This window comes from Manihot esculenta, chromosome 13 (genome assembly GCF_001659605.2).
Source record: "Manihot esculenta cultivar AM560-2 chromosome 13, M.esculenta_v8, whole genome shotgun sequence".
Classification (NCBI taxonomy): Eukaryota; Viridiplantae; Streptophyta; class Magnoliopsida; order Malpighiales; family Euphorbiaceae; genus Manihot; species Manihot esculenta.
The window spans coordinates 7,228,118-7,366,289 of record NC_035173.2 but is presented as its reverse complement, the minus strand read 5'-3'; the positions used below and the strand labels follow the sequence as shown (position 1 = coordinate 7,366,289).

General features: G+C 33.0%; 10 protein-coding genes and 1 long non-coding RNA gene across 26 annotated transcripts; 3 read left to right on the top strand and 8 right to left on the bottom strand.

The window, feature by feature from the left end:
* Positions 1–6,564: 6,564 nt before the first annotated feature.
* Positions 6,565–7,963, top strand: LOC110629174 (receptor-like protein 7). The gene is made up of 2 exons (XM_021776087.1): positions 6,565–7,446; positions 7,613–7,963. The coding sequence occupies exons 1-2, from the start codon at positions 6,565–6,567 to the stop codon at positions 7,961–7,963; spliced, it is 1,233 nt and encodes a 410-aa protein (XP_021631779.1).
* Positions 7,964–20,187: 12,224 nt separating this feature from the next.
* Positions 20,188–21,171, top strand: LOC110629172 (receptor-like protein 9DC3). The gene has a single exon (XM_021776086.1). The coding sequence runs from the start codon at positions 20,188–20,190 to the stop codon at positions 21,169–21,171; it is 984 nt and encodes a 327-aa protein (XP_021631778.1).
* Positions 21,172–40,454: 19,283 nt separating this feature from the next.
* On the bottom strand, positions 40,455–42,468 carry LOC110629723. Of its 2 annotated transcripts, XR_002490274.2 has the most exons (3): positions 41,970–42,468; positions 41,610–41,758; positions 40,455–41,473 (listed from the first exon to the last, which is right to left on the bottom strand). It is a non-coding gene; the product is annotated as an uncharacterized LOC110629723 (long non-coding RNA). The 2 variants fall into 2 exon arrangements; XR_002490273.2 differs by having other exon boundaries at positions 40,455–41,758.
* Positions 42,469–51,457: 8,989 nt separating this feature from the next.
* Positions 51,458–55,928, bottom strand: LOC110629060. 2 transcript variants are annotated; one of them, XM_021775909.2, is made up of 4 exons: positions 55,728–55,928; positions 55,422–55,502; positions 52,166–52,358; positions 51,458–51,738 (listed from the first exon to the last, which is right to left on the bottom strand). In XM_021775909.2, exons 2-4 carry the CDS (start codon positions 55,473–55,475, stop codon positions 51,608–51,610), a joined length of 378 nt encoding a protein of 125 aa, XP_021631601.1. In that variant the 5' UTR covers positions 55,476–55,502; positions 55,728–55,928; the 3' UTR covers positions 51,458–51,607. The 2 variants fall into 2 exon arrangements, with proteins under 2 accessions (XP_021631601.1, XP_021631600.1); XM_021775908.2 differs by having other exon boundaries at positions 55,422–55,507; positions 55,728–55,926.
* Positions 55,929–62,863: 6,935 nt separating this feature from the next.
* LOC110629627 (vacuolar protein-sorting-associated protein 11 homolog) lies at positions 62,864–68,041 on the bottom strand. Of its 3 annotated transcripts, none has more exons than XM_021776687.2 (5): positions 67,675–68,041; positions 66,772–66,945; positions 66,272–66,595; positions 64,411–66,183; positions 62,864–63,792 (listed from the first exon to the last, which is right to left on the bottom strand). In XM_021776687.2, exons 1-5 carry the CDS (start codon positions 67,894–67,896, stop codon positions 63,403–63,405), a joined length of 2,883 nt encoding a protein of 960 aa, XP_021632379.1. In that variant the 5' UTR covers positions 67,897–68,041; the 3' UTR covers positions 62,864–63,402. The 3 variants fall into 3 exon arrangements, with proteins under 3 accessions (XP_021632379.1, XP_021632380.1, XP_043805521.1); XM_021776688.2 differs by having other exon boundaries at positions 66,772–67,652; positions 67,740–67,879; XM_043949586.1 differs by lacking the exon at positions 67,675–68,041 and having other exon boundaries at positions 66,272–66,624; positions 66,772–66,897.
* Positions 68,042–79,141: 11,100 nt separating this feature from the next.
* On the top strand, positions 79,142–83,951 carry LOC110630583 (zinc finger CCCH domain-containing protein 18). 4 transcript variants are annotated; one of them, XM_021778129.2, is made up of 8 exons: positions 79,142–79,309; positions 80,610–81,573; positions 81,667–81,834; positions 81,931–82,110; positions 82,936–83,012; positions 83,088–83,255; positions 83,325–83,430; positions 83,532–83,951. In XM_021778129.2, the coding sequence occupies exons 2-8, from the start codon at positions 80,627–80,629 to the stop codon at positions 83,611–83,613; spliced, it is 1,728 nt and encodes a 575-aa protein (XP_021633821.1). In that variant the 5' UTR covers positions 79,142–79,309; positions 80,610–80,626; the 3' UTR covers positions 83,614–83,951. The 4 variants fall into 4 exon arrangements, with proteins under 4 accessions (XP_021633821.1, XP_021633819.1, XP_043805865.1 ...); XM_021778127.2 differs by having other exon boundaries at positions 79,142–79,405; XM_021778130.2 differs by having other exon boundaries at positions 79,143–79,305.
* Positions 83,952–87,332: 3,381 nt separating this feature from the next.
* Positions 87,333–91,186, bottom strand: LOC110629889. The gene is made up of 2 exons (XM_021777085.2): positions 90,772–91,186; positions 87,333–90,053 (listed from the first exon to the last, which is right to left on the bottom strand). The coding sequence occupies exon 2, from the start codon at positions 89,938–89,940 to the stop codon at positions 87,748–87,750; it is 2,193 nt and encodes a 730-aa protein (XP_021632777.2). The 5' UTR covers positions 89,941–90,053; positions 90,772–91,186; the 3' UTR covers positions 87,333–87,747.
* A 3,900-nt stretch (positions 91,187–95,086) lies between these two features.
* LOC110629748 (transcriptional regulator STERILE APETALA) lies at positions 95,087–99,358 on the bottom strand. The gene is made up of 2 exons (XM_021776852.2): positions 98,966–99,358; positions 95,087–96,620 (listed from the first exon to the last, which is right to left on the bottom strand). The coding sequence occupies exons 1-2, from the start codon at positions 99,230–99,232 to the stop codon at positions 95,472–95,474; spliced, it is 1,416 nt and encodes a 471-aa protein (XP_021632544.1). The 5' UTR covers positions 99,233–99,358; the 3' UTR covers positions 95,087–95,471.
* A 4,372-nt stretch (positions 99,359–103,730) lies between these two features.
* On the bottom strand, positions 103,731–109,910 carry LOC110629885 (glucose-6-phosphate 1-dehydrogenase 1, chloroplastic). 2 transcript variants are annotated; one of them, XM_021777079.2, is made up of 10 exons: positions 109,543–109,910; positions 108,388–108,575; positions 108,151–108,245; positions 107,944–108,058; positions 105,504–105,709; positions 105,275–105,424; positions 105,053–105,173; positions 104,744–104,973; positions 104,463–104,663; positions 103,731–104,133 (listed from the first exon to the last, which is right to left on the bottom strand). In XM_021777079.2, the coding sequence occupies exons 1-10, from the start codon at positions 109,766–109,768 to the stop codon at positions 103,878–103,880; spliced, it is 1,788 nt and encodes a 595-aa protein (XP_021632771.1). In that variant the 5' UTR covers positions 109,769–109,910; the 3' UTR covers positions 103,731–103,877. The 2 variants fall into 2 exon arrangements, with proteins under 2 accessions (XP_021632771.1, XP_021632770.1); XM_021777078.2 differs by having other exon boundaries at positions 108,388–108,581; positions 109,543–109,909.
* A 5,569-nt stretch (positions 109,911–115,479) lies between these two features.
* Positions 115,480–120,068, bottom strand: LOC110630195 (putative protein FAR1-RELATED SEQUENCE 10). Of its 6 annotated transcripts, XR_002490361.2 has the most exons (7): positions 119,906–120,068; positions 119,680–119,766; positions 117,611–118,687; positions 117,093–117,536; positions 116,250–117,004; positions 115,991–116,098; positions 115,480–115,751 (listed from the first exon to the last, which is right to left on the bottom strand). XR_002490361.2 is itself a non-coding variant. In XM_021777556.2 (5 exons), the coding sequence occupies exons 3-5, from the start codon at positions 118,637–118,639 to the stop codon at positions 116,399–116,401; spliced, it is 2,079 nt and encodes a 692-aa protein (XP_021633248.1). In that variant the 5' UTR covers positions 118,640–118,687; positions 119,680–119,766; positions 119,906–120,068; the 3' UTR covers positions 115,480–116,398. The 6 variants fall into 6 exon arrangements, 2 of the variants coding, with proteins under 2 accessions (XP_021633248.1, XP_043805766.1); XR_002490359.2 differs by having other exon boundaries at positions 115,975–117,004; XR_002490358.2 differs by having other exon boundaries at positions 115,991–117,004.
* A 2,449-nt stretch (positions 120,069–122,517) lies between these two features.
* On the bottom strand, positions 122,518–134,594 carry LOC110629611 (SNF1-related protein kinase regulatory subunit beta-2). Of its 3 annotated transcripts, XM_043949222.1 has the most exons (6): positions 134,227–134,594; positions 133,828–134,035; positions 132,743–132,924; positions 132,491–132,653; positions 124,051–124,288; positions 122,518–122,822 (listed from the first exon to the last, which is right to left on the bottom strand). In XM_043949222.1, exons 1-6 carry the CDS (start codon positions 134,247–134,249, stop codon positions 122,788–122,790), a joined length of 849 nt encoding a protein of 282 aa, XP_043805157.1. In that variant the 5' UTR covers positions 134,250–134,594; the 3' UTR covers positions 122,518–122,787. The 3 variants fall into 3 exon arrangements, with proteins under 3 accessions (XP_043805157.1, XP_021632351.1, XP_021632352.1); XM_021776659.2 differs by lacking the exon at positions 122,518–122,822 and having other exon boundaries at positions 123,710–124,288; XM_021776660.2 differs by lacking the exon at positions 122,518–122,822 and having other exon boundaries at positions 123,710–124,288; positions 133,828–134,026.
* Between the last annotated feature and the right edge of the window lie 3,578 nt (positions 134,595–138,172).

The window sequence follows — 138,172 nt, the reverse complement described above, 5'->3', positions numbered from 1 at the left end:
TCATCTTTTCCTCCTCTCTAAACATGCATAACTCCAAACCTCACCTTACATATACTCAAGTATATGCTCCAAAGGGGTCCAAAACTACCTACTAACCCCAACAAAACAGCAACTATAACACATAATCATGCTTACACCATTAAAACATCAAAAACTCAACTTTAAAACCTAAACATGCCACTCTACCCTTACCCACTTTAACAGCTATTAGAAATCATTAAAACAAGTATAAAGACTTCCCTTACCTCCTGAAATCAGAAGCTGGACAACCTAAACACCAAACTATGCACCAACACCTCTTTCCCTTCACCAAAACCCCAAAACTCTCTTCTTTTGTTTCAAAACGTTCTAAACACTTTACCACCCTCAAACCTGTGCATGAGTGATTAAAAGTGTATAGATGAGTCATGGGAGACGTGGCATAACCCTCTAGCCATGATCTGGAGGCAACAGCTGGCCAAACCACGGACCGAGGCGCATGCACAGCTGAGCCGACCACCCCAGCTTCGGCTGCCGAAACTGCATGCAAAACCATGCAACCTTCGGAGGCCGAACATAAACTTCGGGGGCCGAACATTGGGCACTTTCGGCGGCCGAACTTAACATTCGGGGGCCGAACATGACAGAAACTCCTTTGGCCATTTCTCCCGAAAACTCAACTATTTCCTAATCAAACCGTGAAAACACTTTAAAACATTTTAGAAAACCTTCACTCTCTCCTCAGGAAACCTCTGACATCCTTGAATCCCACCGGACGGTAAGAATTCCGATGCCGGGTTTAGCCGGGTATTACAATCTACCCCCCTTACAAAAACATTCGTCCTCGAATGTTAAAAACAACAAAGAAACCATCAAGACCCCAACCTATTCTTGAATTCCACAGCTTTCGCTGCGCTACTCTGATCCTTACTCCTCTTTCTCTTTATCTTTTTCTCACTTTCACTTTCTAACTCTCAATAGGTGATACTCAAATCTCTGATCCTATCAAAATAATAATCAACTCTTTTGTCAATTCAGCTAGTAGATCATCATTCGTACCTAAACTAATCTCTTGGTGAAACTCTCAGTCTTTAATTCTCTCAACAGATACCAATCTGTACTCTGATCATACCAATCTGTAAATCCACTCAACTTTAATTAAAACGGCTAGTAGATCATTCAATCCTATCTAGGAACACCTGTAATTGCTTAGTAGTGATCTTGTTAACTGAAAACAGTTATAACAAAATCTCAAGAGTCTATCCTTCACTGGAATCTTCCAGGGTGAGGTACTAAGTCAGATACACCCTTTATCTACTAAGCTCTCTATACTTTTCTGACTCTTCTGAACTCTCTCTTTCTCTGCAGGTGCCATCCTGTAGGGTAGAAGGAAAGAAATGATTCTGCGGCCAGATATCATTCTCATTCCAAACTCTAATTCCCTAACAGATGGTAAACCTGACAGCTATTCTGGGAAACATCTAGAACTCTCTTCTAGTAAAGGGCACTGAGGCTGATTCCCTGTCCTGACAAACTTGCTCCCAACCCTCTGATATCCTTTCCTGAATAACCATGAGCCTGATGGACTGACATTAACTTCTAGGCACCACTAGACACTGTCCCACTAAAGGACTGCCTAATCCATCCAATTCCCCTACCTTGTCTCTATGGACACAGGTAGTACCATGAGTAATGCATCAATCCGCCCTAGAATGACATCATGCAGTCACTTCTAGAACCATAAGGTCAGCTGGATTGCATCTACTCATCATAACCTCTGAACTGAACTGACTGACTCTACCTCAGATGGATCACACTCCGGTCCACTGACCCAGAGAAAACACGCTAAGCCCAGAAGTCATCAAACCCATCCTATCAACAGCTCACAACAACAGGAAAAGCGAAACACTAGGGTCCAACACAACCAGCATACACATTCAAACGCCTCTAAGTGAACGTATCTAACGTCACCACGTTCGATGTGTTAGCCTCCTATAGAATCAGGGTGAAGATCCAAGCCAAAGCTAATGGAACCTTTCTCGGGAATCTGCTGAAGAAAAGGCTCACCCTTTTCCTTGCCTCACTACCACCCAATCCCAGACTAATTCTAATCTCTTTCTAAGATCACTGTTACTTTTTCTTTTCCTCTTTTTCTTTTTCTGATCTATCTCTCTCAATCCCACTAGGGTCCACAAAAGAACCATACACATCAAAACTCTCAAAATGAGCATACCTGGCATCACTGAATCTGATGGGACTATCCCCTGCTGAACAGCTCTACCAGAAAATGTCTGCCGGGACTGAATCATCCAAGGCATCGTACGACACTCACGAATCACATGTCCCTCCTGACCACATCTATAACATCCTGTCATGCCAACAAGACAAACTCCCTTATGAAATCTTCCACACCTCAAACATTTTGGTCTATCTATACCAGAACTCGAATCAACACCACCACCAGAACTAAGTTCTTTCCTATTCCAATATTCTCTTTTCTTTTTCCCTTTAAGACCCCTAATCTTTTTCTTTTTAACTTTCCCCCACTTTGCTCCTTTCCAGGTAGCTGTACTCCAAGTGGAAGGATCATTTTCTCCTATACCTGACATTTTGGTATCCTTGGTCTGAGCATCATCTAAAGACTCGTCATCCATATTCACCTGTAATCCTACATCCTTTCTTTGCACATCTATTCCCATCTCTCTCCTATTTCCTAAAACCATGCCTCCTCTATTTTCATCATAAGATGCTTCAGACGGATCTGAATCAATCTGCGGACTAACACCACTCATCTTAGCTATCCTGAAGAACAACACAAGACACAAACATTAGCACACATAGAGTTCATATGAAACACATGAACATAAAACATATACATGCATACATAGCATCACATTAATACCCATGAATATACATGTGCATTTCACATCAGCATGCAAAACAACTTCCTATCTTAGTGGACATGATTATACTTATTGTGCTTTGCCTTACTATGACTCTAGACCAACCTCTTTCCGATGTGGGACCTCGCTAATCCTTGAACAAAAATGCTCAACACACCGTACTTAAGAGGCCCTATGCTCTGATACCATCTCTAACAGCCCGGAAACCGGTACCCTCTTTGTAACGGCCCAAACTGCTCGGCACTAGGATCCAGATCGACTTAAGGCCGCCTAGACCCGTAGTAAGCCTATCCTGAACTCTGTGTACCTGTTAAAATCCCATACATGATCCGACTGGACTATTACTTTTCTTAAAACAGTACCAGACTTAACTTTTTAAAACTTGTCTTTAAAACTACCAGACTTAACCTTTTAAACACTGTACCATAGGTCCAATCATATGAACCAAATGCTCAGATATACTAATCTGAACTAGCCCTCTGGCTATCTATAATACACCAGTGATGCTTTACCAAGTAACCTCCATACCCTATGCGCTCTGCAGCATAGAACCCACTCTGTAAGGGTCAGCATATCATAAGTTAACTTGGCTACCATAGAGTCACAGGAATCAAACCTGATCTTCTCTATTGGCCTCTCTATGGATCACAGGAATCAAACCTGGTCTTTCCTCCGCACTGGTCTTGGGTCAAGGGAATTAAACCCTGTCTTCCCTCACAGTTATAATTCACTGGGTTTTCGAAACACAACATGTTATTAAGCCTGGTTTGACTCATTGCTCATCATTAAACTGAAAACAGGATACATGCATAAGCAAGGGATTAACATACACTAGACAATAGGCAAAAGCACATTCTAATACATTTATACCTTAACTGACTAACTATTACATCACTGTACATATATCCTTGTACATACATCATGTCCACACTATGCTATACACAAACATACTGAAGCCAACACTCTGATGCTTCTGACTTCCCAGCTAACCCTGTACCTGCAAAACTGGGATTAAGGGAAAGGGATGAGCTTCTAAAGCCCAGTGAGTAGAAACATCGAAAACAGTTCATTCATACGCACTATATATGAAAATGCATCACAACACAAATATCTCAATAAATCTTGGATTAGACATGACCCCAAAACTCCCTCGACGGGCTATTGAAGTCGCCTTGGTCCAATCCCCACTAAGGTAGACATGACCCCAAAAATACCCTCTGTCAACACTGGCCCCCCCAAAGGAGCTACACAGGGCATTCCAACAAGTAATTGCCCAACTGACCTGACACAATGACAGGAGCCGAAGCTTAGGCTATTGGAGTCGCCTGGGTCCACCTCATCTCTGATCACATAATATGCAATGCTTCACATTCGTGATTCTAATGCAATCACCCTAATACATATCATAGCATTCATGATGCATGAACTATGCTAAAGCATTATGTTTCTTTAATAAACGATTAAGTTTAGTTCTACTCACCTCTGCTCCTCTGGCAGATACTGTACTGACTCTGTAACTTCTATCTCTGATGACCTCCTCGAACTCTCGGGTCCAAACCTATACAAAGGGACTCGAATGAGGTGTCAAACATACTCTTATCAACTCTTAAACAACTCCCCAAAACCCCTCTAAAAGCTCATAAAACAATCACATAAAGCATGCAAAAGAAGGCTGGACAGAACACATTCGGCGGCAGGTTCGGCGGCCGAATGTCCTGAACAGAGCCGAAACTCAAGTACCTTTGGCGGCCGAATATCCTCTTTCGGCGGCCGAACCCTTTCGGGGGCTACTTTCGGAGGCCGAAACCCCTAAACAGAGCCGCACCTCAAGACACTCAGGGGCAAGCTGTGGCAGTCTAAGCCACCATGCAAGGGGTTCGGCGGCCGAATCCTTCTTCGGCTGCCGAACCTGAGTTCTTCAAGAACTCAGCTTCGTGCACAACCTCTCTCTTTCATCTTTTCCTCCTCTCTAAACATGCATAACTCCAAACCTCACCTTACATATACTCAAGTATATGCTCCAAAGGGGTCCAAAACTACCTACTAACCCCAACAAAACAGCAACTATAACACATAATCATGCTTACACCATTAAAACATCAAAAACTCAACTTTAAAACCTAAACATGCCACTCTACCCTTACCCACTTTAACAGCTATTAGAAATCATTAAAACAAGTATAAAGACTTCCCTTACCTCCTGAAATCAGAAGCTGGACAACCTAAACACCAAACTATGCACCAACACCTCTTTCCCTTCACCAAAACCCCAAAACTCTCTTCTTTTGTTTCAAAACGTTCTAAACACTTTACCACCCTCAAACCTGTGCATGAGTGATTAAAAGTGTATAGATGAGTCATGGGAGACGTGGCATAACCCTCTAGCCATGATCTGGAGGCAACAGCTGGCCAAACCACGGACCGAGGCGCATGCACAGCTGAGCCGACCACCCCAGCTTCGGCTGCCGAAACTGCATGCAAAACCATGCAACCTTCGGAGGCCGAACATAAACTTCGGGGGCCGAACATTGGGCACTTTCGGCGGCCGAACTTAACATTCGGGGGCCGAACATGACAGAAACTCCTTTGGCCATTTCTCCCGAAAACTCAACTATTTCCTAATCAAACCGTGAAAACACTTTAAAACATTTTAGAAAACCTTCACTCTCTCCTCAGGAAACCTCTGACATCCTTGAATCCCACCGGACGGTAAGAATTCCGATGCCGGGTTTAGCCGGGTATTACAATTAGATCTTTCAAAGAACAAGCTTTCACGAAAGATACCTCCAGAGCTCGCTCAGCTCACTTTCCTTGCTTTCTTTAATGTCTCCTACAACGAGCTTGAAGGGCCAATACTACAAGGGAAACAATTTGATACATTTCAGAGCAATCAATATGAGGGGAACTTGGGATTATGTGGAGCTCCTTTGACAAAGAAATGTGAAGATTTTGGGGACTCACCACCATTTTTTCCAACTTCGGATGATGAAAGCATAGCTCTGGAGTGCAAACCCTCAGATTTACGCAGATGCACTTATTATCAGACTAAATTTGTGAGTGCAAACTCTCAACTATTATGATTTAATAGTATTTAAGATGATTTCATTTTTTATAACATTTTTTATAAGTCTACTAGTTTCCACATAATTTTATAATTCAGTTGATATTTATTGTAATAATTTAGATAAATTGATATAAATAATTTCTAAATTCTATAATAACATAATTGAATTGAATTTGAGCGAAAGAATTATTTATACAAAATAAACATAATAATTTTAATTAAATTGAAGGCAATTTGAAGTCAATAATAAGTGGATGACTTTATATAATATGATGTTGCAATAAAATATAATTTAAATTATGTGGCAGATTTTTATGGAAAACCCCTGTTTTTTTTTTGTGAATAATATATTTGAATATCCGACCATTCAACACCCACGAAAAAGAATAAGGACACAGTGATGATAGTGAAAGATTACCATGAAATAATATAAAAAATATTGATTTTCAATAATAAATTTTATTTACTCATTTATAATTTAAAAAATATAATTATTTTTTTAATAAAATTCAAAAATAAAAAAGCTGGGAGCTTTGTTTTAAGTAATGTTTATAATGGGCATAGGCAACACCACCTACACTCCACAAGACAACCGCCGTACAACAGAATTATCTGACAATGGAGTCACCATCTTTGTTCGTTCGGTTGCTTTCCTTTCTCATGTTGACGACGTTGTGCCATGCTATAGCATTTACGCAATCTTTTAACTCTTCTATTCAACGATGCCATGATGATGAAAGCTTGGCCTTGCTGCAATTCAAAAATAGCTTCAACATCTCTAGCTCTTGTTCTTATTCAAAGCTTGAATCATGGAAGCTAAATCAAGGCGTAAGATCAGGTGAGTCTTGCTCATGGGATGGTGTGGAGTGCGATGAGAAAACTAATCATGTTGTTAGCCTTGACCTAAGTGAGAGTTGTATTTATGGGTCGATCAACTCCAACAGCACTCTCTTTCGCCTTGTCCATCTTCAAAGACTTAATCTTGGAAGCAACAACTTCATCCACTCTCAATTCTCATCTGAAATAGGCCAACTCTCGAGGTTAACTCATCTCGACCTTTCTTTTTCTGGCTTTTCTGGCGAAATCCCAGCTGAAATCTCTAATCTTTCAAGCTTGGTTTCCCTTGATCTATCTTGTAATCTTGATTTCATTAGTTATGATGAATTATTGAAGCTCCGTCAGGCTAGCTTTAGAGGTCTAGTTCAAAACATGACCAATTTGAAGGAACTTGATCTAGAATGCGTGGACATTTCTTCAACGGTTCTCGCAAATCTTTCATCTTTGGAGTCTCTCCATCTTTGTGGTTGTGAATTGCATGGTGAATTTCCGGCGAGCATTTTCTGGCTTTCGAACTTAAAGATAATCGACTTATGCGAAAATATAAATCTAACAGGTTTTTTGCCTGACTTCCACCCGAGAAGTCACCTTGAAAGATTGAGGCTCTTCTCAACAAGTTTTTATGGAAAAGTACCTCCTTCTATTGGAAACCTTACTAATCTTGTTTGGCTTGACCTCTCATATACTCTACATAACTCAACTTCTTCACTCTCTTGGATTGGAAGACTCACCCAGCTCACTTATCTGAGGCTTGCTGGTCTCCACATACAATGGCCAGATCCCATCTAGTTTCATGAACCTTACTCAACTTAATATGTTATTTTTGAAGGAAAATCAACTTACTGGTCCAATCCCACCCCAGATTAACAATCTCACCTCGCTATCCTCGTTGTACCTTTCATCAAATAAATTGCAAGGTTCAATTCCTATCAATTTCTCTCAACTCAATCAACTTGAATTCCTTGATCTTCATTCAAATACTTTAGCTGGGTCATTGGATCTAAGCTCATTCTTTCAGCTCAACCAGTTAACCGAACTGATCTTATCATTTAATAGCTTGTCCGTGCACTCTACAATGGCTACAAATGGCCACCTTCCGTACTTGAGAACTTTAGGATTGGCTTCTTACAATCTTACCCAGTTTCCCAACTTCTTGCAGAACCAGCAAGGCTTGGAATAGCTAGACCTTTCTTCAAACAGCTTACAGGCTCAAATCCCTTCATGGATGTGTTCCATAAGTACAAATTCCATGGATTTTTTGAATCTTTCTCATAACCTTTTAACTGGGTTTGAACAAAATCCTGTTATTTTTCAATGGGCTCAGATTCGAACCCTAGATCTTAGGTCTAATCAGCTCCAAGGATCCCTTCCATTGCCACCACCATCCACCATTTCCTACCTCATTTCACACAACCAATTGACAGGTGAACTTTTTCTGTTGATTTGCAATTTACATTCACTTGAAATTCTCGAGTTATCCTTCAATAATTTAAGCCGTCAACTTCCTCATTGTGTAACGACGCCAAAATGGACCGTCACCGGCGCTAGGATTCAGGTCGGCTTAAGGCCGCCAGAACCCGTAGCAAGCCTGCTATCCTCTCTGTGAACCTATAAACTCATACATGATCATACATTTTCTGTGAAAATAAAAATTCTTTTCTGCACCAAAGCTTAACCTGTGCATGCACTATCTCTGTACTCTATACTCTGTACTCTGTACTCTGTACCCCTGACTAGAGCTTGCTCTAGATGGGTTAACTCATACCTGTTAAGCCTGATTTTGCACATACAGCAAAACATATATACATATACAGATCATGTACCAAACATACATCACTAGGTCAAGCACATTTCTAACTTTATACACAACTATTACATCTCTTTCATATTACATGTCCATTCTAAGCTATTACAAATCTCTTTACTCTTTCTGTACTCTGCTGGACTGTCCCTGTGTATACTGTACACTGAACCTGCAAAACTGGGGTTAAGGGAGTGGGATGAGCTCTATAGCCCAGTGAGTAGAACAGTAAAACATCTCAGTAAAATATGATCTCATGGAATGCACCATATCACAGACAAGCCACATCAAGAGTAAACCTGTCACCACATAGTCCCAGTAACTCTGTGCCAGGGCGTAGAATCGAGCACCTGGTCTTCCTGTCATATATGTATATGTGTATATAACACCTCTGTACTTACCATTGCCAGGGCGTAGTCAAAGGCTCCTGGTCTTCACTATAACTGCCAGGGCGTAGTCAAAGGCTCCTGGTCTTTACTATACCTGCCAGGGCGTAGTCAAAGGCTCCTGGACTTCCTGTCTGAGACTATTGGATCATTCAGCATTCACTCACATCACCAAATAACGATGCAATGCAACATATTCGTGGATACTAATGCAATCAACCTATGGCATAATCATGATGCATGAGATATGCTAAAACATTCCATTGTGCAAGTAAAAGAGTTAAGTTTAGTTCCACTCACCTCTGGCTAACTGGACTGACTCTGTAGGCTCTGGAGCAGAACTCACTGCTGCTCTCTCTGGTTCCTTTGGTCTGTACCTATACAGATGGATTCAAATGAGGGACCGAACTAGCTTATGAACAACTCTATGACACCCCCTAAGAATCCCCTTAAACTCACTCTAACATCCATGCAAAACATGCAAAGGAAAGCTGGACAGAACACTTTCGGCGGCAGGTTCGGCGGCCAAAAGTCCTCTCCAGAGACGAAACTCAAGCACCTTCGGCGGCCGAACTTCCACTTTCGGCAGCCGAACCCTTTCGGGGGCAAGTTTCGGAGGCCAAAAGGCACTCCAGAGACGAAAGTCTCTATCCTTCGGCGGCACCTTCGGCGGCCGAACTCCCCTCCAGAGCCGAAAGTCTAAAAGCTCGGGGGCAAGCTTGGGCAGCCGAAGTCACCTCCTCAGGGGTTCGGCGGCCGAATGTACCTTCGGCTGTCGAACCTGAGTTCATCAGCAGGGCAGAAACTTGCCCTGCCTCTCGCCCAATGCACAAAACTCACTCCACCTCAAACACCTCAATACTTCCACTTGCATACACTCATGTATATTCTCAAAGGGGTCAGAAACTACCTTAAAACCCCAAACACACAACAAAAACAACACAGAAACAAGCTTTACTCACAAAATCATCAAAACCTCACAAATAACCCTATTCATGCAACTCTCTCCATAAACCCCATAAAACCTTCAGAAAACATAAAAACAAGCTCAGGATCTTCACTTACCTTTTGAAAACAAGTAGATGAATGATCCTAACGTGGAGTTTTGAAGCAACTCTTCTTCAAACTCTCTAAATGCACAACTTTGTGGTTAAAGCTCAAAACCTTCAAAATAACATAAAAACTAATCAAATCTTTGCTTGATTTAATGAAAACATGAAAGAATACTCACAAAGGACAGAGTTTCACCTCAGCAAGTGAAAGAAACGGTGCTCCTACCGCTTCAACCGACTGAAGGCAATTTATAGGTGGCTGGTGTAACAGCCCGGAAACCGAACTGCCACCGGCACTAGGATCCAGATCGACTTAAGGTCGCCGGGACCCGTAGTAAGCCTGCTATTCTATCTGTATACCTGTGAAATCCCATACATGATCATACTTTTGCTGTAAAAACATAAAACTTTTCTTCATTCCAAGGCTTAACCTGTGCATGCACTCTCTCTGTGCTCTACCAATCCCTACTAGAGCTCCTCATGGCTCTAGGCGGATCAATCTCATAATGTTAAGCCTGGTTTTACTCATAAACATACAACAATAAAGAAACATACATAAACTGATCATGTGACTCCAAGGGATTACAAGTCTTATAAATCAAGCACCATTCTATACACTATATATATACATTATCTCTATCCATATACATGTCCATACTAGCTATTACAAGACTCTGACCTCTTCCTGTACCCTGCTGAATTCTCTCTGACCTCTGAACCTGCACAACTGAAGTTAGGGGAGAGGGATGAGCTACGATAGCCCAGTGAGTAGAATAGGCAAATACAGGTGATAAAACATGCTCTCATGGAATGCAACATATAAGCACATCACCTCGGCCGGACGGATCAAAACTCCCTCTATCTCATCTGGGGTACCTACGTACCATGTGCCTGGTCCCCGTAGGGCTGTTCCAGGTCTTTATGCCTGGTCCTCGTAAGGCTGTTCCAGGTCTTTCCTCTGAGGGCTAATGAATCCTCACGAAGTCCGTGCCGTCTCACATAAGCAATGTACAAGGAGCAATGCCAAGTACAAGGATAAATGCAATGCATCATCTTTGTGTACACTAATGCACTCACCCTAAAGCATATTCATGATGCATGAAGCATGATAAAATATTCAGTTCTCATATTAAAACATTAAGTTAAATTCCACTCACCTGTAGTTCTCTCTGAACTGACTCTGCAGGTTCTGACTCTGGACTCACTGCTGATGTCCCTGATTCCTCTGGTCCGTACCTACACAGGTGGACTCAAATGAGGGACTAAACTCACTCAAGAACATCTCTAAGAAACTCCCCAAAACCCCTCTAAACAATCCTCAAACCATCACGTAAAACATGCAAAAGGAAGCTGGACAGGGCACTTTCGGCGGCAGGTTCGGCGGCCGAAACCCCACTCCAGAGACGAAACTCATGCATGTTCGGCGGCACCTTCGGCGGCCGAAGGTCTCGTCCAGAGACGAAACTCACACACTTTCGGCGGCCGAACTCCCTCTTTCGGCGGCCGAAAGTCCCTTTCTAAACCGAAAGCCTAGCTTTCGGGGCAACCTTTGGCAGCCGAACTGCCTCCACAAAGGGTTCGGCGGCCGAACCTTCCTTCGGCGGCCGAACCTGGTTTTGCCCGAAGGACAGAACCCTGCTCTGTTTCATGCAAACTTTGCCCAAAAACCTACAAACATGCATAGCAACTACTCCCAACTAGCATATACACATATATATGCACAAAGGGGGGTCTAAAACTACCCTAAAACCCCAAACAAACATAACACACAACACTTAATCATGCTGGAACACCACAAATCACCAAAAACCTCACCTAAACCTAAACATGCAAACTACCCATACAAACTTCATAAAACCTTTCAAAACCATCAAAGAAGCTCAGGATCTTCACTTACCTCTTAAAAACTTGAGGATGAAGGATCCCAACGTAGAGATATGAAGAAAAGCTCTTCCAAAGCTCCAAGCTTCAAAACTTGGTTCTTTTGCTCAAAACCTTCATAAATCACCAAAACTCTTAAAACTCTTGAAAGATTTGATGAAAATCATGGAAAACATGAAAGTCAACGTAGGAGAGGCTGAAACTCACCTCTGGCTGCAAGTGGAGGAGAAATAACCTCCTTCCACCGACCCTTGGCCCTTTTATAGGTGGCTGGCCAGACCACCTTCGGCAGCCGAACGTGAAGCCGCAACCATGCAATGTTCGGCGGCCGAAAGTGACCTTCGGCGGCCGAACCTTTGCATTTCTCCCTTGTTGCTTTTCTTTCAAAACTCAAGTCTTTTAACCCTTCAAAACATGAAAACCAGTGAAAATACCTTAAAAAACATATGTATTACCCTTCTCGAGGGTTCCGACACCCGAGATTCCACCGGACTATAGGAATTCCGATGCCGGACTCGAGCCGGGTATTACATTCTCCCCCCCTTAAGAACATTCGTCCCCGAATGTTCCTAACACAACATAAACACATAGAAAAGGGGAAAAACTAACCTTAAAACAGATATGGGTATTGCTGGAGCATGGACTCCCGAGTCTCCCACGTGCACTCTTCTAGGTTGTGGTGGTTCCACAAAACTTTCACCATTGGTATCTCCTTGTTTCTCAACTTTCTGATCTGGGTGTCAAGGATCCGCACTGGCTGCTCTACATAGGTGAGATCACTGAAGATTTCCACCTCAGGTTCACTAAGAACCTTCTCTGGATCTGACACAAATTTTCTCAACATAGAAACATGGAATACCGGGTGAATTCGTTCCATAGAAGCCGGTAAATCTAGCTTATACGATACAGGCCCGATCTTCTGCAAGATCTCAAAGGGACCAATGTACCGTGGGGCCAGTTTACCCTTCTTTCCAAACCGAACCACTCCCTTCATCGGAGACACCTTAAGCAATACCATATCCCCCTCCTGGAACACTAGCTGCTTCCTACGGATGTCTGCATAGCTTTTCTGTCTGCTTACAGCTGTTCTGATCCTCTCTCTGATGATAGGCACTAACTTGCTGGTTATCTCAACTAACTCTGGCCCTGCAAGAGTTTTCTCTCCTACCTCTTCCCAGCAAACAGGTGTTCGGCACTCCCTCCCATACAAAGCTTCATAAGGGGCCATCCCTATGCTAGCATGATGGCTGTTGTTGTAGGCAAACTCCACCAGAGGTAGATGCTGCCTCCAAGAACCGCCAAAGTCTAACACACACATTCTCAGCATATCTTCAATGGTCTGGATGGTTCTCTCAGACTGACCGTCTGTCTGTGGATGGAAAGCAGTGCTGAAATCCAACTTTGTGCCCATTTCCGTTTGCAGACTCCGCCAAAACCTGGAGGTGAACTGAGGTCCTCGATCTGATACGATCGACACTGGAACTCCATGCAACCTTACTATCTCATCTACATACACCTGTGCCAACTTGTCCACAGAGTAGTTACTCCTGACTGGAATGAAGTGAGCAGATTTAGTGAGTCTATCCACAATCACCCAGATGGAGTCTAGTCTGTTAGACGTCGCCGGTAACCCCACTACAAAATCCATAGCTATGTTTTCCCATTTCCATTCTGGAATCGGCAGTGGGTTAAGCATTCCAGCCGGCTTCTGGTGCTCTAGCTTCACCCTTTGACATGTCTCGCAGGCTGACACGAACTGTGCCACTTCTCTCTTCATTGCTGGCCACCAATACACCCTTCTTAGATCTTGATACATCTTGGTGGCTCCCGGGTGAATGCTATACCTCGCATTATGAGCTTCCCTCATAATGTCTGCCTTCAAACTGCTATCATCTGGTACACATAACCTCTTACCGTGCCGAAGAATCCCCTCACTATCAAATCTGAACTCTGCACTGTTGCCCGACTGAACAGTCCTGGCAATCTTCACTAACTCGGGGTCTTCGTGTTGTTTCAGAGCCACTTGCTCTAGAAACACTGGTGTCACTCTCATCTGTGCAATCAAAGCACCTGTACCAGATAACTGCAACTGTAACCCGTCTTCCACGAGCTTGTAGAAAGCCTTCACCACCGGTCTTCTCTCTACTGCAATGTGGGATAAACTGCCAAGTGACTTTCGGCTTAAGGCATCAGCTACAACATTAGCCTTGCCCGGATGATATTGGATCTTGCAATCGTAATCACTGAGCAATTCTACCCACCGTCGCTGCCTCAAGTTTAACTCTCTCTGACTTAAGATGTGCTGCAGGCTCTTATGATCCGTATAGATCTCACATTTTACCCCATAGAGGTAATGCCTCCACATCTTAAGTGCAAAGATAACAACTGCCATCTCCAGATCGTGTGTCGGGTAATTTAGCTCGTGCTTCTTCAGCTGTCTAGAAGCATAAGCTATCACTTTGTCATTCTGCATCAACACACAACCTAATCCCACTCGGGATGCATCACAGAACACTGTGAAATCTTCATCACTGATCGGCAGCGCTAACACCGGCGCTGAAGTTAATCGTCTCTTCAACTCTGCAAAACTCTCCTCACATTCCTCTGACCACACAAACTTCTGATTCTTTCTGGTCAGTCTGGTCATAGGAGCAGCTATCTTCGAAAAGTCCTGAACAAACCTCCGATAGTAGCCTGCCAAACCCAGAAAACTCTTGATCTCAGTCACTGTAGTGGGTGTAGGCCAGTTGGCTACTGCCTCTACCTTTTTGGGATCTACTGCTATACCGTCCTCTGATATAACATGTCCCAAAAAGGAAATGCTCCTTAACCAGAACTCACACTTGGAGAACTTGGCATACAAGCCATGCTCTCTCAAGGTTTGCAGCACTATCCGCAGATGATGGGCATGCTCCTCTGCATTCCTGGAGTACACCAAGATATCATCTATAAAGACGATCACAAAACGATCTAAGTACTCCCTGAAAACCCTGTTCATGAGATCCATGAATGCTGCAGGGGCGTTAGTCAACCCGAACGGCATCACAAGGAACTCATAATGCCCATATCTGGTTCTGAAAGCAGTCTTGGATACATCTCCTTCCCTGATCTTCAACTGGTGGTATCCGGATCTCAGATCTATTTTAGAAAAACAACCTGCTCCTGCCAGCTGGTCGAATAGATCATCGATCCTGGGTAAAGGATACTTGTTTTTGATAGTGACTTTGTTCAACTGTCTGTAGTCGACACAAAGTCTAAGAGGTCCATCCTTCTTTCTGACAAACAATACTGGAGCACCCCAGGGTGAGGTACTCGGGCGGATGAAACCCTTAGCTACCAAATCCTGTAACTGCTCTTTCAACTCTCGCAACTCTGCTGGTGCCATCCTATAGGGAGGAATAGAGATCGGTCTAGCATTGGGCATCAACTCAATCTCGAACTCTATTTCCCTATCCGGTGGTAGTCCTGGAAGCTCTTCAGGAAACAAATCTAGGAAGTCTCTGACAACTGGTACTGAGACTGGTTCCCTAACCTGACTGTCTAGCTCTCTTACATAAGCTAGGAACCCCTGACACCCCTTCCTTAACATTCTACGAGCCTGGAGGGCTGATATCAAACCCCTAGGTGTCCCTCTCCTGTCTCCTCTGAAGACACACTCTGACCCATCCTGGTCTCTGACACTGACTACCTTGTCTCTACAGTTCAGGGTAGCATCATACGTAGATAACCAGTCCATCCCTAGAATGACATCAAAATCTGTCAACTCTAGAACCACCAGGTCAGCTGGAAGGTATCTACTCTCTATGCACACTGGACTGAACCGACAGACTGACTCTGCCAAAGATGGATCACATTTGGGTCCACTGACCCATAGAGGACACTCTAACTCAGACACCATCAGACCCAACCTCTCTGCAGCTCTAGAAGAAATGAAAGAGTGAGAAGCACCGGGGTCCATTAAAGCATACACCTCTGAACACCCAATGATGAGATTACCTGACACCACCGTGTTCGACGTGTCTGCCTCCTGCTGAGTCAGGGTGAAAATCCGTGCTGGGGCTGACGGACCTGCACCTCGGGAACCCATCCCTGATGAAGAGGCTACCCCTCTTCCTCTTCCTCTGCCACTGCTTGGTGGTACGGCTGAAGCTACGGGCTGAACTACACTGCCCGTACTCATCTGCTGGGATGGTGCAACTAAAGTCGCCTGAGGACATTCCCGTGCATAATGTCCCTCCTGCCCACATCTATAGCAGGCTGTGGATCCCAACTGACAAGCTCCTCTATGCTGTTTGCCACACCTCTTGCACACTGGAAACTCTACGCCAGAACTGGAGCCACTACTCATTCCCAGACCCGACTTAAGCCTATTCCAGAACTTGCCTCTCTTTCCTCTGAATTTCTCCCATCTCTTCTTACTTGCACTTACTGGACCCTGTGAGGAGGAACCTGGTTTAACACCAGAAGACTGTGCCTTAACTACACCTTGACTTATGGCACTGGCCTCAATCTTTCTAGCAGCATCCACAATAGAGTGGAAACTTTCCTTCTCCGCATGAAGAATCAAAGAGAAATACCTGGGATGAAGCCTTGTGGCATATCTCTTTGCCTTCTTCTGATCTGTATCATATGCCTGACCGACATATGGCAACAATTCCAGGAACTTATCTGTATAGTCATCAACACTCATCTCCTCCGTCTGCCGCAACTGCTCAAACTCCACAACCTTTAGTTCCCTGGAACTGTCAGGAAAAGCCCATCCAGCAAATTCGTTGGCGAACTCTTCCCATGTCATACTCTCAAGTCTCGGGTCCACATAGTTCTTGAACCATTCTCTAGCTTTCTTGCACTTTAACGTGAACCCTGCCATCTCAATGGCTCTACCATCATCTGCTCCCAACTCACTTGTTATCATTCTGACTGCACTGAGATACTCAAAGGGATCATCTCCTGTATTGAATTTAGGAGCATCCAACTTTAAGTACTCGGTCATCTTCACCTTATTTCCCCCTGAAGAACTGGGTTGCTGTGCTTCTACAACAGGGGCTACTGGTTCAGGAGGTGGTGGTGGAGGAACTGGTTCCCTCACTTCAGGCTGTACTGGACTTGGATGAACAGGTGGGGGTGGATACATGTGATATGATGGATAAAAAGCAGGATAGGGCATATATGGCATGTAGGGTGGATATGGGGCAAAGCTGGAGTAATCCGACGTGCCTCCCATCGGATACTCTGGGCCCTGTGGAAAGGGTGGATAGCCAAACCCAGAGGCCTGAACGCCTCCCTGGGACTCCCCCATACCTTCTTCTGACCTTCCTACATCCATGCTTGCATCTCTACTCTGATCCTCTTCCCTCACACCTCTTTCTTCTACTGACCTTCCCCCTCTGCTTACTCCTCTCCTGCTCTCGTCAGAAGACCTTCTAGGGTCTCGTGACGTTCCTTCCCTGCTTGACCTGTGCGATCTTGCCCTTGGCAAGGCAGGTGGACGAGCAGCTGTACCCTCACTTACGGGTGGGACTCCAGTCAATCTCGCGGATCGACGAGTTCCTCGCATCTTCACTCTCTGGAAAACAACAAACACATAAAACATAAGCAACACATCAAAAACATGCATAACTCATGGCTTTGCACATCAGCATATAGACAGGACTGACATCCTATCCTAATGGACATGTTTTCCTATAGTGCTTGACCTACTAAACCTCTCTATGAGCCCAACTCTCTCTCTATAGGTCCGACCATATGAACCTAGGGCTCTGATACCAATCTGTAACAGCCCGAAAACCGAACTGCCACCGGCACTAGGATCCAGATCGACTTAAGGTCGCCGGGACCCGTGGTAAGCCTGCTATTCTATCTGTATACCTGTGAAATCCCATACATGATCATACTTTTGCTGTAAAAACATAAAACTTTTCTTCATTCCAAGGCTTAACCTGTGCATGCACTCTCTCTGTGCTCTACCAATCCCTACTAGAGCTCCTCATGGCTCTAGGCGGATCAATCTCATAATGTTAAGCCTGGTTTTACTCATAAACATACAACAATAAAGAAACATACATAAACTGATCATGTGACTCCAAGGGATTACAAGTCTTATAAATCAAGCACCATTCTATACACTATATATATACATTATCTCTATCCATATACATGTCCATACTAGCTATTACAAGACTCTGACCTCTTCCTGTACCCTGCTGAATTCTCTCTGACCTCTGAACCTGCACAACTGAAGTTAGGGGAGAGGGATGAGCTACGATAGCCCAGTGAGTAGAATAGGCAAATACAGGTGATAAAACATGCTCTCATGGAATGCAACATATAAGCACATCACCTCGGCCGGACGGATCAAAACTCCCTCTATCTCATCTGGGGTACCTACGTACCATGTGCCTGGTCCCCGTAGGGCTGTTCCAGGTCTTTATGCCTGGTCCTCGTAAGGCTGTTCCAGGTCTTTCCTCTGAGGGCTAATGAATCCTCACGAAGTCCGTGCCGTCTCACATAAGCAATGTACAAGGAGCAATGCCAAGTACAAGGATAAATGCAATGCATCATCTTTGTGTACACTAATGCACTCACCCTAAAGCATATTCATGATGCATGAAGCATGATAAAATATTCAGTTCTCATATTAAAACATTAAGTTAAATTCCACTCACCTGTAGTTCTCTCTGAACTGACTCTGCAGGTTCTGACTCTGGACTCACTGCTGATGTCCCTGATTCCTCTGGTCCGTACCTACACAGGTGGACTCAAATGAGGGACTAAACTCACTCAAGAACATCTCTAAGAAACTCCCCAAAACCCCTCTAAACAATCCTCAAACCATCACGTAAAACATGCAAAAGGAAGCTGGACAGGGCACTTTCGGCGGCAGGTTCGGCGGCCGAAACCCCACTCCAGAGACGAAACTCATGCATGTTCGGCGGCACCTTCGGCGGCCGAAGGTCTCGTCCAGAGACGAAACTCACACACTTTCGGCGGCCGAACTCCCTCTTTCGGCGGCCGAAAGTCCCTTTCTAAACCGAAAGCCTAGCTTTCGGGGCAACCTTTGGCAGCCGAACTGCCTCCACAAAGGGTTCGGCGGCCGAACCTTCCTTCGGCGGCCGAACCTGGTTTTGCCCGAAGGACAGAACCCTGCTCTGTTTCATGCAAACTTTGCCCAAAAACCTACAAACATGCATAGCAACTACTCCCAACTAGCATATACACATATATATGCACAAAGGGGGGTCTAAAACTACCCTAAAACCCCAAACAAACATAACACACAACACTTAATCATGCTGGAACACCACAAATCACCAAAAACCTCACCTAAACCTAAACATGCAAACTACCCATACAAACTTCATAAAACCTTTCAAAACCATCAAAGAAGCTCAGGATCTTCACTTACCTCTTAAAAACTTGAGGATGAAGGATCCCAACGTAGAGATATGAAGAAAAGCTCTTCCAAAGCTCCAAGCTTCAAAACTTGGTTCTTTTGCTCAAAACCTTCATAAATCACCAAAACTCTTAAAACTCTTGAAAGATTTGATGAAAATCATGGAAAACATGAAAGTCAACGTAGGAGAGGCTGAAACTCACCTCTGGCTGCAAGTGGAGGAGAAATAACCTCCTTCCACCGACCCTTGGCCCTTTTATAGGTGGCTGGCCAGACCACCTTCGGCAGCCGAACGTGAAGCCGCAACCATGCAATGTTCGGCGGCCGAAAGTGACCTTCGGCGGCCGAACCTTTGCATTTCTCCCTTGTTGCTTTTCTTTCAAAACTCAAGTCTTTTAACCCTTCAAAACATGAAAACCAGTGAAAATACCTTAAAAAACATATGTATTACCCTTCTCGAGGGTTCCGACACCCGAGATTCCACCGGACTATAGGAATTCCGATGCCGGACTCGAGCCGGGTATTACAGCTGGCTAGACCACCTTCGGCGGCCTATCGTGAAACCGAAAGCCATGCATGTTCGGCGGCCGAACCTCAACTTCGGCGGCCGAACCTGGCTTTTCTGCCTTGGTTCATTTCACTCAAAAACTCATTTCCTTATGCTTTAACACTATGAAACATACCAAAACATGTTAGAAAAAACATCACTCTCACCCTTCTAGAGACTTTCGACATCAAAAACTCCATCGGAAAGTAGAATTCCGATGCCGGACTCGAGCCGGGTATACACATTGTTTGAGCAATTTCAGTTCACTGTCTGTGTTGGACTTGAGAAGAAACAATTTTCATGGAATTATTCCTGCTGCCTGGAGAGATGATTGTAAATTGAGAATGATTAGCATCAGTTACAATCAATTACAAGGACAAGTTCCAAAATCATTAGCCAATTGTTCATCGTTACAGTTGGTTGATTTTGGTAACAACCAAATAACTGATACTTTTCCTTCTTGGTTGGGAAATCTTTCAGAGTTGAGAATTCTGATTTTGAGATCTAACCATTTTTATGGTGTGATAGATCAAAAACCCAAAACCAAAGGCTTTCCAAGTCTTCGAATCATCGACTTATCCGGCAATGGTTTCGTTGGAAAGCTGCCATCGGTGTACTTAGACATCTGGGAAACCATGAAAACCATAAAAGCAAACCACATGACATACATGGGGGAAAATATAAGGCCCAATTTCACAGACGTCGATACTTACTATGAGGAATATGATTACTCAATGACTATGTTCAACAAAGGAGTGAAACTGGAATACGACAAGATTCAAGATATTTTCCTTGTCATTGATTTCTCCAACAACAGATTTGAAGGAAAAATCCCAGAAATCATTGGAAACATTAAAGGGCTTAATCTACTCAACCTTTCAAACAACCTTCTCAAGGGTCACATACCACCATCTTTAGCAAGTTTGAGCTCATTAGAGGGATTATTAGATCTTTCAAAGAACAAGCTTTCAGGAAAGATACCTCCAGAGCTCACTCAGCTCACTTTCCTTGCTTTCTTTAATGTCTCCTACAACGAGCTTGAAGGGCCAATACCACAAGGGAAACAATTTGATACATTTCAAAGCAATCAATATGAGGGGAACTTGGGAATAGGTGGAGCTCCTTTGACAAAGAAATGTGAAGATTTTGGGGACTCACCACCATTTTTTCCAACTTCGGATGATGAAAGCATAGCTCTCTTTAAATTCAACTGGATAGTAATATTAATGGGCTATGCATGTGGATTGGTAATTGGAGTAGTTGCTGGAAATGAGGTGACCAAAAGAAAGAATGCTTGGTTTTTGAAGATTTTTGGCAGGAAAAAGTAGCAGTAACGGAAAGGAAGAAGACTAGAAACAACAGAAATTAAATGTTCAATCGAATGTTTAAGGCTAATTTGATGTGTTGTGTTCTTATTGTATAAAATATTATTATTATAACATATTAATTTTTAATTAATAAAAATTAATTATTCATTGTTATATTTGTAACCAATTTAAGATTATTGCTTACTCTTAATCAATATGACTCAGTAAATTTATTTATTTCAATCAAATAAAATAATTATTTTTCTTTAATCATTCTAATGAATATTTTTTTATATTAGTTTATTTTAATTCATTAAAGTAATTATAAATTTATTTAATCAAATAAAGAATTTACTGGAAACAAATTCTGTTAAATTTTAAACCAATTAAAATAGTATTTATATTATCACATTATACCTAAGTATAATAATAATTTTTCCAATTAATTGAATTTTTTCATATATAAATATGAATCATATAGGATTGATTTTATTGAAAAATTGATTTTAAAATTCTATTAAGATTGCTATTTTTAAGTAGAACTTTATTGTCTTGTGCAATGCATGTTATTTTTACTCTATATTATTTTTAAAAAAAACTTTTCATATAATTCTTATTAATTTTGTATTATAATATTCCGTAAGAATTTTTTTAAGTTTAGAATTAAATAAAAATAAATAAATAAATAAATAAAAGACTCACCTAGCAATTATACAAATCATGAGCCATGCATATTGATGTAACATATCATAAAATAGAATGAAAATCTGCTCATAGTAACATTAGGTACTAATTTATTTTTAATGTTTAATCACGTGACAAAAACCTAATAAATCGAGATGCAGTCCCACATGTGGAAAAAAAAAATCTGAATTTGTAACACCTAATTTTTTATTAAAATTCGTCTTTTATCAAAGAGGTCGAGAGTTCTCACATGAAGTTACTGTTAGCAGGTATAATCCAGTAGATCTCTTACGCTTGTAATTATAGGATTCCAATCAATTAACCGGAGGAATACCATTGGATATTCAGAAAATATTATAATTAACTTCATTTTCTTAACTATAGTATTAAAACTAATGATCACATGGATAAAAATACGTAATTTTTTCATAATTATTTTTAAAATTTTAAATAATCTTTTACATTCGTCATTTTTTTTTCGGTTTATTGATTTGAGTGTCGAAGTGGTTATCATAAACATCTTGAATGGTTATCATAAAAGCCAACCATCTCATATTCTCTCTTTTATAAATTAACTAATTAAAATACAGTTTTGTTTTGGTCACATTACTTAATAAAGAAACTTTAACGTCCATGTGGAGGCGACTCAAGCGATTTCCATGTAACCGACCGTAATTCGTATCCATTGCTAATCAATCTGCACAAGAATTTGCTTCTCAGTGCACATGCTGAAACCTCACTACCCATGCCTTTCAATTCATAACCCCTGTTTAATTAGCTGACCAAGTGAAGAGCTGAGCCAGGAGACTGCAATGAATTTGCAAATACTTGCAGTTTACAAATTATCACATTCAACAATAATCCTACGTAACCCATGATCCCAAGCAGTGGATAATCCCTTCAACACAACCCACAATTCAGTATGCAATATTGTAGTCTTCTCAATTTGTGCTTCAAATCCTCCAATCCATCTGCCCATCTCATCAAGAAATAACCTCCTCAAAAATGATTCCAGTATTTCATTTATTAATAACATTAAAAAAACGTACAAAGATATTGTGTACATAAGAGCACATGATCCAAGAGAAATCTAAAGCCCCAAAAGATCAACCAAGTACAAACAATACCTTGCTCTTGGTATTTGCTACAGCCTCTTATTAGCCATTACACAGTAAATCGAAAACAGAGAAGATCATTAGCAGAGGACATAGAAGGTGAACTTACCTGAGCTTGAATAGCGATAGAGAGCTTGACATATAAGGGATGAGTGGCGAGTCGTAGTAATTTGGTGCGATTACGGAATAATTAGTTTTAAATTTTATGACAGATTTGAACCGGTTTTAATTTTTACAGCCGACATTCGATGAAAACTCACGATAACTTTTCAGAAAAGAAATTTTGAGACACACGATTTTTAAAAGTGTAACAAAAGCCGAAGGCTATTATAAAGTTCGAAACAAAAATTCTACCATTTCGAGCATCAATTTTATATTTTAATTATTTTTTAAAATATTTTTATAATTTTGCATATTAAAATTCTTTTTTCTATTATAAATAGTATTTTTTTTAATTATTTGAGACTCACTTTTTAATCTTTCAAGAATTTTAATAAGATTTTTCGACTTTCAACATTTAATGTCTAGTTATTGATTAAAATTTCTAATAGAATCAGGCTAACTTGTGATCTGTCAGTAATAAATTGCAAATTCCTTTGCTACTTATTTCAAAACTAATTTGTCACTAATTAGTCACCTGTTCTGCATAAAATTTAGGGTACATTGTTTTTTTTTTATTTGAAACCTATTCGCTTGGAAAATAATATTATTATTTAACTAATATTCTTCAAAATATATCGCCTAATTCAAAAATAGTAAATAATAAAATAAATTAATCAATAAAAATATAGTTAAATATAATGTACAAAATAATCACCAAAACTTTTAATATAATAAATAAGTTTAAAACAAAATTTTAAACTTATAAATTAAATAATATGCAATTATGAATTAAAATAACTTAAATAGATGTAAAAAATCATACCATTTAATAAATATTATCAAATTTAAGTTCCTCAAATAATAATAATAATAATAATAATACATATAAAATTTCATTAAAATCTCCACTATTTAAAATAAAATAACAAAATTAATAGAATGAAGACATATATAAATGCATAACAAAATATTACTGGTTAGTAATTAATTATATCCAAAGTTATTTTATTTTATCTAAATTTAAAATTATTCAAATCTATAATATTATTAAACCTCTATTTGCTTTATGAAAAATATTTTTTATTTATGATGTTTGAAAAAAAATTTAATCAATAAAAAATATTTTTTAATTAAAGTAAAAATTAAATTATTTTTAAAAAAATAATTTTTTTTTAAAAAGTATTAAGACGTTTAATTAAAGTAAAAATTAAATTATTTTTAAAAAATCATTTATTAACTCAATAAAATAAATTAATTTATTGACTCAATAAAATAAATTAATCATCATTTAATTTATTAAAAGGATGATAATCTAATATTAAATCATTTTACTAATGATAACTAAATATTAAAATGAATTATTAATAATTATATTTAAATATTAAATAATTATTATTAATAAATTCACATTAAATGCGAAACAAAAATAATAAAAATTTGTCCATTGATAAAATAATTTTAGAGTGAAGGAAGAGATTAATTATATGGAAACCTATTATAATAAATTAGAATAATATTTTTAAAATAAAACTAAAATTGAGTGATTTTAATAAAACTGTACAATAATTTTTTAGAAAAACATTTTGAAATGTAGGATTATTAAAAATGTGATGAGTATGGAAAGTCTGGTCACAAAATTCGAAATAAAAATTTTATTGTTTAGAGAGTTAATTTTATATTTTATTTTTTAAAAATATTTTTATAATTTTACATATTAAGATTTTTTCTATTATAAATAGTATTTTCTTGACTATTTGAGATATTGTTCAATCTTTCAATAATTTTAATAAGATTTTTTGATTTCTAACATCGTTTCTATTATTTCTTTTTAACTAAATATTATTGATTAAAATACTTGATAGAATTTAATCGGTTTTATGTTAAAAAATCGCGAGCTTTCAAATGAAATCAAAAGCACCTATTTTCATGGAAATTTTCAACTATGAGAATTTTCATATCTAAAATGTATTAGAAAAAAATATACAAAAGTTGAGATGGGATTAAAAGAAAGCTAATTATCAACAATTCCATTAGCTCATTTTGGCTTTGTAATCCTATAGGAAGACTTGAATCGAACTTATTATACATCAAATAAATTGCATTAAAATATGGTCATAGCCATGAAAATTCAAATGTATGAAAAAATAAAGAAAGTCCATTAAGAATATTGGAAACTTTTGACAAAAAACTTAAAACCTAAAAGTTGAAGAAGACATGTAAAAATAATACCAAGTATACTCACCGTAAGAATTAGCTCCTGTAGAAAAAGAGAGGTAAGATTTGTTTGGATGAAGTTTTGATTCTTAATTTTTTTCCTGAATCCAAATAAACATTTTTAAAGTGTTTTTCCAATTAACCTGTAATTTTCCATTTACATTCAAAACTAATTTGCTAAAAGATAATAATTTTTTAATACTAAATATTAATATATTTTTATTAAAAAATATTATAAAAATAATAAATAATTAGAATTTATTATAAAAAATTCTAACATATTTGAACTTCAACAAAAGCTGCAAGTTAATTGAGTTGGAAAAACTATTGATTATATTAATAAAATTCCATCAAACAAAGAGATATATCATTCCAAACAAAGAGATATATCATTCCAAACAGAGTGACGATTATATTTAATAGATTATCTGGCCAAAGTATGAACAGTTATAGTGGCTAGAGTAGCATTACGACGAATCTATCTAACAAAAATACCAGTTGTAGAGTCTAATAAAGATTTACGATCATTTAAAATCAAACCTCTGCATAAGATAATTTGGCAAAAATGCTCCTCCAGTGCCTGTCTAAACCCCTGCATAAGATAATTTGGCAAAAATGCTTATCATTTTTTCTCATCTCTCAAGCATAAATCATTAAAGTCTTCCGAACAAAATCACGGAAGAGAACTTTTACGAGACAAAACTCGAATAAGGTTCTAAGAATGACGTCGTTGTTGCGATTCCGGAAACCCATAATAACCAGTAAACCTCCATTGAACATTATCTTCCAAAACAACCGAATCAATAAAATTTGAAGAAAAGCCAACCCTAGAAACGGATACATGACTCTTCCACATTAACGAAACCCAACCCTAGAAACAGACACATACAACTGAGTCAATCATTGTCTATTGACTGAGAAACAACCATCAAAATGTAAAAAATTATGAAAAAATTCCATACAAGAACTAAGAACTTTTGTTTCCATTAAAAATAAAATGTCCGGCTTGTAATTAGTAACCAAATCTTTTAATGCATTAACTGTCCGAGGATTGCTGAGTCCTTGACAGTTCCAACATAGGACGATCATTGCTTTCGACTATCCCGACCTTTGACGGGATGAGCCACTTCACTGTTGCTTATCAAATTAACATTCGTAGGGGTGTTGTTAGAGGCATCCTGTAATACCCGGCTAGATCAGGCATCGGAATTCCTACCGTCCAGTGGAATTCGAGGATGTCAGAGGGTTCTAGAAGGGAAAGAGAAAAGGTTTCTAAAATATTGTGAAGTCTTTTAAAGGTTTAGAATGGCATAGGATTGAGGGTTTGAAAAGAAAAGACCAAGGAGGAGTTGGCCAGGTTTGGCCGCCGAAGTGAAGTTCGGCCGCCGAAGTGAAGTTCGGCCGCCGAAAGTGCCTTAGCTTCGACTTCCGAAACTCCAAGTTCGGCCGCCGAACGTTGCATGGTTTTGCATGCAGGTTTGGCAGCCGAAGGCGAGTCGATCAGCCAGCTATAAAGCATTCCCCAGTCGGTGAAATGGATAAGTGTCACTTTCCTTTCACTCCCTGAGGTCAGACCATGTCCTTCATGGCTACTCTTCATAGTTTTATCAATTCTTGCAAGGATTTAATAAGTTGTAATGTTGTTTTGAAGGTTTTGAGGTAAAAAGATAAGTTTGGAAGTTTGGAGCGTTTGAAGGAAAGGTGCTCTATATCTCTAAGTTCAGATCGTTCATCTTCTTGTTTTCAAGAGGTAAGTAAAGATCTAGAACTTCGCTTGATGATTTATAGAGGGTTTCTGGAGGTTATGGGTGGAGTTGCATGTTTAGGGTAAAAAGCATGATTTTGGTGTTTTGATGGTGAAAGCATGTTTATGTGTTGTTATATGTTGTTGTGTTGGGGTTTTAGGTAGTTTTGGACCCCTTTGTGCATATACTTGAGTATATGTGTGTTGAGGAGTTGAGGATTGCATGTTTTGAGAGGTGGAAGGGATTGAGGAGCTTGGTTGCTGGCGAGGATGAGTTCTGAATGAACTCAGGTTCGGTAGCCGAAGGTACATTCGGCCGCCGAACCCCTTGAAGAGGTGGTTTCGGCTGCCAAAGCTCACCCCCGAGAGTTTTGAGTTTCGGCTCTGGAAGGGGGATTCGGCCGCCGAAGGTTAGAGACTTTCGTCTCTGGAGTGTCTTTTAGCCCCCGAACCTTGCCCCCGAAAGGGTTCGGCAGCCGAAAGTAGAGATTCGGCCGCCGAAGGTGCTTGAGTTTCGGCTCTGGAGAGGACATTCTGCCGCCGAACCTGCCGCCGAAAGTGTCCTGTCCAGCTTTCTTCTGCATGCTTTATATGCTTGTTCTAGGAGCTTTTAGGGGGTCTTTGGGGAGTTTTTTATGAGTTGTTTCGGTTGTGTTTGACACCTCATTCGAGTCCATTTGTGTAGGATTGGACCCGAGAGATCGAGGAGGTCGTCAGTATTAGCCGTTGCAGAGTCAGTTCAGTACCTGCTAGAGGAGCAGAGGTGAGTAGAACTAAACTTAATGTTTTTAAAATGAGAAATGATATATATGTGTAGCATGTTTCATGCATCACGAGTTTCATGAGTATGCAATAGGTTGATTGCATTAAAATCACGACTATGACACATTGCATTGGTTACTGTTGATGTGGATTGGACCCAGGCGACTTCAATAGCCCACGGATCTATGACCTGTGTGAGCTTCACAGGAGGGGCCGGGCGCTAGTACATGTAGTGACGAGCTCCGTATGGGGTCGTGCACCGACAGAAGGAGTTTTGGGGTCATATCTAATCCGAGATGTGAAATGTTTGTGCTGTGACGCATTTCATGAGAGCATGGACTTAATGACTTGTTTTCAGTGTTTCTACTCACTGGGCTTTAGTAGCTCATCCCTTTCCCTTAACCCCAGTTTTGCAGGGACAGAGTGAGCCATGGTGAAGTCAGAGTCAGCAGGATGTCAATGATGGTATTGCTTGTGTAATAGAGTAGTGGACATGATGTAAATTACAGAGATGTATGTAAAATGATGTAATCAATAGTAAGTCAGTGTGTTTATGGTTTAGTATGTGCTTTGCCTAGTATATGCTTAATCCCTGGTGTATGCATGTATCCTGTTTTACGTTTCTTGATGAGAAATGTGTCAACCTAGACTTAACGTTTGATGTGTTTTCAACAACTCCAGTGATAGGGAAGAAAGGGTTCCAATCCCTTGACCCAAAAGCAGACTATGAGGGAAGAAAGGGTTTCACTCCCTTGACCCAAAGCGGAAACCAAGGCTAACCGGTGATATGCTGACCCTAAGAGAGTGGGTTCTATGTTTCCAGACATAGGGCATGGAGGTTGAGCTTGGTCGTGGATCGCTGGTGTAAGCCCTGGGGGCTGTTTCAGACTGCTATGTCTGAGTGATTTTAAGGTTAAGCCTGGTGGTTTTACAGAAAAACATGTTAAAAAGCTAGTAGTTTAGTTGGATCATGTATGGGATTGATCAGTTACACAGAGTTCAGTTTAGGCTTGCTACGGGTCCCGGCGGCCTTAAGCTGATCTGGATCCTAGCGCCGAGCAATTTGGGGCCGTTACAGAGGGGTACCGGTTTTCGGGCTGTTACAGATTGTATCAGAGCATAGGGCCTCCTAAGTACGGTGTGTAGGCATGTTTGTTCACGGAGGAGAGAGATCCCACATCGGAAAGAGGTTAGGGTAGAGGGTATAGAAAGGCAAGCACAATAAGTAAAATCATGTCCACTAGGATGTTGAGTTTTGTTTTGCATGCTGATGTGAATGCCATGAATTTAGGTGTGTGGTGTAAGTGCATGTGTTTTTCATATGAACTCTCTGCCTGCTAATGTTTGTTTGTTTATGTGTTGTTCTTCATAGAGAAGAGCTAAGATGAGTACTTTTAGTCAATCTGTGGAATCAGATCCGTCTGAAGAATCTTTTGAGAAAAGCAGAGAAGGAGGGGATCTAAGGAGAATGTCAGGAAAGAGGAGAGAGGTAGAAGTCGATGTGCACAGAAGGGATGTAGGTCTACAGGTGAATATGGAGGAAGAGTCATCAGGAGATGCCCAGACCAAGGAATTTCGGAGTTCAGGTTTAGGAGAGAATGATCTATCCACTTGGAGTACAGCTACCTCAAAAGGAGTGATATGGAGGAGAACCCGTAAGAAAAAAGTCAGAGGCCTTAAAGGGTCAAAGCAAAGGGAGTTCTGGAATAAGGTAAACCCTAGTTTGGGTTGTGATGCTGGTTCGAGTTTTGATGTAGGCAGATCAAAGTGTTTGAGGTGTGGAAGGCTGCATAAGGGAGTCTGTCTAGCAGGGACAACAGCATGTTTCAGGTGTGGATGGGAAGGACACATAGCACGTGAGTGTCCTACTGCGCCATGGATGGCTCAGTCCCAGCAGACTTTTGCCGGTGGAGCGGCTCAGGCTAGTAGGCAAGGAAGAGAGGCAGACACATCAGACCCAGTGGTGCCAGGTATGTTCACTTGTGAGAATTCTGATATGTATTTTCTTGTGGACCCTAGAGAATATTAGTTGATATGAGAGTAGTAGATGGTAGCAGAGTTAGATGTTCTAAGTGAAAGAAAAGATTCAGAGAAAAGGTAGTAGCTAGAGGTCAGTGACCAAAGAAGAGTTAGAGAGAGAGTTGTGATGAGATGTTATGGTCTTGAAGAGTGAGCTCTCATCTTTAAGTGTAACCTCTGAAGAGGAAGTAAGATAGAATAAGAAAAGGAAGTAAGTTAGAGAACAGAATAAGAAGCAGAAGAATAAGTGAGAGAGCATAGAATACGAATCGAGAAGAGTAAGAGGAGGTAAGAGAAAAGAGGAAGAGAAAAAGAAGTAAGAGTAAGCTCAGGAAGAGGTTAGAGCCGGTCTGAGATTAGGGCAGTAGTTGAGGCAGAGGAAGAGGGTGAGCCCTTTCTTCAGTAAATTCCCGAAGGAAGTTCCGTTAGCATTAGCTCGGATCTTCACCCTGACTCAGCAGGAGGCTATCACATCAAACACGGTGACGTCAGGTACATTCACTTGGGATGTTCAGATGTGTATACTGTTGTTTTGGACCCTAGTGTTTCTCTTTCCTTGTTGCTTAGTGAGCCGTTGATAGAGTGGGTTTGATGACTCTCTGGGTTAGTGGACCCGAGTATGATCCATCTGCGGCAGAGTCAATCAGTCAGTTTAGTTGAGAGGTTGTGATGAGTAGATGCCTTCCAGCTGACCTTCTGGTTCTAGATCTGACTGTGTGATGTCATTCTAGGGCGGAGTGGCTAGCTACTCATAGTACTACCTGTGTCTGCAGAGACAAGGTAGGAGAGTTCAGAGCTTAGGGTGGATCAGAGGTAGTCCTTGGAGGGGACAGAGTATAGATGCCTAGAGGTCTGATGTCAGCCCCACAGGCTCAAAGTGTACTCAGGAAAGGTTGGCAGAGGGTTCCAGCTCTTGTGAGCAAGTTTAGTCGTCAGATCAGGGAATCAGTCTCATTGCCCGTTGCTAGTGAGTTCTAGATGTTTCCCAGACGAGCTGTCAGGTTTTCCTTCTGCTAGGGAGTTAGAGTTTGGAGTAGGAGTGGTATCTGGACACGGAACCATTTCTTTCCTTCCCCTACAGAATGGCACCTGCAATGGCACCTGCAGAGAAAGGCAGAAAAAGTAGTGGGTAGTATAGTGGAGAGGCTTGGTAGCTAAGAGTTTTATCCGACTTAGTACCTCACCCTGGAATGGTCCAGTGTTGTTGTGGGAAACGAAGGATGGATCCTCGAGACTTTGTTGTGACTGTACGCAGTTAACAAGGTCACTACTAAGGACAGGTATTCCTCGTTAAGATTGATGATGTATTAGAACAGCTAGTAGGACCTGGTTGTGGTTTTAGTGTAAGCAGAGATTTGGGTATGACCTGTTGAGCGTTCGAAAGGAGGTCAGTTGAGTCGAGATGAAGAGTGAAGAGTCAGGATCAAAGTAGCGCAGCGGAAGCTTGTGGAGTTAGGAGACGGTTGGGATATCGATTGAGGAGTTTGTGTCAGATCTACATGAGGTTCTGAAGGAACTAGAGGTGAGAAGCATAGAGAATGTCTCCGATGTTAAGTAGCCAGTGTGGAATTAGGGACACACAGATCAGAAAGGTAAAGAGTCAGGAATGCAGGTGATTAGGCTTTGGAATCACCATAGTAGGAAAGTGTGATAAAGAGACCCAGGTGTAACAGCCCGGAAACCGATACCCCTCTGTAACGGCCCGAACCACCACCGGCGATAGGATCCAGATCGGCTTAAGGCCGCCGGGACCCGTAGCAAGCCAAACATACCTCCTATCACCTGGTCAAATCCCATACATGATCAAAACTTTAACATAAAAACTTAAACATCTGATGTACAAACCGAACCTGACCTGTATGCGACATAACTGGAAACATAAAAGAACCGCATACTAGAGCTCTCAACAAAACTCTAGTTGGGTCAACATAACATACATCAAGCCGGAGTCACATCCAAGGAACTAGAACCTAACCTGTGCATGCATCAAACCACAAATATAAGACCTCCTCTAGGGTCCTCATCATATAACATAGCGTGGTAAACAACACATGCCATAAGATTAGTTCAAACACAACTCAACCTCTAACATAACATACATCATGTATTAAACAGGGACTAACCAAGTCTCAGGGCCAAGCACAGTACTAAACCATAAACATAACTCCACTTAACTTTACATTACATACTCTTACAAATCATTATATCAAATTATAATACATGTCCACACTAAAACTACTAAGCTAATACTATTACAAAAGCAAAGCCTTATACCCTTGACGTCTTCCCGATCAACCTCAAACCTGCAACACTGGGGTTAGGGGAGAGGGGTGAGCTAAAAAGCCCAGTGAGTAGAAACAAAGAAAACAGTTCATTAATTACATGCTCTCATGAAATGCGTCATAACACAAAGAAATCACATAACAATCCTTTCACTCCCGCTTGAGTTCACGCTAGCATTCTCTTCCTCTCGCGGGTGATTTTAGAGGGTTCTCGAAACGTCCTTCCCCTCAGGGTTAGACATGACCCCAACATTCCCTCTGTCAACACTCGGCCCCGAAGGAGCTCTCATGGGGCTTTCCTACATGTACTCGCCCGACTGACAAAGACTCAATGACAGACTTGCGGGCTATTGAGGTCGCCTTGGTCCACCCATCTCATCATATAAACAACAATTTATGCAATGCGTCACATTCGTGAAACTAGTGCAATCATCCTATTACATATAATCATGATGCATGAACATGCTTTAGGCATTTGATTTCGTAAAAGAAAAGATTAAGTTAGTTCTACTCACCTCCTGGCAGACGCTGACTGACTCTGCAACTGCTAGCACTACTGGCCTCCTCGATCTCTCGGGTCCGATCCTACACAGGTGGACTCGAATGAGGTGCCAAACACATTCTAACAACTCATAAACAACTACCCAAAAACCCCTTAAAACATCACTTAAACATGCATAGAAAATAACCAAGAAACGACTGGACAGGGCACTTTCGGCGGCACCTTCGGCGGCCGAACCCTCCCTCCAGAGACGAAACTCGGGCACTTTCGGCGGCACCTTCGGCGGCCGAAAGTCCCACTCCAGAGATGAAAGTCAGACACTTTCGGCGGCCGAAAGTCTACTTTCACGCCAAAACTCAGCTTTCGGGGGCAAGGTTAGGCGGCCAAACCATGCATCCAAAGGCAGGTTCGGCGGCCGAAACCACCTTCGGCGGCCGAACCTGAGTTCTTCCCAGAAGGGCAGAACTCAGCTTCACATGCATTCAAGCCTCCCAAACCTTCCAAACACCCCAAAACAAGCACCCAACTAAACCAAAACATGCATAAACCTCTAGCCATGCACAAAGGAGCTTAATAGCTTGATTAAACTCCAAAAACAACATCAAAACATACATAGATAGCTTATGACCCACATAGGCCAAAACCATCAAAACAACCCAAATCCTCACATACTCTCTCCCAATCATGCATACTCTCTCCCACATGCATAAAGGAGCATAAACTAACAACATATCATCACATAACATACATTGGCATACATTGGGCATAAAACCCACATAAAGCCTAAACATGCATATCTACCCATACACAACCATCAAAACCTTCATAAAACTTCATGAAAACACTAGGGAAGCAAAGATCTACACTTACCTCTTGAAGATCGAGGGTGGTGTGATCCCTAACTCGGAGGTGCGGAGAATCCAAGCTCCAAAAGCCTCCAAGCTCCCAAATCCTTGATCTAAGCTTGAAAACTCTTCAAAATAACCATGGAACTCATGAAAACATGAAGGAAATGAAGAAAGAACATGAAAACGGCCAAGGGAGGACAAAAACTCACCTGAGCTCGAGAATGGGGAGAAAACTCGCCCATTTCCGATCTGAGGGCCCTTTTATAGGTGGCCTGGTCGAAGACCTTCGGCGGCCTAACGTGCCCCCTAAACTCATGCATGTTCGGCGGCCGAACTTGATTTTCGGCGGCCGAACCTTGCTCGTTCAAACAAGACTTTCGGAGGCCAAAGGCACTCCCGAAGTCTTTCCATGTTCGGCGGCCGAACTCCACTTTCGGCGGCCGAACCTGGCAAATGCCTCCTTGGTCTTTTCCTTTTCAACACTCAATTCTTTTCCATTTAGAACCATGAAATCATTGAAAACATTTTAGAAAACACATTTTACCCCTCTAGAAGCCTCTGGCATCTTCAGAACTCCCGATTCCAACGGAGATTCCGCCGGAAGGTAGGGATTCCGATGCCGAAATCTAGCCGGGTATTACACCAGGAATTTTCTCGTTAGAGAGAAGTGTTAGGCTTTGCTTGCTTGTTTGTTTGTTGTTGAACATTCGAGGACGAATGTTTTTAAAGGGGGAAAGAATGTAATACCCGGCTAGATCAGGCATCGGAATTCCTACCGTCTGGTGGAATTCGAGGATGTCAGAGGGTTCTAGAAGGGGAAGAGAAAAGGTTTCTAAAATGTTGTGAAGTCTTTTAAAGGTTTAGAGTGGCATAGGATTGAGGGTTTGAAGAGAAAAGACCAAGGAGGAGTTGGCCAGGTTCGGCCGCCGAAGTGAAGTTCGGCCGCCGAAAATGCCTTAGCTTCGGCTTTCGAAACTCCAAGTTCGGCCGCCGAACGTTGCATGGTTTTGCATGCAGGTTTGGCAGCCGAAGGCGAGTCGGTCAGCCAGCTATAAAGCATTCCCCAGTCGGTGAAATGGATAAGTGTCACTTTCCTTTCACTCCCTGAGGTCAGACCATGTCCTTCATGGCTACTCTTCATAGTTTTATCAATTCTTGCAAGGATTTAATAAGTTGTAATGTTGTTTTGAAGGTTTTGAGGTAAAAAGATAAGTTTGGAAGTTTGGAGCGTTTGAAGGAAAGGTGCTCTATATCTCTAAGTTCATATCGTTCATCTTCTTATTTTCAAGAGGTAAGTAAAGATCTGGAACTTCGCTTGATGATTTATAGAGGGTTTCTGGAGGTTATGGGTGGAGTTGTATGTTTAGGGTAAAAAGCATGATTTTGGTGTTTTGATGGTGAAAGCATGTTTATGTGTTGTTATATGTTGTTGTGTTGGGGTTTTAGGTAGTTTTGGACCCCTTTGTGCATATACTTGAGTATATGTGTGTTGAGGAGTTGAGGATTGCATGTTTTGAGAGGTGGAAGGGATTGAGGAGCTTGGTTGCTGGCGAGGATGAGTTCTGAATGAACTCAGGTTCGGCAGCCGAAGGTACATTCAGCCGCCGAACCCCTTGAAGAGGTGGTTTCGGCTGCCAAAGCTCACCCCCGAGAGTTTTGAGTTTCGGCTCTGGAAGGGGGATTCGGCCGCCGAAGGTTAGAGACTTTCGTCTCTGGAGTGTCTTTTAGCCCCCGAACCTTGCCCCCAAAAGGGTTCGGTAGCCGAAAGTAGAGATTCGGCCGCCGAAGGTGCTTGAGTTTCGGCTCTGGAGAGGACATTCGGCCGCCGAACCTGCGGCCGAAAGTGTCCTGTCCAGCTTTCTTCTGCATGCTTTATATGCTTGTTCTAGGAGCTTTTAGGGGGTCTTTGGGGAGTTTTTTATGAGTTATTTCGGTTGTGTTTGACACCTCATTCGAGTCCATTTGTGTAGGATTGGACCCGAGAGATCGAGGAGGTCGTCAGTATTAGCCGTTGCAGAGTCAGTTCAGTACCTGCTAGAGGAGCAGAGGTGAGTAGAACTAAACTTAATGTTTTTAAAATGAGAAATGATATATATGTATAGCATGTTTCATGCATCACGAGTTTCATGAGTATGCAATAGGTAGAATCACGACTATGACACATTGCATTGGTTACTGTTGATGTGGATTGGACCCAGGCGACTTCAATAACCCACGGATCTGTGACCTGTGTGAGCTCCACAGGAGGGGCCGGGCGCTAGTACATGTAGTGACGAGCTCCGTATGGGGTCGTGCACCGACAGAGGGAGTTTTGGGGTCATGTCTAATCCGAGATGTGAAATGTTTGTGCTGTGACGCATTTCATGAGAGCATGGACTTAATGACTTGTTTTCAGTGTTTCTACTCACTGGGCTTTAGTAGCTCATCCCTTTCCCTTAACCCCAGTTTTGCAGGGACAGAGTGAGCCATGGTGAAGTCAGAGTCAGTAGGATGTCAGTGATGGTATTGCTTGTGTAATAGAGTAGTGGACATGATGTAAATTACAGAGATGCATGTAAAATGATGTAATCGATAGTAAGTCAGTGTGTTTATGGTTTAGTATGTGCTTTGCCTAGTATATGCTTAATCCCTGGTGTATGCATGTATTCTGTTTTACGTTTCTTGATGAGAAATGTGTCAACCTAGGCTTAACGTTTGATGTGTTTTCGAAAACTCCAGTGATAGGGAAGAAAGGGTTCCAATCCCTTGACCCAAAAGCAGACTGTGAGGGAAGAAAGGGTTTCACTCCCTTGACCCAAAGCGGAAACCAAGGCTAACCGGTGATATGCTGACCCTAAGAGAGTGGGTTCTATGTTTCCAGACATAGGGCAGGGAGGTTGAGCTTGGTCGTGGATCGCTGGTGTAAGCCCTGGGGGCTGTTTCAGACTGCTATGTCTGAGTGATTTTAAGGTTAAGCCTGGTGGTTTTACAGAAAAACATGTTAAAAAGCTAGTAGTTTAGTTGGATCATGTATGGGATTGATCAGTTACACAGAGTTCAGTTTAGGCTTTCTACGGGTCCCGGCGGACTTAAGCAGATCTGGATCCTAGCGCCGAGCAGTTTGGGGCCGTTACAGAGGGATACAGGTTTCCGGGCTGTTACACATCTTGTTGAGAGGAAGAAAAACCTGTAACAACGTTATGTTTAGTGTTTCTTGACCTTTTTTTAGTATCATCATTTATTCGGGCTGCACTCTCCTCATCAAACTTTTCAAAATCAATATTATTAAAAAATCGAAATAGATATCTTTTTACCTCTAATTCCATAATAGGTACCCTTTAAAAGATGTCATAAATCTGCCAAAAATGTTTGCATATTCTAAAAATTGATTGGATTGTATGTAAGAAAACATCTCCATATAGAAATCATAAGTGACCATCGAAATATCTCTGGAACTCTTAATAGGGATAACAAAATCTTCTTCTTTATCGATAGTCAATTGACGCAGATCGTTTTCTATGGGAAGGGAAAATAAAAAGTTAGGTTTAAGAAAGAGAAAAAGGTAAGAGTATCGACTCATAAAGGGACTCCAGAGGGAAACTTATTTAAGTTAAATTTTATATTGAAGCAGAATATTAAAAAGTGTTATGGACATAAGCCAAAAGTTCAAAGGCAAAACTAGACATCTTATTTAATGGATTTAAAATTTTTGGATATTGGAAAAAATTTACATACGCTCAAGGTTTATATAAACTAGTCATTTATTCACATGTGAAAATATTATTTTAAAAATAATGTTTTTTATATAAATTTATTTTATCTATTAAAAAATTAATATATTTTATTTTAAATTTAAATTTTAAAATAGTAATAAACATAAATCTATACACCATTAAATTTAATTGTAATAAAGAAAATTAAAATTTCATCGGGTTAGTGGTATTTAATTGTAATAAAGAAAATTAAAATCTAGTAGCGTCAGTGGTGATAGTAGATAAAAATCATTTGTTTTATTACAGTACCATTTAAGTATGTCAATTTTTTAAGTGGCGTAAAACTTAATATATCAATCATATTATGTGAATGCTATTTTATAATAATATGAATGATTTTATAATAATTATGGTATAAATATATTTTATTTTTTAAAAAAAAATTAAACGATTTCTTTAAAATATTTAGATTATTTATCATTTAATTTTCAATTTAGTCAAAAGGATTGGATTCGCTGTTGATAATTATACAATTATGCATTTCATATCGGATAATAAGAAAATAATAAGAATTTTTTTAAAATATTAATTATTTAAAAATGAAGGAGATAGTTATGTGAAAAAATAAACAAAGATTGTACTAATAAATTTTATATAAAATGAATTAAAATTACACATTTGTAGAGAGTGAAGAGGTAAATTATTATGATCATTGATATAATAAATTATAGTAATTTAAGTTTAATAATTTGATTGTTTAATATTTATAGCATGATTGAGATAGTTAGAATCACAATTTTACTTTTTATAATATTTTAATTTGATAATATTTTATATAATTAATTCTATTAATTTTTTAATTATTTTATATTTTTATTATAATTAATATTTTTATAATAATTTTAATCGATTATATGTATTTATTTTATATAATTATTTACATTATATATAGCATTTATAATTAAATTATATTAAATTTTTTAGAATAAATTAAATTATAATTTTATAAAATTATCAAATAAATAAACAACAATAGTATAAAATAGTAGAAATCTTTTATATGATTTTTTTTTGTTATAGAGTTGTTACTATATTGTAAAAATGAATTTCTCCACACATCTTTTTATATGGTGTTTATTTAATTTTTATAAATATATTTTTAATATTTTATTTATTATTAAAATAAAAAATATAATAAAATTTTTATTATAATATTAATAATATAATATATAAAAAAGTGATAGGATATTAAAAGGAGTGAAAAAAATATAACAAAATTATATTTATTATATTAGAAAGTATTAGTAATAGATCATATATTAATAGTGATAAAAAAAATAATAAATTATATTTATTATATATACATTAATTATTATTTTATATAAATTAAAATTAAAAATATTTAAAAAATTATAAATCTATTTAGGCTAAATATATAAAGTTAATTGTGTCACATATCAATTTTTAATATACAAATTTAATAGTGATACTTATCAATTTCTTATCAATCTATTTTAAAATTTAATTATATATATATATAAATTTATTATTTATTAATAATAAAAATATAATTAAAAATACATATTACAAGTTAAATATATTATTTCTTATATTTTATTATTAGGTGGATAGTTAAGTTTTAATTTTAGATTTTTTTTAATTATAACATTTTATTATTATCCATATATTATATTAAAATTTATAAAAATTTAAAAACTCAAATTATAAAAAATTTAAAAGTCATATATAAATTATAATAATAAAATATATAATGAATTGCAGAATATGATTAGAATTACGGATCTTATATATTAATATTTGATGAACGCTGGATTTTACCATCCAGTTACAAGGCCGGACTCATAATGATAGTCTCCATTTTAAGGCCTCTAAATTTTCTTAGTGGACCGGCCCAGTCCGTTCGGCCCAGAGATCAGATCTTCCTTGGACTTCAATCTCGATCTCATCTTCCAGCCCAGTCCGGAGGAGAAGAAGTAATCAGCCCATTCGCCTAGTGGGTCCAACCGCGCCAAGAGAGAATTAAATGACCGTTATGCATGGGTAGATATCTGATATTCTCGTACATCTGTATTCGTATGGTGAGAAAGGTAACCCAATGGCATGACAGAGCAGGAAAAAGAGAGCGATAGAGATTATCAATATTTATTGTCACATACTCAATTCTTGTAAAATCCTATTTTTCTGAATTTCAGTTTATCAATATTTATTGTCATTATATTGTAAAAAAATAAAATTAATCTTCTAATTTTTATGAAATATGAGATTATTGATGTGTGAATAAGAAATTTTGTATTTGTAGCAACATCCTAATAGTTAAGTGGTAATGGTCACGTTGGTTTTCGACGATCGGGAGTCACGAGAGGTAAGGCTGGTGGCCTAGATCGGAGCAACCATGTCCATGTTGATTAAGTCAAAGAGAGCGATAGAGAGATGATTGAATCATCAAAATATCATCACCAGAAGCCAATGAGCTCCGATAAAAAAAGGTATTCATTGGATGGGCCGAGTCATATCTAAATATTTAGAAGAAGATGCGCAGTTCAAGTCAGCCGATTTTGCCGAAGGATCACAACTCAATACAAAATCCATTCTTTGTGTTCATCGATAATTAGAAACTGGTTAATGCATTTAGTTTCTTGATTCTTGCTTTTGGAAATATGGAAAAATCCTATTTCCGATTTCAATTCAAGCTTACCGAAAAAGATTAATAACTTATAACTATGAAGAATACAAATGTTAAAAACAAGAGCAAAGGGGGCTTTTCCTTTTTCATTTTGAGAAATGAGAGCCCTACCTCCTGTAATATAGCATGCAACGAACCCACTACTTAAAGTTTTTAAATTTGTTATGAAAATCTAAGTAATTAAGAATAATATAAATTTTCACTTGAAAGTTGCTTAACAATGGAGTTTTGTAGCTTTGTGCTTAATTGCAATCAATCACACAAAAGAAAGAAATGTAATACTGAATCCTAACAAGCAAAACAACCAAAGCAAAAAGGCAAGAGACAACAAGGTAGAGCCACCAGCATCTCAGCAAACCACTACACTGTAATGCAAAAACACCTAACAAAATTCCAATTGCAAACCTACCTACCATTCTTTAATTCAAGAAGAGAGAGAGATCTATTTGATGAATAGTAATTAATTCTTGTATGTAAATTTTTCTTTTCTGAATTTTGATAAACTTTCATGCCTTGAACTGATTCAAACAATTTTCCATAGCAGATGATGATGATTTTTTCCCCCTTCTTTTATATAGGCCAATAGCGTATTGTGATCATGAATATGAGAAATTATCATGAAACTGTTCATGGGTATATGAAGAAACATAGTTGCATTACTCTTCTAATCTTTTATACAGCCAAAAGGTTGTGCAAAATTAATTGACAGACATACATACAATATATATGATAATAATATATATAGATATATATATATATAAATATATATCCAAAATTATAGGAAATTAAGCATATATGCCTCTAGTGTTTAGAGATGAAGAGAGGTATCAACATCAGAATTTTCAAAATTCCTTGATGAGCTTCCAGTGCTGGGCCATAAGCTTGTTGGAGTCTTGATAATATCAGCATGGTTGTTGCTGCTTAATGAGTTGAGTCCAAGGGAGAGATGAGAATCTTGAAGGGGCGGTGCTCTAATCATCTCAGGTTGGTGGAAGGTCATTTTGCTTGGATCAAAATTCATACCTGCAGGAGCACTCCTTTCAGGTTCTGAAAAAAGCTTCAGAAGTTCTTTCTCCTGTCTCCTTTCCCTTATTCTTTGCAGTTCCCTGAACCTTTCTTGAAGAAGTGCTATTGAGGAGCTAGCCACAGTTGCATCACCATTTTTTCTACCCATTAGAGGGGGCCTTATTTAGTGTGTGAAAATTGTTTGGCTATACTTGGTTTTCAAGGCCTGTGTTGGGGGTCCTATATATATATGAGATATGCATTTGCTGTTCAGGTAATTTTTGAGTTATATACTTAAATTGGTTCAAGGTGATGCAATATATAAATGAGAATCGGCTAATGAGCAGCAACATCCAAGGCGAAAAGAGCCAAGGCTAGTCTATAGAGGTTTGAGTTGGTGGATGTGAAGGCAAAGGGACTTTTTGAAGGAAGAAGAAGATGAAGAAAAGAAGCCAAATGAGATTGGAGAGTAGCATTTGGAAGGATGCTCTGAAGGGAATAAATGGTTAGGTAACGCGGTGTCGGTTTGTCTTTAAAAACTTCGGAGAAGATGGTGTGCATTTTGGATGGATATTATTACTTTTTTTCTGGGTTTCAACTCTATCCTCCTATTCTTTTTGCCTTTGGTTGGAGTCTAGTAATGTGATTGACTGCAAAAGGACAAAACCGTCACAAGGGAATTTTTTTTCTGGATTAGACACTCTTCTTTAAGAGAAAAGAAAGCCACTAAATATTGGAATTTGGACCTTTCTTTGTGTGTGCTATTTTGAGACTAAAGAGACATACCCTTTGAGCCAAATGAGTGCAGCCACTTTGACCCATCAACTCTGCCCTTCTCTTCCCTTTGCTGCTGCATATTTGAGAAGATCATCCAACAGATTCAGCACCTTACCTTTCTTCACTTGTTGTTTCCTCAGTTTCTGTACTGTTTCAAGCTAAATTATATGGAGAAAGATTAGCACTTGACAGCTTCATTACAAGACAAAAAAAGTTTGGACTGTTATGTTTGACACACAATCATTGAAATACTCTCCCAATCTTGAGATGGATTCAGTAAAATGATATAATAAGAAACATCATAATTGATAAAGTAAATCATTTTTCTCAGAATATAGACCAAGAAGTGTCAATTTTTACAGTGGGTACCTAGTACTCTGGTGCCTTGGTGGTCCTCTCCAAGCAATCTTTGAGTTCTGATTGCAGTTCAACTCCATCCATGTCCTGCCAATTAGCACTGCGACACTAGAGCAGCTCATGGCAGCATTTAGTGTTGAGTGGTCCAAACTTTTCTTGGGGGGGTTTATACAAATTAAGAGCAATTTAGCTTCTCTGGGTTTCAAGGCTTTAAGCAGAGAAACATAATAAAAATATCAATCAAGTCAAAATCCACAGAACAGAGAGTAGCTTATCCACGCAAAAGTGCAAATGGACATTCATTTAAATGGTGGTCCTGTTAAAGCATCCAATTGATCAAGCATCCCATTCTATGAAGCAATAATTGGACATGTCACATGGTTATCCAGACCATAATTCTCTTGTTGCACAAAACTTTTGCAGCTTTTACTGTAGAATGTTGCACCCTATTTCTGTGATTTTCAAGTAAACGACAAATTCATTCAGAAATAATGAAGTCTTTCCAATCCAGCAATTCAGATATTTCTTGCTGTTAGAACTTTGAAGCTATTAGTCTTCTGGTGTTTATATTATTCTCAGGAATCTGAGTGTGAGATATACTCTTTTCATTATCTCCAAGCAAACAGCACGCCTACTTTGAGCCTTTGTTCCTTGATCTTGCTCTGCAACATTGCTGAAAACTATTCTTCCAACAATCAAAAAACACGAAAGGAACTTGGCTATACAGGAAAGAAGTAGCAGTAATCAACCATACAATCTTCCTGAATAGACAAGCTTGCAACAGAATCAACTCAGATTTGGAGATATCTGTAATAAGCAAAGATAATCACAATTGACTGTTCTATAACTTATTATCTCCTACCAACTATATAATATCAAGAGTTTTCTATCAAACATTTTCTTGCTGTATCCACCCGTAGGCTTTTATGATGTTTATGTTGTGTTTCCAAGTGGGCCGTCCACCAGGAAGAGAACAATAGATTGGCATATCCTGCACTCAATAGGTATGTAGTGAGTAGTAATTGAGGATTTGGAATCAAATTGAAAGACACCGGAGGATTTTGCCTTTCATGAATTTTTTTTGCCTTTCTTTAGGTTTTTTCCTTCTAAAAACCATATCAAGTATAACTGTAGAAGACACTTCAGCACCAGTGTTCATCTCTTCTAGCTCAGCAACTGAGCATGCACAATCGAGACCATCACACAAATTTGACGTTCAGCTGCCTGCTCGGGAAAAAATCCCACATCCACGATACACCGCTTTATGGAAAATCAAAATTGTATACAATACGGACACGTAATTACTAAAATTTGGGTTAACCATTTTGGATTATTCGTATTAGAAATACCTGAGTTAGAAAAATTATGTAGAGCTAATAAACCTATGAGAAAAGTGCAGGGTGAAAGAGCTAATAGACCTACGAGAAAAGGGTAAGCTGGAAAATTGTGTATAGCTAGTGGACCTACGAGGAAAGGGCAACCGACGAAGTGAAGCCACCAGCCGAAGTACTAACGAACCACAATATTGGAGATTTCAGTTATGATTTATTAATTGTATTTCATTTAGTTACGATGAAGACGTCGCAAATTTGACCGGAAAGAATGTGATGTTAAGCTGCCTAGTTGGGAAAGAAATAGAAAATCAAAATTATATATAACAGAGCACAAAACTATCAAAAACTATTTAAGCTAAGTGAAAAAAAATTCAAAAATTATTTGGGTTAGTTTGGCCATAATGTTTCACAAACCATCACTGTAAATCCAATACAGTACGACAAATTAACAACTCCATGAGTGAGACTCCTAAGCTTCTAAATTGGATTCTAGTACTTCTAGCTCCAGATGAACAGAGTCTACAGTTTCACCTATCTACCGTGAAGCAGTAAGTTATCAAGAGCTTGACACAACAGTGTATGCTCTAGATGACATAATGATTCTATTCTATGATACATCTAAATCTCACTCCACTTTCGAAGTTTTGAATGAGACTTCATAGAACTAATGCTTTGTTTCTGCGGAACTGAACAAAAACTAAAAACAGATTGTCCTTGGTGATTCAGTGAAGTTTCTATCTTCCGTTGCCAGGTTGGTCCACCACTCCTAAAAAGTCTATCTATCAAAGAATTGTAAGGATGGCGTTTGGTTGCAGTCCTTGCTGAGTCATCTTGGCACAAAAGTTTTCAGCCTCCATATAGTTAGTATCTTTAGACAAGACACTTATAATGGCATTACAAGTTTCAACTAGGAGAAGCAGCCCTTTTCTTCCATCCTAGTAGATAACGACAATGCAACATTTATCTTTGCCTCCTGAGAATAATCATCAATTAGGGTTAGTATAATTCCATTGTTTTGGTCTTTTGCCACATTCAAACATCTCTTGGAAAATCCCTGTCATCGGGTCTACAACAATCTCCTTCATTATACCCAAAAATCTGATAGCATTGTTCAAGCATCCCTGTTTAAGGTTTTCAACAATGAGTTTATTACATGTTATCACAGTTGGATATGGACCATCCTTTAGCATTTTATTCAAAACAACCATAGCCTTCTCAATATCATAAATGGCAAACAACCCCTTTATATTCTGATTGTATGTTTGTGCATTTGCCAAGGTACCTTGTCCGTCCATCCAATAAAAAATATTCAAAGCAAATGCCGATTTTCCCTTCAACACAAAGTTCATTCCTCAACAAAAATCGAACCTTCCCCGAGCATTCTGTGGTGCAATCCCATTGCTACTTTCATTTTCCCTGCATGTAATAACCACTGATTAGTGCTATATGTGTTTGCACATTTGGGCTACATTTCCCTCTTCACTCTTGCTCATACTTCTCACTAGACTACAGGCCGCATCATCCACTAATTGGCACTGCATATGTATACACTGTTGGTTCAGTCACTTTCTCAGTCATTTCTTCGACCATGTTCATTGCTTCAATCCTCCCTTCATTGCACAGCCCATTGATCAGAATTGAATATGCAACTGAGTTAGTTACAACCATCCTATCAGGAACCTCAAAACCTTTCTCCAAATTACAGTTCCTACAATGCCCAAGAATCAATGAAGAAACATCTGGGTGCAAATAAACTGAAAAATATTATTTAAAACCCTTAACCTCTTGATCCTTCCAATTCTTGCACATGATATTAATCATAGTATCTGAGATTAAACTGGGCTAAACCACACTATCACAATCTGAGTTTAAAAATTTTGAGATAAAGTAACCATGTCAAACTTGCCCAACCGAAGCAAATAAGTACTAAAACAGTAAAACTGCACAAAATAAAGCCAAAAGCACTATTTGCTGTAATTCCATTCTACAAGCTTTGATAATCAGAATACTACATTGATCAGCAGGAGAAAGGATTCAATCACTCACGAGCCTGTTTAGCATTGAGCAAAACAGCCCAAGGAGTGATACATACTGGTAGAGCTGTTGGATTTGAAAATAAGAAGAAAAAATGTAAGGGTTTTTCAGGTTGGATGGGTTTGAGGTGGGGGTTTAACATATCGGTTGCGGTGGTGATTTGGGCTCGTGATAAAGATGAATGGTAGGTTGGGAGATCTGGAGAATGAGAAGGAGGATGAGGGACTTTGGAGAGGAGGCAGAGGACTGCCGCAAGCTTGTGTGGTACCGTAGGCAGCTTAAATGAACCAAAATGTTGTTCGTGAGCCGAAGCTCAAACTTAATTTATAAGTTTATTTAATAAATAAGTCTAACTTGAGTCCCTTCACTCGTTAAATTTTATGAGTTGAATTTATTTTTGAATTTAAAATTAGATTAGTATAGATTAGCAAATAATAAATTTAATTATATGTATTATTTAGTTTATATAATTTTAAATATTCATATTATTTAATTTTTTTAATTAAAATTATATTAAATTGATTAATAATTTTTTTTAATAAAATAACTAAAAATTTTGAATTTACAAAATATATACACATTTTAATTGAGTTATTTTAAAATAGAAATAAATTAATAAATTTTTTAAAAATTCAGAAATATAATAGTATTTCTCTTTTATTTTTAATAAATTAATATTATAATAATCGAGGGTTTTTTTGCCACTATTTCATCTTGGTTACTTTCATCATGGTTGGATGGAATGTTTTTTTGTTATGTTTTTTTCTTGTTTTTTTAAATTTTTTTTCCCTTCTAATTTCTAGTGTTTCATCGTGTGAGTCTTTTTTAGAGTTGACGAAGGGTCTCCTAAATGAATGTTTGGTTCCTCATTTGAGTCCACCTGTGTAGGTTCGGATTCGAGAAACCGAGAACTCCAGCAGTGAGTCAGTTATTTCAGAGTCATTAGAGTTTCAGTCAAAGGTGAGTAGAATAAACATTTATATTCTAAAGTAAATAAATATAGATTTAAACATGTTCATGCATCACGAATGCCATATAATATTTTAGGTTGTTTGCATTAGAATTCATGAATATGTTGCATTGTATAATTTGATGATGATGTGGATGGATGTTGGATGATCCTTAGTCATCAATATGATACGATATAATATGATACGGTACGGTATGGTATGGAAGTCCGGTTGACCCATTCTACGTCCCGGCACTATGTAAGAGAATTTTATCGATATCTAAAAAAATTTTTATCGATATTTAAGAATCGCACTGATGTGTCTAGTGATTCAAGACTTCTAAACACTATCAAGAGGTCAAAGCTATTCTATGTCTCCTCTTATTGTCTATAGTTGTGCTCCACTTAGTCGGAGGTCTTCTTTACTTTCATGTTTTGTTGTATGCATGTCTCCTATAGAAGTTAAGATGTCTCATATGGTTGTTATAGTGGTGAATCGATTGATCACTATTGTGAGCCTAAGTAGTGCTGCTTTGTCCTGTTCCTCTGTGCGTTGGGCAGTAAGTTAGCATTTTCGATGTTTTGATGGGTTATTTTTGGATTTTGGTTTGAATGGTTCATTTTGTTGGGTTGATCTTTTGTTGTCTTTTAAGCCCTCTTGGACATTTGCCTTTTGGACTATGTAAAATGTAATCTCTTGCCTAGTGTTTTAAAAAATAATAATAACTATACTTGATAGAATCAATAGTATATATATTGCTAAATAAAGTTAGTCATAAAATGATAAAAGAAAATATATGGATCTGAAGTGATAAATTTTTTGAGGGAGATTTATGATTTTATTTATTATTATTATTATTATTAATAAGTCGATTTCTATATTTTTAAAAATTTATTAAAATGCTCTTCCTATTTAACGTCGTTTTCGTTAATTATATATTATGGGTTAAATTTTAGAGGAATGAAAAGTCTTTTGTCTTTAATTTTCAATAACTTTTACTGCTTATGTTATTTGTCTTGCATATATAATATGTAGTTTTAGTAACATTTTTATTTCTTAATAATACTTCAAGGAGATTTCTATCAAACTTTTGTGATTGGTTGATAATTAAGGTAAAAATGGAAATACTTCCATTGAATTAAATATTATATATATATATATATATAATTTGGAGTTCATGCATGTCCTTCTCAATAATATTTTCTCTAAAATTTAAATCTAGATTATTCTCTTAATACAATAAATCTTGTTATTGAATTAATGTTACACCCAATACTTATTGATTAAATAATATTTTTAATAATTTAAATTATGAATTTTTATAAATAATATTTTTATAGATTTAACTATTATTTATTAATAATATAAATATAAATTAATATAATTTATTTATAAATTTAATTATTAAGGTTTTAACACTCTTATTATTAATCGCTTCGGTGTTTTTTTTATTTATTTCACGATCGAGTTCAGATTATTTTTTAAATGAGTTAAATTTAGACTTAATTTTGAAATTTATTATTTAAAAGAGTGGAGTTTTAGTTAAATAGGATTTATTTCATTAAAATTTGCGAGCTAACTCACTGAGTAGACTCGTTAAATAGGCTCATGAATAGACTCATTAAATAAGCTCATGAATTAATTTATTGAGTAAATTCATGAACATACTTTTTAAATAAACTTAAGAACAGACTTATTAACAAGCTAATTAAACAAACTCATATATTATTTCATATTTAATATTTAATATGTATTGTTTTATACGAAAAATATATTTATTATTTGATATACTAAAACTATTCATTATATAATCGTAATATTAATTTAATTTTTTATTATAAAATTTAAAAGTAAATTATAAATAAAATGAAATGAGAACTTTAATTAAATGAAAACTTTAATTTTTGAAAAGATAATAATAATTATAAAAGTATATTAACAATGATTAATTAGGTAGAGAATATGTATTATATTTATAAAGAGTTTTATAATTATAAATTAATTTTAGATGGTATATATATTTATAAAAAAATATTAAAATATAAATAAGAAATATAAAATACAAAACTAATATTTATGTGTAAACATTCTATAAATTATTTTGAAAAATCAACATTATTAAATAATTAAAATAAAAATAACTATAAAACTATAAAATATAAACTACTATAAAGATTTGAAAATGACATTCTTAGAAATCACAAATAATTAGTATAAAACTGTTATAATAAATACTTTTTAATATCATTATTTAAATAGTATTACATAATAAATTGAGTTGTGAAACTAAATATTTTTTAAAATTAAAATATAATTATAAAAATATTTTTAAATTAGATATTACTATAAATATTATTAATAATTATTCACATAAAGTCTAATGACTAAACTTTATAATTTTAATTAAAATAATATAATTTTAAATGAAATCCTTTAATTATATAAAAAAATATTTTTATAACCTATTAATTAAGTTTTGTAATCATAAAAAAATACATTTTTCATTAAAACTACATAATTTTTATTAAAATTACATAATTTTGATGTGTTACTGATAATAACTTAGCAATGCATCTGAAATTTACCAATTCATATTTCTCCCAAGCAAATCACGTTGTAGCAGCCATCATATATTTGAACCAGAGGACCCCTCGACTGCCTGAGCAGCAGCACGTTGTGCCAGCACCACTGCCGCATCGCGTGCTTGTGAGCCGCCGCATGCCCCACCTCTGCATCAATCGCTCATTTGCAGCCCATCTCTAGATCACACGACTATGAGCCGTCGCACGCCGCACCTCTGCATCGATTGCTCGTTTGCCACCCACCTCGCTCCTCTGCAATTCAACGTTAAGCTTTTTTTTAAAAAAATCTAAATGAAATAGTTCTCCTCCAATAATATGTGGTTCCTGTCTGGGTAGAATTTTAGTTGGTATTGTTGAAAACATTATGAATTTATCATGACATCCAAATTTATAGGCATCGTAGTGTTGCTTAGACATACTTAGCTTATAGTTCCAAACAATGGAGTAATTTTTGTTTTCTTTTACAATGGAGGTGTTTATTTCATTCTATTTCCTTATCATAAATAGACTGAATGTTAAAAGTACATAATATATTAATATTGATTCTTTTTATCAATACTTAAGTAGTTAACTTGCAAAAGAGATATATTTGATAGCATCATATTGTACAAATTTTACATTGTTAAACACAATTGATACGACTATTGATATGATATGTTATTGGAAAATGGATTTAGAGTAATTTCACTATAGTTTTTGAATAATTAATTATTTTATTGTTTTCATCATTTTATTTTTTTAATTTATAATACTAATTTAGTAATGATATATTTATTCATATTATTAATATAGTTATTTTCTGTATTATTTTTGAAGATTATGTAAATATTGAAGTTGAAATTCAAATTGACCGGTTGAACAAATGATTAAATTATATAATTTTTTTTAAATTTTATTTATTTAATATTAAATTTTATATATTATTTATATTATGTCGTTGAGTTTATATTTATTTATATTATTTTTATTATGAATTATATTATGTAATTTTTTTAATATTTTTATTTTTTTATATTATTTATAAGAATGATAATTAATAACTGATTAAAGTGTACTGTACTGAAAATAATTTATAATTATTAATTTCGGTCTAAATTCAAATTAAACTTATTATAGTAAATAATTTTTTTATAATTATAATTATTAGAGTTCGAATCGAGTTTGAACTTTTAATTTTTTTAATTTTTTTAATAAATGAACTCCAATCTTACAAATCTCAACTCGACTGACTTAGTTCGATTACCATCTTAATTATTTTTCTGATATTCATTAAAAAAGAAAACCCTCAATAAAGAACCCCTAGAAATTTCAGCTTTGGGCGGGTCAATTTAACTATGATCTGGTAGAAGATGGAACGTTGTTCCTTGCGAGCTTGCAGATGATGGAGCACAGCAAACAGAACCAAAGAAGCTTTTTCACCATCTCAACAAAACAAAACTCAAAAGCAGAACATTGCACCGAGACATTCACCTTAGAAGGCCGAACATGGAAAAGCAACAAAGAACACTTCGCTCAAGGAATCCATGCAAAGCCGGAGAGAACAGGGGAGGAGGCAATGATCCAAGCCTCTCAATTTCTTATAAAAGGGACCAATATCCTGTGAATGCCATTAATGTCCTTGAAAATAGCACTTTTCATATTTAAAACCCCCTGAAACTCCGGTAGCAATCTCTTTCTCCAACCGTCTTAACTTCAAACACAGAGAGCACAAAAGAGAGATGATCAATAACCCATCATAGAGTGGCTCGAGCACAAATTTGGCACATGAAGGTCCAAAGAGCAAACGTTGTGCAAGTAGAACAAGATTTGCAAAACAAAGCAACCAAAGAAAAAATAAACAAGCAACACAGGTCTATCTTCCCATGCATAGCAAAGATCAATCCCAAAGTTAATGCATGGAAGGAGAAGAGCGACCAGACGCAGATCTTCAACAGATTACCCTTCTCAACACATTCTTGAATCTACCACAACAAAAACTCCAAATATATTAATACTCAATCCACAAGAAGGATAAATAAGCCTACATTCTGGGCTAGGAGAGAGGCTCTCCCCATCCAATAGGGTAGGAGAAGCTACACGATAGTAATAGGAAAGACAGGATGAGCCTGAAAGGGAAAAAAATAAATTCAGGAACAAAGATATTCTCTCTCACTCTCTAAAAGGTTAGAGAGGGAGGTGATCCCAATCCCCCTTGACTTTTCAAGTTCTAGGCATTGAAAGTGTTGAATAGATGGAGTTGCAATTTCAAAAAACTAATATCAACTAATTTATCCTCACAGGTAGGCGCACATGGCAGGATAGCCACAGGTACACAGCTTCAAGCGTCTTCCCAAGCAAATGATCTCTATTAAAAAACTAAATTAAAGAGAAAAGCACAAAAGCCAGGGTCCAGCTAATTAAATACTCGAAAAGCTAAAGTAAAAGATATAAAATTTTTGTAGTGTCCAAGATCGAATTTCTTCACAATTAACCCATATTACAACGATTTCCTACATGCGACTCCATTATCTTCTGATGCCAAGATCGAAACACAAATACAATTACAAATCATTAGAAATAAAATATATATATATATATATAAAAAAAAAAAAACCAAAACAAAAACAAAAAAGCTTGTATAGGAAAGGAAGTTCTCAATTCAAGAACTTCCACCAGCACCTTGCCAGATTGAAGACAAAAGTTGAGTTCTCTACTTTTCTGTTCCCTAAACAAAAAACATAAGTACAATTACATACACATACGATCTTGCTTCAGGGTTCCAGCTTCAAGGAAACAACTCGTGACTGTCTATTGCGTTTTGCTACCTTAATAAAGACTACAGAGAGGCAGGATGGAGCCCACCAAGGCCTCCGAATTTTTTGCTCTCCTTTTAGGCAAGCAACTGGAACAATGTCAATAAAAGCAACTTGATTAATATCACATTCCAGAATGACCAGGATAAAAGGGTATCAGTATAATAAACAGGCATATTTCCAAAGCTAAATCCACTATTTAGTTCAGTTCCATTAAATATTTTGATATATGGGATAAATGAGACACCATCTCGTTTTGAAGAGGACATCCTTTACTTCGTTACATACAAGCATGCAAGAAAAAATGAATCCTCACGTTTAAACAAAAGTGCACCGTAAGAACAAGTACAAAAAAAATCAGGATGTCATTGTTATGGGTGTTTTGAGCCATCAGACAAATGTCATACCATGCAGTATTATCTTGCCAATGACGCAGTAAGCATATTGCAATTTTTCACACATGCTCACGTGTGTGAGAGAGTGTGTTTGATGGACATGAAGAGAGTAAATGAGAACCTTTTATTCGTCTGAGCTCCTTACACAGCGTGATGAAGTCTCCCCATTTCATGTGGCATCGCCTTATAAACCGCAGAATCTGTTCAGTAGTGAACATAGACATGCCCTCCAGATATTCTCCATTGACACCATTTTCTTTGAAAATCTGGCGGTAATTACCCAGATTTATCTCTTCCAACCACAAACCAACATCCTAGCCAAATGAAAACCAAGGACTAATGTTAGCCTACAAAATGGAAAAAGCATCAGTTACGTATAACTGGAAAGATTTCTAGATTTCTAGATTTCTGTCAAGGTAATAAAATAACATAACTTGCTAGTTTTCAATTATGACAGCTGACAATATATTTTAAGACGCCTAAAAAATTATGGTTCTCATGCAATTCCTAGGCTACCCTAATTACCAAGCAGCACTTTGTGGAATGACTATGAGTTGGCCAATGAACAGCAGTCATGCCATCTACATTCATCAGGAGAGAATGCTCCCTTGAATGTCCATGTTAACTTATTGATGCTGGTTCATCTCATTCCTATCCATGCTACCATTAGAAAATAAAATAAACACATATATAATGCTTCTAAGAAACTTGCCACAAATTTTCTGATCTCAGGTTCATCTCTTCCAAATATGCATATCAAAATATTTTTTTAATGTAACTGAAACTACAGATGATCAACCTATATCTTTCCATTATAATTGGTCCATATCAATCATTACTAGCTCAATACATCAATTTTTGCACTTTGTCTTGTCTACCACTGTCTCATGTCATCTAGCACTATGTCAATATTCCCTGCATAGAATCTCCATCAAGCTACCATTACATGCTGCAAAGGGCAGTTCCACATTTATAATAGACACCCTAGTTATTAAAAGCACAAGGCGCAGGCATGAAGCGAAAAAGATATAAAATTAGATAACTGATCCATGTAATCAACTCATATTGATGACATAAATCATTTAGGATTCTAGAACAAATGTTTTTGAAATCCAAAACAAAAGTAAAACCAAAAGATTCTAAAACTCTTAATTTATATTCCAAAGTTCCTAATAAACAGCAATAATTCCTGGAAAAAAAAAAAGAAATACTCATTATCAAGAGTAACTTAGCTATCTTCATTGTGACATAAGAAATATCTTGCATGTTGCCAATTTAACCTCTTTTCTTTCCTTAATTGCAGATTTCTTATAGTCAAATAGACAAAATAACATCAACTCATACAAGCTAGGTTATAGGCAACATTTTTTCCTCTAAAAATTAAGCAAGAAGGGAAGGGGAAGACGCAAAAGAACAAAAGCACCTAAATAAGAGAGAGAAATTAAAAGGCACACAGAAGAGAAAAAGAGTAAATTGATAAAAAATAAAAATAAAAAAGGAAAGTGAAGATAAGATTTAGGAAAAATTACTATTTAGTCTCTACATGAAGAAACTTACTAGTTGATCCCTCAATTTTGAAAAATGCTTTAAAACGTTCCTGATATTTTAAAAAGTCTATTAGTTGGTCCTTTCATTAGTTTTAGCCGTTAAATATTGCAAAAAAGTCTAAAACGCCCTTAATATGAAAGGACTAATTAATAAACTTTTTAAAAATCAGATGGACCAACTAATAAATTTTTCAAAACCATAGGAACTAAATATTAAAATACTTAACGGCAAAATTAACCGAGGGACTAACTAGTAAACTTTTTAAAACGTCTTGGACGTTTTAATGCATTTTTCAAAATCGAGAGACTAATTAGTGAGTTTTTCCATATCATAGAAATTAAGTAGTAATTTTCCCTAAAATTTAATCCAATTTGGGGGAACAAAGAGGGAAGCAAATAATAAACTGGAAAAAGGAAAGTAAACTCATGACAAATAGCTAACAGGAAATTTAAAACTAGAAATGTCAACTCATAACAAATAGGCATGAAAACTTTAATAAGAAAATCAACTTACATCAACAAGATTTTAGGAATTAAATAATTAAAAATAATTTTTGGTCTTTGTTTGTAATGAGCTTTAATCTTGTACACATTCCTTTAACATTTATAACTCAGAGCAAGTGTGTGTACAGATTTATAAGGTACAAGTCAATCTCTAGGATAGAATTGAGAGTCTTGCTGAAATTTCTGTAGTAGAAGCATATTCTGCTGATTAGTGGTAATCAAGCTTGAAGACTATAGACAAAACCATGGAATTCAGCATAAAGCTATAACTATTTTTAAACTAACCTAATAGTCATGGTGCATATTTTCTTATAAGAGATCTATTCTCATGCATATGTCATTTCCTAACAAACATTGCTGTTAAATGGCACTAGTGTGTCATGTGTGATACAGCAGTTAAGGAACTGTCAACAACTTCGATTTTTCAAACTGCAGACTCATAATAAGTACATTGTTGCTACTAGCAATGCTACATGGCAGAAGCAAGAGTATGCAAACCGTAAAAGATTAAACATAAACATAAACCAGCAAGCAAGACAACTGTTTAGCGTGTCATGAGCAAAAGAAACACAGTGGCTCAGGAAAATAAATAAGAAATAAAAAATTCAAATCATTTTCATTGCTGAATACGAGTTCACCAGCATATATATAGAAGGCTCACAGATGCTCTAGAGGCAAGAATCTCAGTGGCTCATCCAAATAACACTACCGACTGAATAATAAGCGAACAACAAAGAAACATCAACACTATATTTGGGCCAAATCGGGATGGGGAGGTAATTCAATGTTGCTCTGGCGCATGCAAATGATGACTAAAACCATATGCTGCCGCACCACAGAATCTCTAAGAACCGCTCCATACCATGTAAGACACCATTAGAGGAGCAAAAAAACAGCCTCAAACTCCTTACTGGTGTTCGGTAGAATACGATCAAATGAACATTTTCTTCTTTATCTCGTTTTGTTGGTTTCCATGGCAAAACTAATAAAACACCCGGTCCAAACTACTTCCAATTGGCTTCGCAAAAACACACACACAAAAAAAAAGGAAAAGAAATGGAAAACCAATTGAAATTTGATTAAACAAAATAACCAACCATAACCATGAAACTGAAAATAAAATAAAATCTCACCTTACACAAATATTTATAAAATTAATAAAAGGTGAAAATCATCACAATCAGAATTCTCTGCTCCGAAAATAATAATAGTATGCTTGAAATGATTATAATTCTTAATAGCGTTAACAAGATCTAACAGAAGATCCAATAAATATATAAAAAAAATTGAAGAATAAAAGTGAAGGAAGAGAGAGAAATCGAATACCTCAACAGTCCAAATGAAGAAATCAAGGGGCTCCGGAGGCCTTTCTTTGCTCATTTCTCTTAGTAAAATAGCTCAAATTACCTAATCTTCACAACCAAACAAAATCTGAATATCCCCAAAATCATCCAATTTTCACTCAAGAACAGCAGAAGAAAACTATTTTCTCATTCTCATTAAACAACGCAATAGATTCCAATTAGGATTTTCCTTTATCGAAACTTGTAATAATTTTCCTTGTTCTTTTTCCAGGGAAGCAAACAGAGAGAGAGAGAGAGAGAGAGAGAGAGAGAGAGAGAGGATACTTACCGTGAGAGTGCGGGAGAATGTGGAAATTTAGGGAGTGAATTTTCTCCACATTTGATGGAAAAAAAAGATTTCAAAAAAAAAAAAAGAAAATGAGAGAGAAAAGGAAGAGAGAAAGAGAGAAAATAAAGTGTAAGAACAGAGACAAAAAGACAGAGTTCCTTCGATGTCGCTTTAATGGGACTGATTTGATTGGTTTCGGCTTTGCTTTCTTTTCTACTCTTTCTTTCTTCGTCCACAAATGTGTTCGTGTGTTTTTGTGCTACTTCCTTAAATTACACCACGCCACGCGCCTTTCACTCTCTCTTTTTCACTCTTTTTTTCCCCCCAAAAAATATTATTTATACCATGTCTAAGAAAGGTTTTTGAAGATAATATATAGTATTTCCATATTTGAAGGAATACAAATTTTATAATTGTTTGTTCTAACTTCTTTCTTCGTAGTAACCTTTGATTCTATTCACTGCTCTTTTTCATGTTAATTTTTGTGTTATATTTTTTATTATAAAAATTAAATTTTCACTTAGAATTTTAATTTTGCCCAAATTTTGAACTGAAGGTATTAAAAAAATTAACGGAGACTGTTTTAAAACTCTTTTTTAGATCGAGAGATTTTCTCTTGTTTAAGACTGTAATCCAAACTCGATAGACAAATAATAAAGATTCAATTTTCACAGTTATAAAATTCAAAATAACGAGTTATTTTAGAATGAGAAGACATCTCATCTCTCTTTCATCTCTTCATCTCTCTTTCATCTCTTCATCTCTTAACCTTTCAAATATTTTGAACCGAACAATACTCTTATTTTTTTTTATAATCTCTCAAGGTTTTTAGATGTTCCAAATTATCTTCTAACCTTTGTTTGAGAAAGCAATCCTTCTCCTCTCTTTTCCATGTGTTTGTTAATTTTCTCTACATAATAAACATAGTTCTTTTTCAAATCTATAGATTTTTTATGGTTTTTTCTTCTTCCTTAAATGAAGAGTTCATAGCTTGAAAGAAGAGTTATCTACACAATTTCTCGAGGATCTTTGCCTTAATGGACAAGTTAATTAAAGAGCAACCATAAATTGCAACATGAGAATTTTTATACACCACATTATATAGACCAAATGTATATTTACAAACTTATATATATTTTTATATTTTTATTTATTAAATACTTTAACTTTAATTATGACCTAATAAACGTTTAAATTATAAAAAATATTTACTTTTAAACATTTAAACTTTTAAAAAATATATATTTTAAATAACTAAATTTTAAAAAAATTACTTTTAAAATCATACATTTAACCATAAATTTAAAAAATTATTTTTAAATATAACTTTAAAACTATGAATTTAACAAAATTATTATTATTTTTTTTAAAAATGGGGATTAAAATTGGGAGAGTAGAACTTGAGACTTTTTAGATTTACTCAGATGCACTTTACCATCTGTGAGTGCAGCAAAATTGTGTTTAAAAATAATACTTTTTATAAAATTTAGATATTTATTAGATCGCGATTAAAATTAAGATATTTAATAGATAAAATTATTAAAATATAAATATGCAAATATACATTTAGCCAATTATATACGGTAAAAAAGCTCTCGTCTAACTCAAGATTCAACACAATTCTTATTCGTATACTATATTCGTATACGTAAAGGAAGACTAAAAAGAAATTCCTGAATTTTCATAAGTAGCCCTTTAAAGAAATTCCTGAATTTTCATAAGTAGCCCTTTTGTGATTATATTTCCTATATATATTTATCTTCTTTAAGCTTAATGGAGAAGTATAGATCAATGAGCATAGAGATACATGTTATTTTTTGGAATTTATCCTTCTCAATACTCTAATTTTACCAATGAAATTTCTGTCGTAAATAAATATATATATATGGTTCTTCTATTTTAGGAAATAAATATTTAGTTTTTATATTGTTGTTTGTCTATTTTTTACTCATTTTATTCAAATAAGATAGAAATTATGTTACAATGGCTGAGTAGTGTAAGAATTAGAAATTAGGGGCGAGCAGTATTCAGTTCAAACTAAAAAATCGATCGAACTGAATTGATTTAAAATTTTAATTTGGTTTTTTATGCATTTCGATTTGATTTGGTTTTTAATTTCAGAAATTTTAGTTATTTCAATTCGGTTTGATTTTGATCAAAAAAATTGAAAAAATCGAACCGAATCGATTAGTGATAATAATATGTTTTTTCAATAATATAGAGAAATTAAATCATATTAAGATTAAAATATTTTAATTAAATTTTAAAATATTAAAAATAAAGCATAAAAATTAAAAAATTATTAAAAATCGAAACTGATCAAACCGAACTGAATCAGACCGGTTCAATTTGATTCGGTTTTTGATTAAAATCGATTCGATTTAATTTTTATAAACACTAAAATTTCAATTTTTGATTTATTCAATTCGGTTAAATTTTAAACCTAACCGACCGAATGCTCACCCTATTAGAAACTAGAGAAACTACATAATTGTTATAATATTTAGCCTAAAAGCAAACGCGGGATCGAAAATGAACCAAATTCCCTCATCGTAAAGAAAGAAAAAGTGAAAGATGATAATATATTTTATTTTAAAATAAAGTCCAATTGTTGGTGAATTGTATTCTTATTCAAATTTTCTCAAACTTAAATGTTTTACTCTAATTTTTTTTCGAAATCTCAAATTGTATTTTTATTATGTTAAAAAATAATATAATATCTTAAAATCCTCAAATTCTTTAGCTTTAATATTTTTTTGAAATCTCACACATAATTCATGATAAAAAAATATAAATTTTTTAATTATATTTAAATCAGCTCGAATTATAATTTAGCTCATAAAAAAATATACTCAAAATTCAAGCCATATAAATAATAATTAAAAATAATGTCTAAAATGAAAAAAAAAACTAAAATAAACAGAATAAAAATACAAAAACTAATTAATATATTTTTTAAGAGCACCAACAGTGGCGGAGCCAGGAGCTTCTCTTTGGTAGGGCACCGACTGCGCCACTGCAGCATCTTCATCCCCTTTAAAGCATTTTCCGGTCGTCGGTACGGCACGTGCCCCTTACCATATCTTCCCTCCGTCCCTAAGCACCAAGGAAGTAGTTTTCTTAAACCAGCAATTTTTTTTCTAATATTTTATATTTCTCCTTTTATTTTAAAAATATATTAAATAGTCTTATATTTTCTTTTTTTTTACTTTTTAGTTTCTAAATTTAATTTAAATCAACTTTCATTAGTTAGAGATTATTGTTTTTAAATTAAATATTTTTTATATTATTTTATTTTTTAATAAATCGATTTAGTAGGAATATAATTTAGCAACAAGAATTTTCGCTGCCCACATACTTTTATATATGAAAAGTATATTCTCGATTTATATAATTTAAATATATTTTGTGGCTATAATTGTTTCGTAATAAATAATTTATATTTTTTTAAAAAAAATATTTTAAAAAATCATTTAAATGGTATTAATAAAATCTATGCATAGAAAGTCAGCCATGCAGAATTAATAAAATTATTTAAATTCAAAAATAATTTCATATTTTGAATCTTAGTTAATTTCTTTTTTAATTAAAAAAAATATTTTTTTATTGCCAATTCTTTTAAATGTTGTAAATGCTAGAAAAAGTTAAAATTGCCTGAAAAAAAATATTTTTAATATATAAATAATACATTATGAGTTCATTTTTATAAATTTACTAAATAAATTATTTATAATTTAAATACTTTATTGATTTAATTTTGATTCTTTTATATTCGAAATAGGATTCGATGAACTTATAAAACTTATTTGAAATAATGTGTTGCATTTTCTGGACTCTACTTTACTGTTAATTACATAATAATAATAATAATAATAATATATGATAACCTCCATATATTTCCTAACCCAAGAATAAGATCGGATCCAAAAAAGGTCACAGGTCCAAAACCCATCAGATCATATGTTCGAAAGACGGCTCGACTTCACGAGTCTGGCCAGTGATCTAGGGCAATCCGGATCAGATACGAGCACAAGCCTAATAGAGAAGTAGGCCAGATCCGCCATGAGCCCGGGTCCAATAAGAAGAAGTCCAACCCAGTGAAGTGATGCGGAAAAGAATAATAGGTCCAAACACCTCGCAGCCCTACTCGCATACGTACTGGAGAAAATTAAATGGCCGCCTGGCGTGGAGAGAGGTCTGACACGTCCGTACGTACGAGCCTGAGTGACATAGACAGGTAGCATAATGGCAGGAACAGGGGCAGGTAAAAAAGGGGTCTTCTTCTTCGGACTCTCTTCTCTCTTCTTTCCTCTCCTTCCTGGACTCCATTTTTTATTTTCTCTCTGCAACCCTTACCCAATTATATTACTCTAATTCATAGAATCTGACTTAAACGTTGGAGGGTCCCCACCGGAGCATCCCCGGTAGACCTCTGACCGTTTTTCCTTATTTTGCAGGTCTTTTCATCAAACAGAATTTTGAATATTGAGAGACCCATTTGATGGACTCATATAATGGTCCAAGAAGAAAGTCAGATTTATCATGGAAAAAAAGATTTATCAATATAATTTTACTTTTGCTGGATAATAATTATTAATATATTTAGTTCACCAATAAATATTGATTTAATAATTATTATAAGACTAAATTACCATTTAATCTCCATTTATTTTTGTAAATAATTTACATTTAAAAATATTCTCATAAAAACATTTTATATAAAAAATATTTTTCCTGTAAATATTTTTAAAAAATAATTTATTTTTTATTATTTAATTTTAATTTTAAAAAATAAAAATAATTAATATAGTAGTATTAATAAAATTCTCCAAATATTGAAACAAATATTTTTTTAAAAACATAAAGTAATTTTTTCTTTAAATAGAAAAATATTTTTGTTGACATTGTTTTTAGCATCTCAAATTGTAAAATATATGAAAATTATTTTTCACGAAAGTTTTTTTTTGAAATAAATGAAGTTTTAATATATAAAATTTTCCCATTATTAACCATAAAAAAACTTAACAATTTTTTATTATATCTAATTTAAAATTAACTTGCATAGATTGAATATTGTAAATAAAAAAAATTTCTATTTCCATTTAGATTCAAAAATAGTTTAATTTTAAATTAATTGGGACTAATGTGACAATCAAATACTAAAGAATTTAGTAAATAAATAAATAAATTTAATTTAAAATTTAGATAAAATTTTTATAAATTTTTTAAAATAATTATTATACTAACATTCAACGTTTTAAATAAAAATGTTAAGATATTTAAGCAATGAGTTGTGCAAGGTCAATCTTATTAATTAGTATTAATTCATAAGCACGACAAGCCACGTGCAAGATGCGACACCGTTGTTTCCTTTGGTTGATTTCTTTTACAAATAGGGAAGGGATCATGACTTTTCAGTTTTAGTTAATGATATTGAAATTATTCTTAAATTTATTATTTATAAATTAAACGTATAGCCCTCTTCATCTACAGTCTTATTAATTCAAAATTCATTTTGTAATTTTATATTTTGATAAATATGTATTAAGTTTTTTTTTCTACGAAATTCAAATTGATTTTCTTTTAATAATTTATTTTTTTATAATTTGATTGTAATGTTAAAAATAAAAGAGTTAGTTTGTAATATTAATAAAATATGAAGTCTTTATTTTTTTTTTTTGAAAGTTCTGAAAATAATTTTTTATTTTAAAAAATACTAAGTCATTTTTCTTGTAAATGACTTAATTTTCCTAGTATTATGATAATTTTTCAAAGTGTTTTAAATGTAAAAAAAATATTTTCATGATTGAATTTTAATAAAAATTCTTTGTATCTAGCTAATATTATTGGCATAATTGCAATATATAATCATTAGTTTGTCCCAATTGTTTTGAACTCAAACATTATCAGTTGAACCCTGGCCAAAATGTAGACACCTCACCTGCTCTCCTTAAACAAGAAATTCAGATCTTAAATCATTCTAATACCATATTAAATAATTAACAAAATTAAGGCTATGATTAAAATAAAATAAAATAGCAATATGCCTATTCAAGTGATACATTTGATAATGAGACTTTGATAGTGATAAACTAATAGAAAAATTAGTATCCGATTCTTGTGATATATAAAAATTCATTAGTTAATCCATACATTTAAAAAAATATATTACAATATTCTAAAATTTAAAAAAAAATAGATAATTAGTTCTTCCGTTAATTTCTGCCATTAAGTTAATACAGATAGACTAATTAGTAAACATTTTTGCAAAACTAAATAATCTACTAATGAGTTTTTTCATATTATAGAAATTAAATAGTAAAAAAATTTAATGATTAAAATAAACAGAATGACTAATTAGTAAACATTTTAAAATTTCAAAAATGTGTTAAATGTATTTTTCATATTTGAAGGATCAAATAATGACTTTCCCTGTACTACAGGGATTGAATAGTAAATTTTCCTAAACTAATAACTTAGTGACTGAGTGCCTAATAATACATGAGTTAAGATTTCAAATCTCAACAGCCTTTTCCTATTTGAGAAGTTCTTTCATTTCCCACTTTCAATATGTACATTAAAGTGTAATAACACATTGTGTTCACAAGTAGAAACAAAGGACTTGATCACTAATTAGAATCTTAGGGTCCACAATCATATAATCAAATCTCTAAACTTTTATTGAACTAATTAGTAATTAGATTCCAATCAACTTCCTGCTGCAAGGCCAAACAATCACAAAAGTGCTCACAGATACCAACTTCATTTATTGTTTAGATTCCTTTCATATACAAACATGGCATACCTTCAAAGGAGCAGGTGAAAGCTGCAAAGTGTAGGGCCCATGCACATAGTATGTACAAGCAATGAAAACCATAACCTTCTAGTGCAAGCCCCATGTTCAGGAGCTGAAAGAGATGTAACAATCAAATCAAATGAAATCAATTTCTAGTCCATAAGAAGAAATTTTGCCCATTAAGTTCAAAAGGGGAAAAACCTCAAGTTTTGCTATTTGAGTTCCAAATAATGAGCAGGTCAAAAGCACAAGTGAAGTAATTCCCTTTCTGTGATTAAAGTCAATGAAGCTAAAGGTCATGTTTGTCTATAAATCACTAGTAAAATAGTAACTCCATTGATGATTTGAAATTCCAAAGATGGCATGCTCTTCTGACCTACTCAAGTGTGTTATAAATACAATCAATATTCAACTGTACAGAATTTGACCAGTATCACAGCTTGACAACCACACACAACCGAATTTATTTCACAAAGGTGTTCCTCTACATTTGCTTTTTGCATGGTAAAAGAAGAAACAGAGCACTTGATGAAACCGTGCATTAGGAGAAATCAAGCAACAAAAATTCAGCTGTAAACATACCCTCGCTTTGATGTTCCTCCATGGGAAATCCGAAGTTTACTTTCAATCTAAAACAGAATGCAGATAACAACCATGGATGCATCTCTATAGTATTCCCCCAGTGGACCATCATTTTATCTTAGTTGGACAGCAAGCTCACTTGGGTAAACAAACTTTAGCCTATTAGAAGCAAATCTATTATAGCAAGAACAATTTTAGCTCATTTCAAACCTAGCTCCAACTAACTACCAAACAACATTGAGTAGAAATTGCAAGGCAATGCATAAAATAGCAAGAATGAGTAACGCTCAAAGGAAATCAGAATCCACTGCTGGAAGACAAACTCCTAGACCTCTGAGTTCCTTTAGGGCCATTATTGGTTTTGCTGATGATCCCTTTTCCAAAATACTCAGCAATCACCGAGAACCCATCCTTAGAACTCTTCACTTGCTGAAAGAACAGATCTTGATCTTTTGAATTCTGCTCCAGACTTCTTTTCATCTCCATAACAGATCTGTACTCAGAAGCGCATTCAGGACATTCCCTTTCATTATCACCAAGGCAACGCTGATGGAATGAATGCATGCACATGAAGTGTACAGCCGGAAGATCAAGAGTGAAAGTGCAAGCAGTGCACTTGCTGAGCTGAAAGATCCTTGCATTCGTCCTAAGATCCTGAATTTCTTTTCTCATTGCCAGTGCGTCATCCTGCACAGTTAAAAGAATGTCACATTAAAAAAATTAGTTACACAACTGTATAAAATATAATTCATAGCTACTATAACTCATCATTATTATGATTTATTGAACCTATTATTAATGAGCTTTAAATAGTAATTAACAAAAGATCAATTTTCAGTTAGATGGCTAATTAGGATTGATGAGTAGTGAGCTTGATAAATGAGTTAAAGGTGGGCTGGGTTCATGAGCTTGATAAACAAACTAAATGCAAGCTGCACACAAAAGCTTGACAAATGAGCTAAATGGGAGCCAAGTTTGACAAAATCGAGCTCAAGCTTCCAATTAGAGTTCATGCAATTTGAAGCTCAAGTCGAGCTCAGTTAAAATCTAACGAGCTGAGCTCTTCGAAGCTCTATTCATTTACACCACTAAAATTAAAAACTTAGGGCTAGTGGTTTATACTGATTATTAGAGACATAATACATGCATTGCTAGTGAAGAAAATGAAACAATCCCAAGTTAGAATTGATTCAAAAGCAAAAAGGCCTCAAAAGAAGTTCTAAGAAGTATTGATCTAAATGCATATAACAATTAATTGATGGTATTTAAGGTATTAAACATAATTGTGCAAGAGACCATTACAACCTGATACTTCTCAATTGCTCGACGATCCTCATCAATCAGCTTGGACTCTTGTTCAAGCTTCCGAGCTATATAATCCTTTATGACAGAGAGCGTGAGGCATGGATTTCTGGACAAGGTCTGAAGAACAATAATAGGAGGCAGGATGTCATCTCTTTCTATATAAGTCAAAACTTCCTTCACTTCTTTGGAGCAATCTTCTCCTAGTTCACCAAAGTATTTCAGCAAATCAGCCCAAAGAGATGGATCACCTCCCTTACCTGTATCTCCCAGCCTTTTGCAGCATGCAATTAAACCCTCATGATCATGGGACAGCATGTAGCAAGCAATAACCTCTTTATATAGTTTCATCTTTTCATAAAGATATAAAAGCCCCTCTTTGAATCCATTCATCTCGCACAGAATTATTGCAAGATCAACTTCATAAAGTGGATGTTCCAATTCAGATGGCCATGCACTCTTTAGCAAGCGCAGTCCTTTCTCACACCTTTCTGCGTGCTCTTTTTCCTTGTATGCGTCTTTCTGATCAACAATTAATTTCCCATTGGATTCTGCTTTCGATTTCCTAGCTGCTCCTGACTTTGCACTAAGAGAAAGATCTACACCACTGCTGGCTTGTGATATTGATGGAAAGTTCAAATCATTTGACAGGTACAATTCCAAGAGTGTATTGTGAATTTCTACCTGAGCAGGAGAGTCCTTCACCTTGTCAGTATATTTTTCAAGAAAGTTCATAAGAGACAGTGGGTGATGCATGAAAATGTTGAGAAAATCAACAGGCGATGGCAACATAGATAAGTATGCACCACTTGAAGATCCTCTTTTAGCTGATTCACCATCCTCAGTACAAAGCCTCATCAGTATCTCAATTGTCTCAGCTGGCTTGTGCTCTATGAGTATTTTACCATATTCTTTCACAGTAACCCCAGCCTGACTTGGTTCAAGGCTTGAAATATACTGCAAGGCCTCATCATATCTGCCAAGGTCTTCAAGCAAGATCTTTAGATACAGTTCATGCCTCCCTGCCTTCTTTGCAACATACATTGCATGCACATGGTAATTGGCAGCTCGGCAGACCCTTATTGCAGTCTCCACATCAAACTTGTGTTCTCCAGCACCATCCTCACTTTTAATAAATAGATTCAGCTTGTCAACATCTTTCAATTTGGTATAGCAGTTTAAGAGAAGAGTAGTATGATCTTTAGAAGCAAGACCCTTCTCATGTAAATTTTCCAAGTAATTTGTGAGGTTATATATTCTTTGTGCATCCAGAAACTTCTGTATCACATATGAAGGTTCAAGGTGACCAATAGTGTTGATGTACTGGGCCATCGCCTCATCATAATCTTGTTTGCTATATAGATGATCTCCGTATTTCCTTAGCACTTCTGCTGTTGCCGCAGCATCAGCTTGCTGACTTTGAACAAGATTGATAGCCACAGTATAAAGATTTTTCTTGAATAGCATATCCAGTTTGCTTTCCATATCTTTCTCCCCAATACACAAAGCTGATTTGTCAGACATTATAAGTATTATGTTACCCCATTCACACAGCATGTGAGAAATATCTTTAACTGCTAGACTGTGGGCTATTAAGCGGTTCTTCAGGTCATAAACATTGAAAGTATCTTTGCCACTTCTTTGATCTGCAATAACACATAAAAGGTAACCCCGAAACCACCCTAGGAATTTCTTCTCTCCCTCAAATGCCCAACAAGGACCACGCCCATCAACTTCATAAAAATAAACAGCTTCAGGTCGACCAATTATCAACTCCTGATAATAGAACATGTGGAAACAAAAATGATAAACATTTAAAGAGCTACATAAACTGTGCAAGGAGAAAGGTTCCCAGGCTCCTTACCGAGCGATCACTCATTGTCACACTATTGACATCGCATCCTATCTGATCTAGCATTTGCCGCCTAGGTGGTTGATTGTGCAAGCTGAATAAACTCAGAGAACTTGGTGTCACAGCAAATAACTGAAGGGCTTGACCATCCACTCTGAATCCAAGACCTGTAACGGATGAATCACTTTTGTCTGAAACAGTATCCACCTGAAGTTTGAAGCGCGAGATACGTTCCCTTGCAATGTCCCCTTTGATGCAATAAATACAACCATTATCTAAGCCAATAGCTATGAGTAGTATTGGAGGAGCTTCCTCCAGCACTAAAAATGATGTTATCTGCATTGAATCATAATTTCCATATTTCTCTTAAAGATAAGCAGAAATTCAGAATCAAATATTTAGTATGGAGACCTTTTGCTATACACATTTTGTCTGGGCCCTTATAGATGGCACAGAGCATCAAATATACAAGCAGAGCAATTATATGAAATTGAAAAAAGATAGCTAATTACCTTTGCTTGAGGAAACTGATTAGTGAATATTCGCAGTATTCCAATACAATCAGGTACAGATGAACTTGTGCCCTCTGGCTGCATCTTGTCAAGGTCAAAAACCTTGAGGCAAAAAGCAGATTGCTGTGGAGATATTTGCTCATCCTCTCCAATAGTCACAAGGAAGTTGCGTTGCTGATTCATCCCACATGAAAAAAGAAATGAAATGCAATGCCAAAAATGATCTATCCTTGATAGATTCTTGATGATAAAAGTGCAGTTTTAAGTAAAGAAATTATATGCTTAAGATCTTTTTTCCACAGTGTCAAATATAAAAAATTGAGAATTCACCACAAAAACTAAACATTAAGTTTGATTTTAAAGGAAAGAGAACATGAAATGACATTGTAATCAATCAACGAATTCTACCCATAAAGTAAAGGCTCTTCCATTCAAAGCTTTCTGTATCTTAGCTACAGTTTCTCAACCGTCAGCAGCAAAACATTCCAAAATATCAAGCAAAACCAAAAACTGAATATTGAGTGTCTAAAAAGACAAAATAAAAGATTAAACTCAAACAAAATAATGCTGTTACAAACGAAGAAGTCTAAATCCAATTTCCATCTCCCTGTGGTACGTGGGAAATTCTCTAAAATGGAGAGGGGTATCAGGGTATGAACATTTGAAATCAGCTAAAGAGGAAGATAGAAATACTTCAGAATAGAAGAATGGATCCTAAAGCTTGCTTAAAAAAAAAAAAAGCAAAAGAAAATTTACGTTAAAATCCAACATTCCATAACCTTAATTTCGTTTCACATAACGCAATCGAGAGGAAACTGAAGTGCTTTCATTGTCCGCATTTGCTCAACAGCCAAACATTCCCATAAAAAGAAGAATAATTTCTACAAAAGAAAAAGGCCATACTTTGAGCTGCTGGAGAAAAAGGACGGAGGAGGAATGAGCTGGAAAAGCGAAATTGAAGTTGAGACCTCGATCGAGTAAGCTAACGGTACCATCGCCGGAGCCGATCACTACCTTACCTCTGCCGCTGGAGCAGCACTCAATCTTCCCACTAACATCCTCGGGAATCTTACTCTTTCCCCCATATTTCTCCTCGAAGAACTCGAATTTCCTCCACTGATACATCGATCTTCTATTGAAACACAGCACGAAAGGGAGAAATTAATCTAATGCAATAAGAATTTGGGCGTGGAACGATGGATCAGAAATCGCAAAACCACAGGGTCCAAAACGGAAACTCCCTTTGGGGGCAATCAGCAATCTATGCAAGAGGAGATCATAATAAATTTAAATAATAGAATTCAATTAAATTTTTTATTTTAAACAAATTAATAATATATTCAAATTGATTTAATTATTTTTTTATTTTTATTATTTATAGAGTAAACATAAATATTTAAAATTATAAATAGCAAACATTTTTATAACATTGAAAATATTTTTTGAAAACCTATTATAAATATTTTTAAATATTTTAAATCTAAAATTTTATATTTTTTACCATTAAAATGTAAATTAAGATGAACTCTCTTCTTTTAAAAAATTAATAAAATAATAAATGATTTTTTAATGTTAATTATAAATTTATTAAATATTAATATTCAATATTAAATTAGATTAAATTCTAAAAGAAGAAAATAATTATTAATTAAAAAAGTATAAATATTTAAAGTTAAAAATAAAAAAAATCGATAAAGGAAAAAAATTCTCAAAAACTAATTAAGTAATTTTGATATAAATAGATTTAAATTATTTCTTGACAATTTTTATAATATTTACTTTTAATCAAAATTAATTTTCATAAAAATTTAATAAATTAAATTTCCAACTCACATTCTGACAGATCCTTAAATTTTAGAACCAGATGATCCTTATATTCAGATTGAAATTGCTAAGAATATGCATTTTGTTTTTTCAGTTTTAATTTTGAGTAGGATGTGGAATGCCCGATTTAATTCGGACTTATTTTCAGTAGCATATAATATTTTACATATTCTTTTATCTTTTAGAAAATACAATAATGATTGGTGTTGGCAGGGGCGGAGAGAGGGTACGGCAAGAGGGCACGTGCCGTACCAGCGACCGAAAAATGTTTTGAAGGGGATGAAAGTGTCGCAGCGGCGCAGACGGTGGTGCCGCAGCAGTGCGCAGCGGTGCCCTACCAAAGGGAAGCTCCTCCCTCCACCCCTGGGTATTGAGCTTTAAATCAAAAGGGCAATTATGTTGTGAAGGAAGACTATCGTGGGGTAATGGAGGATCTGACCATAGTTTTCTGTGACATCTTATTTAGAAAGTTGTTATTTCAGTTAAGTTAAAGTTTCTCATTTGGCGTATTTTACAAAATATTTTGCCTTGTAAACAAACAGACTTTCATGTTCTCTATTATTGCTTTTTTGCAAAATCTTGTTAGTTGCTGTTAAATTTTGGTTGGATATCTTTTCCTTCTCTCAATGCTATGTTGTCTTATGTTCTTACTTTTTTTATTTATGTCTCAACGTGAAGAGGTTTTTATATTGATATGGAGATTGTGGACACATCCTAATGATGTTGTATGGAATCAGATTTTTCAGCAGACTATTTACTTGGTTAATAGGGCTATGGCAGCTGGCTAGATTACATTTTAGAGTTTCAGATTCTGTTATTAAACCACTAGCGGTAGTAGTTTGGCAACCTCCTCCCCTTGAACATTATAAATGTAATATAGATATTGCTAATGATTCATATGATTTAGGAATGGAGGTCCGAAATTCATTGGGTATTGTTGTGAAGGTCAACTTATGATTGTGCATGGTTTAATGAATCCTCTATTAAGTGAATATTAAGTGAAGTATTGTGTTTTAGGGAAGTATTGAGCTAGTTGAAATTTAAAAATTATTTTCCAGTTTGTGTGGAGATGAATTGTGAGTTTATGTGGAGATGAATTGTGAGCTGGTTGTTAATGTTTTGAATTCTCCACACTCAATTCTTCATATTTTGAATTGATGATTAGTTATTGTAAGGCTCTTCTTCGTAAGTTACAGTATATTTTATTTGCTTTTGTTAGGAGATTAGCGAATCAAATTGCTCATACAGTTGTAAGGACAACTAATTTTATGTCTGATTTATGTCTTGCAAAAAAATAATTGAATTATATTTCATTTTAATTTATAAAAAAAATTCTTTTATTTAGAATAACAATTCATATTTTAATTTTAAAAATATATTACTTTTTAATTTTATTATTTAATAAATATTTAATATTTACACGCATAAATTTAATCGGATGATAACTCCATCTGAAGAAATAAATATATGAGATCTCATATTTTCCTCTCGAATTTTCAATCTTCATTTTAAAAAAATAAATAAATAAATATTTAACATTCATTAATTAAATTTAAACTTTTTATTTTAATATTCACTTTAAATTATAAATTTATTATGTTATACTCTTTTCAAAATTATATAATATTTAAATATAATAATCTGTATCATAAAAAATAATATTTTAAATTTATGCATATCTTAAAGGTTTTTTAATTAACTCTAAAAAATTGATTTAAATAAAAAATTATTATATATTTTAAAAGTTTAAATATAATTTTTAACAATCTCATTATTTCCTCTTCTCAATTTTATATTTATTATTATATTTTTTATAGTCATATTAATTTCGGACACTAATTATTTTTTAGTATTTTAACTTTTAATTTTTTAATAAATTGGATTTAAATTTTTGTATATGAATAAATTTTAAAATATAGTATATAATTAAAAAATTTCTCTTATTTTTCATCAAAATATAAGACTTAATAAAAATATCATAAATATATGAATTCATTTTTTTTCAGCCAATAAAAAAATAACAAATTTATAATTTTAAGTCATAATTTTTAATTGAATCAGACAAATTTTAATATAATTGTATTCATTAATAAAATTAAATTTTAATTAAATAGAAAGCTAAGCTATTCAATCCAAATGACTTTTTTAATTCATAAAATTAATTGAATTAAAATTTTTAATAAAATTATATCCATTACTAATATGAATTTGAGTTTAAATAAAAAATCTTATCTCGATAAATAATTTTTAGTTTAGATCTTAGCTAATAAAAAAGATAACAAATTATTATTTTAATTATTAAATTTATACCACACTATAAATAAATAATAGAATTTTATAATTTAATTTAAAAAATAAATATTATTTAATAATATTATTTGAATTTTAAAAAACATTAATTTAATCAATTCAAAATTTTTAATTTTTTTAATTATTATTCAGTCATAAATATACTATTATCATATTCAATTAAAGATAATTTAAAAAATTTCATTATTGTAATGTATTTTTTATAATTTCATTTCATAGTATTAAAATTATAATATTATATATAAAAATAAATATAAAATCAACTCAATCAATTTTTAATTTATTATTTATACATAATAAATTAATTTTTATATTATAAAGGTTATAATTAATAAATTATTTTTATATTTTATAATTAAATTTAAATAAAAAATTAATTAAATTTAAATATTAAATTTAATTAAAAATAATAATTAAATTAAAATATTAAATAATAATAAATTTATTTTTAAATTTTTTATTTCATTAATATTTTTAATTCTCACTAATTAAAATTTCTACTTAAAAGTATCAAATTATTATTTAAATAATTATCTAATATTTTAACATGTTATTTTAATAATTTTAATCTTAAAATTAATTTAATTATATTTTTATAAACTTTAAAATTAATTTAAATAATAAAATTAGCATTTAATTTATATCGCTATTTAAAAAATTTAATATCCTTATATTTTTATATATATCCTTTAAGATTTTTTTAACTAACTATAAAATTAATTTATATTTTAAATAGTGAAATTATCAAGTACAAAATAATTATAAATTATTATAAATAAATAAAAGACCTAAAAGTATTATCGGAAATTCTAATATTTTCCAAATCTTAATATTCTCTACATAAGATATATATTTTCACAATATTTAAAATTTAATCTTTACGTAATTTTTACCATTAAAGATATAAATTAAGATGGACACTATATTAAGAAAAATAAAAAATAATACAATAAATTTCTTAACGTCAATTATGGATACGTGAAATATTAATACTTAATATTAAATTAAATTCTAAAAAGCGAGTTATTATTTAAGAAAATACAAATAAATTTAAAATTAAAATAAATAAAATTATCGAGAGCTAATTAAATAATTTTGACACAAATATATTTAAATAAATAATTTCTTGCAAAACATTGATAATCTATTTTTAATTCAGAATCAATTTTATATTTCAATTGAAATCAAATTAATTAAACAAAATGATAATTGCGAGAGTAATAAAATTTCAAATCTACGCCGTCAACTGTCTGGATCATCCCCGATTCTCAATAGAAATCCAACGGCAGAGCAAAGTTGCAAAAGGGATAGGATTGGGCGAGGGAAGGAAAGGAAAGGATAAGCAAACAAAAAATAATAAAATATCCTCTCCTTTTTAATTACTTTTTTAGCCTTGCTTTGTTTGTGCACCACATCACATGTACGCTAAATAAATACTTATATTCTACACTAAAATCCTAATATATTTAATATATGAACTTAAAATAATTATAATAATTAAATATAAATTATTTTTATTAAAATATTATTTTTATTTCTTCTTAAATTGTGTATTTATATATAAAATCTTAATGAAGATGTGTGGTGCTAAGGAGAGGATTGACGCTTGGCCCATTGAACGCGAGTAGCCCCTTGACTGTCACATGCATGAGTATCATCATCACGTGCCAAAACCTCATATCTCGTTTTCTTTTTCTTCTCCGCTGTCAGTCCGCTTCTTCTACCTCTATTGTGTGGCCATTATCAGGTTGGTCCTGCTCTGTGCTTGGACGGTCAATTCTAAAGCGTTCAAGTATCAGTACCAGTGAGCTCTTCTCCATAATGGTGAAGTTTCTACGTATGGTGTTTGATGATGTGAAATCCAGAAAAATAAATTTTTATAAGGGTTGAGTAAGTTTGATAGGTGATTCTCTCGTTTTATTATTTTTCTTTGTCCATCGTGTAATGGCTTCACTGTCATTGGGTCACCTATCTCTGCCATACAGATACGGACGTACAAGAATATCATATCTCTGTTCCATGAGTAACGGCCATTTAATTCCTCCTTTGCACGCATGCGGATGGACCCACTAAGTAAATGAATTGGTGACTTTTTCTCCTTCGGACTAGGCCGGTTGGTGAGATTAGGACTGAAGCTCGGAGGTCTGATTGTAGGGCCGAAAAAACTGGACCGGACCAATTAAGAGAATTTAGTTTTGGGCTTACATGTGTTGTAAAAATTAAGCCGATCAGTAGTACTCTAGTTTTGGGCTTACAAGTGTTGTAAAAATTAAGATATTTCTAAAATTTATTCAATTTTTATTTAACAGTGATTGCAGTGGCTGTTAGCTGTACTAATTATTCATATAGCATTTACATATATTTTTTAAAGAATTTTAAGTATAAGTATACTAAATTACTTTATGCTTTCTAATTATAGCGGTGTTACTATATTTATAATATATGTAATCATTCTATAATTAAAGATTATATAGATAAAGTAACTAAAAAATACATTAAATAATATACTATTACTGTTATTTACATGCTTATATATTTATATATATTTGATAAATTAATTATTAATTTTAAAATTTAAATTGTAATTTAAATATAAGTTTCCATTAAAAAATTATATAAATTTATTTTAAAAACTAAATTATACTAAATTATATTAGAATCGAAAAATTAGAATCATGCGACATAACAATCACTCAAAATAAGTTATAAATTGTTATTATAAAATAGAGTCTCATAGCAAAGATTTGATAGGCTGATACGTGGTCCCACCCATAAAAATTAAGACTCGAATATCATAAAAGTCGATCCTTCACTAAGACTCACTCTTTTGAAGGGGACGAATTTTCATATAGCGAATACAATCTAACGAATTTTGATTGCACTTATAATAAGATCTCTTATCATTAATTGGTACCTGCCTGCTTTTTAAAAAATTTAATAACTAACTATATCTTATTACAATATAAAAATTAATAAATACAGAAATCAAAATATGCATTTTTATCCACTTTTATCAGTTTATTTTTACTGACTTGATCGTCAAAATGATTATATACATCTGACAATCACAATTCAGCTCCATTCTTGATAAATTTATTAAAAAGAAAACCATGATAAATTAAATTGAAACTATACTAAAATTTTGATTTTTAGATAAACATTTAACTACATTTGAAGACGCACAATCCTAAAACTTACTACATCAACACCTAAATGAAATCTTCATGTAATTATTTTAATATTAAAAAACAATATGTTGAATATACACATTATGAATAATATTTATAGTAGTGATTAGTTGCTATAATAAAATATAATCTATTCTAACTTTTATATTTTACTAAAAATTAATTCAGAAAATCACGATATTCTCACTTACTAATTTTATTTGTTTATATATCATTCACATTGATTATAACGAATCCAATATATATGGATATACTCAATAGTTTGCTAGACAAATAAATAAAAAAATAATTAAATTATTTCGTTGAAAAATATTTTTTATAAATAAATTAATTATAAGTGTAAATTTATTATGATCAATAAAATTCTAATTTTTTATTTAAAAAATTACATTATTAAATGAAGAGATGTTGATTCTATAAATAAATGATAATTTTAATATGACTTGAAAGCTAAAAAGTAAATTATGGTATTAAAATGAATACAGGTTATGCGGCTATTGTTACGATCACATGGCAGTCCATGAAGGCAAAAGACATGTTCTGGCCTTCACCATTACAATTTATTTAATATAATGTTGGATGAGAACAACAAAATTCCATTAATTAATAAACTTGTCTGATTATGACAAAGCTGTCCAAATCTTCATCATTAATTATACTAATTGCTTTCAACGAACATGTTTATTTATTTTTTATATCACAAACTTCAAACTTGGAACTCCATGCCTTTTCTATTTTTTTTCTCATTCTAACTTGGATCAAAATATTTTTTTAATAAAAGAAATTAGATCTTTTTCTACACTTTAAAAAATTTATTATATAATTTTATTTTTTAAATTAAAATTAAATAATAAAAAATATATTATTTTATTAAAAATATTTTTCAAATATAAATTATTTTGAACAAACAACTAAATTTTAATTACCGAAATTTTATATATGTTTTCGATTTATCGTTGCCGGCAGTCGTTAGTGAAGTGGGGAGAGCGTCGACTGAAAATTATGGAAAAGGAAGCGAGGGAGAGAGACGTCCACGAAGAGAGGAAAACATAGTAAAATAAAAAAAGAAATTAAAAATTAGGGTTAGTTTTGTTAGTATAGCTAATCGGGTTCGATAATAGGTATCCGATCACTTAATTTCAAACTCTACTCGAATTCGAGATAGATAAAATTTTTCAAATCTGAATCCGTCTAAATCCATTTTATAAAAACTCAGATCCATTTTAATAGAATTTAGACGGATCAAATACCCGTGAAAATCCGCCAACCTGCCATCCCTATCTAATATCTTCTTACAGTGTATAGCTATCTAAAATTCAAAGTATCTAAAATTCAAAGTCTGAATGTTCTGTTGGGTGAATGAAAAACGTAGGAGTTAATAGTATTAAAGAAGAGTGCAGATATAATAAATAGGTGAGATTTTGAATTTAAAAATTTTTTTATTTAATATATTATTTTTTAAAAATAAATAATTTATATCATTATATAATTCAACATTTTTCATAAATAATAAATTTTATTTTTATTTTTTATTTTTTTATAAGATTATTTTGCGTGTTTCGGGTGTGTGTGTATATAAATATAAGAGCTATGAACATTGGGAAGAATTAAGCAACGTTGTTAACACGGAATGATCCAATCTTGGAATTGGCAACCAAAACCCTATTCACGAGGCTTTTTTTTTAAAAATTACTTAGCCATTAAGCCCCCATTTTTAACCATTTATTAATGCAGTTTTTGCATTCTCACTCTCAATTTTTTTTATTTAGTCAAAGTTGTTTTAGTAACTTAGTAGAAATTTTCTTTAAAATATTAAAATAAATCTCAAGTTTGCTATATTCCTCACACGCTTGAGAAGTTTTTACTTTCATTTGCTTTACCATTTCGAAAGTAAGTTAATTAGTCTAATCCACGTAAGTAGAGTTTTTTTAGTAAATATCTTTAGCTAATTTCATATGATATATACTTAGCAGTTAGAAATTATATTAGCCAATTTCACGTATATTACGATAATATTTTGTTGAATATCATATCATCAAAGAATTATATATTAATTATTATATAATTTAAATATCGAGTATTATAGTATATGCAAATTGAATTAATAAATATTTATTATTAGAGTGAGAATGTTTATGTTATTTTGTTATTATTTTTTATTAAAATTTATGAGAATTTAATATATCAATTGAATAAATAAAGTAATATTATGATAAATATACTTATTGGTAAGGATATAATCAAACTGAACAAAGCAAGTTTTAAAGAATTCAAGTTTAATTCGATAATTTTTTTTAAATTTAAGTTTAACTTGAATTTTACTCTTTTTAAATTCGAGCGAAATATTAATAATAAGTTCAAATTTAGTTTATTTAGCAAATAAGTTTAGATGAGTCGAATTCGTTTAATTTCGAATAATTCATAAATTATTTAATTTATTTATAGATATAATAAATTTTAGTTTTAAATTCATAAATTTAAAATTAAATAATTTTAATTAAATAAGTATATATATAAAAGTTAGTTTGTATATTAATAAAAAAAGTATTAAATTTTAATGATTCAAATATACATAAATTTCATGAGTGTAATTAAATTATGCAAAATTAAATTTTAAAAAATTTAAATTTGATTTAACATACTATTTAAATGTCGAGTCTCGTTTATAAATTCAAAAATGGGTACAACTCATGAATTTTAAAATTGAATATAATAAAATTTAAATTTAACTCATTTACTAAATGAGTCGTTTAGAAATCAAATAGAATTTAATTAAATTTTTATCGAAATAAATCTCAAATAATTTAATACAATACAGCTCTTGCCTCACATATTGTTTTTTTAAATTTAGCCAATTATAATACAATTTTATTCTTTGACTGCATCAATAATAATAATAATAATAATAATATTATTATTATTATTATTATTATTAATAAATAGCAAAAACTATATTTATTTAAAATTTTTATTTGATTAAATTATACTTCTTTATAATATTTTTAGGAAAAATACTTTAATATATGGTCTAATAATAACATATGTTCAACTTTGGTTTTTTCTCTAAACATTTGTGCAACTATTTTAACTTTCTACTAAATTAATTAGTTGTATAATTTGATTATAATCATGGATAATTCTTACTATAAAAAACTAAAGTTGATATTATAATGATGGATAATTTTAATTTTTATATATATTTTTTATGATATTAAAAACTTAAAACCGGTAAATTTAATTAAATGTTCAAATTACATAATGAATTCACAGTAATAAAAAAAATAGCTGTTGTGATTGTGTTTATTTTAGTAATGTTAATTTAATATTTTAATATTTTCTTAAATTATATATTTACGATTTTAGTTTGACAGTAAATATATTTAAATAAATTTAAGAGATTTCAGTTTCTATTCGCTCAATTTTTAATTTTTATTTTATAAAAAAAAAATATTTATAATTCTAAATAGAATTTTTTTTATATTTTTTAATTTTAACTTTCAAACACTGCAATTTATTATTAAATGTTTTCGCTTTAATACTTTGAGTTGTTGGAAGATATTCATCTTGAATTAATATGAATCTAATTTGTTAAATAGTTTATAATTTTTATTAAAATATAATATTTTCGAAAAATAAAGTCTGACGCAAAACTCAAAGGTATGCCTACTGACTTAGCATCAGAGTATTGATCTAAAAGTTTGAGAGATTTTTTTCAAGAAAAAAAAAAAGTCAATAGATATTTGGACATTTTTTATTTTAAAAAATGAAAAGGATAAGCTCGACCTTCAACTCACACAATCCCTAAATCTAATCATCTTTTTCTTTTAAAAAAAAATAAAAATAAGAATTAATAATATAATCTCCTTTTTAGTTAATCACTTGATCAAATTAGTCTTTATCCGCCAGAATATAGCCTAAAAAACGGTTGAAACATAATCGATCGGCTTAATCTTAAAAAAAATAAAATAAAATAAAAAAATAAAAATCCCACTTCTAACGACGAACCTAACGTCCCCGACCTTGTTTCTCTCTTCATGAATCTACTCGGGATTCACGAATCATTTACTTCTCCGTCACCCTCTTAACGGTAACCGTTAATCCTCCTTCACAAAGATTATTTTTTTACCACAAATACCCCTCCACTCATCGCCACCAATCGCGGAGAACTGAACTGGAACTGGAACTGGAATTTTACCAGTACGATGACACGTAGGACAATATCCCTGGGTGGCGTGGGGCCCACATGTGCAGATAGACAGAATAGAAACCTTCTGGTGTTCATGGATCTGTAGCTGATCCGTATATAGAAACCGCAAGGTACCAGACTGTAGCTTGCTTTACCATTTGACACGTGGCGAACATGCAGTGAGTTTTTGAAGTGGACAATCACAGCCGCTTATCTTTCTCATAACGTACACGTGGGGCCGTAGTTGATTCGCGTAATCTAACGGGCCGGTTTTTATTTGATTTTGGATCGATTTTATCAGTTATAAAAATCTAAACTAAATTGCACGGAAAATAATTTTTTTTTAAATAATAAAGATAATTAAATTAAATTTAAATTTAAATTTAAATTTCTTTCAAATTGGTAGATTAAAATTAAAATTTAATTCCGAAAATATTGTTATCGATCCGTTGGATAGTTTTGATTTGGTTTGAATGGGTGAATTCTAAAATTGAGGGAGGGGGTAATAATGTCATTTCGGTGAATTTACAGTTTAGGAAATCCAAACAAGTTGGCGCAATTTTCTCCAACTAGAGTACAACCTGTAAAATTTAATTTATTATTATTATTATCATAGGAAGAGAATTTTAAAATTTGAAAATAAAAGGGGGAAATTAAATAAATATATAAAAATTTCTGTCATGTGCTTTTTTGAGGATAGAATGTGTGTATATTTAAGCCATAGTTGATTTAAACTAAAGACAAGGCGCCTTTTAAAAGCCTATCCTTTCTGTCATTTTTGTTTTTTTTTTTTTTTTAAAAATAATCTTATTATTATTATTATTATCTAAATATTTAAATAATGGTGTCGTTTTTTCGGAGAATGAAGAACAGAAGACGATAAAAGCAGCAAAAGAAACAGAGAGAGTAATAAAGGGAGAGACACAGAGATACAAGGAAGCCAAAACAGAGAAAGTGATTGATTGAGAGAGATAGAGAATTCAGTAAAGCCCATGGCCATGGAAGAGAAGGTGTATGAGGCCTTGGGTTGGTTTGTCTGATTTTGCTTCTTCTTCTTCTTCTTCTTCTTCTTCTTCTTCTTCATCATCTTTCAGAAGCCATATCTGTTTGGTTTTGGTTTTTGTGGGTAGGTCTGGTCTGGTCTGATACTTTTTCAAAGGTTTTTGCTTTTCTGGTGAATTATTGCAAAAGGTTCTTTCTTTTGATGTGGGTATTATTATTATTTTTTTAAATGTTTCAAAACTTGGGAGTTTAGTGTCCAAAATGACTGAGGAGTGGTGTTCTGTTTCTTCAATTGATGGAGTTTTAACGTTTCTGTGATTCCAGTGTCAGTTATGTATTCTTCTTCTGGTTTGATATGGCCTTATTTGAAGTTTCTATTGGTTAATTTCAGATGAAATTATAAGAATCCGCATTTGTATTGGCCAATTTCCCTGAAATTTGACGTCAGTTTCTTAAGCAATGTAGCATAACAATGGTTGGGTTTTTAAGATTATTGTGTTTTACTCAAATGTTTTTTCTTTGATATACATATTTTTTCTGGGTTTATTCTTAAGTCAAAAAATTAAAAATCAAGAAGAAGAAGAAGAAGAAATCAAGGGCTTTTTTCTTCTTTTAATTTTTTTAACCCACATGGTTGAATTTCTAGAGTATAAAAATCTGTTTTAAGATTGAGATTAGAGCAAATATCTCTTGGCATTTCAGTATTTCTCTAAGTCTTCTACTCTGAAGCATAATTTTCTTTTTAGTTTCTCTGATTCTCTCAGAAAGAAAAAGAAAAAAATGTGATGTGTTCCAGTTTCTGTTCTATGCCTTTTTTTTTTTTTTTTTTTCTTTTCCATTTTCCCCTTTATTTTCTTTTTCTTTCTGTTTGTTTAAAGTCAAAATTATACTGTTCTCTATGCTAAATAAAGAAGCAAATTTATGTATTTCCTGTTTATGCTTCTCTTTTTGAAGCAATAATTTTCCAGCTTTTATCTGGTCAGATTTAGCTGTCAACTCTTTCTGTTTTTAACATATTTTCTTGGATCAGTTCTCCTTTCATGGATATAATGTTGTTTATGGTTATTTTATATGCATAATAGTTAGCTTCTTTATGTTCTGAAAGAAATGGAAAATGGTGAAATATGCATTGTATTGTGGTAAATTTTAATGAATATTAATGTTTTTATCATCTTGGTCTGATAGATCTGCATTTAATTGTGGTACAGGTTGTGTATGAATTGTAATGTTGTCTTTGTGCTGTGTCAAATCTCTGTCTGAAAACAGCAAAGTTAGCAGATTTCATATATAAATGTCATAACCATGTCTACTTGGATTGAATTTTGCAGGGCTTTGAGCATTTGAAATGGATTTTTCAGAATCAACTAAGGTTGTATACAACAGAATTCAGCAGCTAGAGCCTGAAAATGTGTCTAAGATTATTGGGTATCTTCTGTTACAAGACCATGGCGAACGAGAAATGATCCGGCTAGCTTTTAGCCCGGATAATTTGATTTATTCATTGATTACCAAGGCCAAATCTGATCTTGGACTATACAAACCACCGGTTCCTACTCCAATCTCACCACCTCAGGTGAATTCATCACCTGCTTCAGACATCCCTCTACAATTTGCTCCCTTTTCACCGGCTTCTTCACTCCCAGCTTCGTCTCCAGTAGCTTCACATAGGGCTGCAAGAACATATTGGGATGCACAATTAACTGTGGACCAGCAACAGGTGCACAACTTGGAATTTGTCGCGCCAGGGTTTTCAGATTCGGTTGCTGAAGATTGTAGGCTTCAGAACCAAATGCAGTACTTGACTTTGGATGATCAGTTAGAGTTAATTAATTATTCTGATATTTCTAGTAATCACGTTTACCCGGAACCTGCAATGGGTCCTAGGACTAATAGAAGGTCTCCAAGTTTGCCTGATTTTCCTGTCAAAGTTTGTCATTATTTCAACAAGGGTTTTTGTAAACATGGAAATAGCTGTAGGTATTTCCATGGCCATATGATGCCAGAAAGCTTGTCTCAGATTTTCAGTCCAAAATCAAATGAGATTTCGAATGAAGAACATGTTATCTCACCAGGGTCTCTCGAAAAGCTTGAGATGGAGATTACTGAACTTCTGAGATCAAGAAGAGGGACACCTGTTTCGATCGCCTCTTTGCCAATGATGTATTATGAAAAGTATGGAAGGACACTTCAGGCAGAAGGGTATCTTACAGAAAGCCAAAGACATGGTAAGGCTGGTTATAGTCTGACAAAGCTTTTAGCACGACTGAAGAACAGCATTCGAGTCATTGACAGGTGAAATATGCGAATATTCATTCATCTTTCTTTTCCTTGTCAGTTATATTATCTTGGCTTTTATAACTTCTAATTGTAATTTGTTTGATTCAGACCTCATGGGCAGCATTCAGTGATTCTATCAGAAGATGTTCCCAAATATATGGAGTATGCCGGTGAAAGAAATGATCCTGGTGGAATTGTTGCCGGTTCTAGGCAGATTTATCTTACATTTCCGGCTGAAAGTACCTTCACTGAGCAAGATGTTTCCAGCTACTTCAGGTGAGTATATCAGATCATCTTTATATATGGTTGTCATTACCATTTTATTCTCTTTTGAGCCTTATATACTAAATATTTTTCATTTAATTTTTGTAGCAAATTTGGACCTGTTCAAGATGTTAGGATTCCATGCCAACAGAAGAGGATGTTTGGATTCGTCACTTTCGTCTTCGTCGAAACTGTCAAACAAATATTGGCAAAGGGGAATCCTCATTTCGTATGTGGGGCTCGAGTTCTGGTGAAGCCTTATAGGGAAAAGTCGAAGCTTGTTGATAGGTAATTTTTTAAAAATATATATTCTTATTTCTACAGGTGCAGCATCAATTATCTTCTGTTGAATTTGTGGTTAGATTTCATGTTACTTCCTTTTGATTTAGATATTTTTTCAATTCCTAAAGTTCTGTAACGTAGTTACTGCTTCCATAGTTTGCCAATCTGAAATGGCAAAGAGATTCTGAACATAATCATTATGGCCTATATAATAACTTATCTCTTCTTATAATTATGGTCATGTCATTAATTTGCATGCTGCCATTATCTTTTGACGTTCGGTGCTAGGCGATTTTTTCATTGGGTTTATTAAATCGTCACTGATATAAACCCCTTATTTTCTAAATTTGGCATCTATTGGAGTTTGTCAAAGATTCACATTGTTGGATTCTAAGATATTTTCTCCTACAGGAGTTGGCTAAGTTTGAGAATTTTGGTACTTTTTATTATGCTCTATCTCAATCATCAACATCAATAAATAGATTAAAGATTCCAGCTGGCTTGTCACCTTTTGTTTGCAAAAACTAGTGCTTCTTTTCTATTCTCCTGCTGCTTTTAAAAATAATAAAGAATCCCTCCTCCGAATTTTGTTTTCTTCTCAACTTTAAAGACTGGAACGAAACATATGATTGTGACATTGTTTAGTTGTGAAATCTTCAATGTGAAGCAAGTGTATGGGATTTCAGAGAACATGTTCTGGAAGAATTTTGATTTCTTGAAAGCAGAAACATGTTCTTTTGTTTTTTTGAGTTTGCTTTTAGAGTTGTATTTTGTTTTCAGTGTTTATTTTTTTCAATTTGTATTTATTGATTCTAGAAAATTTTGATGCAGAAAGTATGCCGAGAAAATACAGCACCCCATGTATTACAGCCCGCATTTCGTAGACAGAGATTTTGAGCTTCATTCGAGTAAGCTTTACCTTAATCTTCATTCAAGTAGGGATAACCTTCCGAATAATCGATTTTTTCTTGAAACTTTTGCAGTGACAAGAGTTGATAATTTAAGAATGCTTCGGAAGCAGCTAATGGAGGAACAAGAGCATGCACTTGAACTTGAGAGAATCCGTCTCTCCGAGATGAAATTAAGTTCTAAATCCCTCAATCATCACTCTCATTTTCGCTACTCAATGGATGAGTTAAAGTTTTCAGAAGGTGCAACATCCTTCCGATCTCGCTTCTATTTTCTCGGTTTTATTTTCGTAATGCTTATTCGTTGTATAGCCTCTGCAGAACACGCAGAGTTCCCATCTGCGGATCGTTTCAATTATTTTCCGGCCAGCGAGGATAAACTCAAGCATATAAACACAATTTACAGTGATCAGGACAGGTACTAAAACGATCAATCATTTTTTCTGCTATTATAGAGCTTAACATTTGTGCATGAAAGGTACAATTCTGATTCAGATTTCTTGGTTTCTTTTTGAGCAGCCAAGGACTCAACCTTCCAGAGTCTCCATTTGCATCAATGGGGAGTGGCATTTTACATAGAGAAGACACAGTACAGACATAACCATTATAGGGGTAGAGAGGAATCATACTGAAGACATTAATTAAATTTACCTCAACTCGAATCGTATAGCTTCGTAGTCGTTATACATAACCAATCGAAGTAGAAAAAGAAAAAAAAAAGAGAGAACTAGATGAACTCCTCCAGATTACTTGTGGAGGAGAATGCAAAGAAGACAGAATACAGCAAATTTTTACTTGAATTTCATTTTAATGTAATCACAGAAGCAAAAAAAGCCAGATAGCTGCTTGGTGTTTAGGAAGAAAATTGAATATACAGTATCCTTTTTAGCTGAAGTAGTAAAAGAAAAAATATATGCAGAGCTCAGAGAACACAGTAAAGAAGTTTTAGAGCTCTGCCAATAGTAGAGACTTCAGTTACTAATGCTAATAAAATTAATATATTTTTTATAATATAAGGATTAAATAGTTGTTTTTAAGGAAAAGAACACATGAAGAGATGAATATTTTGGGTCGATTTATGTTTGAATTTGAAACAGAGACCCGTAAAACGCGGAATGAAAATGCATACTTAAGAGGAGGGGTGGTGCTGAATGGATATAATTTTAAAATGTGCAGGTATAATTATGGATTCCTGTGGGTGATATTATAATATAATCAAAGTTGTTCTATGGGAGCCAATCAGATCATTGACTTTTTTTTTTCTTTTATTAATGAAAAAACACCTGCATGTTCTTAAAGTAGTTTTGAATTTGATGTGAGTTTTTGATGGATCTGATAAGGAAATTTGTGGGTCCTCTTCCTGATTTATTGAGGATCTGTGGACCCTACTTGCCCTTCACTTGTGCTCTATGCTTTTGGCCTTCTATTATCTAACATTTATAAAAGTATTAAGTGTGATAACAGTTCTGGTTATAAGAAAACCGTTATCCTCTTTTTGTTTTTTTTAATCAACCGTTATCCTCTTATACTCTATCTTACTCTTTTTTTTCTCTCTTGCTAAATGGCATCATTATCATCCAGAATTAAAATAAATTCTTATATATTATATATAAAATTTATATTTTTAAATTAAAAGAAATTAAATTCTTTTATTTTCATGTCTATATGCCATTCAATTTTATTTTTATTTTTATTTTTATTTTTTCTAAATAAAAATTAAAAATAAAAAAATAAAATAAAAATCTCTCAAATTTACTCTAATACACTTACCATCAGACTACATCTTAGAGTATTTTTTTTTATTAAAATTCCTTCCATTTTTATTTAAATATTATTAAACTCACTCTTACTTATTATAACAAATTTTTATATTAATATAATTAAAAAGAATTATTTCTCTCTTCTTACATCTCCATAACTTCATTTTTCTAATCAATTTTTTTTCTAAATTTTAGATATTTATATTAAAAATAATATATTTATTGTTTTTAATTATTAATTATAAAATTTTAACTCTTTCAATTGTATTAATTTTTTTACTCTTTCTAATCCCTTATATGTTTTATGAATTAAATGTTAAAAATAAATATTTAATAGTAACTAATAATAATGCATAAAATTTTCGAATGTTACTATGAATATTATTAATTTTAATTTTACTTGTACTTTATTAAATATTATTATTATTTTAATACTATTGATTTATTAAAGCTACTATTACTAAAAATAATTTCAGTATTTTATATAATCAAAAGAATTATTTAATATTAATATTTAAAATAAAATAATAAATATAAAAAAATAAAAAATAGCAACGAAATTTAACAATTAAAAATATAATTGTTAAAATAAATTACTTATTATAAAATTATTTAAATAATTGATTATTAAATTACTGATTATTTACAGATAAAATGTTGTATTTTACTTTTTTATATAGATTTAATTTTTTAACTTTTTTAGCTCTTTACTCAATTTGCGCGTTTTGACGAGGTCGGTAATTAGCTTGATCACAAAATGCTTTTTTGGTTGAAATTAGAAGGGGTAGGAAGTAGATGGGAGCGATATTATCGAATTAATTTAAAATTTTAATTTATATTTTTATTTATTTTAATTAGATTCACTTTTAGCTTCAAAATTTTTTATTATTTTAATTTAATTTGATTTTAATAAAAAAATAAAAATAATTAAATAAAAATAATTAATAATAATAATATATTATTTTTAATAATATAAAAATTAGACTATAATTAAATTTGAAATATTTTATTTAAATTTTAAAATGATAAAAATAATATATAAAAGATGAAAAATTTATTAAAAAATTAAATCGATTAAACCAAATTAAATTAAATCAATTTGATTTAATTTTTATTTAAAATTAATATAATTTAATTTATATAAATATTAAAATTTTAATTTTAATTTATTTAATTTAATTTAATTTTAAACTAAATTGATCGAATATTTAGCGTTACGGAAACAAAAGACTTAATATCTCCTTGCAGGCGTGTTTGAATTTTTAATATATTTTAAAAAGCTGATTATTTTAATAAAAGTTCATAGATCTCCCATATTTTATGCTATTTTTTTTTCCTTCTATAACACAACATTTAAAAAAAATTATTTATGTGTTATTTCTAGTCTTTTCTTCATGAATTTATTATATTATTAAAAAATAAAAAATAAAATAATTAAAATAAATATTTCTCATTATTTTCAAGACCCACAATTACTAAATAATTCTCATGGAAAATTTTAAATCCTAGCAATGCGTGTTAGTTGTGCTAACCGCCTTTTCCCTGGTCTAAAAAATTTAAACTTGAAATTTGTAGTATGATAAATTGAATATAACCAAATCAAGGAGAAAATAAAATCAACTAAATCGATTTAATTGGAGTTTTATTTTAGGTTTTTTAAATTTATTTAAATTATTTTTAGTTATAAAATAAGATCAATCTATAATTAATTAAATATTAAAATATTCAGTTTAATTCTATTTTTGTTAAATGTTTGTTTATCCGTATCAAGGAAAAACAGAGAGATTATACATTATGGTAATTTTCTCTTACATAAATAAGACCATAACTATTTAAGAAAGAAACCCACAAACACAAATATTTATATTAGTACTTTTTTTTATGGTATCTTATTCCTTTGTTTGGTATAATTTATTTATAAAAAAATAAATAAATTTTTGTAAAATTATGTAAAATTTTAATTTATTTTAAAATAAAATTTTTAAAGTTAAAAAAAATTAAAATTATTTAAAAAAAATGTGACTTCAATTAAATTCTATTATATATATTAGAATGGTATTAGATATTTTTTTTTTTCCCAAGGAGAATGCTTTATATGGCAATGCACTCACCAAATCATACCTTAAGCCCTATTACAATAATGGGCCCAAATTTCTCCTCCATCTTCTTGGGCTGGTGGACTAATTTCTGCGCTGCATTCAGAAGTTCATTGCTAGTTTGCAAAGCAAGTCACCTCAGAAAGGTTGGACATATATAGAACTTCATTGCTAGTTTGCAAAGCAAGTCACCTCAGAAAGGTTGGACATATATAGAACTTCATTGCTAGTTTGCAAAGCAAGTCACCTCAGAAAGGTTGGACACATATAGAACTCGGCATAGAATCCACCATAATTAATGATTATAACCTAGGAATAAAACATCATTAAGAATTTCCATCTTCAAGATTTGCAGCTGCAGAAGGGGCATGGCTGAACGGACCATAATAAATAGACAAGCAAGACGAACATTACAAAGTTAAAAGCAAATTATATGTTGCGGTTGACAAGAGTGTCTCAACTGCTGGTACCAGAAATAAAAAGTACACTTGCATTCCAAGAATTGAGCAGCAATCATAAACTCAGAGGGCTAGCAGTTGAATTGCACTGACTGAGCCTCGCAATTCTTTGGCATTGAATTGTGGCCCAACATACAAAGACTACATTTTTCGTTGAGTTCGCTATCGGTTGTAACTAAATAAATGTTACAACAGCCTCATTGAACAGAAAGTACACTCCTGTCAATAAGCAGTCAGTTGACTCAGAATTCCAGACACAACCTTCCTCAGTAAACATCAAATTATCTAAAAATCATATGGAGTTATTGTTGCATTGGCCTTGAACCAGGTGTGAAATATTGTACAGTCAACCTAAAATTTTCTATAAAAATGATAAACGCAACTCCAGATGTACCATGCTCTCCTGCTTGACTCTGGTTAACTAATCCTTCCCTTCTGTTGCAGCATGAAGGAGTTCGTCTGGAGTTGCTGCCGGGTCTAGATCCCAACACTTGTCTGGCAAATTATTCCCTTCTCCTTCAAGCGACCAAGATGGTACCTGGTGAGAAAAGCGTAGCATCTCTCTCCTAGGAATCCATCTAATGGCATCCTTGCTTGTGTTCCTTTGGTATACTGTCTTGAAACCTGCCAATTTTATGAGAGGAGCAATGCAAACTCCAAGCTCCTCAGAATAATCATCGAGAACCTCAACCATCTCATATTGATGCCTTACAACATCCGGGGTTGATATGTTCCAATCGGGTGACCAGTTTCGATAAACAGCCCAAATATCTCCACTTTTGGGGTATATACGAACACAGCCACCCCTGCCAGCTTTCTCCCCTTTCAAAAGATGAGAGAAAATGTTCACTTGATCGACAATATCGGTGTTCCAAGCTCTGAAGTGCCCACAAGATTTTGTAAATCCAGAATCTATCCAATTCACTGGCCCAAATTCACTATCAGTTTTAGAGTTTAAGTAAGTGATGAGAATCTTGAAGGGACTAACTGAGATAATCTGGCGGATCAAACAGTACAAGCGAGGCATGCCGTCATCTTCATCATATATAGCCCATATTTGCTTTGGCTTGAAGCATTCCTCTGATCTATCTTTGTCAAAATCATGGAAATCAGGATCAGGAACTGTTATTGAGACTGGCCCAGCTTTAGATGGCTTTATTTGACGGCTGGAAACATCTGAATTATCATATTTAGGAGCAACTCCTGCCCCTCTGGATTGGTCTTGTGCTTTCTGTTTAATTGCAGCAGCTGAATCGGCAGTGGCAGCAGCAGCGGCGGCAGCAGCGGCGGCAGCAGCGGCGGCAGCAGCAGCGGCGGCAGCAGCAGCGGCAGCAGCAGCAGACCTCATCTCTTCTAATTTCTTACGAATATCAGTCCTTGCCTTGTCAATCAACAACTTCCTAGCATCAAAAGCAGGTGCAATTGAGATGCGTCTTGCTGGGAGTTCATTTGGACTGGAAAGCTTGGGGTTATGCTCCACACTGGCATTTCCATTAGCTAATCCTACTTCTGGAGCAGAATTCAATCCCTTTTCTTCATATCCATTCCTAATGTTCGTTCCGAAAACAACCTTCCTTTTCTTATCAGGTCTACCAGCCTTAAAACCTAAAGATTCATTGTAACCAACAGAGACATTTGGATTCACGTTACTAATGGCAGTTTTCATGGCACGCTTTCCAGTGGCTGCTGACTTAAGGTTAGCTCTTGCTGCAGTAGCAGTTCCATTAACCTGATAAACAGCATCAGTGGATAGAGCTGAAGATCCATTATGACCCACAACTGCAGAAGAAGTTCCAGAGAATGAGCTCCACTGAAATGACACATTTGAGACATACTCATACCCATGGCCAGTGGGTAATCCTGAAATCCCATTGCCTGTAAATACAGTAGCAGTGGTTGGGACATATGTAACTCCATCATATCCATGACTTCCGTACCCACTACCAGAAACATATGACCAGGGAGTGTAAGGAAAAGAACCATTCACAGGAGCTGTCCCAGTTTCCACAGCAATGAAAGTGCCTCGACAGTTCTTACATGAAAGTCTCTTGTTCACATACTTCCTTAGATACTCATACTGAACTTTACAAGAAGTGCAAACAGTCCAAAAGGTGTCCAGTCCATGAGAATTTGAAGAATTGGAACAATTGTTATATCCTGTGACCCCAGCAGTATGAACAGAAGATAAGTTTGTCTGTGCAACACAAGGTGCCATCTGTTTGTTTCTTTTGAGATCATAAGAGCTTCGCTTAAGATTATCTGACAACATGGTCCATGCTTCAGATACAAGTTTAAATGCTCCATCAGCTCCCACAGTTTTATTCTTGTCAGGGTGAAGCAACACAGCCATCTTCCTGTACTGCTTTTTCACTGCATCTCTGTCTGCAGAAGGCTTCAATCCAAGAACTGAATAATAATCAATTTCACCATTGCATTTCATCTCAGATGCAATATAAACTTCAAAAGTGGCCACCATCTGAGATATACCCTCAAGTCCAGGACACAGAGTTTTTGCCTTTAAAGCATAATTCTTTGCACCAGCAAAGTCTTTTTCAGCAAATCGCTTCTCAGCAATCTCTTTTGCCCGAAGGGCCTCCTCTACATTGGCTTCCATGTAGAAATTCAAGTCACTTATAAAGCCAAAAACTTGATGCAAAAGCTATGACCAGCTCGGCGCGCATAACATCACGCAACACCCAATTCTCATGCACAACCACATTTTTCTATCTGCAAATATTTTTTCAGCACGTTTAGGTCCTTGTAGCACGTAGAGTCAAGAATATTCAAACCAAAACCTTAAATGATCAAACTGAAAATATTTTCAATGAGACTAATATATTGTAGTATTAATCATAGATAAACCATGTTTTGGATTTCAATATAGTCTCAGAAGTATTTAACATCAACTTTGACCTCTGATTAATTAGTGAGAAATGTTGGGGGCAAAAGAAAGAACGCCCAAAATTTCAGAGACATTATGCGTCATTCCATGTGCTTACTAAAATTAGAAATTACAAATATAAATCAAACGTGCGACAATGAGTCACCAGATTTTATCATCTGTTCAATTTCTCAGCAATGACATAGAAAAGGCAGCTTTATATCCTATTTTCCCTGATTTTCCTCAATTTTCCCACTAACCAAACATATAAAAAGACAACTAGCAAAATAAAAAATCTCAGATCAACATAAATACCAAAAAGAACAAAATTAAACTAAAATTCCCAAATCAAACCCCGGAATCTACTTAATTAACATCTCAAACAAATGCTCATAGATCCAAGCTTAACAAACCCTAGATTTTCAACTATTAATTCCAAAACTTCAAGCAAAAAAATAAAACCATACACAAAATCAAAGTGTACAATAGTCCTACAGTAACAATTAATTTACACACAACTAAAGTCACACAAAAAAGAAAAACAAAAAACGCGAGAGAACTCACTGAGATTTGAACAGTAAAATGAGAAGTGAAGCAAGACCCAGATCGCCACGTGTACTTTGGAGGTCGAGAAAATCAAGATAGTGACCTGATTTCATGAATCTCAGTGTACTGTGAAGTCTCACACACACAAAAACACAAACAACTTTTTTGCTGCTTATTTTATAGACGATAATAGAGGAAGGTAGCACAGAAATTGTTAAGGATTTAGGGTTTTTTTAAGAGGATAATTAATGGATTGGGTCTTGGGTTAGCTTGTGGGTCATAGTATGGGTGGGAATTTTGGTGAATCGGCGGCGAGGATTTGGGAGGGTCCCGTCGATCGTCGATCACCGATCGGAAATGAGGGAAAATTAATAAATAAAAATGATAATTTTCAGAGGAAGTAAACGGTGTTAATAGTATTTAATGGTGGGAATCGCTATAGTGCGCAGGGGTGCGTATTCTGCATTATAATTATTATTTTTTTGGCTTTTATAATTCTAATTGTTATTATTAAAAATTAATTTTTATTACTTTGAGAGGATAGTGTTTGGTAGAGGTTAGAAGAAAAGTTGGCTAAATGTTAAAAAATTATTTTTTAATTTTTTTAATTTTTATAATATTATCAAATATAGTAACTAAATTTGTATTTAGTTATTACTTTATATGGATTTATTTTTAAACATAATTTTTATATTATATTATATATATATACACAAAAAATACTAAAATTAAAAATTTTATTTAATTTGTTTAAAGTATTATTTGTTAGAATAAAAGGGATTAAGTATTTGAATTATTTATAATGTAAGTTAATGTTTAAATTATTTTTGTCAATGAAATCATTTAATTTAAATAATTATTCATATAGAAACTAATATCAAAATTTTGAATACTAAATTAATAATAAAATTTATATATTTTTATTGAGATATATTTAAGTTTAATATAAATAATATTTGAAAAATAAAATTTTATTTTAATTATTCTTTTAAGATGCAAATTACTACTTTAAAACATTTAAATTGCCTCGTCTGAAAAAAAAAATCAAGAATATAAAAATATATATATAGTTCTGTTAAAAAGAATATAACGAGAAACTTTTGATTTTTAAAGTTTTAAAAATAAATTTTATTTTAGATTATCTTTATTGGAAAGAAAATATTCCAAGTAAAGATTTGTAAAAAAGAAAATAAAAATATTCCCTAGAATATTTGTCCTTTTAGTAAAGATGACGAAGTAAAACTTGATAAAAGAAAATTGGTTAAAATTGAAAGCTATTTTAGAATTTACAAATAATAATAATAATAATTATTATTTGTAAAATTAGGCTCACGTGATATATTCATACGACTATCGAATTTTAAAAAATTTAAATTTAATTTATTAAAATTTTATTAAATTCAATCTGTATTTGAATTTTACGCATTTCAAATTCGAATCGAGTATTAATAAATTTAAATTTATCACGTTTAGTAAAATGAGTTTAGACGAATTAAATTTTTATTAAATTTAGTATGAAATAGTTTAATTTATTTACTTATGTAATAAGTTTTATTTTAAAATTAATATATTTAAAATTAAATAATTTTAATTAAATAAATATATATAAAAATTAATTTATAAAAATAAACAATTAAATATATATAAATTTTAAGATTGTAATTAAATTATATAAATTAAAATTTTAAAAAAATTAATTTTGAATTATAAAAATATATATAAAATTTGAGTTTATTTCTCTTATTATATTAATTTCAACTTATTTAACGAGACTGTTTATAAATTTACTTAATAACTGAAAAATAAATTGATTTATAGAGTTTCAAACTTAATTCATTATTAAATAAGACTAAAAATTAAATTCAAATTTAACTCGTTTCGAGTTGAATTCGATTTTTATAGAAATAAATTTTACATAACTAACTAACTAACCATTTACACAGTAAATACACGGAAGGAACCCCCCATAGCTTTATTCAACAACTTGCTCAAATAAAACAATAAATCTTTTACCTTTTGCCTATAATTAAAACAAAATCTTCAATCAAGTTAGCTTCACCTTTGGCTTTGGAATTTCTTCGTAAATAATATATATTAAAAAAATAATTCACGAGATTTATTTATTTTTTTAAAAAAATGAAAAAAGTATTTTAGTTATTAGTATATAAAAATTCAAATTTACTCAACTAAAGAAGTAATTTAGTTATTAGTATATAAAAATTCAAGTTTACTCAACTTAATTAATATATTATTAATATTTTTTGAAAATTATTTTAAATATTAAGATAATTAGAAAAAATGGTTGATCAGTATTATGTTTGAAAGTTGAAAGAATAATTTAAAAAATATTGTAAAAAAATTATTTTTAATATTTTAAAGTTAAATTATATTAAATATTATTTTAAATTATTTTTTAATATTTTATAATTAATATATTTAATAAAATTATTTTCTTAATAATAATATTAAAAAAAGTAATACTAAATAATAAATATAGTGAACCTATGTCTAGAAAGTCAAGATAAATTGTTATTATGAAGTTATTGATAAAAATAAAAAAGTACTAATAATATAAATAAAATAATTTTATAAGTCTTTAATTATATAAATAATAGTGAAATATATTTGATCAGATATTAAAAATAAAAAATTTGATTAAAAATAAAAATATAAAATAAAATTATAATAAAAATAAAATATTAAAATTTTTTTAGTGATTAATTTTAATTTTTTTTGATATGATATTAATGTGAATAGCATGATAATTTTATTAATTTTTTAAATAAAATAATTTAAAAAAATTATAATTTAACTAAAAATAAAATACATGATGTAAGCACAATAAAATAAAGAATATTGATTTTTTCTTTTCCATTAAGTCAAAGATATGTTATTATAGGTAATATTATTATATTATATAATATAAAATTATATTGTAATAATAATAAAAAAAAAAACAAAATATGCCTTGCCTTGTTCAATCATTTAATGCCAAAATCAAGCTTTGGACTCCTTCTGGTGAGAGAAATTTTTCTTTCTAATTTTTTTTTAAAAAAATTATTATTTAGTTTTGTATTATAAAAAATTATTAATTATTTTTTTATTTTTAAAAAATATATTAAAATATTTTTCTATTATTTAATCAGTTTCATTAATTTTAATTATTAAATATTATAAAAAATTTAAAATATTTTTAAATATGAAAAAATTAATTAATAAATTCTTTATAAAATTAAAAAAATTAATTAATTTTAAATTATAGAAATTAAATAATACAATATTTAACAACAAAATTAATGCAAAGAGTAATAATCAGTAGATATTTTAAAATTTTAATAATATTTTAATTTACTTTTTAATATTAGGGTATTCTCATTAATATATTTATTTAATTTTATATATATTATGCTAAGTAACTAATCCATTAGGGGCCAAAACCTGTGAGGTTTCTAGATGCATGGTGACATGGCCGGGATTTAATGACTTTGTTAAAGGGCTCTGGCTTGAAATATCACAGCATCACGTTGCATTTCCAATCAAGATGAAGATTTTTAGACAGAAATTAAAGATATGGACAAGGAGATCTTCGGACATGTAGAGAGCAGGTTATCCTCCTAAATTCTTCCTTGGTTAATTGGGAAAATGTGGATGAGGTTTAGATCTCTACCCAACTCAGAAAATCACCTGGTGCAACATCTCAAATCTGAGTTCAGAATGTGGAATCATAGACATGAGATCATGAGTCTTACTGGACATTTTTTTGAGGCTCAATCTAGTTCTCTCTTCGTTTTGTTTTTTTAAATTTTTTCTTTAGTTGTCTCCGACCTCAATCCTTTTTCCTTCCTCTGTACAGACCTCTCTTGAAAGCGCTGCATGCCACCGTTTGATCCTCTATCCTAGTTTACTTCGGATGATTCCCTTTTGAGAGGCTAGTATTGACTGGGCTTCTCCAGTAATATGTTCTTCTTGTTGGAACAGCTTCCCTTGCTATGCTTCCTTGGTGCAGTCCTCGTCCATGGCTACTGCAATGCTCCTAGTTTCAGGCGGTGTTCTACAGAGCAAGGGCTTTCCAGCTCTATGATCCTGCAACTGGGCTTAGCCAATTCTTGGTTTGCAAATAGGACTTGTGTTTCTGGGCCTTTAGCCTTACACGTAATGATCCTGAAGCCCATTAATGTAATATAATCTTTGGTTTGAATTTTTTTAAAAAACTATTTTAATATAATTTCAAACTGATGATTATATTATTTTAAAATTTAAATTGCCTTTAAATTCAATATTTAAGCTACATAATTATTTCCTTAAAAAGGTAAAAAAGAAAATATCCATTTAGTAAATCATCTTGAAATAAGTAGGCATCCTCTTTAATATCATATTACAAACGAAAAGGTGGCAAGAACATTAAAAGGAAGACAAAACCCAAATCCATATGAGCGAATGATGCAAATATTGATCGAAACAAATGGGTAAAGGTCACAATTGCAAATTAATGGAAGCACCAGTAAAGGAACAGCTCGAAGTCTGTCCACCAGCCGTGCCAGTCCCGGCATTAGAACTACAAATCACCATCTTCTAACATAAACACACAGAGATAGAGAGAGACTGCGACAGAGAAACAGCGTATCACACGCCCATCCGCATCCCTCAAACTCTTCTTTCCTAAAGTCAGCCATTGTTATTCTTAGTCTTTCACCCTACTCGTCCTGTTCCTACGCCTACTACTGTGCCCCAAAGTCCCATACGTGTATAGACCCCTCTCTTGATGATGCTGCCACGTGTCTATCATCAGCCACTAGGGCGTTGACCTCTCCTACTCTCTCTCGCAAATTGTACAGATACTCTCGTAATTCTCCTAGCTCTTCTCCTTCACGCTGCTCTATTTCCCATACTCTTGTTACACCCCCTGCGCATATTAGCGCGTACCCTCCGTTAATGCACCCTATCGCCCCCCTATGTGGCCTCACATTAAACCTGCACATCTCCTGAAATGTACTCACCCGGCGCACGATACCCAGGCCTCTGTTGTCCACCGCCACGTAAGCATCGTTCCACAAATCGAAACACCCTACTATGAGTCCTCTCCTGGGCTCCTCCTGCTGCAGTATTATCTCTGGGTTTCGCAGATTAAATACCACCAGCCTCATACTCGTGCATGCCACCGCCGTTTCATGGTTCGTAACCCTTACTCGACCCACTAACTCGGTCAACTCGGTTAATGTGTGCCAACCTCTAACTGAGTCCGGATCCGTCAGTAACCCCCCAACGTAAGTGAGTTGTTCGGTGTTTCCATCCCATATGTGAAAGGCCCGGCCTGGAACTCCAGCATGAAGGCCCACCCACCATTGCCCACGACCCGTGAAGTGTACCAGTGCTCCGTCAGTCACCACGTCACCAAAGTGGACCCTACGTGGGGCTGCGTTGCTGGTTATAATTGCCACATGGATGTCCCCATCTAATGTAGCAAAAACTAACTGGGCATCGTTAATGATGATGCCTGAGACAGCGCGGGAGAATCGGCCCAGGCGGTCACGGTGCTGGGGGAGGAAGGTACGCGCGTGAAGACGCGTGTCTAGGTCGAACAGGCGGACGGCACCGTTAGCGAAGCCACAGGCTAGGTATTTGTCTGAAAGAGCAAGGCAGCGGCACATGAGAGCGTCGGGATCGTTGGGGTCGTCGACATCAGCAGGATCAAAATGAAGGTTAAAATGGGATGATGTACCGGTACGGAAGTTCCTAGCGGTGCGATGACGGTAAATATACTCATCATGCCACGTATCATGGAGGAGGTGAGTGCGGCCCCAGATACGGCTAGAGAGACGGCGCCAAAGGAGATCGGAGCGAGAGACGGCACGCCATGTGGAACACACCTGGAAGCGAAGAAAACACCACGTAGACATTAAGGACGGTCATGCATGAAACATGCGCGTAAGCAGGAACCCTCGTAAAAACAAAGTAAACACATGTCAAGTCCATGCATGTCTTCTAAAATTTTCCCAGTATTGGAACAAATCTTTATATTATGATGGAATAAATAGGTTGTTTACATTAAAACTTCTTCCATTCACCAGTCAATTATAATATTTACAAAAAATTTGTTTTATAAATAGTTTAAGTGTAAGCTCATCAAACGAATATTCAAACTCATTACAGTTACAGATAGAATCAATGAATCAGAAGACTGAGCAGCAAAGGACGTGAAATAAGCTTGAGATGTTTGGCATGTGAACGTTCAGCAGCAAGACGAAAGAGAAGGAATCGCCAGGCTAAAAAGGGAGACAAGCGTAACTCCATCAGCATTTCATAGGGCAAACAATCAATTTAGCTTTAATGATAATTGAGAGGACTTGAAGCTGCCACCACAGCAGGAGAGGCAGGACACAGATAGAGCAGAGGGGGAGAGAGAGAGAGAGAGAGAGAGAGAGAGAGAGAAGCAGCTGTGGATGTGAAGGACGAGAGAGATGAGAAGAGACGTGGTTTTTGGTTCAGATGTCAGAAGACAGGAGCAGTCAGAATTCTAAATAAAGGAAAGATGGGTAGTGTGTTGTATCAATGGAGAATGGACTTGTCTTGTAGCAGAGAGAGACAGACAAGTACTGGTGCAAAGCCTCATTAACATCCTATATCCTATTATCAGGGAGACTGTGACTCCACCCTCTTTATTGTTATGTAGTTATTGCAAGATTTTGTTATTATTCAATTCATCCCTCAGGATAAGTACACCAAGTACAATGCGACATCTATACACGATCTTTCCATGGGACACAAAGATAAAAGAAGAAACAAGAGAAAAAGCATAAAATAACGTTAGAAAAATAAGCAATTGGAAAATTTTGGATTGGTTGGACAGATTTGAGAAAGAACAGAAAAAGACAAAAACCCATGAGCTGTGGTCCAACAAATATATACATGTATATATCTGTAAAGCTTATACATAAATGTATAAAACATAGGATTACAACTTCGAGCGTGCTTCCCCACAAGATTTCTCTCTCTTTCATTTCCAAGAAAGAGTTGGCTAAAGGCCTGTTTCGTTAAAAGAAGCGAATCTATATCTTCTCTCGCTTGCATGCCTTTTCTGCTATTTCATTGACCCTTTCTCTTAAAACTTCTACTTCCCAACACATACCCATTCAAACAATTTTAACTAGGATGGCAGTTGAGTATAGAGAATGAAATTTCATAATTCAACTACGCCCTACAAAGGATTTAATGGAGAAAACAATGAGAGCTATAGGAGAGGAGAAAAAAACAAAAGAGAAGTCACCAACTGACTCTGGGCTTAAGCATCAGCGAGAAGAACTTCTCTCTCTGAATTGACAAGGAGACATCAGTTTACAAAACCAGCATTGGACTCTATGTGCTTTTTGGCATTGCACGCGCTGGCTTTTGACTGACGCAACTAATCAACTTGCGAGATCCATTCAAAAGCCTAATAGAGAAGACTATTATAATAATTAATTAACATTTTCAAGAAGCGAAAAGAACGAAGCTTATGAAATAAGAAGACTATTATTTTACAAAAGCATGTATCTTGGATAGATTTTCTAGAGAGATAAGAAAGTTCAGTCAAAAAGGCAAGAGATTCTAGAGCTTAAAAAGGATCATGCCAAGAAAGGGAAGAGGATATGCATGCCCAAAAAAGCCCTTTTCCTCAAGATATGAAAAGGGGGGCACAAAAATAGACCATCTGTAATGGCAGAAGGAAGTAAATTTGCAAAGATTGAAATTACAGAATCTGAAAGAGACTACAAATTTGGTTAGAAATTGACCTATCAAAAGCAGTTGTTTCCATAGGCTCAGTTTCTCCTTAGATGCTCATTACAATGTCAGCAATTTCTTCAGTTTCCAAGCTTGTATACATGTATATATTGCATTGAAATTAAAGGAAAAAAAAAAAGAAAAAAAAAAGAAAGAATCTCAAATCATAATCTGAAAATTGGAGTTTATGAAATTATAGTATCCTGCATGGTCCCAGGCAGCACGTTAACTAGAACAAGACTTTTGTCCATTCTTGGAACAATGTGTCGCTGATTCTATTCTATTGCCAACTCTCTCTAACTGATTACCAAGATTATATAAACAAATCAAAGCCCAATATCACTAAGGATATCTCAATCAATAATCCTCAACTAACCACAAAGTTGGCTAGTTCTTATTCATACAAGCACAGATGGTGAATCCATATATATAAAGATCAAGATTATCAACACACCTGAAACACATTGGCAAGAGCTTGAGCTGCGGCGAGTCGGCCAAAAATGCGAGAAGCATCAATGGCAACCTGGGCAGCAAGAGCCTCTAGAAAAGGCTCAGGCCAGACCTCGTTAATGGTACGTGGACGAGTCCTTGGTGGCCCTTCGTATTCTCCTCTTACTCCGCTACCATTCCCTCTACCACTCCCATTCCCTCTACCACTCCCATTCCCTCTACCACTTCCATTCCCATTTCCACCATTGTCAGACGACGAAGAAGTAGACATTAATCAATCAATTTAACAAATATATAACAAACGAAAGAGGCTGTTGAAGAAGAAAGGAAGACGATATAGCTGCAAAGAAACAAGGACAAAAAGTTATAGATAAAGACGCAGAGGGTCCCAAAAGAGGGCCTTTGGAAACAAATTTATATATTATTTGATATACCTATTTAATAATGCCTGAAATTATTAATTAATTTTTTTAAAAAAATCTTTCTTATTAGCATGTGAATGATTTTATTTATTTATTAGGGTGGGGGAGTTTCTCCAGCCCTGCAAAGACGGCGGAGAAGAGGCTCAGTTTCTTGAGGTTCATAGAACGGACTTGTGGGCATTTTATTTAGTCATGGTGTTTTCAGGTGCTTTTTTACACGTACATTTCTTTGGACCATCTTTGATTTTGTACTTGATTCTAAAAGTAAAATATATATATAAAAAAAACTTTTTATTATAAATAGTAATTAATTGAGGAGTATATGCTTTATTTTTATTCTTTTTTCAAGTGTAAAATTCGTCGTTAAAGTACGATGAGTTTCCTGTATCTAAGCCATGGTGACCTAGTTCTTCTCTCTTCTCTTTTGGTAGGGGACCTCAATGCTAGTCACACCTGAACCTTCGGTTCACTGCAACTCTGCATGCTTACTACAGTACCATACATGTCATATCATATGGTTCAAATTTCACTGATCTCTAAAAAAAATAGACGGAAAATGATTAAATTTTTTTTTCCCTTAGATTATACAAATTCATTGATCAAAATATATAGAACATGAAGCTCAAACACTGATTCAAAAGAGAAATCTGAATTAAACAAGATCATTGCATCGCACCACTGGAACCTCAAATAATCCTTCCTGAAGATGAAGAGGGGAGAGAATTAAAGGTACGAGGAGGGAAATTAAATAAGCAATTGAAAGAAGGAAAGTACAGAATGATGATTTTTGTGGTGTGAGATATGATAAAATCCCAGGAGTTTTGGACAAAAACGTGATAAAACTTAATCAAGTGTGAAGTTGGTTTCCCTCGTGTCTGAAGTGGATACAATTATGAGCTATGTACAATTTGCTCTATAGAATAATATATAAAAGGTGAAACATAGCAAAGTTGTGAATTATTATAGTATTCATTTGCCTGTGGGGTGGCCAAGCAGCTGTTAATTAGGGGCTTTTACAATGGAAGACTCCTGGTTTCATGGTACTTAACTAGTATTTTTTCCCTTAACTTTTTTCACACTACAATAAATATTAAATTAAAATTTGTCGTAAACAAATTTAAGTAATATTAATTTGTTGCCATAAAAATCAATGCATAGTAATAATATAAATAATTTTTACATTATTATTATTTATCAATTTTTTTCCGATGAAAATAGTATTGAGCTCAGGCATGCATGAGGTTTAAATAGTGGTATTTTACTGCAAGTCCTGGAGCTGAAACTAGCAAAATTGAGTGTGAACTCATCCTGAGGCCTGAGAGATGGTAGGAGAGAAGGTGCAGAGCAGGCAAAGCAGTTCCTTTTTGACTGGAAAGGAAGATGGCATGCTTATGTCTTAATACCAATTTTCTCGATGCAATATACAAATTATATTAATACTGTATAAATATTAAAATAAATTTGAACATTTTGGTTGTCTGCTTTGGAAGCAGAATGAAGTCTTTATAGGGAGATGCAGAATGAGGCAATAGTCTAGTTTCCTAAAATCTGCAACTCCACTAGCTACAGCTATAGCCCTAAACTGAACCAACCTTTTCCATAAGGATATCAATGGGCTCACCTTCCGATGACAATTCTTTTTTTTTTTTTAATTTTAAATCATGGGGTATAATTTTTCTGTATGTAGCATGATTAGGATGCATCAGACATGGATTCCAACTTTTCTTCGTCCACTTAATTACAAGCCTGATAGCTTAGAGGATAGTGTCACGGGTCTGTTATCTTTTCTTCAAATTGTGGATTTTGACTTTGATGTTGTAAACCATCACATTCATATGGGGATTTTATGTCAGTTCTTCTCTAATATATATATATATATATATATGCTGTTGCAACTCCAGCTTTTTATATTCAATTTACTGCTGTGCAATTTCTTCATTTGTCCAATAGACTAATGTGTCACCCAAATGTGAACATAATTAAGGATTTTCACATATTATAAATATGGTGTTTTAGAGATTAAGTGAAGAGAAGGGAGAACAGAAAAGAGTAGGCAATCAAACATTTTGTCAGCTAATTGAGACTCGACTCAATAAAAATTTAATATATTTGGCTCGTTTTCTAAAGAAATCGAGTTCGAGTTCACTTTTTAGACTCATTTAATAAATGAGTCGAATTTAAACTTAATAGTATTCAATTCGTTTAAATTCGCAAGTTCGGCGCGTTTTAAAGTTTATAAATAGATTTTTGAAAGCATACTTGCGAACAAACTCATTCACCAACACTAATCCCATAATAAAGTTGAAGAGATCTATATAAAAATAACTCTTTTATATTTTTTTCATTAGTTTTGAGTTTAAGAGATTTTAATTAAGTAAAAAAATTTTAATTTAAAAGTATTTTAATAATTTTATAATTTAATTTTTATTTTTAATTTAAATAAATTTAAATTATATTGAGTTTTTTTATAATATAACCGAGTTCTAACTTTGAGGTTAAATGAATTCAAATTTAAAATTTTTCAGTAGAATTTGAGTTGGCTTGTTAATGTGATAAACGAGTTTATTATGAATTAAATTCGAACCGAACTCGAATTTAATATTTACGTTATGAATCGAATTTGAATTTATAAATGAAACTCAAAATAAATTTGAACCGAATTTGAATTTAATATTTATTTTTAAATTTATAAATAAAATTTAAGTTGAATTTTTAAATTTATTTTTTAATCGAATATGAATTTATTAAAACTCAACTTCGTTTGACTCGATTATAGGGCAAGAGAAGGTAACTGGATTACAGGGCTAGAGAAGGTGAGTCTGTCGGGGCTTTCTATCTCAATAGATTGGAATTGATTTCTTGTATAGTTTTGATATTTTTAAAATATAGCAACCTTAAACTTTGCTAACTAAAGCCTTACGCTTTGTATTTAAGTTTAAATAAATGTAATTTCAAAAATTATTAATATAAAAAAATATTTACTATATTTATTCTAAATTTGTTAGTTTATTATTTGTTTTAGTTGAAATAGTAAATAATTTTAAAATTTAAAACCTTCCAAAAACTTACAAATTCAAATGATTTAAGTATCAAAAATAATATTATTAGTAAAAGAATAATTTTTTTACTTGTTTAGGATGGATTTAAAAGTAAATTTTATTAAAAATTATGAAAGTAACTTATTTGAATTTCATTGTGTAACAGTAAAATTCCTTCCCCAATAATTTTAAAATTTTACTGGATAAAAATTAGAATAAATAATATTAATGAATCCTAATGAATTGTATATGATTTTACAAAAATGAAAATTTATCTAAGAGTCAACTCAATCTCTCATAAGCTTAAATTTTTTAAGCATTTAAAATATTAAAAAATATAAAAAAAAATTAATTTTTTTTTATAAATAAATAGAGCCTTAATTTAATGCTGTTTTCATGCATTAGGCGTTAGAAAAAAAGAAAATAATTGAGGAAGGCGTGTGAGAAAGTTATTTATGGGATATGGATTTTCAGTGTCGGTTGGTAGCGAGAGACTGACTCCGGAATTTTTGAACATTTAAAAAAAAAAAAAAAAAAAAACTGTGAAGCACGACATACTTCTCTGGTAGTCTTTGCAGAGATTGCCAAATTAAAAAAAAAAAAAAAATTAAAAAGCGGCAGGATTTTCAATTCTATAATATAATAAATATATTTAATATTACACTATGAAATATAAATTTGTTATATTTAATTTTTTTAAAATATGCTTAATATTATATTATAAAAAATAAAGAGTATTGTAAAAATATTTGATAACTGTAATATGTTACATATTACTGATAGTATCTAATTTCAACATTACAAATTAATTCGTAAAAGATAATAAAATATTTTTTTATAATAAAAAATTTATTATTTAAATTTTATATTATAAAAAAATTTATTATTTAATCTCTCTATTTTAAAAAATAAATAAAAATATTATTGACATTATTAATTCTTTTATTAATCTTAATTATTAAATATTACAAAATTATTAATTTTTTTATTAATCTTAATTATTAAATATTACAAATTAATAAAGCATATAAAAATTAATTAATAAAATTTTTAAAAATTTAAAAAATTAATTAATAAATTTTTTAAAATTATAAAAATTAAATAATAAAATAATTAACCGTAACACACTTTTTAAAATATTACATACATATGTTTTTTACAAAACTGCGTAACTTCAACTTGCCGCTCTTTGAGCGATGGATCAATGAATTAAAATATTTTAAAAAAATATATTAATTAATTTCTCTATTTTTATAAAATATATTAAAATATTTTAAACATTTTAAATAACTTTTTAATTATCTCTCAGTTAATTTAACGATTAGATATTTCAAACTTCCACTGTATCATTCAATACTGTACAATGATGACCATTTTTAATCTTAACTTGTACACTATTCACTTCTTTAAAATTCTCTCCACCACCTACACAACAATTCCTATGAACCCTTCTTCCCTATTCATACATTTCATTGCCAAGATCTCCCCATCTAACATTGTGTTTTGCAGCAAGATAATGTGCTCCAACTGGTCCTCTGCTACCATAGGGGTAAAGCTCCGGAACGATCTTCTTTTCTTCGAGTTCCTTTAACAATGGTGTGAATAGTGCCCAAGCAGCATCAAGCTCATCGCTTCTGATAAATAACCTTCGCTCTCCTTCTATTGCATCTAAAAGAAGCCTCTCATATGCATCTGGTATTTCTTTCCGATACCTTCATATCAAATAATACATGTTAATTACCTTGAAAACATGAAACTAAATATCACAGCATATGCAGCTTCTGCTATTCATTAGTTCATCTACTTCTGCAGTAACAGTCATAGCTTAACCGGAAAAACTGTTTAACGCCAAGCCTTGCCACATTAGGGGTTGCTCATTGTGGGGAAGGCTCTATGCATGTAGCCTATACCAAAGGCAGAAATGCAGGCATCCTAAACAAATTCGAATATGTTGGGATTTGATTTGCCAAGAAGGTTATATGAAGAGCTCAAGGTAGCGCATTTACTGGCATAATATCATATCCTTGTAAAATTATCTTACCTTGCTCGGTATAGCAAATTTAGGTCGCTGCGATCTAATCTCATTCCAAGTCCAGGAACTTTGTTATTGATCTTCAGATAAATCGCTTCATCTGGCTGTACACGAAGTACGAGCTCATTTGTAGCCTTATCTAAATCAGTTCCAAAATTCCGCTTGTACAAGTTACCTGGAACATGTCTGAACTGCACTCTGATCTCTGCTCTGGATTAGAAAATCTTTACATTGTAAGAACACTTGTATCAGAGAGAAGAAGGGTGGTCGTAGTTAGAAGTTCTACGTACCGTTTAGTATGAAGAGCTTTGCCTGCTTTCATAAGAAAAGGAATTCCATCCCATCTGGCATTGTTAATGAAAAGAGCTGCTGCTGCAAATGTTGGTGTAAGACTATCATTTGGCACCATTGGATCATCTGTATAAGCGGGATATGATCTACCACCCTTGCTGTGGCCCTTATACTGGCCCACAATTACATCTTCAAGTTGCAGTGGTTTCATCGATCTCAGAACCTTCACCTGAATCAAACATTCTAATTGAGTCACTATGTTTCAGACCAACTCATAATGATTTAAAAAGAATATTTGATCACAATACCTTTTCATTCCTAATATCCTCAGCATCTAAGCTAACTGGGGTCTCCATTGCAAATAATGCTAGTATTTGTAACAGATGGTTTTGCATTATGTCTCTTATGATTCCATAGTTGTCAAAGTATCTGAATACATGAATTAACAAACACAACTATAGAATTTCGTCGTCATAAAAACAATCTTTGATCAATTATGACATATCACCATGTGATAATAAGTGACTCACCCTCCACGTCCCTCTGTGCCAAAATCTTCAGAAAATATCAGTTGCACATTGCGAATGTAGTTCCTTGACCATAATGGCTCAAAAACAAGATTCGAGAAACGAAGTACTGATAGATTCTCAACCAGCTCCTTGCCCAAGTAATGATCAATCCTAACAAATTTTGAAAATAAACCAACTTCTCTGATAATTATGAGTATTTTGAAATGTAAGGAAACTAAGTCAAATGAACCTGAATATTTGATCTTCATTCAGATACTGCTTCAAACATCTGGTTAGCTCACCGGATGATTCAGAGTCACGACCAAATGGCTTCTCAACGATCACCCTTGTCCACCCATTTGCAGAAGCAGCACTGCAACTAGCACATCTTACCACATCCACAAATATGTTTGGAGGGACTGATAAGTAAAACAGCCTATTTGACAATTTTCCATCCTAAAAAAGAGCATTCTTTTATAATTAATGTCTTTGAAAATTTTTTATTAAATTAATAAATTCATGACAATGACATGTTCTTCATGGACCAAATTCTTATTTGACCCAAATGGTTCTAAGTTGCAACCCAAAAGAATGTCTAACATTCTGATCCAACATAATTTCGACATATTTTTTATACTATTCTTAGCGCTTAATTAAGTATTTTTCTAGCTAATCTTGTAATTTTAGTCATATTTTGCATAAAGAGAAGAAAATTTGATGAAAAGCGGTTTAAAAGTGTGAAAACTGACTTAACTAGTCGATTTGAGCAAACTTTTCATTGTAAACCCGAAACCGTCTAGACCTGCATAACATTTTCAGATAGTGGATTTGCCCAAACCAACTGGGCAAATCCACATATTGCATAAAACATGACAGTAGCGGGAAAAAATCCAGATTTAAAAATAAGAAGACCAAGCTGTGAGACCCACACGATTTTTCCTCCTTTAGTATGACACCAAATTCTCCTGAAATTAAGGAGTTCTATTCTTGGAAGAAATATATTAAAAAAAGATTCCTAATTTAAAGTAAAGAAAGATTACTAATTCAAAGCAAAGAAGGATTACTAATTCTAAACAAAGTAGAATTTCTATTCCCAAAAGAACTATTAGGTTTAAACACCTATATAAGCCCATCTTTGAGAACAACCGGGAACCATCTCTTCTCCGGAACCGAATCTGCTTCTTCTCCTTTTTTTTGTTTCGTATTTTCTTTTAAAAGTCATGAGTAGCTAAATACTTTATTTCTAGTTGAAATTAGAGCGAAATTTTAGTTTCTATATGAATTGGGAGATCTAAACTCAATTGTTCATCTTTTATTCTTCAATATTTACGCAAATTCTGTTCTTCATATTATTATTGCTTTGTTATTTAGGGCTCGTTGTTCTTAATTTAAAAGTATTATATTATTAGTATGAATACTTGAAGCTAAGTCTGTAATTGCTTAAGTTATTCAATCACAAGTAACAATTAGTGTAACAACTAAGAAGTTGCATAATTAACTCAAACTCACCACGCGGCTGGTCAGTTAGAATTAGGTCTCTCTAATACTTAAAGCAGTTAACAAATAAAATCCCAAAAATATTTTTTGGGCGATTTGTTGGCTAAAAATAATTAGCGAACGTTTCCTAATTAATTTAAAACCTAAAAAGAGATTGGTTGTGTAAAGCGTCTTTCATGACTACAACTAATTTATTGAAACGAATAAAAATATTTTTGTATCGATGATCAATTCCCAAACTGCTGCACTTTAACTAGAACTTATTTATATTGATTTATTTCTCTTTTAATTATCGTTTTATTTACTTTTATTTTTATTTTTACTCATTATCAAAATCCCTCCTTTTATTTTTATTATTTATTTTTTCTAGCCATTATTTAAAAATTTTTAATATCAATTATCGGTAGATTCGATCTTATTATCACTGTTCGCAATTTATATTTATTGAATTTAATAGGTTATTTTTAATGGTTTCGATCCCCATCACATTCATTCCCATACAACATAGCTAGGCTAACCACATTTCTCTAAAAGTTATATTTCGCTCTGTCTAGGATCTTATATTTTCATAGCAGATCCACTGCACACCTCCAATAATTCAAATGAAAATTGGGATCTCTTCTCAAAACTCAGTTCTATATTTTCTAAAAGTGACTAGCTATTTATCACGATTCAAGTGATAACTCCCAACTATTTATTATCATCATCAAAAATAACTTACAAGATCATATCAATAACAAAATTATATTAGAATATATCCAACCTTTCTTCTTCTTTATTTTCTTTCAAAAGAAATTGAAGATCAATAGTTTCCCTAAAAAAGTTTTGAATCAACTACTTACATGCACTATACATGAAGTTGGTTCCCCTAAAGCCAATTCCTCATTACTAGAAGTTGTATATATTATATATGAAGTTGGCTATCCATCCCTTTATAAATGGACACGCAAAGAGTTGAAAAAAAACACACACTAGATCTCCTAACAGTTGGAGCTGCCCATGGCAAGATCAGCTATATGGAACTGAAAGAAAAAAAATTTCCAGAGAAAACTAAATGTGTTTATCAGATGTCAAGAGCATAAAAATCTATTGATAACCACCAACATTTACTGCATATACCCCAAAAGACATTGTAAAGACACAATAAACAGTTAATACTGAACAAGCTCTTAACAAGCTTCATAACACATCACCTCTTTCTCTTTCAACTTTTTGTCCAATTCTGAAAAATGTTCCTCAGAGTTGTACTGACCCGCCTGATAAAAGCACCGTTTCAAGAACTGATCCATTTTGTCTTCACAATTTTCCCTGCACATCCTCTTATGTCAACAGTTAGATTGAAAAGAAAGTTCAAATAATTAAAGTAGTTCCAGTGTAAAACAGATTAGCAATGTCAAAACCTCTTGTCAATTCTGCAAGTCAACGTCTTACTAATCATGTTCCTTAGCTCCTCATCAGTTAACTTAGTTCGAGCATAACCAAAAACTGTAAAATTCTTTGTAGAAACATTGCAGAGAAAACAGAAACTGGTCAGCAGCTATCAACTTGTGGAATTGGTCACTATTACTAAACTGAAAGATTTCAATCTAACTGCATTATCATAATGTAGAACTCAATAAAGTAACAAGATTTAGAACCTCAGGTAGACAATCTTCATAGAAAAGAGCAAAAAGTGCAGGAAAAATCTTCTTTTTAGCAAGGTCCCCTGAAGCCCCAACAACAGTAATGCTGAGAGTAGACTCTCCTTTCTCGGCTTCTGATATGAGAATGGATTGCCTCTCTTTCCCAGGAGATTCAATATTTTCTTTAGCTATAGGCTTTCCATCTAAACCTACTCCCAAAATCACCTAAGATTAGTATTAAATAATAATAAAAAAAAGAAAGCTATAGTCATGTAACAGTTAATTGAAAAGATATTACTGCAATAAACAACCACCACTGCACATGCTAGGTGACAATTAGAATGTTAATCAAGTCTCAACATCAAAATATGTTGTTTTCCCATTTATTAACTTGTTTGTATCTCCTTAAACCAAACAAGCAATTCTACCTTGAATTGGAGAATCACATGGAGTTCCAATTGTTAGGGCAATCAAGAATTAATTTGCTTCCATTGTAGAACTCATAGATGCAAAAAGAAAAAGATAAATTCTAGTGAACAAGTACTCTCATTTCAAAGCTAATTCAAGGATTCTATCTTGGGTAATTTACAGTATAATCCCTAAGATTTAGCAATACCTACAATTTTAGTCCCTACTTTTCTCAATAGTAAACAATTTAGCACCTGAATTTTTATTTTGTTAACAAAATACTCCTTCTGTTAAATATGTTATTGGCCAAACGTTAATTGAAGAAGCCAACTAAAATTAAAGGACTAAATTGTTATAAAAATTGAAACTGCATGGACTAAATTGTTTCAAATTATCAAAATTAAAGGGACTAAGTGAAATTCAGAGAACTAAATTGCTATAGCATAACAGTTGAATTTTAACAGAAGGAGTATTTTATTAACAAAATGAAATCTCAGGGACTAAGTTATGGTTAAACCTCAGGGACTACATTATAGTTCACCCTTCTTTTTTAATGAGCCATGACATCCTAGGACTAACATATTCTAGTCCAATTTCCAACTCCAGCATTCAGTAATAAGTAATAACCAAACCAGCAAATGGAACAATTGAAAATACTGAGTCCCCAATACTATCAAACAACAAAATTTCTGAAGTAATCCTGAAACTAAAGAACTAAAGAGACTACAAGAAAAACTTAAAGCAGAGTGATTGATAACTTGCCATAATGCAAAGAGACAGCATTTAGAGGATGCCCATTGGAGGATTTGAGGCGGAAATGCTTTTTGGCATTCATTTTTGAATGAATCTGAGATACCCATGTGGAGAGACAAGATTTTCTTGACCTGGAAATAAATCTAGTGAAGAGTTTTGCCTCATTGTTGAAAGACGAGGAGGGAGAGAAGTTGGTTGAAGAAGATGAAGGAGGAGTCATCAAACGTGTAGCCATTGCAATGAAGCTTGAGATTAAGGAACAATATCTCCAAAAGAATTGGATAAAAACATAAAAATACTTGAATAAATGGATTGTTCTTGGAGTTGCAGAGGACCTTTTAAGCAGATGAAAAGGCCAGTAGTTGGAGCAACTTTTCAAACGCCCAAGGAGATTTTGTTTATGAGGTGGAGGATTTTTTTAAATTATTTATTTATTTTTATTTTATAACAGCTTTTTATTCATGCAAATTAATTTTGAGGTTAGAAGTTTATTTTCTTCCTAAAAAACACATAGATTAATTAATTTGAAATTATTATTATTTTTTAGAAATTCTTGGATTTTTTTTCCTTAGTTTTCTTCAAATAAATTGTAATTTTTCAGAGAGATTACTGCATTGGGTAGTTGTTTTTCTTATTTACCATCAATTATGATTTTAATTTTAGAAATTCTTTAAAAATTTTGCTTTTTAAATTTTGTTGATTGTAATATGCAGGTTGTAATTTTAATTCCTAAAAAACTTGAAAATTGTTAGTATGTACTTCACATTTAGAGTTCTATTTGTTTTGATGAAAATATTTTTTTTAAAAATATTATTTATATTTTTTGATATTTAAAATTTTAATTAATAAAAATATTTTTCTAATAAAAAAATAAATTATTTAAAAAAAACAATTTTTTAGAGTTTATATTGAATAATTTTTTAAAAAATTAAAATTAAATAATAAAAAATAAATTACCTCGTTAAAAAATATTTTTCACATATAAATTATTTTTTATAAATAAATAAAACTTTAATATATATATTTTGACCAAAATTACAAAAGTTATTTTAAAAATTTAAGAAGGGGTGATCATAAATAATGGAAATTCTTAAAAATTTCAAGGTAATTCTTACACAATGAACGTATGGTTAGTTGCCTAGGTTAATAATTTCCCTTGAATAAGTCAAGTCATGTTTCTGAAAAATTTCAGAAACCATTTTCCACGTGTGTGAAATATAGACCTGTTCAAGCTTAGAAACTTACCCTGGTTGAGTTCGACTTGGGAAAAAAAACAAAAAAAACTTGGTAAGAAAATTTTCTCTGATTTTCAAAATTAATTATTGAGGATTATAAAAGTAAATTATTAGCAAGTCCCTATATTTATAAAGTTAACTATTGTATCCTTATCTTTTAAGACTCAATTTAGACGTTTTATTTTGTATAAATCAAATTTAAATAGTATGAATAATTAAAAGAGTTAAAAGGCTAAAAAAGTCTTATATGTTTGATTTTGTTATAATTATATTTTATATTTTTTTATTAATTAAAATTTAATTTTTTAAAATTATTTTAATTATATTCTGTCGTTATTTATGTCATTAAAAATTAATAAAATTATTACGTTACAAGTAACGCTAATGCGATATCAATAAATTTCAGGAAAAAATTGATAATAATTTTAAAAGTTTAGAATAGAATTGAAGCTAAAAGTATATAATTTTTTTAATAATTCTTTATTTTATTAATTTTTTTAAAATATTAAATTTAAATATTAATATAATTTAAAAAAATGATGAATTAATATTATATTTGAGAATTAAAAAATAATTAAAAAAATCTTAAAAAATTATTTTATTATTTTTAATATTTTTAAACTGAATCATATTAAATATTATTTTAAATTATTTTTTAATATTTTACCACTAATGTATTTAATAAGAAGTATATTAGACAGATTCAAGAAAAATCAATTGATAATGATTTTAATCAAAATAAAATCGACACAAATTATTATTATTATTATAAAATTATTGATAAAAGTTAAAATAAAATTTAATATAGTAATTTTAAAATATATTTAATAGTGAAAAAGTATTACTTGATAATTTTATAAATTTTCAAATATACTAATAACGGTAAGTAGATTTGGTTAAATATTAAAAAATAAAGTTTAATTGATAAAAGATAAAAATATAAAGTGAATTACAATAAAAGTATAGTTTAAAATTTTTTATGATTAATTCTAAATTTTACTGACGTGTGGTTAAAATGACATTGATGGAATTGGCAGGTATAATTAAATTAATTAATTAAAAAATATATAGAGTAATTATAATAAAATTAAAAATAGATATTATTTTTTGATTAATTTTAATTAAAATTAAAAAATAAAAAATATATTCTCAAACTAAATAATATTACAAAATACTTTTTGTAAAGTTTTAAAAGAATAAGGAATAAATATTTTTTTGTTAAAAGTATAAGGATTAAATTGTTAAAATTTGACAAATTATAGATACTTAGTAGTAATTTATCCAAATTATAATTATTCTTTCAAAGCTAGAATTAGCTGTTAATTTTAATTCTTTAATTATTATGTATTCACAGCTAATATTTGATAGTTTAGCATTAACTACTAATAAGTAATTATAATTATACAACCAAATAGATCCTAAAATTTATTTTCAAAATAGATATAAATTGGGATCCACCATTTTCCAAAAACTCAATTTATCAAAGGCAGATAAGATATATTAAAATAATTTAAAATATTTTTAATATAAAAAAATTAATTAATAAATTTTTTCAGACTATATATACTAAATAATAAAATATTTAATAATTAAAAATAATAAAAAAAATAATTGATAAATCTTTTAAAATTTAATATATTTTTTAAAATAAAAAAATTAACTAATATTTTCCGTAATATAAAAACTAAATAGATCCCATAATGTTTTTTTCTTCTCTTCAATTGGGAAAAAGAAAGAAAGAAATTAAAAGAAAAGTCTAGTCTAATAAGGAATTTCTTTGATTGGTTCTACGTTCTAGAGCTCAACCCTATCCCTATTGATGTTTAGACTTAGTTGACTAGGATAAGGACCAGTAAGTCACCTTCAAAGATCCAGCCATAAAGGGGACAGAGTTGTTGACTGACTTACTCAGTTCCCAAACTACCCAAAGATTTATATCTTTTATCAAGTCAGCAAGGGGCAATTCTGCCAATTCACTAAACATTGGAAATTGATTGAGCTTCTAAGTTCTAGCCTTTTTTTTTTATAAGTACCCACAATCTCCATTTAGCTCATAGCAGATCAATTTCACAGCTCATAAGCTCATATCAAAAGCTTCTCATGGAATCAGTCAAGCATCAAAACTACCAAACCCATTTTAGAAAATTCAGCAATCCCCACTCTCCACAGCTTGTCTCTAAGTTGTTAGGCTCAGCGTTTTGGTTCTTGGTGATGCTTCTGTGTTCTTCATTACTTCCTTTTATGTTTCAGTTAATGCAATTCATGAGCTGCAAGCTGGGCAAGAACTACATGTTTCTTCTTTGCAATGGGATTTTGGTTTTGATAGTGAAGAATTCAAGACTCATCAGCAATTTTCAGCCTCAAGAGAGTAATCAAATTGGTGGTGAGAGCAGAGAAAAGATTGGAGGAAGCCCTCAGAAATCTCATGAATTATCCCAGGTGAAAAAGGTGGTGATGGAAGTTAAAGAAGAACCACAAGACATAGAAGAAGAAGAAGAAGAAGAAGAAGAAGAAGAAGAAGAAGAAGAAGAAGTTGGATTGTTGAGTGCAGAAGAGTTAAACAAGAAGTGTGATGATTTCATAAGAAAGATGAAAGAAGGAATCAAATATGAAGCTCAACAAGTCTTAACTCATTAGTGGCAAAAGGAAGATAGGGAGAGATTTTCGCTAAGAAATTTTTATGGATTGGATATATTTAAATTTTCCCAATCTATGGGTCTCCATGATTTGTGTATTAATATTTTACAACCCCTTTTAAGATTTCTTCTGATGCTAATCAATTTCCTGCTGAAATGCTGCATTCAGTTCACAATTAGTATATGGAATAAATTCGAATTCGATACTTCTAATTTGAATGGAATTACTTTGATCGAAGCCGACGTTAATTAATAACGCTTAATTCAAATTTGATACTTTTAATTTAAATGGAATGATTTTAATCGAAGCGAACATTAATTAATAACGATTTAATAGCAGGCAAATCAGATATCATAATGCTGTGGAGATTGCTAAATTCATTCTTCTTTCTAATTTTTATAATTTTTCAAAGTCTAAGTACGTGTTTTATAAATTCCAATTAATTTGAGATGTTGTATTATGTGAAGAATTTTATTCCCTTCTGTCATTTTCTTAATGGCTTGGAAGGAAGCTACCAAGCAATTAGCCTCTTGACTCCAGGTCTTTCAAAAAAGACAACAAAGTGAATTGATCAAATCCTACTGGTCTCCTTGTTCACACCACTGCACCCAAACTAAGCCTGACTTGTGATATTATAATCTGTCTCTTTTAGCTCATTAAATTTTACTGATACTCAATTGGCTGAATATATATTTATATTTCTATATTAATTAAAATTAATTTATTAAAAATCTGAATTAAAATTATAATTTATTTAATATCTAAATTTATAAAAATTATAATAATTAAGTGTAAATTAATCATATTATTGAAAAATTATCAAAGAAAAAAAGATTTACACACATCATCCTTGATTATACTCTAAATTTTATTAATTATTTTCTATTTTTTTTAAATAAATAAAGTTTATTAAATTATTTCTATTTTTTAAATTAAAACATGTTTTCTTTTTATGTTCATATTTTCAGATAATTTGGCATATTAATCCCTATGGGTTTTTTTTAACTTCAATCTGTAATAGGAAACACTATGAAAAAAAATTCAAATGAGCATGAATGATTCTTTACTACTAATTCTACTTGCACTTGTCTATGCCATATATGAAAACGAAAGAGTAAAGATGTTTTAAAATTTTAGTTTGATTCTATTACCATGTCGCACTGTATCTCCGATGATGTGTTTTTGCTTGTTCTTCTCCCTCTCAACCCTATATATATATTTTATTACAACTTGAGGCTCTCCCTTTAGAAAGTATTAAGCTCAACTGTTATGTATGAAATGATTAGTTCACTTATTCTTGCTACGAGAATTCGGTATTCTTCTGTGACTGCCAAGGAGACACGTATGGTGTTACCAACAGTCAAATTGAGTGCAAAATTGATTTTGTAATAGTGTATGAGCACTTTGATACAAGCAGTTTGATTTGTTGTGGATATTAGGCTTACGGCAGCAGTTAGAAAAAAATCGAAAAAATCAAATCTTAGTGATAATAATATTTTATTTTTAATAATTTAAAAAATATTAAAATATTTTAATTAAATTTTAACATACTAAAAATAAAATCTAAAAAATAAAAAATTTATTAAAAATTAAAATTAATTAAACCAAATCGATTCAATTTAATTTAATTTCTAATCAAAATTAATTCGATTCGATTTTCATAAATACTAAAATTTCAGTTTTTAATTTATTTGATTCAATTCAATTTTAAACCGAACCGATCAAATATTTAATTTATTTGATTCAGTTCGATTTTAAATCAAACCGACCGAAACACCCACCTACTATTTCCTTTCCTCTCAATTTTGACTTGTATATCTGGATCCCATGTCAAGCTAATACTACTACAAATACAGATGTAGTAGCTAAATTTTATTTAAGAGATTCACACCTTGTCCCATGTCAGTAGCTAAACTATAAACTTTATTTAAGAGGTTCACACCCTCAGATTGACTGTTGTATTAATTGACTTTTAATTGTAGACAAGAGTTTAAATAGACATATAATGCAATATTCCAGGTAAAAAAAAATAGTTTTTAAATTATCTTTATATTGATATAATTATAGATAAACATGAAGGAAGCAGAATGATTTGATCATATATAACAACTTTTGCTCTACCAATACACATGCACCTCTGCAAAAGATTAAAAAAAATATATATAAATAAATATCAAGATGAGATTAATAACCAAACATTCGGTAAGCATAACACAGTAAAACCGACTAGACACTAGCTCAGGTTACTTTGCACGGTTACACCAAAGCACGCCAAAAGAATATCAAATTGATTACTCTGGAAAATCTCTTGAACAAAAGGCCACCATTGACGGTACATCTTCAAATCTAGGTCCAAAAATTAAGATCAGTAGTAGTTCTTAACAAAATATAGAACAGCTGATTAATCCCAGAAACAGTTTTTTTTTTTTGTTTTGTTTTAACATGCTGTAAATTTTTATTTAAATCTTTTTGCAGCTCGTTATCTACACATCATAGAAGAAAAAAGGGGTGATAAATAGCAATAATGAATTATTTCAGCATGAACACACAAAAAAAAAGTATAGCAAACCTGAGGATTTTCATACCAGTTCAGAGCATTGAATGATCGAGCCAAATAATTCTTTCCAAGTCAAAGATAAGAATATATCTTTCCACTTCTATTCTTTCCCTCACCATCTTTGAAAGGCATGTATCTACAAAATGCATCTTACATCTTAGATGGGCAAGTGACAGTGATTTTCCAGATCTTTTAAGCATTAAGCAACTACATAAATTGAGTAAATTTCCATTAATGAATTTCTAGGATGGTCTGTGGAGAAAAACCAAAAATTTGTATTTCACCACCTCTACTTTGTCAGCAAATTTTCAAAGTAATATGCCTTTTTCTTTTGTTTATGTACTTGAACACATAAGTATTTCTTCCGAGTATCCAGAACTTTTTGAAGAGCAGGATTCCAACTCCATACTAGCTTCCATTTGCTACATCAGCAATGCTAAGATTCACTGATATTGTTATTGGCCATATTCAACGAGAAGTCTTCAGTTGTAGGCATAGTTCGAACATGATCAAGGAGCCCTGTAAGCTCTCTATGAACGTAAGTAAAACGTTCCTTGGATACCAATGACTCTGTCAATAGAGTTTCTGCAAGAGAATGAAAGGCTTGAGCGCACTCATCACTGTTGCTTTGAGCATTTTGATCATCCATAGGCAACACAGAATGCTCCCTTCGCCAACGAAGAGGTAAGTACTTTTCTGGGAGCTGAAAGTAGTTCTTGAGCGCAAGTACTCTAAGAGAGTGTCTACATAATATTCCAGACTGGTCAAATTCCTTGCATGAACAATGAATTTGCTCCTCTTCTGGTATCCAAATTACAAGACATTCCCCATCCATTTTCTTGTAGTGCCGCAAAAGATAAGATCCATCTGCCATTTCTTGTGTTCCATATTGCAAGGACAATATTATTTCACGCTGAAATACATTAAAGGCATAAGGTGTGAGAACACTTCTTGCATGTTCTTCAATAGGCATGCACGTTCTGATATGCATGTACTGCATCCCATCTTTGCTTTGATTTCCAAAGTTGGCAGCAAGCACAACCTAAAAGGTTCACAAATGAAGTTCAAAATACAGTTTGATCAAACAGCAGAAACTTAATTCGATCATACACAATATGTAATCAGTATACCTGCTCAAAGAATACTTGCAAACACGTTTGCCCTCTCAAGACTCTTTTTAAAAATACATCTAAACATTGAGAAAACTCGGCTGTCATGGTACGAGCCAGAAAGTAACCTTTGATATAGGAAACTGACCAGTATCCTCTATATGAAAAGAGTAGACCAATATGCTTATCTGAAGAAAGTCCATATCTAGCAACCAAAAGATTCCACTGGTGTTCAAAATCTTCTACACTTTCAAGCTGACACAACAAATCAAACTGAGCTTTAAAATCTTCAAACTGTGACCCAAGTGCCAAAGAGAACCAGCTTACTAATTTGGAGAGAATGTGCCATTTGCATATAATATGTTTAGTGTTTTCCAACTCCCTTGCTATAGCATCCCTAAGACCTGAATCTATATCTGTTATAATTGTCTGTGGATGTCTTCCTCGCATAAAGCGAACAAAACTCTGTTCAAAAGAAGAAATAAATAAAAAAACATGAAGATAGGTAGAAATTATTCACAAGAATACTGCTCACAAACCTGTAAAGCCCACGCAAAGGAATCAGAACTTTCATCTTGCAACAAGACACATCCAAATAAAATTGCCTTCCCATGGTTATCCATGCCAAACCACATTCCTAGGAGCAACCCATATGTAATAGAACGATATGTGGTGTCAAATGTAACTACATCACCATAAACTGTATATGCACGAACAGAGTCTCCATATGACCATGCAATATTTTCTACCTTCTCATTTTCATCAGTTGTATAATCATAAGTAAAATCTGCATCCCTCTCTACCATAGCCTTGCAGGCCTCAAGGAGTTCAAATGTATCATTCTCTCTCTTTCCAGTGAGCAAAGCATCATTTTCTTGGACAGTCTTCTTACAAGTCCGAACAAAATTCCTAACATCCTTCTCTATAAAGGGCAATTGTCCTGGTTGAACACCCTTTTCTAACTCTAACACCTTCACAATCCGATTAACAGGAAAACCTGCTTTGGATAGCAAAAGAATGCGCTCTTGATCAGCCTCCTGTATTTTTCGATACGCAGGTAGCAAGCGCACCTGGTCATCTTCCAATAACTCATGATTATGAACATTGCTAAATTGTGAAACATACCATTGAATGACACCATCAACAATTTCCTTGGTAAGATATAATTTTGCATCACATCCACATCGAACTGATTTTCGGTCCCGTGGATGCTCCACATTGGCCTTTTTTCTTGGTTGATTAAATCCAGATCTATAACAAACAAAATCTCGTCTATAGATTCCTAAATTTTGGCTTTCAGTTGACCGTGCTTTCCTGATTGAAAATCCATTCTTCCTAGCAAAATTGCTGTAGTACTCAAAAGCATCATCATCACTTATGAAAATTTGGCCTACATATGGTGTGAAGACAACTTCTGCTGATGATGATATTGATGATGTCTCATTCTTTACAAGATGAGAGCTCACTGATGTCTGTTCGTCTCCTTCGTACTTAATATAGCATTTCCAATCCCCACAGGGGCATTGCTGGCGTCGAATCCATATGTTATTTGATGGCTTCGTAGCCATTGGTAACAAAAGTTATTCCAATATCCAGACTTGTACACTGTATGTTTTCTGTCAAAATACAGGACAAGGTAACAGGAGTTCAAATTTAAAATCTCAAAGATTATTTAAAAACAAAAAAATGGAGCTGGCAAATTTAGAAGAATGAATGTAAACGAAGATTAAAACAGTCAATGAATCTTCATATTCAATATTTGACACTTTGGAGGACATACCTTTGTTGAGCCTTCTCCGTCTCTGTGGTTTGTTGTAAACTTGGAAACCAAAAAAGTGGAGAAAATTTTGAAATTTATTCACTTTTTTCTTCCTTAATTTTCCAGGAAGCGAACACAAATAAAATTCATTGAAATGGTGAGCGAAGGGGAGAAATCTTCCAGCCATAAAAGTCAGTGTAAAAAAATTTTTTTTTTCCAAAATAATTCAGTTTTTGTTTAGAATTTATGATAGTGGTAAAACAAACAACCCCCCCTTCCCCCCCCCCCCAAAAAAAAAAAAAAACAAAAAAAAAAGAAAAAGCAGGGAGGGGGCAAGGGTTGGAGGGGGGTTGGTTTAAAACCTATAGAACTACAAAACATATCACTAACGCATTCTAACAGAGTAAAGGACTAAAATGGTAACACAGAACATAGATAATTTATCTAATATTAAACGTAAAATTGCAACTGGTATAAACTTAGACTGTAATTAGATAACTGTCAATACTTAGCAGCCATAGCACAACCAATTGTCACCAAAACAGAGACCCAATCATATCAAAACTGGAAGCACACACACACAAAGGATAAAAAAGTAATTTAGATAAATTAACAGTTTAAATTTGCACAATGAAAGCTAAATCAATAAAGAAAACTTAAAAATTTGGCTAACTACTGATTACATACTGAAATTCCAAACAAGAAAGCAAAATTCAATTGAAGTAGAACAAAACAATTCTCAACAGATAGTGAAAACAATAGAAATAGAATTTTAAGCCCTAAGCAATACCTCGGGAAAGGGAAACTTCAAAAAAATAAATACAAAAGACGTTAAACAATGGCACATACCAGTAGAAGAAAATGAAAATTGCAAAGAACCCTCGAGAAAAATCCCAATTTCCGAGCCTTTACCATCAGGGTAATGCCAAAAAGCGCCTGCAAATAATGGGTATTAGCATTACACAAAAATGAAAAGAAGAAATTAGGGAAGAAATTGAATAATTACTAATCAAAGAACTGAAAAATAAGGGCGACAGAAAATAAGAAGCTTATAATGATAAGCAAAAAGGGGTACCTAGAAATCAGAAAAACAGTAAGAGCAAATGAGTTTCTCTGAGGAGGAGAAGCTCACATCATTGCTGTGTGGCGTGCGACTGTTCGTGCTTTGGATTTGTCAGCAGCAGAAGCAGCGTCCTTGCGAGACAGAGTACTCGCAATCGCAGTCTCGCAGAGTCGAATTGGAGGCCCAATTCAGTTATGCCCAACGTACTTTCTACCTTATAGGTCCAGTAACTTCAACTCTATTTGCCACGTCACTCGTTTTCAAGCATTTCAAATGGGATCCACGGATGACGTGGCTTTCAATGGAATTTCAGATTGAAAGAGATCATGGGATTCTGAAAATATTTCTATATTTTAATTAATTATAATTAATAACTGAAAAATTAATATTTTTTTTTTGAAATGGGTATAACAGTTATATTACAACTATTAATATAATGATTTTATTCAAGTACCACTATAATAAACTATTAATACATATTTATTTGATATATAATGATTGTGTAAAATAATTTTTTAAATAAATAAATTATTTTAATTTAAATATATTCATAAGATTTAATAATAATTAAATGATGGAGTTAAAATTAAATTAATAATGCAATCGAAATAGAATCATGCTATTTTTTAAATATAAAACACTAAAACGTAAGTTAAATAATAAATTTGCTTTTTTGAATAGTAAAAATTAGTTAATAAAAAATAATATGTAATAAATATTTAAACTGTTATATTATGATTTATAATTTTATAAAAAATTATAGTATTATTTTAATAAATATTAAATTTTAACATTATTTTCAAGAAAATTTATAAAAATTACTTTTACATAATTTAATATAATTTATTTTGATAACACGTGTACATATAAAAGAATTTAAAGCTATAATTTATTTATAGCTTATTAATATCTCAAAAATTAATTTATAATTTTACTCATATTTTTATTTTTATTTACTTTTGTGTCCTTATTAAAGGGAAATTTCATTTCAAGTTGTTCAAAATTTTGAATGTTGTTTACTAAAATTTCATCCTTTAATTGTGTGTTATTAAATTTATTTTTTTCAATATTACATTTTTAAATATTGAATGAATTCAGTGACGGACTCAGAGGAGAGCAAAGAGAATTATGGTTTCTTCTAAAAAATTTCTAATTGTATAGAGATATTTAGATAGTTTTATATATAGCTGAAAAAATTATTATTAAATTTATATATATTTAAAAAATTTATTATTTAATTTTTATTTTAAAATTATTTGATTAAAATATTTTGTATTTTATAAAATTAAATTTTTTAAATTTTTATCAAATAAATCTTTATTCGCCTTCAATACTATTTAGTTTATTTAATTTTAATCGATCATTTTATTTTATCTCTCTAAGTTTTTATTTTTTCAATTTAAAAAATTTATTTTTTATTTTTAAAATTTCAACTCTAATACATAATTTTTTTTAAAAAATTATTCATTTATTGTATAATTTAATTTTATTCACTATTTTTATTATTAAAAAATAATTATCTCAATTAATTAATTTTTAATCTACTTATATAATTAAAATTATTTGTTAAACTATCTAAATTTGAAAAAATAAAATTTAAATTTTTATAAGTAAAAGTGTTTTGCGAATAATATTTATTAATTAATGAATTTTATAGACTATTTAAATTTAAAAATTAATTTAATTTTAAAAAATATAAATTTAATAGATAATAGGTTAGATAATTTAATTTTAAAAATAGTTAAATATAAATAAGTATTATTTTTTATAGATAATAAGTTATTATTTAAATTAAAAAATGAAATGAAAATATTATTTTTATAGCTAATATTTAGATAATTTAATTTTAAAAAATAAATTTTATAATAAATATTATATTAAATTAATATGCTGTTTTAACATTATTATTTTTTTATAGGTTTATATGCAAATCTAAAATAATATTATCAAAAATTGATTTTCATAATAGAATAATAGAATAAAAGAATAAAAGAAAAGTTATTAATCGATTGATTATTAACTTATATTAAAAGATATATTTATAAAAAATTAAAAATGAAATTGTTATTAATATATTTTAATTAATAAAAAATAGATAAATTGTAATTTAATTATAATATTTTATTAATTTTTTTAATATATATTTTATTTTTATTAATCTTTTATTAAAATTGGACCATCGAACAAAATTTCTAGATGAATTGCAATTTCATCCTTAAATTTTACAATTACTATTAAATTGATCACTATAGTTTCAGAATATCATTTAGTTTGTACATCAAATTTTAATTCTGTCAATATTTAAGTCATTCCATCTACTTTAAGTCTTTTTGTATATTCCATCCATCAATTTCAAAAATGGCTATAAAGTCCTAATTTTTCTATTATTAATATTTTTGTTCATTTTTTTTAGAAATTAATAGATTAAATATTCCACTAATCCCTAGCTTTATGAATAGAAAGAGGAGAGAGTTTTGACATAACCAAATTTTACAAACGTTTCACTAAAGAAAAAACAAAATTATACTGATGCAAAATTTTGCAGATAAATATGGAAATCGGTTTATCAATATTGATAATAGTGAAGGATCTAAATGTAATTAATAAAACTCTATAAATTCTTAGTATTATTATTGTGAACTGAAAAATAGTAGAGACTTTTCCAATTTGCAAGTTTCTGTGTGAGGTAACACCACGTGAATAAATTCAAGAAAACAACAAAGTTTGACTAGAGAACGAGTCAAGTAACTTCACCGAGTCAGCAGAAGTGAGTTACTAGTCCTCAGCTGATCGTTCTGGTAGAAAAGACATGTATAGTGAGGAAAGAGAATACTCTCTCCGCGTTTCCGTCTCTATTTGGGTAAAAATAAATATTTGTATGTGGAAACATCAATTCAGTTGTCACTGCATGTGGTAGTTGATGTAGAATCTGCGGAAGAATAAGAGACAAATTCTCAATTTTATTAATTATTAAATTAATTTTCAATCATACCAAAAGTCTATTTAAAGTACTAAAAAAATATAATCAAACTTTCTAAATGCAATAAATTCTACTTGCTAAATAATAATACAATTCGTAGATAATATAAACTTTTTAATTTATAAATTTGTTCATTTTTAATAATAACAACCACTAAACCTTAATTTCAAACTAATTAACATAAAATAAAATATTTCAATTATTATTTTGTCATGTCGCTCTATTCTGTAAAATTAATTTGCTGAGTTCTCCTCCCACATTCTGTAAAATAAAGAAATGCATAAACTGCTAATGCTGGATTTTTTTTTTTTTGGCTGATGCTGGAAGTTGGGCGCCCCTTGTCAGCAAGAGAGATTTTTTATTTATTTTATAATCACATCCCACTTGTTTTTCTGGATGAAGTTTGGTTTGAACTATGAATCTGATGATTTTCCAGGTGGAGGAGATGGAGAACTCAAGCCAGAAGGGAAGAAGAAATTTATAACCAAAGAAGAAGAACCTGAACAGTAAAATGCAGGTGCTGGCAAACAGCAGGAGAAAGGGAAGGAGAGAATCCCATGAAGACACCTCTTCCTTACATCATCATATTTGGAATGTCAACTCCATTCGTGATCTTAGCTGTTGCTTTTGCTAATGGTTGGATTAAGGTACCAGTCAGATGATTTGTTTAAGATGCAGCAACAATGGCAGCTAAAATGACAGTGTTGGACTTATTCACTACATCCATTCATTTCAGTTCTAAGATATAATCATCTATCTGTACACTAAATGTGAACGCTCATCTCCTGCATTATGCATACCCCAAGCAAAGACACATTTTATTAAAATGCTCACATGAAGGAAAAGGAAGCAGCAGATAAACATTGCTTATTCAACAGAATCAACACTCCACATTGTGTTCAAGAGGGGAAGCAAGGCTTACAATTGCCAAAAAGAGCAGTAATATCATGTTAAAGAAAAGCAAGCAAATATAATATATAGAAGTTTGCAGCAAATGCTCCAACCTTTTCCTATGCTTACACATTTTCTACTATTTTCACTAACTATAATATTATAAATTCAGCTATGACATTGGAAGAATATGCTGTTATTTTTTATTGCCGTGTGGGCTTGTATAGGACTACAGTCACATATTTTTGGAGAAAGCGATGGGTTGAGCCAAGTGCAACAGGCTGACCTCGATTATTCTGAATGTAAAGATGGTTCAACACTGCATGCCTAGGCCTTGGCAGAGACTGGTGACTTTCTACAGCAGAAGATCGGTCGTTCAACAATGTTAGTTGAAGTTGGGGAGGTCTATCAGGAGGCTGCTTACTGAAATCGTAGTCATCCAAGGACTCATTATCGTAGCTTGTTACTGGGGATGGAGGAGTTTCAAACTCCGACAGCCTTTCAGGAGCTTCTGGAACATCCTCCTGTACAGCAGATTGTAACAATTAAAACAAATTGAATGAGTATATAATGATCTGAAAGATACAGAACCACTAAATTGGCAGTGAAACTACAAGTAGAAGAAGGGCTGCAAGAGTGAAACAATCAAGGAAGACTAAAATATAGGAATTATTTTTATTTAACTCTTAATTGTAAATTAAGATCTTCGATTTAGATTCTTTAGTGTTAGGAAGTTTAACAATTCTATTATTATTTAGGAAGTCCATTTTATTTCATTTCAAGTTGGTTTAAGATTTTAGCCTCCATTTGTTTGCAGAAATACAAGAAAATAAATTGTATTTGAAATATTTTCTATAGAAAATATTTTCTATGGAAAATGTTTTCCATGAAAATAATTTATTTTTTATTTTTTATTATTTAATTTTAATTTAAAAATAAAATATATTGGCAAATTGAAAAAAGTACAAAAAACATTATTTTGTGGTTTCACTCATTTTCACTTCAGGATTATAGTTTAATTTGTATCAAATTAATACATGTGGTGTCATGCCGTTAGCAAATAGCGATAATTTTCTGACGCTATCAAGAAATGTTATATGGTAATTAAAATATAATTATTAATTAAAAAATAAAAATATAAAAAAATATATTGTGGTTTTATTCATTTTAATTTCAGAGTCTGTGATTTAATTTGTGTTAAATTAGTACCTTATAATATGATTTTCATATCAACATTTCTAACGGCATCTAAAAATTGCCGCTTTTTGCTAATGGTGCAATACTATAGGTACTACTTTGACACAAATTAAACCATAGATTCTAAAGTGAAAAACTGATAAAACCATATGACACTTTTTTGAACTTTTTCCCTAGTAAATTTATATATAAAGGTCTTAATAAGATTCTCAAAGTTCAGAAAATGACTTGTTTTTTGAAAAGTGGAAGTTATTTTCCTTAGAATGACTTAATTTTTCTTTTGACCAGTGTTAGAGTGTGAACATAATCTGTACATAATTAAAGGAGATTATGTAATTATGGGCTAATTGATTGATAGAGGATTCTTAAGAGTTGCCTTAACAAAACTTTGTAATCTATGTATATACACACTTATTTCAATAGAGAAAACACATTCAAATTGTCCAATATTTCTTGTCTTGTTATATGGTATCAGAGCCTTTAAACTAATTTTTGGAGGTGTGTTTTCTTTGGGTTTCTCGGATTGAGAAACTGGTTGTTGGGTCACCACATTTGGGTGTTCGTTTGGTCTCACCGCCGACACAGAGAGAGGCGCAACATCATTTCCAGCTGTTCCCCAGAAAACAACGAGTGGTGCTCACGCGCCGATCCAAGTTTCGGCCCCAGTTTCACGCGACGGCGCGTGTGGCATTAGTTTCACTTCCAGTTTCTTCCCCGACAGTCACCCGGTCATTTTCGGCACGTCTCCGGTGGAACTCCAGCCATCCGACGTTGATTAGGAAGTGTTCTTCAATGATAACCTACTGTTCACTGGGTTAGGTTCTATTATCTTCTTTTAATTTTTTGAAGGTATAGGAGTATAAGATTTTGGTTGAAATGGTTTCTGATAGTAAGATCCATATTATTTAAAATTATTCCAACATCTCCAGTAGTGGCTGAGACAGATAAAACTTATCTTATTTCCTCTTCATATAAATGGGTCATTGATTCTGGTGCCACGGATCACATAAGAGATAATTCTCATATTTTTACCAGTTTTATCTCATAAAGCACCTTCTCCTATTACTATAACCGGTAGGTCAACCTATAATGTTGAGAGTTCTATGACTGTTAAACTTACTCCTTCTATTACTGTATCATCTGTGCTAAATTTATCTAATCTTTCTTTTAATTTAATCTCTATGACTAAACTTACCAAAGACCTAAATTGTTGTATTTCTTTTTTTCCAAATCATTGTCTTATTCAAGATCTTGTGACAAAGCAGATTATTGGTGAAGGACATATATTTGGGGGTCTCTATATTTTGGATGCATGGGTGCCTCGATCTGTTGCCTGCTCCAGTGTCGTGTCTTCATTTGAAGCACATTGTCCGTTGGAACATCCTTCTTTATCGATTTTGAAGAAGCTATGCCCTCAATTTCATGAGGTATCTTCACTAGAATATGAGTCATGTCATTTTATAAAACATTATCGAAACTCTTTAAGTCCTAGAGTCAATAAACGAAATGAGTCTGCTTTTGAATTATTTTATTAAGATGTTTTGGGCCCATGTCCAGTTGGATCTAAGACTGGATTCAGGTATTTTATCACTTTTGTGGATGGTTACTATAGAATGACTTAGATTTATTTTATGAAGTATCGTTTAGAAGTGTTTTCTCATTTTTTTGCTTTTTGTGCTGAAATCAAAACTCAATTTAATATTTCCGTGCAAATTTTGCAAAACGACAATACTAAAAAAATATGTTAGAATCATTCCAGGCTTATATGACTCAACACGATATTCTTCACCAATCATCATGTGTTGATACACCCGCTCAAAATGAAGTAGCTAAAAGGAAGAATTGACATCTCCTTGAGACTGCTCGAACTTTGTTGTTTGAAGTGCAAGTTCCTAAGCAATTTTGGGCCGATGCTGTCTCTATTGCATGCTTTCTCATTATTCGCATGCCCTCCATAGTTCTAAACGGTAATACTTCTTATAATATCCTCTTTCCTAAGAAGCTATTATTTCCTTTAGAATCACAACTTTTTTGCAGCACTTGCTATGTTCAAAATGTCAGACTTCATGTGACTAAACTTGATCCTAAAGCTTTGAAGAGTGTTTTTTTGGGATATTCTCGTCTTCAGAAGGGGTATCGGTGTTATTCTCCAGACCTTAATAAATATCTGGTCTCAACAGATATAATATTTTCCAAACAAATTCCTTTTTATCTTGTTGCACAAACTTCTACTAGTCAAGAGGAGGACAATGAGTAGCTCATCTATAGAATCATATCTGACGGTCAAAACTCTTCGAGTATGCCTTTTGTTGTACAATGTGATGGTAACATTCCTCCTAGTACTCAACCTCCTGTTAAACAGTCAATTATTCAAATTTACTCTCAAAGACCAGTATCTGATGATACATGTCCTGCACCGGAATCTTTTTCATCATCGGATCCACCACCAAATGACATTGACCTCCCCATTAGTCTTCGTAAAGATAAACGACAGTGTAAGTCTACCTATTATGTTGCTAATTTTCTGTCTTATGATCACATGTCTCCTTCTTCTGCCTCCTTAATTGTCTCTCTATATTCTATCTCTTTGCCTAAGACAGTTAAAAGAGACCCTGGTACATTCTGGATGGCGTAATGCAATGTTTGAAGAGATCAAGACTCCAGATGAAAATCATACTTGGGAACTAGTTGATTTACCCTCTGACAAGAAGGTTGTGGGCTGTAAAAGGGTTAATCCAGATAGTTCCATAGCGAGACTTAAGGCCCGTCTTATCGCTAAAGGTTATGTACAAGCCTATGACATTGACTATTCTGACACTTTTTCTCCTGTAGCAAAAATGACCTCTGTTCGTTTATTCATCTCCCTAATTGCTTCTTAGCATTGGCCTTTATACCAGTTAGATATCAAGAAAGTATCTTTACATAACGACCTCCAAGAGGAGGTGTACATGGAGCAACCACTAGGGTTTGTTGCTCAGGAGAAGTATGAGAAAGTATGCTGTTGGAAGAAATCTTTGTATGGTTTGAAGTAGAGTCCCGATGCATAGTTTGACAAGTTCAGTGAAGTTGTTCAAAAATTTGGATTGAAAAAAAGCAAGTGTGATCATTCAGTCTTCTATAGAAATTCAGATACTGGTAGTATTCTCCTTATTGTGTATGTTGATGACATTATTGTTATAGGGAACGATAGTACAAGATCTCTTCTCTCAAAAAACTACTTGCACGCGAGTTTTCATACCAAAGGCTTGAGTCAGCTTAAGTATTTCTTGGGAGTCAAAGTCTTGAGTAAAAAGGAAATTTTCTTGTACTTGCAGAAATTGAGAAGATGGAAGCTAAATTCTATAGCACACCAATGATTCCTAACATATGTCTCACAAAGGATGACTGAGACTCTTATACTGATCCAAAGAGGTTGGAAAGCTAAACTAGCTTATGGTGATGACTCAGTCATATATTAATTTTGTAGTAAACGTTGTAAGTCAATTCATGTCTGCACTTATGGTGAAACATTGGTCCGTTCTACAACAAATTCTATGTTATCTAAAAAGGACCCCTGGATTCAGTATACTCTACAGTAATCATAGGCATACCACACTTGAGTATTTTTCTGATACTGATTGGGCGGGATCCAAAAGTGATAGAAGGTCGACAAAAGTGATAGAAGGTCGACTACAGGTTACTGTGTATTTATGGAGGAAACCTAGTATCTTGGAAAAGTAAAAAGCAAAATATAGTATCTAGATCCAGTGCCAATTCAGAATACAAAGCCATGGCTCAATCCACTTGTAAGATTTTATGCATAAATCATCTGCCGAAAGAAGTTAATATGAATGTTGCGTCACCCGCGAAACTTTAGTGTGATAATCAAACTGCTCTTCACATTGCTTCCAATCCAGTATACCACAAACGGACTAAACATATTGAAGTTGATTGTCATTTCACCCGTGAGAAGATTTAAGAAAATTTAATCTCTACTGGTTATGTGAAGACATGAGAGCAATCGGGTGATCACCAAAGCTTTAAATGAGTCTCGAATAGAATATCTTTGTAACAAGTTGGGCATGATAAACTTCTATACTTCAACTTAAGAGAGAGTGTTAGAGTATAAACATAATCTGTACATAATTAAAAGATATTACATAATCACAGGCTAATTAATTGATAGAAGACTTTTAGGAGTTGCCTTATTAAGACCTTGGAATCTGTATATATACACATTCACTTCAATAGAAAAAACACACTAAAATTGTCCAATTATTTCTTATCTTGTTACAACCAGAAAAATATTTTTTGTTGACTAATTTTCCTCAATGCCCCAAACGCTAGAATGAAAATGTTTTCCTGTAAGAGATTTTCCGTGAAATAAATGAAGTCTTAATAAGTGTTTATTTAGTAATTTATTCTTTAGGATTCCTAATCAGTGTACTAGTAGGATTAATATTGGGAAGCCCTTAGAAACAGAAAATTATTAGACAGGGAAAGCAAGAGAAGGAGAATCGTTTGAGAAAGTAATAGAAAGGAGAGAAGGAGAAGAGAGGGAGAAACCAGAAATAGAGAGAAAGGGATAGAAGAAGAGAGAGAGAGAAATATCTTGGGTAGTTTCTTTTTTACAGGTAACTTCCTATTTATACTTCTTTGGATCCTAAAACTGCTCTCTACAGTTATAACTGACTGAAAAAAGTAGTCCCAACTAACAAACTAAGATAAAATCCTCTTATTCAGCTGCTGGACTAATTCCCTCCAAACTCACCAACTTTAAAGTTGCATACACAGTGAACATTTCCCTAGCTCTTCTACTCCTTAGTCATAACATAATCTATGGTAAGGAAAGAAGAAACTCAAACCATGAAGACACTAATAGAAATTGAATATTTTTCTAATTCTCTTGCTCCTATTGAACTGAAAAGCCTTTCAACAATAATTGTGATTGAGTTTATAAGTTCAAATGTCGCCAAGGATGTGAAAGAAAGCGTGAAGGCTTTTGTTCCAACCTTTTGCAATCATCCAAGAAGATAAGGCTGCATGTTCTCCAATTTCAGTTCTTGCTGCACTACAAAACTCAAGATCAAGTTCTCTCTAATTTTTTTTTTCTTTGGGGGGATCCTGAATTGATTTGAGAGTATTGATTAGTGTTTGTTTACACTTTCTTGTTTAGGATTCCTGATGCTAGTACTAATAGGATTAGTTATTATATGATCAATACCTACAATCATCTAGGTACCTGTTAGAGATTTACTTCTCAACTCATTTTGAGTGTTCTATCGTGTTTTACAAAATTCATAATGAATAAGTTGATGCTAAGAAATTTCTAAGTTGCATTGGTTTTGAAATAAATAGAATGGCCAGTGCTATTACATGTTTGGTTGCAAAGTTGTGATATAGAAACGCACCAAGTATGAGCCAATGATTATCAAGAGGAAGAAATTTATATATGTTTTATTAGCATCATTCCCTCTCTCTCTCTCTCTCTCTCTCTCTCTCTCTATCTTTCCCTTTCTTAGACGCTAATGGAGCTTCAAAGGGGAGTGTGAATTACAATAAAATACATCAGCAATTCCACATGTACTGGGCATTTAATTCACTTCCATCCACAGGAATTTGGGTACCAGGGCCGATACAAAATCTAGTTATGGATGAAAACGGTTCAAAACAGTCTGACATGATGAGGTCATCTTCAATGTATATTGCCTCGGCAATGCTAAACCACGAGCACATGCCCTTTGCCATATATATATGTAATTGATGTAGCCATAGCAACTTTATAAAGCATGCACCATGTCAAATATGATATGAATGAAAGATAAAGCATTTGTATTTCCACTACTCGAATTGCGTTTGTATTTCCACTACTCGAATTGCAGGTTACAGAGTTCTGATTGATGCTTCAATTGAAGAAAGAAGAAAGGCTGAATGCAAAAGTTAAATATTTGTGATCCCAACCCCCAAAAAATAAAAAATATAGATATAAGAAAGGTCATAACAGGTCATCTCAGCGCAATACAAGCAAATGTACCTGCAGAAACTCGAGGACATCTAGTCTAACACAACTAAATCATTTGCAAATCCAGCAAGACCAAACAGATGATGAACATGAAGCCTATCGGATTAATTCAGTTGTTCACTTGTAAGGAAGACCAAGCACACAATTCAGACCGTATTGAAACAGCATAACTATATGCCGATATGAGAATCATAATACCATGGAAGAACAAAAATTAGGTGACTACTCTACTAACTTCAGTTCATATTTTTATTTTTGCTCACAAAGCTTGAGCTCCAGCCCAGTTGTCCAAACTTAATCCAACTCCGCAGCAATGCCATAAAAAATGTAGACATTCACACTTGACCCACTTATGCATTCTAAATGTAGAGATAAGGAAACTAGTAATAAGAGGCAAGTTAATTTCTGTTTAACATTTGAACTGGTGATGTATTTTTGGGTTTGATTTGTTCAACATGCTTACAAATTTCGGAAGCGTGCAAATCCCCTACATGGATTGGCCTACCAAAGGCTTGTGGTCCAAAGTTTTGTAAGGATAGCATCCCAGTTAGTTTAGAAACTTCTTAGGAGAGGGAAAAGAAAAGAGATAACAAAGTTCAGTGACATGAAGCAGGATTATCAATTCCATAAAAGAGTAGAAAATATAGGAAAATATAGAAAGAAGGGTAGAAAGAATAGAAGAGAGAAAATAAGACAAGAAGACTTACTTACTTGGTATCAGTATTAGGAATGAATTTTATGGAAGCTATATGGCTCTATTTATAATTTTATACAGTTCTGGTCCCTCTCGCTCATTTCTATAACTGTCCTACTCCTAACTTTAAATAATTTTCTGTCACCCCATTCCCCCGTTTTACTCAACTGATTATAGCTATCTATCCCTCCCTATCCCACTTGTTCCTAACCTTCTTCCTCACATATGTGACAATCAACAAGAGTTGAATTGTGATACAAGAGCCCTACTAGTCGTTTCATGATTTATAATTGCAAGTTAAATATACAATGGCTTTTTATTTGAAAAACATAGGCATCCTGGCTATGTCTTGTGCATTGTTTCTGTGTCTTCACATCCTTACGTTTGCCAAAAGTTCAAACAAGTCAGCGCCCATGAAAAGCTAAAGGCATTTTGGGCATTCAATTTATATTCTTTGTTTGTACATCTTCATCTGTGCTAGAATTATTTTTCCAAGAAAAGTTCACTTTATATGACACAATAGCTATGTGCAGAAAACATCAAATGGATTTACAGAGATAATCATGCAAAGCCTTTCATTTGACATATTATTGTGTCAGAGTTCAATTCTCAAACCAAAATGCATTTCCAATTTGCACTGCAATGACAAAAGTGAGGTAAAACAGTTCCAAATGAATATCAGCATTTTCTTTCTTTCCACTGGTCCTTAGTTCCACTCCTCTTTTTACTTCCTGTGTATTTATGCAAAAAATGCAGCTAACAGAACAATCTATTATTCATAATCAGTCATTAAGGGGAAAAAAGATCAATGATTCATTGAAGAAACAAACTTACCTCTACATCCAAAATATTGTATGCGGTCCCTGAATCATCACATTCCCAGGGCAAGTCTGAAGCATACATCAATTGCTCATCAACAATAAAGCGGTAGTGAAAAACACCTGCAGGTAGCATCTTCAAAATAACAAAATCTTTTCCCACCTTATGCAAATGTTCTCTGAAAAAATAATTTCCTAGTTAACACTGCAGTGAAAAAAAGTATAACCTGAAGACCATGCCAGAACGAAAACAAACAATAATTGGTACCTTTTGTCCCAATTATCCCATGATCCAGTGACAGCTATTTGCTTGCCACCATAACTCCATGTTATCATCACAGCACTCAGTTTCTTACTGAATGCATCCCTGGAATCTGTCACATTGTGTGCCAATGCATAATTCTGGACATGCATCATTTCAGTAGGTCTTGGCAGAGGAACGATGGGAACCTGGACAGGGAAATTTTGGCAAATTTATTTCTCAGTGAAAAAAAAATGTTAAGAAGAAAAAGCAGCTGCATTTCCTTCAATGTTTATACATGACAAATTATTCAAATCCAAGGTCCCTTGAGAAGAACACATTCAGCTATAATTACTCAATTCAACTCATTAAGCCTCTGTCTAAAATTAGGACGAGGCAGCTTATGAATCCTTTATTGGTGTCTCTTACATGAATTATTTACATCTTTTCAACTTTCCCTGGGACTAAAACTTTCAACGACAATGTACATTCAACCATAAAGAAACTCCAACTTTTGTCAGCTTTCCTTTGGGCATAATAAAATGGGATGCCATTTCAAATTCAAGCGTGGAGTTTAATATGTTCCATAGAAATTTCACTTCTACCTCGATTATATCTCAGAAACCTAGGATATATTATCTTTTATGCTTTCCTTCTACAAAGACAAAAACATATGTATTTCAAACCTTGCACATATGTATTTCAAATTCAAGCATAAGTATTAACCACGGATACCTCCAGATGCAGTACTTTTAAGAGTAAAAATGTACTTTCAGAAAGCAAAATATGTCTATGTCAAGGGCATTCACTTGATTAAATTGTCCAGTAATCTTGCAAAAAATCTAGAGACACGCAGGAATTATCAGCAAATTGACAACCGCCTCTATTTTGATAGTAGAAAGATTTAAACAAACAGCCACAAAAGTTAAGGAAAGATAAAAGAAAAAAAGGGCAGTGCATAGAAATGTTGAGAAGAAAATTTCACTCGATTAAAGCAAATTTTTCAGTATTGGGCTCCATAATCCCAAGGTTCTACTGATAGCAATGAAAGTGTCTGTGTATGTATAACAATAAATTCACATACGCATATATAGTTTACAGAAAAATCACACCTGTGGATTGAAAGCGGGAGGAGGCTGCAGGTATCTCCGAGGACTACTGGGAGGGGAGTTCGCCATGGGCTCTGCCTCAGCATACTGCCCCGAGACATGATAGCCAGCCCTATCGTGTGCGGCACACTCCATATGGTCCTGCTCATAACTCTCTCCTGAAGTGCCTTCTTCATCGCTTCTGCCATTAGCATTGCCCATCCTGATAAAACTACAACAAATTAATCAAAACCCAGATAGAATCTTAGTCTAATTACAGAATTTTTGTGAAAGATTATCAAAATAAATTGCCCATGACAAGGGGAAAATAAAAGATAGCATGATAAAACAAGAAAAGAAAGCAAGATCCAAGTGAAGTGAGGAGTGAAAGTTTGCTGGTGTGGGGTTAGGTGACTTGCTTACCCAGCACTGCAAATAAATTCCATGAGCAAAAGAAATCACGCAACACATAATTAACTCAAGTAAAAGGGGCAACATTGTTTATTGGAAGCTTTAATTTTTTGTAGAGTTTTCTGATTGATTGATTGGTTGGTTGGTTTTCTTTAATGGAAACTGCAATTTGTCGCTCTCTCTTGAGTGTTAAGAGAAATCCCTCTCTCTGTGTAAATGTCTTTTGTGCTCCAATGAATTTGGAAGATCCAGTGATGGACTAATGAGGGTTGGTTTAAAAGCGAACGTTGGTAGCTTCTGGCATTAGAGTATCACCATTTCAGGAGCTCTTTCTTTGAGAGACCGAGACTCTTACACTTGTTACGGTTCATACGTTTAGCTTACGGAGAGTTGCCACGTTAACTTACGCACTGTCTATATATATATATATATATATATATAAATTTTCTTTATTCTATAAATTTTTATCCACCTTATTTTTTACATAAATATAATTTTTTATTAATTTTTAATTATATTAATTTTAAATATATTAATTTTTATTAAATATTAAAAAATATTTTAAAAAATTAAATATAATTATAATAATCAATTTATATATTATTATAATTTAAAAAAAAAATAATTTTAAAATAATAAAAAAATAAATAAAGGGAGTATATAATAAGAAAATATTTACCTTGCATTCAATTTATTATGAACAATAACACAAATAAATGGATCGCTTATAAAAAAATAAATGAAATCTATTTTATTATTTTTTAAATATATAATAAACTGAATCTATTTAAAAAATTTTATACATATAAAAGTTAAAAAGTAAAATAATTATTTATGAAATGGAGCAAACATCGAAAAACTATTTCAATGAAATTTTATTAATATGTATTTTTTGTGTTAGATTGAAAAAACTAATTGAAATGTGTCGAGCAGATTGAAAAGGCTAATTAAAGAAATGTTTAAATGAAATTCACAATCAAATTAAAAAAACCATTTGAGATGGCATTTTAATGACAGTTAAAATGAACTTTTATTTTTTTTTTCTAACTTTAGGGTATTTGATCCTTACATATAAATCTTTTGTTTTTTGCTAGAAATTCAATGTTTGAATGGTGGGAGAGTTTTTTTATTTAGATTTTCTTATTCATACTCTTTACTTTCTATTCTTATTCTCGTTGCGCTTGTATTTTCATATCTATAAGATATTGATATTAAAGAATTTTTTTTCTTTGTCAATATATACAAAGGATTAAATGTTGATACTCTAGAGTATTCTTTTTCTTTATCAATACATACAAAGGATCAAATGGTAGTTGCTTGTAGGACACAATTAAAAAAGCGTAATTAGAATGCTAAAAAACCATATCATCTTCCATCTTTACCAATACAATCACATTCTTGGTAGCCTTTTCATCTTTTTGTCACCCATTGAGTTTCTTATAGTTTAAGTGCCTTCTATTTAGTTGAGTTTGAGTTTTTTTATTTTCTTGTTTTTAGAGGCTCTTGGTCTTCTTTTGCATGCTGATATTTAGCATTTAAAGGCTCTTAATGATGGCAGATGGCAGGAGCAATATTCTTTCCATACTCATTTTTAGTTATACATTTTTTTTTGTTTGCCGAAGACATGAATGTTTAAGACCTCTAAACAAGCATGAAAGATAGTACAAGTTATATCGTATCAAAAGATTATGGCAAAAAGACTTATTAGACAAATATTGCTAGACTAAGGAATGAGTTGCCCTACTTATATTCTTATTGACATGAACAAACTGAGAGGATTGAAGAGAAGAGATCATTAATTTGTTGAGAATTTAAGTCTCTTATGTTTTCAATGGATTGGATTTTAGTTGATTAAAAAAAATGGATTGGATTTTAGCCTTTTTTTAGATCTATTTTGTTGTTTGTACCTTGAATCATTAGTGTAATCTCCGCCTCTTAAGGCTTAATTAATAAACTATTTACCTTCAGATAAGAAAATAAAAGATATTTGCATGAAGTTCTAGGATGAGAAAAAAACCATTCTTTATTTTCATTTTTTGAGCAAGAGGGACCTTTCTAGCCATAGGTTTACCCTCTCCAATACCAAATTAGGTGTAGTTAGTTTATTTTTGTTGTGGATTTTACTAGAAGTGGGAAAAAAGGAGAGAGTTTGGTTTTTTGCCGCTAGTTTTTTCTTTGTTTCTTTATGTTTTGTTAGGCCGATGTTCAGATCTACTCTTTCTTTTTTGGATTTTCTATCATTGGTTACGAATGCTTCAGTTTGTTGCTTATCTTCTTTGCTATGGTGGAGTTGGATTTGTCTGGTTCTCAGTAACTCTGGAGTCGTATAACAACTTTTATAGTTTGATTCTTAAGGACCAAGATGTCAAGAGCTCTGTTTGAAGGGCTCTACTATAGCCCGATGGTGCTCGGCCAAATGTGACTTCCTTTTGGAGTTTGGCTCATTGTGGATCTAGTAGTGATGGGGAGACATCTTGCATGTGACCATTTTGTTGATCTTTAATATGTCTAAATTTAGATTTGGCATGGTTGAGTGAAGTGGTCCTTTTTTCAGATATTGGTGCTATGATTTGTCCTCCATAGCTCCTTTTCTCAACTTGGGATTTTAATTGTTTCTTTTTGTTTTTGCTTTGACTTGGCTTGCTTCAATATTTTTTTAATCTATAAATAATATTGCATTAAAAGGCTTATGGCCAAATTACAGAAGGCCAATGGCCTAGATATAGAGGAGCCTTAAGGCCCAATAAAATGGTCCAACCTAAATCCAAGCAAACCTTGTAACCTTGCCGATGATGAAGAAAAAACTCCATTATGTGCTACCTTCATGTTGCTACCAATACTAAGCGACATTGGCCTTTTTCTAGCAGCCTGAAAAACACCATCTCTAGAGCTATGCAAAGACAAACCTATTTGCTTAAGCTCTAAAAACAATAGCCTCTAACTAGAAACCTCATTGCCATTAGGAGGATCACATGAGAGCTCCACAACTTTGAGAGAGAAGAAAACAGAGGATCTAGGCCCTCGCTCTTTTGTAGCTAAGATGACATCGATTTTGTCACCATGTTCTCGCAATGTTTTCCCAAGAAGCTTCTTCCAAAACCGTTGCAACTTCAAAAACACAAAAAAACAAACACTATACTAAATTTATCATATCAAAACTAAATTTATTTATTTATTTTCATACATTTTTATAAATTATAGGGTAAATTATACTTTCATTCTTGAATTTTAATATAATTAGCGGATCGATCCCTATATTTTTAAAATCGAACATTTAAATCCCTTCATAATTAGTCCGTCCAAATTAGAGATTTCTCTATCCATTTTTGCCGTTAAAAGTGTGGATGTGTCTTTATTATCCTTTTTAAATGGATAAACCACACTTGTATCCTTGAGTTTTAGTATAATTAATGGATCAGTTCCTGCATTTTTAAAAATATACATTTAACTCCCTCTATAATCAATTCGTCCTCATCTATTATAATTTAAACATTTTGATTCTTCATTTTTTATTTGAAAAAAACACTTAAATCTCCATAAACTTTTGTCTATAATATCTCATTTCACTAATTTTTAACACTTTTTAGTTTTCGATTTTCATTTATTAAACTACTTCAATTCTTATAATTTCAAAACTTTCAGAAAAATACTTACAATTTCAATTATTTTTAAGTGATACCAAATAACCTTTCAGTAGGTTGTATACTTTTATAAAGAGTATTTTAGGACCATCCACTAACTTTGAACTAATATCTATAATAGATGAAAAACTGTAATTTTAAACGGATTAAATATAAAGGAAGTTAATGATTTAGTTTTAAAAATACAATGACTGATATGTTAATTACGCTAAAATTTAGGAATAAGTATAGTTTACACAATATAAAATTTTCACTATATTGAAAAGAATTTAAGTATTTCATAGGATATTTTAGGTATTTAAAATATTTATTCTCTC

What these genes read in the sequence shown, in the direction of transcription:
- LOC110629174 (XM_021776087.1), top strand. Translation starts at nt 6,565, where the DNA reads ATGGAGTCACCATCTTTGTTCGTTCGGTTGCTTTCCTTTCTCATGTTG. An exon ending in TTGGAAACCTTACTAATCTT is followed by an intron (nt 7,447 to 7,612) that starts GTTTGGCTTGAC and finishes TTATTTTTGAAG; the next exon opens with GAAAATCAACTTACTGGTCC.
- LOC110629172 (XM_021776086.1), top strand. Translation starts at nt 20,188, where the DNA reads ATGATTAGCATCAGTTACAATCAATTACAAGGACAAGTTCCAAAATCA.
- LOC110629060 (XM_021775909.2), bottom strand. Translation starts at nt 55,475, where the DNA reads ATGAGCAAAGAAAGGCCTCCGGAGCCCCTTGATTTCTTCATTTGGACT. An exon ending in TCTTCATTTGGACTGTTGAG is followed by an intron (nt 52,359 to 55,421) that starts GTATTCGATTTC and finishes TCATTTGGCTAG; the next exon opens with GATGTTGGTTTGTGGTTGGA. An exon ending in GGAGCTCAGACGAATAAAAG is followed by an intron (nt 51,739 to 52,165) that starts GTTCTCATTTAC and finishes ACATTGTTCCAG; the next exon opens with TTGCTTGCCTAAAAGGAGAG.
- LOC110629627 (XM_021776687.2), bottom strand. Translation starts at nt 67,896, where the DNA reads ATGTATCAGTGGAGGAAATTCGAGTTCTTCGAGGAGAAATATGGGGGA. An exon ending in TTTTTCTCCAGCAGCTCAAA is followed by an intron (nt 66,946 to 67,674) that starts GTATGGCCTTTT and finishes GGGATGAATCAG; the next exon opens with CAACGCAACTTCCTTGTGAC. An exon ending in GAGCAATTGAGAAGTATCAG is followed by an intron (nt 63,793 to 64,410) that starts GTTGTAATGGTC and finishes TTAACTGTGCAG; the next exon opens with GATGACGCACTGGCAATGAG.
- LOC110630583 (XM_021778129.2), top strand. Translation starts at nt 80,627, where the DNA reads ATGGATTTTTCAGAATCAACTAAGGTTGTATACAACAGAATTCAGCAG. An exon ending in AGCATTCGAGTCATTGACAG is followed by an intron (nt 81,574 to 81,666) that starts GTGAAATATGCG and finishes TGTTTGATTCAG; the next exon opens with ACCTCATGGGCAGCATTCAG. An exon ending in AAGTCGAAGCTTGTTGATAG is followed by an intron (nt 82,111 to 82,935) that starts GTAATTTTTTAA and finishes ATTTTGATGCAG; the next exon opens with AAAGTATGCCGAGAAAATAC.
- LOC110629889 (XM_021777085.2), bottom strand. Translation starts at nt 89,940, where the DNA reads ATGGAAGCCAATGTAGAGGAGGCCCTTCGGGCAAAAGAGATTGCTGAG.
- LOC110629748 (XM_021776852.2), bottom strand. Translation starts at nt 99,232, where the DNA reads ATGTCTACTTCTTCGTCGTCTGACAATGGTGGAAATGGGAATGGAAGT. An exon ending in CTCTTGCCAATGTGTTTCAG is followed by an intron (nt 96,621 to 98,965) that starts GTGTGTTGATAA and finishes CTTCGCTTCCAG; the next exon opens with GTGTGTTCCACATGGCGTGC.
- LOC110629885 (XM_021777078.2), bottom strand. Translation starts at nt 109,768, where the DNA reads ATGGCTACACGTTTGATGACTCCTCCTTCATCTTCTTCAACCAACTTC. An exon ending in TGCTGTCTCTTTGCATTATG is followed by an intron (nt 108,582 to 109,542) that starts GCAAGTTATCAA and finishes TTTTGGGAGTAG; the next exon opens with GTTTAGATGGAAAGCCTATA. An exon ending in ACTTGCAGAATTGACAAGAG is followed by an intron (nt 108,059 to 108,150) that starts GTTTTGACATTG and finishes GAGGATGTGCAG; the next exon opens with GGAAAATTGTGAAGACAAAA.
- LOC110630195 (XM_021777556.2), bottom strand. Translation starts at nt 118,639, where the DNA reads ATGGCTACGAAGCCATCAAATAACATATGGATTCGACGCCAGCAATGC. An exon ending in CCTTTGCGTGGGCTTTACAG is followed by an intron (nt 117,537 to 117,610) that starts GTTTGTGAGCAG and finishes TCTTTTGAACAG; the next exon opens with AGTTTTGTTCGCTTTATGCG. An exon ending in TGCAAGTATTCTTTGAGCAG is followed by an intron (nt 117,005 to 117,092) that starts GTATACTGATTA and finishes TGAACCTTTTAG; the next exon opens with GTTGTGCTTGCTGCCAACTT.
- LOC110629611 (XM_021776659.2), bottom strand. Translation starts at nt 134,249, where the DNA reads ATGGAATTTATTTGCAGTGCTGG. An exon ending in GAATTTATTTGCAGTGCTGG is followed by an intron (nt 134,036 to 134,226) that starts GTAAGCAAGTCA and finishes AATTTGTTGTAG; the next exon opens with TTTTATCAGGATGGGCAATG. An exon ending in ACAATATTTTGGATGTAGAG is followed by an intron (nt 124,289 to 132,490) that starts GTAAGTTTGTTT and finishes TCTGCTGTACAG; the next exon opens with GAGGATGTTCCAGAAGCTCC.